This window comes from Phyllostomus discolor, chromosome 6 (genome assembly GCF_004126475.2).
Source record: "Phyllostomus discolor isolate MPI-MPIP mPhyDis1 chromosome 6, mPhyDis1.pri.v3, whole genome shotgun sequence".
Lineage (NCBI taxonomy): Eukaryota > Metazoa > Chordata > Mammalia > Chiroptera > Phyllostomidae > Phyllostomus > Phyllostomus discolor.
In genome coordinates, this window is record NC_040908.2 from 124,822,719 (window position 1) to 124,942,290 (window position 119,572).

Sequence of the window (119,572 nt, forward strand, 5' to 3'; positions counted from 1 at the left end):
GACCACATGATAGGACACAAAACAAGCCTCAACAAATTCAAGAAAATTGAAATCATACCAAGCATTTTCTCTGACCACAAGGGACTGAAACTAGAAACTAACCCCAAGGGAATAAAACTAAAACATTCAAAATCATGGACATTGAATAGCATGCTATTAATGGGTTAAGAATGAAATTAGGGAAGAATCAAAAAGTTTCTGGAAACAAATGAAAATGAACTCACAATAACACAAAACTTATGAGACACAGTGAAGGCAGTCCTGAGAGGGAAGTTCATAGCAATACAGGCCTACCTAAAAAAGATAGAAACCTTTCAAACAAACAACCTAGCCCTATGCCTAGAAGAACTCAAGGAACAACAACAAAGACATCCCAGAGCAAGTAGAAGGAAGAAAATGACCAAGATCGGAGCAGAATTAAATGACGTAGAGACTAAAAGCACAATTCTAAGAATCAATGAATCCAGGAGCTGGTTCTTTGAAAAGATAAACAAAATCAACAAGCCTTTAAACAGGCTCATCAAGAAAAAAAAGACAGAAAACCCAAATAAACACAATCAGAAATGAAAGACCATAGAGATTTGGGTTTATTGCTGGGCTCTCTGTTCTGTTCCATTGTGCCTATTTTTATCCCAGAACCAGGCTGTTTTGGTTACAGTAGCCTTGTGATACAGTTTGCTATCAGGTATTGTGATCCCTCCTACTTTGCTCTTCTTTCTCAAAATTGCAGCAGCTATTCAGGGTCATTTATGGTTCCATATAAATTTTTGAAGTGTTTGTTCTATGTATGTGAAATATGCCATCGGTACTTTAATCGGTATTGTATTGAATCTATAAATTGCTTTGGGTGGTGTGGACATTTTGATGATGGTAATTCTTCAAATCCATGAACACAGTATATGTTTCTATTTATTTGTGTCTTCCTTGATTTCTTTCTTCAGTGTTGTATAGTTTTCTGAATATGGGTTTTTACCTCTTTGGTTAGGTTTATTCCTAGGTATTTTATTTTTCTTTTTGCTATAATGTATGGGATTTTTTTCTTGATTTCTTCTTCTGCTGTTTCATTGTTGGTATACAAAAATGTCTTTGATTTCTGGATATTGAATTTGTATCCTGCTGTTTCCCCAAATTCATTTATTAGGTTGAGCAATTTTTTGGTGGAGTCTATAGGATTTTCTACATACACTATCATGTCATCTGCAAACACGTATTCAGAGGGTAGAGGGGAGGGAATTTCAGGGTAAAAGGGGAAGGGTTTACAGGAACAAGTATAAAGGGTACATGGACAAAAACTAGGGGTGGGTGGAAATGAGAGGGAGGTGGGAAAGGGTGGGTGGGTGGCCTGAGATGGGAGTAAAGGATAGAAAATTGTACTTGAACAACAATTAAAATAATTTTTTAAAAAAAGAAATGAAAGAGGAGACATTACAACTGACACCACAGAAATACAAAGGATTGCAAGAAATTACTATAAAGAACTGTATGCCAAGAAGTTTGTAAACCTGGGTGAAATGGACAAACTTCTAGAAAAATACAATCTTCCAAAACTCAATAAAGAAGAAGCAGAAAGTCTGAAGATACCAATAACAATAGATGGAATTGAGGTGGTAATCAAAAAACTCCCGACACTCAGAAGCCCAGGTCTGGATGGTTTCACAGGAGAATTATACAAAGCATTTAAGGAAGAGCTAACCCCTATCCTTCACAGACTATTCCAAAAAATCCAGAATGATGGAAAACTCCCAAACTTTTTATATAAAGCCAGCATCATCGTAATCCCAAAACCAGATAAAGACATAACAAAGAAAGAAAACTTCAGGCCAATATCGCTGATGAACACAGACACTAAAATCCTCAAAAAAATACTGGAAAATCACATCCAACAACACATTAAAAAGATCATACACCATGACCAAGTGGGATTCATCCCAAGGATGCAAGGATGGTTCAAAATTCACAAATCAGTAAGTGTAATACATCACATAAACAAAAGCAAAGACAAAAATCACATGATCATATCAATAGAAGCAGAAAAAGCATTTGGTAAGGTATAGCACCCATTCGTGATAAAAACACTCACCAAAGTGGGAATAGAGGGAGCATTCCTCAACACAATAAAGGCCGTATATGAGAGACCTACAGCCAACATCATACCCAATGGGCAGAAACTAAAATCTTTTCCACTAAGATCAGGAAGAAGACAAGGTTGTCCACTTTCACCACGTCTATTCAATATAGTATTGGAAGTTTTAGCCACAGTAATGAGACAAGAAAAGGAAATAAAAGGCATCCAAATTGGAAAGGGGGAAACAAAACTGTCATTGTTTGCAGATGACATGATAGTGTACATAGAAAATTCTACAGGCTCCACCAAAAAACTGCTCAACCTAACAAAAGAATTAGGCAAAACAGCAGGATACAAAGTCAATATCTAGAAATCAAAGGCATTTTTTTATACCAACAATGAAACAGCAGAAGCAGAAATCAAGAAAAAAATCCCATTCATTATAGCAAAAAGAAAAATAAAATACCTAGGAATAAACCTAACCAAAGAGGTAAAAGACCTGTGTGCAGAAAACTACACAACACTGAAGAAAGAAATCAAGGAAGACACAAACAAATGGAAACATATACTGTGTTCATGGATCAGAATTAACATCATCAAAATGTCCATACTAATGTTTCAGGGTGGGCTGGAATGGGAGTAAAAGGGAGAAAACTGTACTTGAACAATGATTAAAATAAAAAAAAATGTAAAAAACAAATGTCCAAAGCAATTTACAGATCAATGCAATACCTATTAAAGTACCAATGACATATTTCACAGACATAGAACAAACACTTCAAAAATTTATATGGAACCATAAATGGCCCCGAATAGCTGCTGCAAGTTTGAGAAAGAAAAGCAAAGTAGTATGGGTCACAATAACTGATACCAAATTGTATTACAAGGCCAGTGTAATCAAAACAGCCTGGTACTGGCATAAAAACAGGCACATGGAACAATGGAATACAACAGAGAGCCCAGAAATAAACCCAAGTCTCTATGGTCACTTATCCGACAAAGGGGGCAGCAACATAAAATGGAGTAAAAACAGCCTCTTCAACAAATGGTGTTGGGAGAATTGCACAGCTATGTGCAAAAAAAATGAAACTCAATCACCAACATACACCATACACAAAAATAAACTCAAGGTGGATAAAAGACTTAAATACAAGTTGTAATACCATAAAAGTTCTAGAGGAAAACATCAGCAGGACAATCTCAGATATTCCACACAGCAATATTCTCACTGATATGTCCCCTAGAGCAAGGGACATAAAGGGAAGAATAGACAAATGGGGCCTCATCAAAATGAAAAGCTTCTGCATGGCTAAAGAAAATAGTATTAAGATAAAAAGAAAACCAACTGTATGGGAAAATATATTTGCCAATGATACCTCAGACAAGGGTTTAATCTCCAAAATATATAAGGAACTTACATGATTCCACTCTAAGAAGACAAGCACGTCAATTAAAACATGGGCAAAGGACCTGAACAGACACTTCTCCAAGGAGTATACACAAAAAATCCAGAGAAACATGAAAAGATGCTCAATATCACTAGCCATCAGAGAGACGCAAATTAAAACCACAGTGAGATACAACTTCACATCAGTCAGAATAGCCATCATAAACAAAGCAACAAACAACAAGTGTTGGAGAGGTTGTGGAGAAAAAGGGGCCCTAGTGCACTGTTGGTGGGACTGCAGACTGGTACAACCACTATGGAAAACAGTATGGAACTTCCTGAGAAAACTAAAAATGGATCTGCCTTTTGACCCAGGAATTCCACTGCTAGGATTATATCCTAAGAACCCTAAAACACCAATCCAAAAGAATCTATGCACTCCAATGTTCATAGCAGCACAATTTACAATAGCTAGATGCTGGAAGCAACCACGATGCCCATCAGTAAATGAATGGATCAGAAAACTATGGTACATTTATACAATGGAATTCTATGCAGCAGAAAGAAAGAAGGAGCTGCTACCCTTTGCGAGAGCATAGATGGAGCTGGAAAGCATTATGCTAAATGAAATAAGCCAGGCAGTGAAAGACAAATACCATATGATCTCACCTTTAACAGGAACCTCAACAACAAAACAAACAAACAAGCAAAATATAACCAAAGACATTGAAATGGAGAACAGGCTGACAGTGACCAGAGGGTAGAGGGGAGGGAATTTTAGAGGAAAAGGGGTAGCGTTTACAGGAACAAGTATAAAAGACACATGAACAAAAACTAGGGGGGAGTTGAAATGGGAGATGGGAAGGGCTGCGGAGGGGGCTGGGATGGGAGTAAAAGACAAAACTGTACTTAATCAACAATTAAAATAAAAATTAAAAGAATTAAAGGGAATAATTAAAGAAATAAAAATATAAAAATGTATTGATTTCCTTATAAAAATTAAACCTTTTTAGTTTGATATCAGTACAAAACTAATCAGAAGGAAGTAGAAACAGTAGATTGCCCAAAAATTAAATTTATTTACATAAAAATTCACAGTGTGACCAAAAAAAGTATAATAATCACTTGGTGAGATATATAGGAGCCATGATTTAGTTATGTGAAATAAACTTATTTATATACCTCTCTTGAACAACAAAATTAATTATGTGATAGTAAACTGTGTCACAAAATCAAAAAGTCAACCATTAAAAATTAAAAGTCATATGTAAGGGAATATTTATCCAAATATTGAGTAATGAATGATTTTTAATATCTCCTGTTTGGATAATGGGAATGCTTTGAAAGTTTGATGATGGCTAAACAGATTCTCTCCCCAGAATGATACAAATATAGACAAAATTTTCCATGTCAATTTAGGAAGTTTACAGACTTCCACAGAGACCATTAATAAATTCTTGGTTAGAGTTCCATTTTAGCTTAAAATACATAGAAAGCACATAAAAGAAAAATAATATAAGCATGATTTTTAAAGGTAAAACATATGCCCAAAACTATATATAAGCATCATATAAACAAAACAAAAATTGGGGAAGATGTTATAAAACTATATGATAATATTTAATGACTGTTGAAAATAAAGGTTATAAAAACTTAAAATATTTTAAAAGAGTTTCCCAATGAATTGTACTATGTTAGAAAAAGCACAGAATAAGGAATTCTACTGAATCCTAAATATTTGACAAAGTATTCTTCACAAATAAAGGTAACAAAAAGAATTCTCAGATATTGAAGGATTCTAAAAGTAAAAAGTCCATATATACTTTTGCCCACAGACACTTTATGATTCAAATACTTGAAAATGTTCTACAATAATTCAAGAACAAACAAAATCAAGAATGTACGAATGAAAAAAAAAGTATTAGAGGGCCAAGAATAAGCCAAGAAATTACTTAAGTGAAAAAAGCTAGATGTGTATTATAAGTGCCTGCTATATTTTCAATCTATATCACACAAAAATCTGGAAGTGGCTGAAAGTTTGTGGGTAATTTTTTTCCTTACATCTTTTATTAATAAAATTAACTATTTATAATTTAGCTTCCAGTATGTCTTTATGATTACTTTTATAATCAGAAGAAGGAGTAAATGATATTCTGAAAGGGAACTGATTTTTTGTCTATTTTATGGAAAGAGTGCTCATACCACTGCAGAACATTAAAATTTTGCTGAAGATTTCTCAACTTTTTAGTGTTTACAGTATGATTCTTATCTAGACAAATCATTCACCTTTGTATCCTTATATGTCAATAATTCCTGTTTGGTGAAGATTAAATGAGATCAGTTTTGGCAGAAACGATTTCCTTACCACAGGCACCGTTTAAAAGAAAACATGCTCAGGGTTGTCAATGTGGCTACTTATTTTCTTCCTGAAGATATTCATTTGTGGAAAAAGTTTCTCTGCTCTCTAACTTTACCTCTTGAAAATTTGGGTTCTTTATAAGATACATGTTTTCTCCTTTGTGTTTGTGTTCCCCACACATTTTAAAAAATCTACCTAGAATAAAAAGCCAGTAAACCTTCACTTTTATTCTTCTAAAATTTTTATCATAGAAACTATTTTGTGTTTTCTGATGTTCTTGTTTTAATGAACTTATTTCAGTGGCACTGGTTAATAAAATTATATCAGTTTCAAATGTACAATTCTATAATACATCATCTGTATACTGTATTGTGTGTTCACTACCCAAAGTCAGATCTCCTTCCATCACCATTTATTCCCCCTTTACTCTCTTTTACCTTTTTCCATCCCCCATTCCCTTTGGTAATCACAATCCTGTTATCTGTGTCTATGAGTTTGTTTGTTTGTTTGTTTGCTTGTAATTTTGTTTTTAGTGAGTTGTTTTGTTGTTGTTGTTGTTTGCTTAATCCCTTTACCTTTTTCTGTTGTTCTTTGTAGTAGACCATTCTGCATGGTGTGGGCCCAGCTCCCACTCAGAGATACACAGGACCCATGCCCACAGATAGGTTCTCCCATGGAGAATCAGGCCTGCAATGTGCCTAGGCCACTATGAGTCTTGGTTTTTTGCTAAAACTCCCTCACCCTGAATTGAGGACATTTACTGCAAAGCAATTTCCTAAAAACAATGCTAAACCTTCCAAGGATGAGTAATCAGCTCAACTACTTTTCCCTTTTCATTTGCAAATATCCCTCTTCTGTGATGTGATTAGCAGCATTGGCTCCTTTGTTTGCTATAAAAGGTAACCACCTAAAGCAAGTCTGTGCATAGTAAATGAGGACCATCATGTAATGGGCAGAGAAATTCAATAAAGGCCTGGGATGGCGAAGGCTGTGGCTTTTGCTCCCCTTGAAAGAAAAGCCATGCTGTCCCTTTTCCTTCACCAGACTCAGTAGTCTGTATGAATGTCTCATTTCATCCATAATGACGAGGACACTGTGGGCCGCTGTCTGCAACAGTTCTTGTCTGAACTTTTCTTAAGGGTTTCAAGTAGATTGAGGATACATTGTGTTAAAATGACTGAGTTGTTATGGATGAATCATATACCTCTAACATAAATGTTGACCCTCAGCTGAGCAAACCAAAAAAAAAGTCTATTTTTGTTTCCCCTTAATTTTCAGGTAGATGATGAGAAGAAGACATCACATGAGATGGATACCACCCTGAGAATGATCAATAGTTCAAGGTTTCAAGTGTCTAAGTTCATCCTGATGGAGCTCCCAAGCATTCATGAGTGACAGCACTGGCTCTTCCTACCCCTGGCTCTCCTCTATGTCTTAGCTGTTGGTGCCAATCTCCTCATCTTGATCACCATCCAACGTGAGCCTTCTCTGCACCAGTCTGTGTACCATCTCTTTGATATCCTGGCTGTAGTGGGCATTGGCCTGGCCACCACCAGCATGCCCAAGATCCTGGCCATCTTCTGTTTTGATGCCACAGTCATCAGCTTTCCTCAGTGTTTTGCTCAGATTTATGCTATCAACTCTTTTATGGGCATAGAGTCAGGCATTTTTCTCTGCAAGGCTGTGGATAAATATGTAGCTATTTGCTATCCCCTTCAGTATCCCTCTATAGTCACTAAAGTTTTTGTGATCAGTCACAATATCTATGATACTCAGAAATTTTCTGTTGACCATTCCACTGCCTATATTGGCTGCCCAGCGACACTACCGCTCCAGAAATAAGATTGATAACTGCTTGTGTTCTAACTTGGGTGACATCAGTCTTGCCTATGATGACATTACCATTAATCAGTTTTATCAGTTGGCCTTGGCCTGGGTTATAGTTGGGAGTGACATGGGTTTGATCTTTACTTCTTATGCTTTGATTATTTGCTAAATGATGAGGTTGAACTCTGCTGAAGCAACATCTAAGGCCCTGAATACCTGCAGCTCCCATCTCATCCTCATTCTATTTTTCTACATTGCCATTGTTGTAGTATCTGTCACCCATCTGGCTAGAGGAAGATTTTGCTTTATCTCTATTCTACTCAATGTGCTGCACAGTGTCATTCCCCCAGCCTTGAACCCTATGGTGTATGCTCTTAGGACCCGGGAGCTGAGAGTGGGCTTCCAGAGGCTAGTGGGTTTGGATGAGAATGTGTCCAGGAAGTGAGCCAACTTAAATGATAAAATTCTATAATTGGTATTAAAGAAAAAGCACAGACTTTGGAGCACAAGAGTCTTGGGTTAAAATTTCATGCCTTTCAATTGCTAGGAATGTTGAGTCAAATTAATTCATCTATGCTGTATAGCATATTTGCAAGGCACTGTTGTAAATTCATCAAATTGCCATAATAGCCTTATGAAACAATTACAATTGTTACTTATATGTTTTGCCCACGAGGCAAGAAAGTTGAGAAACTTGCCCAAAGTCAAGTGGGAGGAAGTTTCAGAATGAGATTAGAAACCAACCAGTCAGGCTCTAGAGTCCTTGCTTTTCTTTCTATTCCAGCTCACTACTAATTTTTAAAAATGTAAATTAAGATGACAATAGAAAGGAATTGTATCTAAGTGAAATTATATATCATTTCTCTTAATACAAAAAAATTCATTTAAAATTGTCAGCAATTTTCCTATCTAATGATAAATACAGCATACTTAAAATCCTCTAGAAAGAATCACTCTAGAGTATACTCTTAGTTATATAAGTCAAGAATTTGACAAGAATTGTTTTGTCACTTTACAAACTGTCAATTTATGGGTTAATTTGCATTAAATACTAAAAAGAATATTGCAACTAATTTTTTTATATTCAACATTACTTGAATTTCTCTAGTAACTTAAGAAAATTCCAGTGAGGTCTTATGGGTCATTAGCACTATAAAGGACATCAAAATTCTCTGAAGTGAAACTTTCCCTGTAAGAGAAATGACATAAGTGGATAGGAAAAAGGGAAGTAGGTAAAATTGTTTATTTGTTTATTTCAATGCCAAAGTATAGATCAGCAAGGGTGAAATGTTGGTTCCAGGATATTTGGATTAGTTTACAAGGCTCTCCTGACCCAAACACATGACATTATGGCAAACTTTGGAAAGAAAAGCCTAACTGTGCCAATAAACTTGGAAGCCCAACAGTGAAGGCCATCAAAATTTAAGGAAATGAATCATCTTTCCTTTGGCAGAGTAAGTTAATTAGCAAAGGCTCTATTATATCTTGATAATGCAGAACTGGACCATGTGCTTTCATCTTTTTTAACAGGGGTCCCACATACCTGTGGCTGATACCGGCCAGCAGTATCCATCTCTGCTGCAGATGCTCATCGAAACACGAGAAAAACATACACAGAGACAACCAGGTCCTGTGGGGGAATAGGGACAGAACGGCCACTCTCTCTAGTGGAGAGTGCCCCGTTTCCATTCCCAAGCAGATTTTTATTGAGAATACAGATTTAGTTTGTGGATTCACAGTCCGTCAGAAAAGATCAAAAGAAGTAGGTGACTTATAAAAGTGCAAACAGAATCCTTGCTGTGATTCTGGGCAGAGTTTGGAGTTTAACATATGGCTCAAAAGGCCTTCATATTCTAATTTAATAACATCCTCCAGCAAACAGATCTCACCAGATCTTGCGTATTCTATGTCCCAGGCCTGATTACCCCAGGGGTCCGCCATTTCTGGTCTGGGCTGCACCACCCCTGTTATTTACACAGAGGAGACAAAGGCAGCCAGGAGACTTGGATTTCTCACTTCTAAGACAAGGACTTGGGCTTTGACAAAGCCGAGGGGGCAGGGGTTGATGTCCATCACCCCTTCATTTCCACAGCCCCAAGTCCCTTCCCAGAGGCCTCTGCATGATCATGCCTGTCTTAGATGATCCCCTCCGTGGGAAATCTTACCCGTCATTGGCTAAGCATAGGAGGGTTACAGCTTCCTGAGACCAGGCAGGGAAGTCCCCAACACATACCCAGAACAGAAACATTGACAGGTGATAAAGAGTAGGCATTAGTGAATGGGTCAAGTAGCCTGTTCCCCTTTCCATACGCTGTTTGGATAAAGTCCGCAAGACTCTTTGACATTTCAAGGGAAAAAAATAAGTCCTAAAAGAAAGATATGGATTTTTTTTCTAATCTGGCCATTGAAGAGATTGGATTTCCAATTCTGCTAATGTCAGAGTATGATTCAGACGAAGCCTCCCAGTAAGACAAGTAAAAATGATAGATAAAACAGCTTTATTTTTTCATGTTTTTTTTATTTTAAGTATATTTTGTTGATTATGCTATTACAGTTGTCCCATTTTTTCTCCCCTTTATCCACCTCCACATTGTACCCTGCTCCCTCCAGCAACCACCCACCTTATTTCATATCCATGGGTCATATATATGAGTTCTTTGGCTTCCCTATTTCTTATACTATTCTTAACCTCCTCCTGTTTATTTTACACCTACCAATTTCAGCTTTAAATGTGTACAGAGAGACTAGAAAAGTAACAAATTACTAAAAAAAAATTATGTGGCTAAATATGAGTGCAAACAAAAAAAACTCAGAGAGACTTTCACCTTCAATGTGTAAAGAGCTTAGAAGCTAGTCCTATCCTTACATTAGGAAAAGGCAGAAAAAGGTGAAAATCAACCACTTTTCTTAGACCCTTCAGAGAACTGAGGTCACAGGGCTAACTAACATCCTGGAGTCAGAGAAATATCCTTCCCCTGGATGAGATATGGCTCTAGTAATGTAAAAATAAGCTTCCTCCTCCCACTACAAAACCCACCAACACTAACACATTAAATACATACATACATACATACATACATACAAATGGAGAGCCATTGAGGAAACAGAAGAAGATTGGGGAAACTCTAAAGATGAAAGATGATTGTGATGGAATTATAGAGGACTAGAACTCAAAAGGAGCAGGGGAAAGGACTGTTACAAAATAATGTAGATTCAGACTGAGGAATGTCTATTACTGAGAAGCAGAAGGCTTAGAAAACCAAGCTGGTGATTAATGGATAGTCAGGCATGTCTAGCCTCCTGAACTCACACTCTTGGACCAAAAAGTGGGCTGAAAGTCAAGCAATATTGGTTGACTTTCAATTCCCAGAATATTAGAGACGGTGTCAAAAAACAAAGCAGCAACCACATGCCTATAAACAACCATGACCCATGATTCATGGCAAACAAGCTTCAACCATAAATCAAGCTATTTGCACCTCACACTTCCCCTACAACAGGTTGCATCAAACAAATACAGCAGCATCCCAACATTGCCTACAAGAAAAATCAACAAACCAATGTCCGAAATGGCTTGATCTAAGACAGGTTTCTTTCTGACTATAGGCCGCTAGGCTCCTTTTTTCATATAACATTTGCTTAAGAAAACTTATAATCATAAATTCCTTTTCTGCCCTTTTGCAGTGTATATGAATCATCTTCTAATCTTTTGCCAGTTACCCCAGGAAATGTCTTTCTCAAGGACCTGGGAACTATCTCCTGAAATTCAACCATTAAAGAAGATACCCCATCTCTCAGTCTCTGTGGAGAGTAGGAGCCTAACTTCCTTGGGCGCCAATTAGCAAACACAGATGGCCTCATCACAGACAAACATGTGCAATCTCAGAAATAATTCAATGTGCTTGACACATCTCATTGATCAACCTCCCACTAAAATCCTTTAGGACTTTTCCACTAGCTCACACCAGGGCTTAAACCCATTGCACCTGACACCTTATCTCAGCCCAGTCCAGACTTTCACTTTAGCAGAACTGGGTATCCAGACTTGGTCTGTGCTCTCTTCCCCATTTCTGGCAATAGTATCAGAATAAAATCAACTTCCATTTGCTCCTCCAGCTTAATACAATTTTTCATTAACACTAAAAACCACCATCTATTTGGGCAAAATCAAGATGAGTGGCATTGAAGTTAATAAGCACAATTCACACCCAAAGAGATAGAATACATTCTAAAAGCTCTTCTCAAGGTAACCTTCTCTATGCCAGCTCTCTAACTCAGGATTTCAAAGTCACTCTCTTCTCAGGTCTAGAGGTGATGACAAATACTGTTATTAGTCCCAGGTAACTGCACTATCACTTTAGGGCTCTTACTGACCATATCCTTATACATAGGCTCTTTGTAAGTAATTTCTTCTCAAATTACTCTAATTTGAGAAATAAACAGTGTTGACAAGGATGTAGAGAAAGGGAACTCTTGTGCACTGTTGGTGGAAATGTAAATTGATGCAGCCACTATGAAAAACAGTATGGAGGTTCCTCACGAAAATTGAAAATAGAGCTACCATATGACCAAGTGATTCTACTCCCAAGTATTTATCTAAAGAAAACAAAACACTAATTTGAAAAGATATGTGTACCCCCATGTTCACCGCAGTATTATTTATAATGGCCAAGAAATGAAAACAATCTAAGTATCTATCAGAAAATGAATGGATATAGAAAATGTGAGGATAGATAGATAGATATAGATATAGATATAGATATAGATATAGATATAGATATAATGGAATACTATTCAACCATAAAAAGAATTAAGTTTTGCCATTTATGACAATACAGATGGGCTTTGAGGGCATTGCACTAAGCAAAATAAGTCAGACAGATAAAAGCAAATACCATATGATCTCACTTATATGTGGAATTTTTAAAAAATGTCTTTATGGATACAGAAAACAGATTGGTGGTTGTCAGTGGCAGGGGCAGGAGTTGAAATAAGGGAGTCAAAAGGTACAAATTTCCAGTTATACAATAAATAAGTCATGGGATGTACTGTACAGCACAGTGACTATAACTAAGAATACAGTTGATCCTTGGACAACACAGTATTTGAACTGGGCAGGTCCACTTTTTGTGGCTTTTTTTTCAATAAATATACAGTGTGTTCCCTGTATCACCAGGTTTCCCATCCATAGACTCAACCAACTGTGGATCAAAAATAATAATTTTTATCCACAGTTGGAAATTTGCAGATGCAGAGGGTTGACTATATACATTGTTTTATTCCATTTTCTATAAGGCACTTGAGCAGCCACAGAGCTTTGGTATGGGAGGAGCAGGTCCTAGAACCATTCCCCATGGATACTGAAGGATGACTATAGTTTGAGGGGAGTCAAAAAGTTACACACAGACTTTCAACTTCACAGAAGTTGGCACCCTTAACCCCCATGTTGTTCTATGCTCAACTATACTGTATTTTGCATATTTAAAAGTTGCTAAGAGAGGGTAAGTCTTAATAGTTGTCATCACATACAAAAAATAATGTATAACTATGTGTGGTGATGGATGTTAACTAGATTTATTGTGGTGATCACTTTGCAATATGAACAAATATTGAATCATTATGCTGTGCACCTGAAACTAATATAACATTACTTGTCAATTATACTTCAATAAAAAGAACTTTTTAAATTATTCTAATTTGAATGGGCCATCTGTTCCCTATTGACACTCCAGCTACTACAATGTTCATTCAGTTAGGTAGTATGGAAATCATTAGCAAGAGCAGTTTCAACAGCCTGATAAGATGGATCTTTAGATGGCCATAGATTAAAAAGGTTAGGAAGTAAAGATAACATTGAAAGATAACTCTAACAAGAGGATGGGTCAGTGAAAGGCAGAGACTGAGGATATAGGAGTGAAACTGGGAAGAGCTGTAGCAAGACCTAGGCAGAAGTATGTGGAGTACAGTTTTTGAAATTGGTAGTCCTTGGAATCCTGATACACTGAGGTGCTTATAACAGAGAGAGGAAGACTGGTGACATAATAAAAAGGAGATAGTTGTGCCATATTCCTTGATTTAAACATAAACATGTTCCAACACCAGTTAATAATTTGTATATATACAAATTATTATAAAAATAATTTGAGCACAACTGAATTTCACATTTGCTTTTGTGTACTTTTGTCCAGTAGAAACACTGGTTGAATGCAGAAAACTGCATCAAGTTCATCACAAGCTGCATAGGAATACACATACCCACTCTCCAGACACTGATCAGCTAGCTTCCTTCTCTTCACAACTTTCAGTCTGACTTCAGATAAAGCTCCTTCTACCACTGCACAATAATCCACAAGCTGCAACACCTCTGCATTTCCACAGCAAACTACTATCTTCTTTAAAGTGTTATATGCATTGTAGTATTTGTGTTTTTCTTAACCATTGTAAAACTCTGCTACTGTTTATACTAGTTTTCTATATTTTTAATGTGTCACTGATGAAGCTGTTGAATGCTGTCCTCCTAACTCGATCTTTCCATAAATCCAGTAGTTTTACATACGGGATATTACATAGCACGGTGAATTTTAGGAACTTATGTGTCACGTAACAGAACTCACTATACTTTCTAGAGTGAGTGGGGAAGAAATCAAGCTTAGACAGAAAGGAGAACATACCTTCACCCAGTGTTTCAACCTGGCAAAGCTGTCCAACTTGTGGGCTGCCCCTGGGACTAGGTGGGATTAGGACTGTTCCCAGAAGTGACTAAGACAAGCCTCCAAAGTTACTGGGGACCTTTCCCACTGGAGTGAGACAACAAACAGCCCTAGAGGAAGTTGGATGAGAGAGAGGATTGTCATGGGATAGGCCCATGGAGGATCAGACCTCAACCAGGTCATTTCACAGATGTGATTTCTTACCAAAACCCAGGAGACATAAGGAGAGAGCTAGATCTGCTTTTAGCAACCAAAGGCCAACCACAGACAGCAAAAGCCAGAAGAAAAGCATCCCAGAAGGAAGCACCAACCTCATGGCCCCTCCCACAGAAGTAAGTAAACCAGCCAACATCATAGCTGGGGATAATCAGTGGAGGCAGTCCACCTCCTTGGACTCTATCCGGGTCTATGAATCTGGCTCACTATCTGTGGATTTCTCAACCTGCCTTTCTTCACTTTCCATCAGGCTCTCTTTACCTGTGCAGGGGCTGAGAGCTGTATCTGGGAATGAGGCCAAAGAGATGAGGCTAAGCTCTGATATGGCCACATTGGAAAACATGGGGCTCACCAGCTGAAGAAATGTGCAAAGAAACTCTCTTGGCTCTCACAGTGTCAGCTACACTGGAGGCTCTCAGTAAAAATTTGGTGACTAAATGACCAAACTAAGTGATTTGTGCATAATAAGTTATAAAGCAAAGATTCCAAAATAAGAGGATTTTATGAATCATGTTCAATTCTTTCATGATTTAGACCTCTTATACCTTATGAAATACATTGTTAATGTTTTATTTGTAAAACACAAAAGCCAACAACATTCTTCATGTAAAATTTAATACTTTTATTAAATCAACTAACATAGAAATTAGATGGGATGCTATGATTATTGTTTTACATTGTTCTGATTAAAATAAAATATATAAATGAGATATAATATTTAGAAAAGAGAGTTTCAAACTGTAATTTTTACAACATTTATGAGGTCATACTAGAAAATCAGAAAAAAAAGAACTTTTTTACATTTTTAAGTATATTTTATTGATTATGCTATTACAGTCATCCCATTCTTTTCTCCCTTTATTCCCCCATGCCCTGCAACCCATCTCCAACCAGCATTTACCCCTTGGCCCCCTTAGTTCATGTCCATGGGTTGTACATATAAGTTCTTTGTCTTCTCCATTTCCCATACCATTCTTAACGTCCCCCTGTCTATTTTCTACCTATAATTTATGCTTCTCACTCTCTATACATTTCCCCCATTCTTCCCCTCTTCCTCCCCACTGATAACCCTCCATATAATCTCCATTCTATGATTCTGTTCCTGTTCTAGTTGTTTGCTTAGTTTGTTTTTGTTTTAGTTTTTAGGTTCAGTTGCTGGTAGTTGTGAGTTTGTTGTCATTTTACTGTTCATATTTTCAATCTTCTTCTATTTCTTAGATGAGTCCCTTTAACATTCATTTAATAATGGCTTGGTGATGATGAACTCTTTAACTTGACCTTATCTGGAGAAGCACTTTATCTGCCCTTCCATTCTTTTCTTTTAAATATATTTTATTGATTATGCAATACAGTTGTCCCATTCCCCCTTCATTCCCCTTCATCCCCCTCCACCTTATACAACCCCTCCCACCTACATTCTCCCCCTTTAGTTCATGTCCATGTGCTATAAATTCTCTAGCTTCTACATTTCCCATACTATTCTTGCCCTCCCCCTTTCTATTTTCTACCTACCATCTATGCTACTTATTCTCTGTACATTTCCCCCCTCTCTCCTCCTCCCACTCCCCTGTTGCTAACCCTCCATGTGATCTCCATTCCTATGGTTCTCATCCTGTCCTATTTGTTTGCTTAGTTTGTTTTTGTTTTAGGTGTGGTTGTTAATCATTGTGAGTTTGCTGTCATTTTACTATACATGCTTTTTATCTTCTTTTTCTTAGATAAGTCCCTTTAACATTTCCTATAATAAGGGCTTGGTGATGATGAACTCCTTTAACTTGACCTTATCTGAGAACCACTTTATCTGCCCTTTCATTCTAAATGAAAGCTTTGCTGGATGGAGCAATCTTGGATGTAGGTCCTTGCCTTTCATGACTTGGAACACTTCTTTCCAGCCCCTTATTGCCTACAAGGTGTCTTTTGAGAAATCAGCTGACAGTCTGATGGGAACTCCTGTGTAGGTGACTGTCTCCTTATCTCTTTGTTGCTTCTAGAATTCTCTCCCTCATTTTTACCTTGGCTAATGTAATTATGATGTGCCTTCGTGTGTTCCTCCTTGGGTCCAACTTGTTTGGGACTCTGAGCTTCCTGGACTTCCTGGAAGTCTATTTCCTTTGTCAGATTGGGGAAGTTCTCCTTTATTATTTGTTCAAATAATTTTTCCACTTGTTGCTCTTCCTCTTCCCCTTCTGGTATCACTATACTTCTGATGTTGGAATGTTTCAAGATGTCCTGGAGGTTCCTAAGCCTCTCCTCATTTTTTTGAATTCTTATTTCTTCATTCTTTTCTGTTTGGTTGTTTCTTTCTTCCTTCTGGTCCACTTCATTGATTTGAGTCCCAGTTTTCTTCCCATCACTATTGGTTCCCTGTGTATTTTCCTTCATTTCACTTACAGTAGCCTTCATTTTTTCATCTAATTTGTGACCAAATTCAACCAATTCTCTGAGCATCCTGATCACCAGTGCTTTGAACTGTGCATCTGATAGTTTGGCTATCTCTTGGTCACTTAGTTGTATTTGCTGTGGAGCATTGATTTGTTCTTCCTTTTGGGCCATTTTTTTTTTTGTCTTGACATGCCTGTTACTTATGAGAGGTGGAGCCTTAGGTGTTCACCAGGGCGGGGCAACCCAGTTGCTGGGTTGTGATGCTGTATGTAGGTCTGAGAGGGAACAATGGCACTTGCTCTGCTCTCTGTCAGATTTCAATCCCTTGAGCTGCTTCCCCCAAGCAAACTGGGCCTTTCTGGTGCTAATTCCCATATGGGTGGATTTGTGCACATTCTAGGACCCCATGGGTCTCTCCAGTGAACTCTCCTGTGAGGCTGGGAGTCTCTCCCTGTGCCTCAGCCCCCACAGGTGTTTTCAATCAGTGCCCCAAGGCTCTTATTTCCCAGCACTGGGAGCCTGCATTGTGTGCAGTGCCTTGCTTCACAATCGCTGCCTTGCTGGGTCTGCCCATTGCCACCCCATGCCCGGAGTCTGCCAGCCACTGACTGTGCACCCAGGGTCCACCCACTGTGGTCTTGCGCGTCCAGGATGCCTTAAGTGCCTGGTGCCATGGCTCTTTGTGCCATGACCCCTCTCTGCCCAGTGGCCCGACTCCACCCCTCCTACCTGTCTGGATGAACATGTCTGTTTTAACTCCTTGGTTGTCTGACTTCCATATAGTTCAATTTTCTGTCAGTTCTGGTTGTTATTCTGTTTCTAAATTGTTGTTGTCCCTATCTTGGTTGTGGGAGGAGGCACAGTGTGTCTACCTATGTCTCTATCTTGGCCAGAAGTCAACTAAAAAATAATTATAACTGACAATAAAATACTAAAGTGAATCTAAAGCAGAATAACAGAAATCAGCAGGTTCTCTAGGTACTAGTATTTAATTAGAAATTTTACTCTAGAGAAAATTCCACTCAAAAAACTTCAAATATAGTAAAAAATTAGTGAGGAATGTTAACACATATAATGTATGTTTGTTAATGACAGATATGAAAAGATTTAAGTAATGGAAGAGATGCATAAAATTGCAGAACAAGAAGAAAAATATTTTTAAGATATTATTTTTATAAATTAATTTTTATATTTCATAAGACCTCAGTTAAATTTAGATATTTTTTGGAAATTAACAAAAAAAGTTAAGATGCTCTTGGCAGTCTAAATGTTGGCAAGAGCTTTAAAATTTAAAGTGTAAAATGTTAAGTGAATAAAAGATCTCTTGTGTATTAAATCTCTTAAAAATCTAGAAATGATTTACTCACCATAGTACTCTCATCACAATGCACAGACAGAAAAATGAGATGATAAATTAGAGCTAGTGCATATAAGAACTTACTGTATATGAAAGGAAGCATCAACAATTAATAGAAAAAGAAACTAGAATTATTACTTTACTATTATTTTAAAAAACAATACAAATACATTCTCTCCTCTATAGACCAAAGATAAATGAGTTACATTTCTGTAATTAACCATTAAAACAGAAAAATTAGTGAGAAATGAATATTAATCAAAATTCCAAGTTGAAGGTGATTTTCTAATTCATTCAGAGTATATTGCCCATTTTCTCTTTCTTATGAAATAACTTGAAAGTGTTCTACACAAAGCAAGATTTTTTTTAATCCTCACATGGAGATATGTTTATTGGTTCTTTAGAAAGAGAAAGGGAGAGACCAAGGGGAAAAGAATCAGTGTGAGAGAGGAACATCAGTTGCCTCCCATACACATCCAGACCAGGGATCAAACCACAACCTAGGTATGTGTCCTCACTGGGGATGGAACCCATAACCTTTTGGACAAAGGTTGTGGGTACAGGTTATGGGTAAAAGTTGTGTGTACAGGGACAAAGCTTCAATAAACTGAGCCACCCAGCCAGGACAGCATGCAAGATTTGAATCAAAGTAAAGACTTCACAAATGGAGGACTGTTATGAAAAGATATATGGTCACCAAGCACTTATTATGTGAAATATTAAAGGGACTTATCTAACAGAAAGAATATAAAAAACAATTACAGTAAAATGACAACAAACTGAAAACTATCAACTGAACCTAAAAAAAAAAACTGAAACAAACTAAGCAAACAATGAGAACAGGAACAGATTCACAGAAATAGAGATCACATGGAAGGTTATCTGCAGGGGAAGCAGGGAGAATGGGGGAAGAGGTACAAGGAATAAGAAGCATAAATGGTAGGTACAAAATAGACAGGGGGCAGTTAGGAACAGTATGGGAAATGGAGAAGCCAAAGAACTTATATGCATGGCCCATTGACATGAACTAAAGGGTGGGGGAGGCGGGTGATAGTGGGTGTTGGGTAGAGGGTGGAGGGGAATAAAGAGGAGAAAAAAATGGGACAACTGTAATAGCACAATCAATAAAATATATTTTTAAAAAAGAAAAGATATATGGTGAACATTGATTTTACCTAGTATAAACATCTAAATATGTAAATGTCAAAATCTCCATGGCAATTATTGTCATTAAATCTAACACATGTTAAAATTCCCTTTAAAAAATACAGTATTATGTCCCTGGCTGGTATACCTCAATGGATTGAGCATGGGCTGTGGACCAAAGGGTCACAGGTTCGATTCCCAGTCAGGGCACATGCCTGGGTTGCAGGCAGGCCAGGTCCCCAGTGGGGGCCACACGAGAGGCAACCACACATTGATGTTTCTCTTCCTTTCTCCCTCCCTTCCCCTCTCTCTAAAAATAAATAAATAAAATCTTTAAAAATATATGGTATTATGTCTTTTAAAAATAATGTCCTTAGGGAAGTCTTACTAAAATCTGCAGGTGAAAAATCAATAAACTGAGAAAATATACATCTTAATATGTTTTCGATTTAACTTTGGTAATCAGAAGGGGGCAAAAGCTTATACCTTAAAAGAACCATTTGTGTTAAGCAATCAGCAATAGTTTGACAGAAAATATACAATAACTAAACACAGAATACTAAGGTTTTTAGCTCCAGCTCATTTATTATTTAAAACTCTAAACTCAGATAAATCATGCCACTTCTGTGATTCTCAATTCCTCAAATATGAAAAAAGGCCTTTCAAAGGTCCTATACAAAACAAAGCCATTATGATAACTCTTGTTCTTACTTCTGTTCTTCCCTGGAAGACCTCCAAAAAAGAATATATCTATTATGTCTTTAGTATTTACCTCCTGAGGAAGCAGTCCATTCACGATGACTGAACATGTCTCCTGTTTTGTGTCTGCATCTCCTTGCTTCATGTATCAAAACAGCATTGAGTCACATGAAGCCAGTAAATGATTCCTTTCTCTCTTTGTTTCTGATGTAATCTTCCTCCTAGGGCCTCTTTTGGCCATCTTAGTGCTCTTTTCAGAACATTTTCCAGACAAAAGAGACATGGGGAATATCATAATCCATGAGCGAATCTTATATCTTTAAATTAAATCTGAATCTCAGCTGAACACTTAACCAAGCTTCCTTGTTTCCCTTTGTCCACAGACATACAATAAGGATTAAAATGCCCCAATATATGGATATCTCCCAGAGCATAACTAATAATAGCTCAAGACTTCATGGTGCAGCACTGACTCTCCCTGCCCCTGCCTCTGATCTACCTTTTAGCTCTTGGTGCCAATCTCCTCATTGTGACCACCATTCATAAAGAGCTTAACCTGCACCAGCACATGCACCAGTTCCTTAGTATCCTGGCTATAGTGGACATTGACTTGGCTACCACCATCATGCCCAGGATTCTAGCCATCTTCTGGTTTGATGCCAAGGCCATCGGCCTCCCTGAGTGCTTTGCTCAAATCTATGCTATTCACTGTTTTATTAGCATGGAGTCTGGTATCTCCCTTTGTGTGGCTGTGGATAGATATGTAGCCATCTGCCACCAATTTCAATACTCCTCCATAGTTACTGAAGCTTTTGTAGTCAAATCCATAATATTCATGGTGCTTAGGAATGTCCTGTTAACCATCCCAGTGCCTGTACTGGCTGTCCAGAGACACTATTGCTCCAAGAATGAAATTGACCACTGTATGTGCTCTAACCCTGGGATCACTGGTTTGGCCTGTGATGACACCACCATTAATAGGTTTTATCAGTTGGCTTTAGTCTGGGTCATTGGTGGAGGTGACATGGCTCTAGTCCTTATTTCCTATGTTCTGATCTTTCACTCTGTGATGAGGCTGAACTCTGCTGAGGCAATAGTCAAGGCTCTGAGCACCTGCACTTCCCACCTCATCCTTATCTTCTTCTTCTACACAACCATTGTTGTAGTGTCTATATCCCATCAGGCAGCAAAAACAGTTCCTATCTTTCCTGTTCTTCTCAATATGTTTAACATTGTCATCCCCCCAGCCCTTAACCCCATGGCATATGCTCTTAGGGCCCAGGAGCTCAAAGTGAGCTTCCAGAGGGTGCTTAGATTAGATGAGAATGTGTTCCAGAAGTGACACAAACTCAAAGTAGGGAATATGTGGTACTGCAAAAGAGCACAGGTTTTGAAACCAAGTAGACCCTAGATGGGATTTGATTTCCCTCCTTCATTAAGAAATATAATTTACTAGCTAACACATAAACAAAAATTCACACTCTCTAAAAATAAAAATAATGTAAATGAAAATAAATATGAAAGGTAATTTCTGGCTAAGTGGAATTATATAAATTATTTTTATTGGAGCAATATATCAATGCATTTAACATTTTCAGGTATGGAAATAACTCAGACATCCATCAGCTGATGAATGTGCAAACGAAGTGAGATAGATGTACTAACACATGCTATAACATTGATGAACCTTAAAAACATTATGCTAACAATAGCCAAGTGCTGGAAGCAACCTAAATGCCCATCAGTAAATGAGTGGACCAAAAAACTGTGGTACATTTACACAGTGAAATACTATTTAGCAACAAGAAAGAAAGAGCAACAGCTCTTTCTACCCTTTGCAACAGCATGGATGGATCTGGAGAGTATTATGCTAAGTGAAATAAGCCAGGCAGTGAAAGACAAATACCATATGATCTCACGTATAAGTGGTGCCTAATTAAGAAAACAAACAAGCAAGCAAAATATACCCAGAGACATTGAAATAAAGAACAAACTGACAATAACCAGATGGGATGGGGAAGGAGGATTATGGGGGGAAAAAGGGGAAGGGTCATCAAAGAACATGTTTAAGGGATATAAGGACAAAGCCATAGGGGGGAAGGGTGAAGGGGGAGAGGTAGGGTTGGGTGGAGGGGAAATGAAGACGACTGTATTTGAACAACATTTAAAAAATAAAAGAAACATTATGCTAATTTTTAAGCCAGACAAAAAAGGTCATGTATAATTCCATTTATATCAAATGTGCGTAATAGACACATCCACAGAAAAAGAAAGCAGACTGGCAGTGTTTGTCAGGAACCAGAGATGTTGAGCATGGGGGAATGATGATACCTGCTGATGGGTAAGATCCATTTTGTGGGAATGAAAATGTTCTGGAATTCGATAATGGTCAGAATTGCATGATTCTATGAATATACTAAAAACCACTGATTGTATGCTTTAAAATGTTAAATATGTAGTATGTAAATTAAGTTAATTTTTTCAATTACAGTTGGCATTCAGCATTATAAGAGTTTCAAGTTTTTTAAATGTTGCAAGAGACTTGTTTAACAGTAAGGGCAGCAGATTGTCTTTCCTCTGGAAGAATTAGCATAGCAAAAAATTAATTGTGTTTGACAAGAATGTAACATAAATTATTTTGTGGCTTGATAAAGGCTAACCTCTCTCTCTCATTACATATGTAGCTAATTTGTATTGGAGCCAAGAAGCCTTCTGGAAGAAAAGTAATGAGATCACTTGACCCATAATCTCTTCATTTTGGAGTTTGATGTAATATGACCTTCCCTGATGAGTAGATGAAGACAATCCCAACAGAAGTCTAGATTTATTTGCCTCAAAGATCATAGAAGATCACTTAAGGAGATATCTCACCATAAGTAAAGTGTGTGTCCTGGGCTCAAAGGCAAAGCTGGACAAGGGAGAGTTGCCAATTTAGCAAATAAAAATTCAAGATGTCAGTTATTTTAATTTCACATAAATAGCAAATAATTTTTAGTAAAATTATGTGCCATGCAATATTTGGTACCTACTCATACTAAAAAAGTATTCATTGTTTATCTGGAATTCAAACTTAACTTAGTGTCCTATATTTTATTTGGAAAGTCTACAAGGAGTAGATTGCTTCCAGGTCACCATTTGGCTGAAGGCAGAACTCCTCTGACTCTATGGGAATACTCTGGGAAGAATAGTTAAGCATGTAAGTCCAAGCTAAAGGGCTATAAATATGAGAGCCCAAATGTGGAGCATGCTTGACCAAACATAATGTTGAGAAAATGTATTCATGTTACCTCAAAAAAAATTTTACCAATACAGTGTGATATGGCAGTATTAAAAAAGTCATTAAGTCCTCTTCACAGGAAACAGCTATAAAATTAGACAAATTTATCACAAATACTCATTTCATGGCTCTAGAAACCAACCAGTGGAAAGCCACAAATTGACAGGCATTTATTCATGAACTGCTCTTAAACTTCAGGTAGGAGGCATAGGACTCTGTTCTTCCTGCCTGGGCTGCTCCCCTCCAACATCCTCCAGCCCCACTTTGGTTAGTATAGTAGTTTTACCAGGGAAATACTGGGTGTAAAATCAGTAGCTTCACTGCCAGAAGGGGCTGGCTTGATTTGGAAGGAAGAGTGGAAAAGCCATACACAGTGTCAAAAGGAAAGTCCTGCAGCCATTCTAACCAGAGGGTATTATCCTGGTCAGTGAAAGTGGATGTCTATAGACTGACCAGAGGTTTTCAGGTAGATATTACAAAGAGATAAGCATAGAAGGTTTAATAAGCTCTCCACAGATGGCTGACTGACTGGAAGGTTGTGCATACATTCAGAGAAAACAGAGCCAAAACTCTCCACACATCCACTGCCAGGAAACTGAGCATATATGCAGAAGAGACTCAAGAAGTCTAATGAAAAAATAAAAGCTGGAGCAGACTTGAAAACTGCCTGAACTTCAAAGGTGCTGCCCAAGCCATACACAGGCCCATTAGTAGAGGACAGAAGCATTAACTGGGTCAGGTTATTTGGAAGCAAAATCTGATAAATCATTGATAGTTCACTAAGCTATGCAGACACAGGGCAACCCATAAAAATTCAAGCTTAAGTTTTGGCCAGTGGCTCAGTTGGTTGGAGCACTGTCCTGCACACCAAGGGGTTGTGGGTGATATTCCTGGTCAGGGCACATACTTAGGTTACAGGTTCATTTGCTGGGTATGTATAGGAAGCAGCCAATTGAAGTTTCTCTTTCACATCAATGTTTCTCTCTCTCTCTCCCCCACCTGCCCTGCTCCTTCCGTCCCTCCCTTTCTCTCTCTCCAAAATCAATGGGCATATCCTCTGGTAAGGATTTTAAAAAATAAAAATAATAAAAATAAAAATATCTCAGCAGCACATTAGGTAAGCTCTGTGGAAGAGACAATTTCTACAAACTCCAGGAAAAGTAAAAACAAAACAAAACAGCAATAACACTCTAAGGGGGTAAAAGTTTTTTAAAATTCTTACTTTTAAAAAATTTAATTCTGAGACATGCAAAAGAAATTCTGACCTATGGGGAACAGGGGGAAGCAGTCATCAAAATTGTTTCTCTGTGGGCCAGATGTTGGGTTTATCAAAAACAGACTTCAGACCTGCTATTGTAAATATGTTCAAAGAATTAAAGGGAACCGTGTAAAGAATTAAAGGAAAATACAGAGGATCTCAATAAAGAAATAGAAACTATACAAAATAAAACAGGGCAGATGCATGAAAAAAAAAAAGAAAAGAAAAAAACTGTACCACTCTCTTATACCATACACAAAAGTAAACTCAAAATGGATTAAAGACTTAAATGTAAGACATGAACTCATAAAAATTGTGGAAGAAAACATAGGCAGTAAACTCATTGACATCTTTCTTAGTAATAGCTTTTTGAATACGTCTCCTTGAGCAAGGGAAACAAAAACAAAAATAAACAAATAGGACTACATCAAACTGAAAGCTTCCTTACAGTGAAGGAAACCATCAACAAAACGAAAAGACAACCTACTGAATGGGAGGAGACATTCACATGATATACCCAAAAATGGGTTAATATCCAAAATATATAAGGGACTCATAACTCAATAACAAAAAAAAACTGATAAAAAATGTGCAGAGACCATGTAGAGCCATTTTCAAAAAAAGACATACAGATGGCCCACAGACATATGAAAAGATGCTCAATATCACTAACCATCAGAGACATGTAAATCAAAACCGTATGATACATCACCTCACACTTAGCTATAATAAAAAGTAGCTATAATCAAAAAAATCAACAAATAACAAGTCATGTACTGTAGTAGGATTATAAATTGGAGCAGCCACTATGGAAAACAGTATGAAGATTCCTTAAAAATTAAAAACAGAACTATCATATAATCCAGCAATTTCACTTCCGGGTGTTTATTCACTTATGGGTGCTTTGAACTAATTCAAAAAGATATTTGACATGCATCCTTATTTTTATTGCAGCATTATTTATAAAAGCAAAGGTATGGAAGACACCTAGTTGTCCATTAATAAATTAGTGGGTAAAGAAGATTTTGTATGTATATACAATGAAATATTAGCAATTTTTTTAAAATGAGAGAAAAAGTACTAATAACTGATAATACCAACAATATTGAGTTTACTTGACAAGTGAAGAACCACAAATGAAGTTCTTATTTTCCATAAAAAATAAAAAATTAAAAAATTAAAAATAAAAACACTATAAAAAGAATGAAATCTTGCCATTTGCAACAACATGGATGGACTTAGAGGGCCCATGTTAAGTGAAATATGTCTGAGAGAGAAAGACAAATATGGTATGATTTTATTTACATGTAAGATCTTTAAAAAATGTACAAACATAACAAAGCAAAAGCAGACTCATAGACACAGAGAACAAAATGATGGATCCCAGAAAGCATGAGTGAAAAAGATGCAGGGGAATATATTTAATAATATTGTGATAACTTTGCCCAGTCACAGATGGTTACTAAACTTAGTGTGAGGGTTACATTGTAAGGTATATAAATGTCAAATCACTATGTTGTTCATGTGAAACTAATATAATATTGTATGCCAACTATACTTCAATAAACATTTTTAAAAGAAACTATACAGCCCTGGCTGGCGTAGCTCAGTGGATTGAGCGTGGCTGGGAACCAAAGTGCCTCAGGTTCGATTCCCAGCCAGGGTACATGCCTGGGTTGCAGGCCATAGCCCCCAGCAACCACACATTGATCTCTCTCTCTCTCTCTCTCTCTCAAAATGGATGAATAAAATCTTTAAAAAAAAAAGAAAGAAAGAAACTATACAAAAGAATCAAACAGAATTTATGTCATTGAAAGATATCATTACAAAAGAAACTCGCCAGAGAGACTAAACAGCAGGTCTGAGATGAAGAAAGAATCAATGAACTAGAAAATAAATTAACAGAAAGTATACAATCTGATGGGTAGTCATTGAAGTAATGTCCTATAGAGGTACTTGGCAGTTTAAAAATTGCTCCAAACACAATCTCACTTAACCTTCATAAAACCCTGTTAGTTAAATATGCTGTTTAATATTCAGAAATTCTGGGCCCAGCCTTGGCTAGTGTAGCTCAGTGGATTGAGTGCTGGCCTGTGACCCAAAGGATCGCATTTCGATTCCAAGTCAGAGCACAGCCTGGGTTGCAGGCCAGGTCCCCAGTAGGGAGCGTGTCAGAGGCAACCACATATTGATGTTTCCCTCTCTTTCTCCCTCACTTTCCCTCTCTCTAAAAATAAATAAATACAGTCTTTTAAAAAAAAAATTCTGGGGCCCAAGTGTCCATCAGTTGATGAGTGGATAAAACAACTATGGGACATTTACACATCAGATCCACTCAACCATAATAAAGAAAATTTTACCCTTATATGGATGGACCCGGAGACCATTAGGCTAAGTGAAATAAGCCAGTCAGAGAAAGACAAGTACCATATGATATCACTCATATGTACATCTAATGGACAAACTGAACTAACAAGGAAAATGGGGATAGACCCATAGATGGAGAGTAAGGTTACAGCAAGTGGAGAGGGGGAGGTCAGGAGGTGGGAGGACTGAGCAAAAAGGAAAAAGGACTCATAGACATGGACAACCACGTGGGGACTGCTGGGGGGAGGAGGTATAAGGGGACTAAATGGTAATGGAAAAAACATAAGAAAGATTTTTTTTTTAATTCTGAGGATCAAACTGATTCAGTGACTGGCTGTATTAGTAAAGCCAAAGGAGGTGGGTTTGAGGGTGGGAGGAGGGGATTGGTGGGGGGGGTCATGGTGGGGTGAAAAGAGAGACAATTGTACTTGAACAACAATAAAAATTTTAAAAAATAAATAAAATAAAAATAAAATTAGAAAATTAAATGAATCCATGTAAAATCATCATGTCCCTCACAAATGTAAGTTATTAATATAACTAATGAAATGATATTAATGTTTTCAATAAGTGAAAGCTTTGTAAAAAAAAAACACCTTCAAACTTTCAGTTAGTTAACACAAAGAAACATTATTTGCTATTAAAACTGAAGAAAAAATGACGTTACAGGTTGAATGACTCTGCTGAAGGCTGTCCTTCAACTGTTTATTTTCCTAGCTTTTTATAGGTATAATTGACATATAACATTGTGCAAGATTAGGGTGTACAGTGTGTTTATTTGATGTACTTACATATTACAATATGATAACCACCATATCATTAGATAACACCTCCATTATGTCACATAATATTTATTTTATGTGATAGGAACATTTAAGATGTACTCTTTTAGCAACTTTCAAAAATCTAATACATTAGTATGAACTATAATTGCCATGCTACATATTACATCCCCAGAACTTATTTGTATTATAACTGAAAGTTTGCACTCTTTAACTAACATCTCCCCATTTCCCCTACCCCTCAACCCCTAGTAATCCCCATCCTACTCTTTCTATGAGTTTGGTTTTTCTAGATTCCACATGTAAGTGACCATCCAGTATTTCTTTCTCCTTCTCACTTATTTCACCCTAACACTTCACTCTTCTGCCTCCCTCATTCACTTATAAGGGCCTTTGTGATTACCCTGGCCCTACCCACATAATTCAGAATAATGTCCACTGATTAGCAATCTTAATTTCATCTTCACTATTAATTTCCCTTTGCCATGTATCCTATCATATTCACAGGTTCTAGGGATTAAGACATAAATACATTTGGAGGCCATTATTCTGCCTACCATAGAGAGTTTAAAAAAGACTCAGAACCTTCGGGAGATGGAAAAATTAACTGCTTCTAAACTCCAAATAGTAAAAACTGGTTTTTAAAAGCTTTGAGCAAAATCTTTCCATAAAATATTTCAGTTAATTTAAGTGCCTAAAGATGAAGATCATGTTATGGGTGTGCTAACTAGTAAACATCTCAGATAAAACAAAAAACTGAGGGCAAAGGTATCTTCCCATCAAAGCATAAGAGTCTCAAATTAGCCTTCATTTAGTTCAGAGAGGTGCACATGGAAGTGATAACAGGAAAAATAGAGAACACTTCAGAATTATATCTTTAAAATACTTGGGGTGTGTTTACTGGCACATAAGTGAAACCATATAGAAGAGAAGCTTACTAAGGTTTAATAAACGTATATTGCCAAAGAAACCAAGAACTTACCTGAGAAAGACTCTGTCTATTCAAGTGCTAACATACCTCTCGGGACCCAACTTTTCAGCACCAGAAAGTGGACTGAGAAAGCTGTGCTGTCCCCAAGGAGGACATATTCCTCAGGACCCATTTTAGATATGGCCTAAGAAGATAATGGAACAGAAATAATTCTCCCAGAGAGAAACTCCCATGGGCCACAAAAAGGAATGGACAGAGAGTTCATGTGAGAGAATCTAATCAAGAAACTCCTCCCAGACCCAAGTCATGGAGCCTTCCCAATATTTACCCAATGAAGATTTCAAAATTGCTATGAATTGATGACTGTCATGTCTCATATTCTTTATCTTTCCAAATAGGAGTTATTATTGTTAAATGTCCCTGTTACTTTATTATATATTTAATAAGAGGGCAATAAGTGAGCAGATAAATTTCCTTTTAAATCACAGGTCTCTAGGCCAAGAAGGGCCCCAACCAAATATGATGGAGAAGTTCTTGTATATCACCTGAAATCCTACACTTTGAGCTGGATGAAATATCTGGGTGAAAATTTGGGGTCTGTCCTGTGGAGAGGAATTGAATGTGTTCTATACATGGGAAAAGGTAATGAAGAAATATTAAGTGACTGACACACAGGTCAGGGCAGAAAAATTAGCATTCACAGCAAATCCATCAAATCCGTGAACACTCCTACATTTCCAACTTTTCCTTGCACTTGAGTTGGGGCCATGCTAGTGCAACACACTCACCAGTGGAAATGTGAACAAAAGTGATAAACTGCTTCAAAACCAAGGCAATTAATAGTTGGAGTGCTTCACCCTTCCCTCTTTTTTTTTTATCTTGGCAACTCTGAAAAATGCATGTTGGTAGGACTTCATGAGAGGAGAGGATCCAGGATTTCTGAGTCACTAAATGGAGAATAAATAAGTGCTGTTGACATGCTGATACACTAAACATTTAACAAAAGAGATATAAACTTGTTTTATTAATTTGTTGAAATGAAGCATAGCTTAAGAAATTCTGATATCCACGATTTATTTTGACATGCCTACTGGCCATACAACTGGAGATGTCAAGAAAGAATTGTATATAAGGCTGTCAACTCAAGGGAAAAGTCTAGGCTAAACATATCATTTTAGAAATCCTAATTTAGCAACGGAATTTTAAAGCCATGCAATTGCCCGTAATTAGGAAAAATTAGAGACAGAGAAGAGAACAGAATCATAGAGTATTAGCTTGCCTTATTTTTAACAGCCAAAAATTTCTGTAATATAGTGTATGTTTTATTATAAATATGTCCCAATAACTTCTTCTTTGCTCATATGTCCACCTCAGACAACTAGCTCTCTAAGGAAAATGCCTGTGTCTGTGTCATTCAACTCATTTTCTGAATGAGTAAAGAGATTTTTTAATATTATAATAGTGATAGCTCCTTACATAAAAAAATGTAATCAGGACTTCTGGCCAAGGTGAACACACTGTGCCTCCTTGCATAACCAAAATTAAGGACAACAAAAATTTAGAAACAAAAAAACAACCAGAACAGACAGTAAGTTGAACTGTATGGAAGTCCAACAACCATTCTTCCAGAATGGTAAGAGGGGCGGAGTTGGCTGCCAGCAGAGAGGGGTTGTGGCAGAAAAAAGCGGTGGCTGGCAGATCCCAGGCGAGCAGGTGGTGGCTAGCAGACCCTGGTGGCAGACCCGGGGCATGGGGAAGCAACAAGCAGACCCAGTGAGGTGCTCAAGGCAGCTGGCTTTCTGCAGTCACACATTCCCACACAGATAAACCAGGTGAAAATGGGCAGTGAGACAGACCACGCAACCCAGGGACCCAGCCCCAGGAAATAAAGCCTAAAAGCACTGATTGAAAACACTTGTGGGGGCAGCAACATAAAATGGAGTAAAAACAGCCTCTTCAACAAATGGTGTTGGGAAAACTGGACAGCTATATGCAAAAAAATGAAATTCGAGCACCAACTTACACCATACACAAAAATAAATTCAAGGTGGATAAAAGACTTAAATATAAGCCATGTCACCATTAAAGTACTAGAGGAGAACATAGGCAGGAAAATCTCAGATATTTCATGCAGCAACATTTTTACTGATACATGCCCCAGAGCAAGGGACATAAAGGAAAGAATAAACAAATGGGACCTCATTAAAATAAAAAGCTTCTGCACAGCTAAAGAAAACAGTATTAAAATAAAAAGAGAACCAACTGTATAGGAAAACATATTTGCCAATGATACCTCAGACAAGGGTTTAATCTCCAAAATATATAAAGAACTTACATGACTCCACTCTAAGAAGACAAGCACGTCAATTAAAACATGGGCAAAGGACTTGAACAGACACTTCTCCAAGGAGGACATACAGAGGATCCAGAAACACATGAAAAGATGCTCAATATCACTAGCTATCAGAGAGATGCAAATTAAAACCACAATGAGATACCACTTTACACCAGTCAGAATGGCCATCATAAACAAAGCAACAAACAACAAGTATTGGAGAGGTTGTGGAGAAAAGGGGACCCTAGTACACTGTTGGTGGGACTGCAGACTGGTACAACCACTATGAAAAACAGTATGGAACTTCCTCAGAAAACTAAAAATGCATCTACCTTTTGACCCAGCAATTCCACTGCTAAGATTATATCCTAAGAACCCTAAAACACCAATCCAAAAGAACCTATGCACCCCAGTGTTCATAGCAGCACAATTTACAATAGCCAAGTGTTGGAAGCAACCTAGATGCCCATCAGTAAATGAATGGATCAAAAAACTATGGTACATTTACACAATGGAATTCTATGCAGCAGAAAGAAAGAAGGAGCTCCTACCCTTTGCAACAGCATGGATGCAACTGGAAAGTATTATGCTAAGTGAAATAAGCCAGGCAGTGAAAGACAAATACCATATGATCTTACCTTTAACAGGAACCTAAACAACAAAACAAAGAAACAATTAAAATATAACCAAAGACACTGAAATAAAGAATAGACTGACAGAGTTCAGAGGTGAGAGGAGAGGGAATTTCAGAGGAATTTCAGGGGAAAAGGGGAAGGGTTTACAGGAACGAGTATGAAGGACACATGGATAAAAACTAGGGGCACGTGGAAATGGGAGGGAGGAGGGGAGGTTGGGGGGATGGGTTGGGATGGGATTAAGAGATACAAAATTGTACTGCAACAACAATTTATTTTTTTTAATTTTAATATTCTTTTTTTTTATTTTAATCATTGTTCAAGTACAGTTTTCTCCCCCCTACTCCCATTCCAGCTCACCCACCCAACCCTCCCCCCTTCCCCCCCATTACTCCCCACCCCTAGTTTTTGTCCATGTGTCCTCCAAATTTGTTCCTGTAAACCCTACCCATTCCCCCCTGAAATTCCCTCTTCTCTCCCCTCTGGTCACTTTCAGACTATCCCCTATTTCAGTGTCTTTGGTTATATTGTACTGCAACAACAATTTAAATAAGATAAAAAAAATAAAAGAAAACACTTGTGGGGGTTGAGTGTCAGGAGAGACTCCCAGCCTCACAGGAGAGTTCATTGGAGAGACCCATGGGGTCCTAGAATGTACACAAGTCCACCTACACAGGAACCAGCACCAGAAGGGCCCAATTTGCTTGTGGGAAGTGTCAGAAAGGACTGAAATCTGATCGAGAGAGGAGCAAGTGCCATTTTCCCTCTCAGACCCTGCCCCCACATACAGCATCACAACCCCGCAACTGGGTTGCCCGCCCTGGTGAACACCTAAGGCTCCACCTCTCATAAGTAACAGGCATGTCAAGACAAAAAAAAAAAAAATGGCCCAAAAGGAAGAACAAATCAATGCTCCACAGCAAATACAACTAAGTGACCAAGAGATAGCCAAACTATCAGATGCACAGTTCAAAGCACTGGTGATCAGGATGCTCAGAGAATTGGTTGAATTTGGTCACAAATTAGATGAAAAAATGAAGGCTACTGTAAGTGAAATGAAGGAAAATACACAGGGAACCAATAGTGATGGGAAGAAAACTGGGACTCAAATCAATGAAGTGGACCAGAAGGAAGAAAGAAACAACCAAACAGAAAAGAATGAAGAAATAAGAATTCAAAAAAATGAGGAGAGGCTTAGGAACCTCCAGGACATCTTGAAACATTCCAACATTGGAAGTATAGAAGTACCAGAAGGAGAAGAGGAAGAGCAACAAGTGGAAAAGTAACAAATAATAAAGGAGAACTTCCCCAATCTGGCAAAGGAAATAGACTTCCAGGAAGTCCAGGAAGCTCAGAGAGTCCCAAAGAAGTTGGACCCAAGGAGGAACACACGAAGGCACATCATAATTACACTAGCCAAGGTAAAAATGAGGGAGAGAATTCTAGAAGCAGCAAGAGATAAGGGGACAGTCACCTACACAGGAGTTCCCATCAGACTGTCAGCTGATTTCTCAAAAGAAATCTTGCAGGCAAGAAGGGGCTGGAAAGAAGTGTTCCAAGTCATGAAAGGCAAGGACCTACATCCAAGTTTTCTCTGTCCAGCAAAGCTTTCATTTAGAATGGAAGGGCAGATAAAGTGGTTCTCAGATAAGGTCAAGTTAAAGGAGTTCATCATCACCAAGCCCTTATTATAGGAAATGTTAAAGGGGCTTACCTAAGAAAAAGAAGATAAAAAATATGAACAGTAAAAAGACAGCAAACGCACAGTTATTGACAACCACACCTAAAACAAAAGCAAACTAAGCAAATAGAACAGGAACAGAACCACAGAAACGGAGATCACATGGGGGGTTAGCAACAGGGGAGTGGGAGGAGGAGAGAGGGGGGAAATGTACAGAGAATAAGTAGCATAGATGGTAGGTAGAAGATAGACAGGGGGAGGGCGAGAACAATATGGGAAATGTAGAAGCTAGAGAACTTATGGCACATGGACATGAACTAAGTGGGGGGGGGAATGTGGGTGGGAGGGGGTATTTAGGGTGGAGGGGAGTAAGTGGGGGAATGGGACAAGTGTAATAGCATAATCAATAAAATATATTTTTAAAAATAATAACCCTGAAAAGATAAGCCTGTAAAAATGTAATCAGTATCAACCTTAGTCTTTTTCAATGGTTTGAGCTTTTTAAAATCACTTTTTCATATTCATTACCTAATTTTATTTGTACAGCAAACTTGTCATGATGGAATTCGTGTTGGAGGTGATAATAGCCATCATGCAATCTTGGAAGGAAAGCAGGAATAGGCATAGAAACCTCTCAAAACATTGGAAATCCCATATACATCAAATCTAAAACATCTTCTCAGACAGGAACTTCAAATTGGAACTATAACACTAAGAGTCCACTAAATACTAAGCAATGTACTAAGCAATTTATATATTAAATTTAATCCTTACATAAACCTTAGAGCCCAGGTATGAGTGGTTTCATTTTATAGGTTAAAACTAAATTTCAAAAAAATGTGAAACTATCCATGGTCAAAAATCAGAAATTAAAGAAGTCAGGATTTGAATCCAGATGCATTTTATTTCAAACCCCATGTACTTTCTGCTGCAACACACTATAGTGCCTAAGCTGGGAACTTGATTGGTAAGTTCTCTTTTCACCTGCTGGTAAGAGGAAACAGTGAAGGAACTAGGAGCTTTCTCAATACTTTCCCACAATAGATAACATGTGAGCCATACTGTCTCTGATTTGCTTGGTCTTTGCTCCATAGATGATGGGATTAAGCATGGGAGGGATTAACACATAGAGATTTGCCAGAAGTATATGGACATGATGGGGGATATTCTTGCCAAAGCGATGGGTCAGGAAAGTGAAAAAGGATGGGATGAAGAAGAGGAGAATGACTCCAATATGGGAACCACAGGTATTTAGAGCCTTGTGCCGGGCATCCTGGGAAGGAAGTCTAAACACAGCTTGGAGGATCAAAGTGTAGGAAATACCAATGAGTGCAACATCTACCAAAACTGATGCCATGGGCACTGAGAAGCCATACCAGATATTGACAGTGATGTCAGCACAGGCCAATCGAGCCACCCCAATGTGCTCACAGTATGAGTGGGGGATGATATTGGTCCGACAGTATGGCAGCCTCTTCAGCAGGAATATGATAGGGAAAATTGTCCCAATGCTCCGTCCCCAGATTGCCAGGGTCATTTTTCCAATCGCCATGGGAGTTAAAATAGCTGTGTATCTTAAGGGAGTACAAATAGCCACATAGCGGTCAAATGCCATGGCCAGCAGGATTCCTGACTCAGCCACAAAGGCAACATGGATGAAAAACATCTGAGTAATGCAGGCATCAAAGGCAATCTCCCCAGCATGAAACCAGAAGATAGCCAGGGCCTTGGGCACAGTGGTGGTGGACAGCAAGATGTCAGTGCCAGCAAGCATGGATAGGAAGACATACATGGGTTCATGGAGGGTGCGTTCATTGAAGACAACAAGGATGAGGGCTCCATTTCCCAAGACTGCAGTGATGTACATGAGGCAGAAAGGGATGGAAAGCCAGGTATGGTAGTTCTCCAGTCCTGGGATGCCAAGGAGGATGAACACAGTGGGGTGGAAGGTGGTGAGGTTAGCACCAAACATGCCTGCTTTTGGAGTCTCTGGGCAGAACCAGCTGTAGGTTTCACTAAAAGTTGAATATTAGATAATGGAATCAATCACTAATGCCTTGACTTAGAGAATATAATGTTATGCTTTCACTTCCTAAATTATCATTACAAACATAAGTATAAACAAAAGTTCCTAGTCACACCTCAGTAATGCCTAGAATCCATTCATGCCTCCCCATTCTGACTTACATGGCCCTACTCAGGTCTTGGTCATCCTTCCCTTATACTTTTGCAACAGCATCCTAGCTAATCCTGTCTTCCCATCTCCCAGCTTTTTATTCTCAACCCCTCCATAATCAACCCAGTTATGTTGCAGCCTGTATGGAATGTCCAAAACAAAAATCTTACTGTGTTTTCTCTTATAACTTTTTATAGTGGTTTATCTATTACAAAATAAAGCCTGAATTTCTCAAACATGCAAATACTTCCACAAACCCACTGTTACTCTCTTCTCTAGTTTTGATTGCCTTTAAGAACTCTGGCAAAACTAAATTAAATGATGATCCATTCCCCATACAGTTATGGGGAATGACTGTTAAACGTTATGACTTTTCTAACATTTTCTCTTAATTTGGAACATACTCTTCTACCATTGGTATTTATTAAAACTGCTGATCTTCTAATTCATAGCTTAAATATTTATCATGTGTAAGCTTTCTCCAGGATCACATTCTGGGCCTCCAACTTTCTGATTATTAACAAAAAGCAAGTTTTTCACATCTCAGAAATTTAGCCTGGTCTGTAAAAATGAACTATTCAGATTCATCTTGCAAGGATTAAATACTTTCTTTAAACTGCCTAGTATAGTGTCTGGTATAAAAACACTAAATAAATGTTAATTATTGTTTTTCAGTGAATCAACACAACTAAATAGAGAGCCTAGAAACTAATGTAAGTATATTTGAAATTAAAGTGTAATCAAGTAGCATTTCAATTTAGTGGGGAAAGGAAGGCCAATTCAACTAATGGCATTGGGATATAGGACAAAGTTGTTTTTGTAAAAGAATAAAATGAGTTCTTACCTCACTCAGTAAAGGAATAGAAATTCCAGATAAATTAAATATGTATATTTTAAAAAATAAAACCACAAAAATATTTAAAATTTAAAAGAAGTTCTTACGAGAAAACATAGAAAAATATTCCTGTGATTGGAAAGATATTTGTAAGATAAGAAAACCATATTTCATGGACAGTAATAATTAAATGATATAATTATGTAAAAATGTAGACAAGAATAAATAAAAATTCTGGGGAACAAAAATTACAAAACATGTAATAGAGAAAAAGGATATTATCCTTAAATACTAAAAGTTGGTACAAATGAATGAGAAAAATTAGAAAATGTGCAAAAAAATCAAAATAGACAATTCATGTTACAAAAAATGGCCTATTACATATGAATACATGCTCAAAATTTGAAGAAGTAAAAATCAGTATCATGTGAAAATATCATAATTTTCTTATCAGATTGAAAAACATAAGAAAACCACTAGCCCCAGTACTGGTGGTGCAGCATGAGAACATATAAATATACCTATAGGAATATTCATTTCTATATTGTTGCAATAATAAAAGAAACTTTTACTACTTCCATAGCTGTCAATGGGGCAATAAATAAATTATGTCACCTATACTAAATAGAGTGTTTTGTTTCCATTTTAAAAAGGAGTATTAACCAACGCATATAATTATATGAAAGACAAATTGAAAATAAAGTGCATAGATAGCTTTTTTAATATTCTCTCAGTGGGTGCTTCAGGACCATTTACATGATCAGTAACAGAAAATCCAACCCCATTTTGGCTTGCACACAAAGAGAAATGTCCTTGCTCCTGAAACTGAAAACTGTTCCTAGTATGAGTTTTATTTAAAAATTCAAGACATCATCAGGGACTCCATTTCTCCGTGACTCTCAACTCTGCCCTCCAGGTATTGACTATTCCGGGCCAGGCCAGGACTAAGATGAGAAGAGTGAGGCACTTAGCTCAGGTGCAAATTTCAGTGAGTACCAAAAAAATGTAGTAAACAAGATAAATAATATTTTGATGCAATCTTTTAAAAATTAAATGTATGCAAAATATCCATAATGAACAAAGCATCACCATTTTAAATACAGCTAGAATTGATGGTACTATACTGAGTCATATTGGAGCCAGTAGGAAAAGGAAAAAAGGGAGCCCTTGTACACATGTTTTTATGTGTTTTTAAGGGTTAAATTTTTTCCATAATTTTATTTTGAAAATATTATTTAGAGTTTCTTTCATTAAAGACAGTAAATTATAATAAAGTCTAATTTTCACAGAAATAATATATTTAAGCTTAAATTAATGTTGCAAGTTTTAATACACCTACTTTTCAATGTTATATTTTAAGCTACTTTAATATTCTTGAAAAAAAAGGACCCTAGTCCCAGTCCTGCATAGCAAAAAATATCCATATCAGTTCAAGATGTTATGATGAACACTCTGGATAGTGGCTACTTACACTACATCACCCAGAAGAAACAGGATCTCATTTGAATCAGCACTTTATTGGGTTTATTCCAAGAAAACCTAACAATCCCAGGAAACAAACATTTATTTTGTTCCCAGAAACTTACCCCAACTCCAGAGAAAGTTTTTTCTCAATGTGTGAAAAAAAAAACAGATGCAGACCCTGGAAAAAATTAGGACAGTATTTGTACTTCATCTGCAGAAACCCCTTGGGTGAGAAGAGACCTTCTACCCCACTAGGTCTTTAGGGAGCATCTGGTTTAATTAGAAGCAGACCCCAGCAGGCCCAGTCTCCAGAGATCACTGACTCAGAAACCAGAGAGGGTAGGTAATCTTATGTCCTACCTACAGCAGTCCATATATGCTGCTTCTGCTATGACCCCATATCTAGAGTGGATTTGGGTTGCTGCTAGTCAATAAGAAGAATATTAAAACCCTGCCTATATGCCTGCTAGACTTCAATGTACATAGAAACCTGTGGAGATATAGAAGAAATAGGTCAGAGGGAGCTAAGTGCTATGTATATGTGTACATTGGGTGTGTGTCCATGTAAGTTTTCGGTCATAAAATTAGATAATGTTTAACAGTGAAGGGTCCAGAGATCAACCACATCATTAATGTTTCAAACTAGTCTGTCCATAAGTATATATATTGAACCCTATACTAGATGCTGGAACAGTAAAGATAAATGAGACATATTCTCTGCCCTCACAGAGCTCAAGTTCTGGTGGTTTCACATACTAATTATAATCATTTGAAATGATAAAAGTCATTGCTATGGAGACCCAGAGAACAAGGTGATCACCTCTGACTTAGGGAGGCTGGCAAAGGCTTCAAAGCAGAGTTGACATCAGCACTCTATCATTTTTCAGCTCTGTGGCCCTTATTAGTTATTCTCTCTGAGCCTTGGGTGCCCCCATGCATAAAACAGAGATAGTAAAGGTACAATTTCATGAGGTTTTATGACAATTAAATAAGCTAATGTGGCAAGGCTCTTAATGTGGTTCCCAGCATAATCTCTTAATAAACATTAGCTATTGTCATAATTATTATCATTAATATTATTATATTATATGTTAATGCATTACTATATGGTGAAGTGTTTTGAGATAATGATGGAAAAGTAAGTTAGGACCAGATTATTAAATTAATGCTCAGCTTAGAAATTACCCTGTAGTTCTGTGATTTCTACACTGTGGCTAAGGGAACACCAGGTTATTTTAGGTAAGGAAGCTGATATGCCATCAAAAACTTCATGTGGACATGGATACAAATATCTATGGTCAAACAGGTGTAGGAAACACCACAAACCCTAGCCTTCCTTTGGACAGCCATGTGTGTGACCCACAGAGCATCACACAGTTCATGTTTATTTGGCCATGGAACTTTTTTTATAAAACACCCATTATGATAGCTGGTATTTCTTTCTACAGAATGTTTTGTAGAAAACAGTTCTGTAAGTAATAAACAATACTCAAAAGTATTTGACAGAAAGTAGTATGATTAGGTTTTTGTTTTAGAATGCTTAACATCAAGTCAATGTATGGTTTAAGTTACAATGTAAAAGGTTGAAAACATTGAAATCAACTAAGGAACTAAGGCAATACCTGAGGTGAAAGGTGATAAGGGACATAAATAAGTGTAGAGGCAATGTTAAGAATAAAATGAACAGTACTAACAACTTAGCATTAAATATTTTTAAATACTTGCTTTGAGCTAAGGATTGCATTAAGTGCTCTCTATATAGTTTGTTTCCTCAAATATTTCAACAACCCTATGATGTACTATTGCTATCCCCCATTTTACAGGTGGGGATAAGAACATTAAATAAATTTCACAAGTTTACAGAGCTAGAAAACAATAGGGGCAAGACTTGAATCTCAACATGCCTCCAAATATGAGTAACAACCAATAACTTATTGAGGAACAGTCCAGAAAGGAAGAAGCTGAGAAATTCCCCAGGGTTTTCGGCCTGATGCAGATGATGGGATCCTCATGATCTATTTTCCAAGGAAAGGAACAGGAATAGGAAGAAATGCTAGCATGATTGGTAGTTCTATATTCTGGAGGAGATATTCAGCAGCCAGGTGGTTTTATGCATTTAAAACTCAAGAGTCCTAAGATGGAAAGAGAAACATAGGACTCCTTAGTTATAGGTGATGGGTGAGGAATCGAGTGCACATAACCTTTTCTAAAAAAGCATGAAAAAATGAGGGTCAAGACTGTGAACTCTAAAAGCCTGCTCCAGTTTTGTTAATCTGACCAGGAACAACATGCTATAATTCTTAATAATGTGGAAGTGCCAAAGACAAGTAGAAGAGAAAATAAAGAATACCCTGTGTTGTCCTGGCTGGGGTAGCTCAATGGATTGAGCATGGGCTGTAAACTAAAGAGTCTCCAGTTTAATTCCCAATCAGGGCATGTGCCTGGGCTGCAGGCCATGTTCCCAAAAGGGGCACGCAAGAGGCAATCACACCTTGATGTTTCTCTCTTTCTGATTTTCTTCCCTTCTCTCTAAAAATAAATAAATAAAATCTTTTTTAAAAATGCAATTAAGAAAATAGAATACCCTGTGTTCCTACTGCTCTTGTCTATTCCCTGGAGTAAAACACACCACCATAAGCGGTGTGTTTGCTTCCATCATAATATACTGTCTTTGTGAAGAACTGGTTTACTAATCCCTAGGTTTGTGGACAAATTTAGCTGATTATTTCAGTGCATGATAGAGATATATTTTTGACTTCAAGGAGGTAATTGTGCTCTCATTCATCTCTCAAACATCTATGGTGCACTAAGTATTTTATAACATACTAAGTGTACAAATGAATGACACACACTATTCTGGTTTCTAAGAGTTTATAGTTAATTGGAGGTACAAATAAAAAAACAGCCCATTATAACTCATCACACATATTTTGAGATTTGTACAAGACACAATAGACAAACATAGGAACCTTGGATTACCTAGAAAAAAAATATGAAAAACTTCTCAGGGAAGGCAGTTCTTCAACTGAAATTTGAAGAAAGAACAGGACTTTTCCAGATGGCTAAATAGCATGCATTCTTGGCTATTTTTCAAAAACACCTGCCATTGTAGAAATAGATGGAGAGTTACTTGAATCTGTACAAAGAAAAAAGGCACATTTGGGAATAAAAACTGGAACCCCTTCAGATGTTAAATATACAGTTATTTTAATCCATTTGTGTATAATTTCCTTTATGTGCTGTTCAGTTCCTTTTGTTTTGGAGTACATCTGGCCTACTGAGTATACCAAATGTTCATATCAGAGGCATGAACAGTTGTTACTTGAAGGTTGTGGAGGAAGGATGGATATGAGAAGAAAAGAGGATAGAAAAAACACAGAAACAAAAAAAAAAAGGCAAAGAGGAAGAGCCATAAGAGGAAAAGAAAGAGAATTGGAGGAGGAAGATGAAGAAGGAAGAAAATGAGGAAGAGAAGGAAAATCCCCTTCAGTGCAGGAAATCTCTGTATTTCACATCAGTTTCCTTGGTAAAGCTGGAAGGGGGAATTCATAGGAAGCCATCAGTTCAGAGGTGAAGCACAACACCAAGCCTTGATGTCAAAGAACTGGTGGGCTACACCCTCCCGGATCTGCCTAGTCTTTACACCATAGACAATGGGGTTGAGCATTGGTGGTACTACCACATAAAGATTGGCCAGCAGGATATGCACATGTCGAGGAATGTTATGTCCAAAGCGGTGGGTCAGTAAGGTAAAGAAGGATGGAACATAAAACATGAGGATGACACAGAGATGGGAGCCACACGTGCTGAGAGCCTTGTGCCGGGCATCCTGGGAGGGTAAACGAAACACTGCTCGGAGGATCAGTGAGTAAGACACAGTAATAAGGATTACATCCAAGATGACCATGACAATGGGCACTGAGAAGCCATACCAGATATTAATAGTGATGTCAGCACAGGCTAAGCGGGCCACTCCAATATGCTCACAGTAGGAATGGGGGATGATGTTGGTCTGGCAGAAAGGCAACCGCTTCAGCAAGAAAATCACTGGGAAGATGATGCAGAAGCTTCGGGTCACAATGGCCAGAGCAATTCTTCCCACAACAGGCCATGTTAGCACTGTTGAATAATGCAGAGGAGCACAGATGGCCACATAGCGATCAAAGGCCATAGCTAATAAGATGGCTGACTCTCCCACAAACATCACATGGACAAAAAAGACTTGAGTAACACAGGCGTCAAAGGCAATATCATGGTCATGGAGCCAAAAGATGGCTAGGGCTTTTGGTACAGTGGTGGTAGACAGCATGATGTCCGTCATAGCCAACATGGAAAGGAAAAAATACATGGGCTCATGAAGGTTAATGTTCTTGATAATGACCACTATCAGGATGCTGTTTCCCAGAACTGCAGTGATATACATAAGGCAGAGGGGTATAGACAGCCAGCTGTGATATGCCTCCAACCCAGGAATGCCAAGTAAGACAAAAACTGTAGGATGGAAGATGGTAAGGTTGGTATGGGTCATGATGAACTTTAGGGTCCTCTCTATAATGACTTAGAAGTTGATGAGTCTGCTGAAAATGATAGGAACAAAAAGCATCTCTTGATTGTGTGCTGAGATCACAAAAGGTAGCATGTATTTCTAAATTGTGGAATTCTCTAGGAGAAAGTCCTTCCAGAGAATGTTCGCTTGCATGTAGGAATGACCTCTCACCCTTCATGCTCATTTGCATGTAGAGCTTCTGCATAAACCACACTTCAGCCTGACCTCAATCACTCTGACCCCAAAGTTTGGCCCCACCCTACCTTTCTGAGCTCATTCTACCATTTCCACACAAACAGCATCCCCCCCCTACCCATATTGTACTTTTCCCTCCCTCTAAGACTTTGCTCCCTCTGTGTTTATAGGAATTTCCCTTCTCTTCCATTTCTGCTTATTCAAATTTTAACCTTAAAATACTTCCTTAAGACAAACAACTTTGTAATGGCCTATGTCAATAACAATGTATCTCCCTCCTGAAGACCTATTAGCTAAACTATATTTTAACTTGATTTTATTTAATTGCATTAAATTTATCTGGCTATTACCTTAAACATTTCACATGAGACTTGCCTAGTATCTTGGCACTTGTGGCTCCCTGTGCCTGAAAGTGGAGCACCACATAGAAATCCAGAAGGAGCCTGAGGAATATGTTTCTCCACACTGATCCAGATTCAGATCTTCTCTAAAGGCTGTGAGGAATAGGAAAGCTGTGGAAATGGAGAAAGACCATATTCATTGCCTGCTCTTCATGAACTTTTCATACTCCTCCCAAGATGTTCTGTAAAGTTTATATTTAGATCTCCTTACCCTTAAGAACCACCCAAGAAAACTATTCTGAGTACAGAAAATCAATAAAATTAATACATTCCCTTCTGGCCTTATTAATATAACCCCCCTTTCCTCCCTGTTTGTTCCTTAACCCTCAAAAAGATTTAGGTTTCCCTGCTGCTATGAAGAATTAATCCTAGCGACCATTTGGCCTTGCCTCTTCCCACCGCTCAGCTAAGATTTGTCTGCTTCTGAAGCTCTAAAATACCTGTCAGCTATTGGGACTAGGGAAAGGATGAATGATTAACAATCTGGAAGGGAATATGGAGAAAAGGGACCAAGGAGAAAATAAGGAGAAAATTGGGAGTATAAAGGTACCAAATGAACACTAGATGGATCTACTGATAACGGTGTCCAGAGGACCCCACGGTGAAAGGCACCCAAAGGAATGAAAACCCCCGTTTATGAGTCCATCCTTCTGCCTCAATGCTGATGCACTTGCCCAGAGCATGATGGGCTGTGGGGAGCAAGCAACAGGTCTCCAGGTAGGTATAGGGAAGGTGATAGGTCCAGATTTGACATCCTTCCAGACAGTATATTTTAAATATCCATTTATCTTCTATTTATAGAAGAGACTGCGCTTTACTGAGATAAGCACTGAGAAGAAGGGCCACTGGTAGTGTTGCTCTGCCCCAAATTTATATAAACAAAACTCCATCAGAAAAAAAAAATGTGTTTTCCTTTTACATAACACTTCTCAGTACAAGATACCTAATATAAGTGCTCATAAAAATAAATCTGACTTTTCTTACAATTCTAATGATATTTTGTAACCTCAAAAGTGAAGATACCGAAGTGTCTAACAGCAACAAGACCTAGATGGCTGTTAATGAGGCTCTGGAAAGGAGGTTACTATCTGTGTGAAGGACTTTCATTTCATTCAGTGGCTTCTGAAGCCTCCATCTCAGCCCTGTTGAGGGTTCTCAGTAGGAGGGTTCTAGACTAATTTAGGAAAGAGTCAGGGATGAAAAGAGAACAAAGTCACAGGTACAGGAGGTAAACTCAGACTCTCACAGAAAGTACCTCCCACATCCCTGAGAGACCAACCAGGTGAGTGAGAAAAAAGAGAATAGAGAAGGGGCAAGGATCCATACTAAGTGGGAGAGGACACATACAGTTGGTGAGGACACAGTTCTGGAGCCAGACTTTCTGGGCTAATTTCCCTGTTCTTCCCTGACTAGTTGAATGATCTTGGACATGTTGCCCTGCTCCTGCAATCTCCCCTCCTTTAATTTGTTAGATGTGGGTAACAGTAAACTCTACAAGATAATTAAGAGGGCTAAATGAGTCAATTCATATGAATTGCCATTTTTAGAAGAGTCAGTTATTATTATTGCTGTTGTTATTATTTATAAACCTGTTTGGCCATCATCCTATTGTATTTTTTCCAATAGACAAAACACCTCAATGAATATTCAGCAACATTTAAGTTTTACTCTTCATCCAAATATGATCAAAGGAAATTCCTTTCCTAGGAATAAAGAAGAGGGAAGGGGATAAGAAAAGTGCTCCAAAAGACAAAAGTACTCTAAGAACAGATCTCTCATATGGGCCTGGTGTCTCAGAACCAAGACTTAAAGGCTTTGGGCGGTACCCCAGGCAAGTCCACCAGTGATGAACTTAGTTTCGGTCAGAACTACCAGGAAGGCTTCCCTCAGATGCTTTGAAAACATCCATCTGTCTCAGCAGAAACAAGGAGGAAGTATTTCAATTATTTACAGACTCCCCACAGATATGGGGAAGCAATGGGACTCATAGCTTCAGATGTAGATACAAGGAGAGCTGGGAATCATAGGGAAGATTCAGTCCAAGCTAAGGAGAAATGGAATCACTTCTTCAATTTTCTGCCTCTCTTTTTCTTCTGAGTGTCTTTTCCTCCTGTGAGTTCCAACCCTATTTTTTGGTTATGGCCATTCCCTCTTTAGGGTAATACCCTTTATGTATTTATACAACCTTAATTTTGGAAGACTCTTCTGACATCATAACAACATATTAAAGTGTACCAATAACCCACATCAAATATAATCATTACATAACTATATAGGAATGGTCAGTTACTTTTTTGTGTAGTTGTATTATTTAGACATATATTTAAACAAGTATTATTTTCATTTTGCCATTTTTCTTGTACATGTGCTTGTGATCTTGTGTTTTTCACCACTCTTGGGTTCTACAAATGCACAGGCTCTGTACACTGAAGCCACATCCCTAATGGGTAAAATAGCCTGCCCCTCCACCCCAGGCTATAAGGGTGGCCTCTGTTTGCAGCACAATATGTGAAAAGATTTGTTGTGAAATGTATCCCAAGAAATTTATTTCTAATAACATAGAAGTTACCAAAATTTATAAATAAACCCTTTTCATAAATTGGAGAAAATTCAAATTCATATCTCTAATAACCTTACTCTTGCTTGCATACATTTCAAGCAGCATGTGAAATTGTTTCATAATCTAAAACCAGTCTTTTCTATACTGCAGAGGCACTGAGATACCCTTAATTCACTGACACACCCTTAATAGTGATTCACTTTCTTAATAAATGACATCTCAAAAAATTTTCCACCTACTCATTTGTTTCACCCCCTATAAACATTTTAGGGATTTTTTCAAAATTTGAGTAAGCATATAGTAGTGTGTCATGTGTGAATATCATTTACATATTTTTATGATGTGATGGCAAAACATGATAGAAAACCCCAGCTTCAAGGCACAACCTCCTCCTTTCCTCCTCTCCTTCTCTCAGTCTCTATACCAGTTCTGCAAAATGCAGTATGGACAACAGAACAAGAAAGATTTCCAATTTAGACACACCTGAAATTCAGATGATCAAAAGAAAGTTTCCTCAATGATCCCCACTTTGGGACTGGGGAGTTGATATCACTAAGCAGAGTCTCTCCGACTGTAGGTACTTAGGAAATATTTGAACAAATAAACCATGGAATTAGTAAGTTAACCTTTTACTAGCAGATTTGTTGCAAAAGTTAGTAATCAAAACTTGGGCCATTTTCATGAATAGCCCCCTCTTATAGCTCCTGTCCTGGTACAGTCTGATCCTGACTGCTCTTTGAACTGCACTCAAACATTTTATTAAAAAGTTTCTCTTCCCCCACATTCTCCTGGTGCTTTTCCTGACCCAATTCTGCATTTTCATTTCTACCTCTAACCAACGTCATCCTCCTAGTCTCACTGAATCTCCCTCTGTGCCCATACTCCTCACCCTGTTCTCTGTTTTGCTGCAATCCCGCTTTCATCCTTTGTCTCACTACCTTTTGTCTTTCTCCCACATATCCATTTCCTCTCTCCCAGCTCTAATCTTTGTCCTTTACACAGACTCCTAAATACACACACACACTCCTGCCAATCCCTCCCCTTGTCACCATCGATGCTCTTAAACTCACCTACTATATCACATAATCAGCTGAAAGATTGAAGAAGTGGTGGAGAAGGGCTATAAACTTTTGTTTGTTCTGAGAGAAGAGGAATGAGAAGAAAGACTGGACTGATCATATTGACATGAGGAGTGTCACTATTCCTGACCCATACATGGTGCTTATATCTAGAGAAAGATAAGCTAACATGCTTCCTTCCTCTGGAGGCAGGTGCCAGAGTTACCCTTGGGATCACTGAGTGTTGAACCAAAGGAGAAATTAAATTTCTAATGCCAAAAGAAAGCACTAACTCTAGAGGAAATCAGTAGCTCCAGACAAAATGCACATAAAACATTTGAAAACATAGCATGAGAGCAGTGACAGAAGTTCTAGCAATAAAATAATAACATAAAACAGCTCATATTTGTTGAGCCTTTACTACATTTCTGTCACTATATTAGGGTTTAACATATATTCTCTCATTTAATTCTCAGAAAAACCAAATGAGATAAAGCACTATTAATCTTTTCATTTGGCATATGAGAAAAATAAGGGTTTAGAGAGACTAAGTAGCTGATTAGGAGAGAAAAGAAAGCCCTTGGGTGAACATGTCAAAGTGTTCAAACTCAGTCCAGAAACATTGATTAAGGGAGAGGGATCATTTTGAAGCAACCCTGCAGGCTCAATCACTCAACATAAGTTCAAGAACAAAAAAGGGACTGAGTAAATGAATGGCTGATTAAATTTTTTACACCATTAAAAACAGATTTTACTTCCTATGGGCCCTTAAATAACGTACTGTAACAATGTGGGGAAGAGAGTAATTCTTCCCAACTCATCTTGTAACTTTTAAAGCAAAGAAATTGTTAGGACCCCAAGAACGGGAAAAAAAAAAGGCATTAACCCAGCATTCCAGTCTTAGTTTATACCAATTAAATTCAGAGTAGCCAAAAAACTGGAGACAACCCAAATGTCCACCAAAAGAAGAATGCATAAACAAATTGTGACATATTCATACAATGTAGTACTACTCAGCAATTAAAATAAACAAACTACTAAAACTTGCAGCAACACAGAAGAAACTCAAAATTATTATATGTGTGAAAAAGGCCAGATACAAAAGCCTACACACTGTATGACTCTATTTACATAAAGGTCTACAATAGGCAAAAACTATCCTGGCATAGGTGGAAGCAGAAGACAGTTTCTTTGATGGAAGTATTACATACATTGAAAGAAATGTGAGTTACATGGGTGTCTGCATTTGTCAAAAAAGTTTTTGCACTTACTCTTTGGGATACCACTCCCCACCCCCACAGAAATCCCCTCACCAAACCTCTGAAAACTTGTTCGTTCCACTCAGCACATTCCTTTTTTTGCTGTCGTTGTTCTTGTTCAGTTTTGCTCTGTCTTGGTGTTCTGTTTTGTTTGTGTTTTATTTTCAGGGAGTAGGGCATTTCCTGCCTTCTCTCCCATCCTGCATTTTAACCCTTGCTGAGGAGACAGCAACATAAACAGACTCAGGGGTGGTCAGAGACTGGCAGCAGGGTGCACCCAATCCATACATTATCCTGGGAAACAGACTGGTACTCCCCTCTCGTGGGAGAGCCACAGAAACACTCCCAGCATCAAGCAGACCCACAATCTGGGCTCAGGAACGCTAGTAGGGGCCCCACCCTGCTGAGTAATGGAGATAATCCTGGACAGACTCAGACTAGTGGCTTTGGAGAATAGAACGAACCCACCACCTTCCCTGAAATCTGAAAGGCATCTGCTATGGGAGAACCAGGAATCACAGCTCCTTGTTTCCACCAGAAGCCCTTCCAGAAATAGTCTGACCTGTGACTAGTCTAAGATTGACAGTAGGCCAGCAGGCAGAGACTGGCAGGAGTGGATCATGTGAAAACTTGGGACATTTGCTAACATACTGCTGGACCCAGTGCTGAAAAAATCCAGTTTTACAGAGCAGCTTGGCCTAAACTGGAAGCAGCCAAGCCCAAAGGAATCAGCCACAAACTGTGGACCACCTGGAGCTTTAAAAAGGCAGCTGAGGGCCAGACATGGATGGCACCTGACACTGGCTCATACCAGACTCAGACATTAGAGCAGTATCCAAAGGGAGATACCAAAAGGCAAGATCTAAACTGTGCTGAGACAAATCCACTTGGTTCTTTTTTCAATAGATAGCTATTTTCTTTTTCATGGCTTTTCTACTTTTTATCTATTTTTTTCTTTTATTTTTGGTGCTTGAATTTTTCTTTCATTATCTCCTATTCTACACTTATCTTAGAGTACTCTACTGTTCCTTCTTCTCTGCATGTATTATTTTTATTACTTTTACTGTGCCCCTGTTTTCCTCTTTCAATTCATTAAGAGTAGTAGTTCTCTTTCCCTTTCTTCTCTCACAATCACTTTTCTTTCCTTTGGTTTTCTCATATTCTTTTTCCTTTCCCCCTTTCCCTATTATTCCATTCTCTTTTCACTTTTATTATTCTTTACTTCTTGTTGTTGATACTGCTGAAGTGGACAGGGAAGTTTGCTTGTTTTGGTATTGTTTTGATGTTGTTTTCCTTTGTTCAGCCAGCACATATACAACAGCATACAATACTTGGAAGGAATTGAGCCTCTTAGCCAGCCAGATGGAGGGGAGCTCTGAGCAACAAAAAGACCAGTAATAATCAGGACTCAAATACAATAGGAGGGTCTACAAACCCCACACACAGCTCATTCCAAGAGCATCCAGATCAGGAGATCAAGGAGTCTGCACCACTTGGTTCCACAAGACCCCTAACACACAAGGCAACTCCACAAGACAGAGAGTCAAAGCATATCAATCTGATACATAGAAACAAACACAAAGAGACAATTAAAAGGTTGATAAAAAGAAATAACCCTCAAATGAAAGAAAAGGAGGAATCTCCAGGGGAAAAAAAAGCTAAGCAAAATTGAGGCAAGCAACATATCACACAGAGATTTCAAAGTAATGGTTATAAGGATGTTCAAGGAATTTAGTGAGAACTATAAGAAACTTAGTGGGACCTACATCGGTCTGAAAAAGGACACAGAAACCATGAACAAGAACCAGTTGGAAATAAAGAATGCAATATCTGAAATGAATAACACACTAGAAGGAATTAACAAACTAAATGAAGAAGAAGATCAAGTCAACAAGCTGGAAAACAAGGTAAAAAAACATACAGTCAGAGCAACAAAATGAAAAAAGGCTCAAAAAGGATGAGGATAGTCCAAAGGAGCTTTGGGACAACATAAAATGCAATAATATTCACATCATAGGATGCTAGAAGAAGAAAAGGAGCAAGGGATAGAAAACCCGTTTGAAGAAATAATGACAGAAAATTTCCCTAACTAGGTGGAGGAAAAACTCATGCAAGTCTGAGAAGCACACAGAGTCCCAATCAAGACCAACCCAAAGAAGCCCACTTTAAGACACATTACAATCAAAATGGAAACATTTAAAGACAAAGAGAGAATCTTAAAAGCAACCAATGAGAAACAGATAGTAACATACAAGGGAGCTCCAATAAGTTTATCAGTGGATTTCTTAATAGAAACAATACAAGCTAGAAGAGAGTGGCAAGAAATATGCCAAGTAATGAAAAGCAAGGATCTGCAAACAAGGCTAATCTATCCAGCAAGGTTCTCATGTAAAATGGAAGAAAAAAATAAAGAGCTTCTCAGACGAAAGAAGGTTAATAGAGTACATCTCTACCAAGTCAGCAATGCAAGAGATGCTAAAGGAAATACTTTAAGAAGAAAAAGATATAAAGAGAGAGAAGAGATTTTATTTATTTGAACTTCTGGTCAAGGTGGAGGCATAGGTAGACATGCTGTGCCTCCCCACACAACTAAAAGAAGGACAACAACAATTTAAAAACAAAAAACAACCAGAACTGACAGAATATTGAACTGTATGGAAGTCTGACAACCAAGGAGTTAAAGAAGAAACATTCATCCAGACTGGTAGGAGGGGTGGAGATGGGCCGCCAGGTGGAGAGGATTCATAGCAAGACGGCAGCTGGAGAGCCAGAACACGCAAGGCAGCAGCTGGCAGATCCAGCAAGGCGGCAGATTATGGACTGGGTGGTCCCACATTCATGGGAAGATAAACCAGGAGGAACAACTGGGAAGCAAAACAGACTGTGCAACCCAGGATTCCAGCGCCAGGAAATAAAGCCTCAAAACCTCTCACTGAAAACACCAGTGGGGGGAATGGGAGAAACTCCCAGCCTCATGGGAAAGTTCATTGGAGATACCCACAGGGTCCTAAAATGTACACAAGCCAACCCACCCAGTAACCAGCACCAGAAGGTCCCAATTTGATTGTGGGAAGCAGGGGAAGTGACTGAAAAGTGGCAGAGAGCAGATCATGCACCATTTTTCCCTCTCAGACCCCTCCCCAACATACAGCATCACAAAGCAGTGATATGAGTTGCCCCACCCTGGTGAACATCTAAGGCTCTTCCCCTTGCATGTAACAGGCATACAAAGACAAAGAAAAAAAAAATTACCCAAATGAAAGAACAGATCAAAGCTCCAGAAAAAATATGACTAAGCAACAAAGAAATAGCCAACTTATCAGATGCACAGTTCAAAACACTGGTAATCAGGATGCTCACAGAATTGGTTGAATTTGGTTGCAAATTAGATGAAAAAATGAGGGCTATGCTAAGTGAAATAAAAAAAAAATGTATGGGGAACCAACAGTAACGGGAAGGAAACTGGGATTCAAATCAACAGTGTGGACCAGAAGGAAGAAGGAAACATTTAATTAGAAAAGAATGAAGAAACAAGAAATCAAAAAATGAGGCTTAGGAACCTCCAGGACATCTTTAAATGTTCCGACATCCAAATCATAGGAGTACCAGAAGGAGAAGAGGAAGAGCAAGAAATTGAAAATTTATTTGAACAAATAATGAAGGAGAACTTCCCCAATCTGGCAAAGGAAATAGACTTCCAGGAAGTCCAGGAAGCTCAGAGAGTCCCAAAGAAGTTGGACCCAAGGAGGAACACACCAAGGCACATCATAATTACATTAGCCAAGATTAAAGATAAGGAGAGAATCTTAAGAGCAAGAGAAAAGGAGACAGTTACCTACAAAGGAGTTCCCATCAGGCTGTCAGCTGACTTCTCAAAAGAGACCTTGCAGGCAAGAAGGGGCTGGAAAGAAGTATTCCAAGTCAGGAAAGGCAAGGACCTATATCCAAGATTGCTCTATCCAGCAAAGCTTTCATTTAGAATGGAAGGGCAGATAAAGTGCTTCTCAGATAAGGTCGAGTTAAAGGAGTTCATCATCACCAAGCCCTTATTATGTGAAATATTAAAGGGATTTATCTAAGAAAAAGAAGAAGAGCCCTGGCTGGCGTAGCTCAGTGGATTGAGCGCGGCAGCAAACCAAAGCATCGCAAGTTCAATTCCCAGTCAGGGCACATGCCTGGGTTGCAGGCCACGGCCCCCAGCAACCACACATTGATGTTTCTCTCTCTCTCTTTCTCCCTCCCTTCCCTCTCTAAAAATAAATAAATAAAGTAAAAATCTTTAAGAAAAAAAAGAACAAAAATATGAACAGTGAAATGACAACAAACTCACAGTTATTAATGACCACACCTAAAACAAAAACAAAAACAAACTAAGCAAACAACTATAACAGGAACAGAATCACAAAAATGGTTATCACAGAAAGGGTTATCAGCAGAGGAGTGGGAGGGGGAGAGAGGGGGAAAAGGTACAGAGAATAAGTAGCATAAAGGCAGATAGAAAATAGAAAGGGCGAGGTTAAGAATAATATAGAAAATGTAAAAGCTAAAGAACTTATATGTATGACCCATAGACATAAACTAAAGGGGGGAATGTGGGTGGGAAAAGTGTGCAGGGCAGAGTGGAATAAAGGGGGCAAAATGGTACAACTGTAATAGTATAATCAATAAAATATATTAAAAAATTTTTAAAGAGAGAGAGAAGACAGGGTCAAAGGAAAAACTGTCAATGAATAAGTAACTATCAATAATAACCTTAAATGTAAATGAATTAAATTCTCCAATCAAAAGACATAGGGTAGCTAAACAGAAAAGAAAACAAGACCCACATATATGCTGTCAACAAGAGACCCACCTCAGAACAAAATACATTCACAAGCTGAAAGTGAAGGGATGGAAAAAATATTCCACACAAATGGACAAGAAAAAAAAAGCTGGAGTAACAATACTTATATCAGACAAAATAGACTTCGCAATAAAGACCATAACAAGAGACAGAGAAGGTCACTTCATAATACTGAAGGGAATAGTCCAACAAGAGGATATAACTCTTATAACCATATATGCACCAAATATAGGTACACCTAAATATATAAAGAAAATATTGAAGACTTTAATAAAGTGAAAGACAACAGTACAATCACTGCAGGGATTTAAACACCCTACTGACAACAATGGATAGATCTTCCAAACAAAAAAAAATCAACAAAAATATTACAGAACTGAACAAGACTCCATATCAAAATTACTTAATTGATGTTTATAGAACATTTCACCCCAAAGAAGCAAAATACACATTCTTTTCAAATGCACATGGATCATTCTCAAAGACAGACCACACAGTAGGACACAAAACAACCCTTAACAAATTCAATAAAACTAAAATCATATCAAGTACCTTCTTGGATCAACAGCTTGAAACTAGAAACCAATCTCAAGAAAAAAATTCAATGAGGGAAAGTAGAGACAACTGTACTTGAACAACAATTTAACAAAAGATGGGAAAAAGTCAAAAACATTCAGATCCATGGAGACTGAATAACAGGTTATTAAATAGTGAATGGGTTAACAATGATATCAAGGAAGAAATCAAAAAGTTTCTGGAAACAAATGAAAATGAAAACACACAACACAATCCAAGGGATGCAGTGAAGACATTATTGAGAGGGAAGTTCATAACAATACAGGCCTACCTAAAGAACACTGAAAAATCTCAAATAACAACTTAAACCTGTATGTAAAAAAAAAAAAAAAAAAAACCTAGGGGAAAACAACAAACAAAGACCAGAGCAAGAAGAAGGAAGGAATTAATCAAGATGGGAGCAGAATTAAATGACATAGAAACTAAAAAAAAAAAAAAAAAAAAAAAATCAAAGGAGCAATCAATCCAGCAGCTTATTCTTTGAAAAGATAAACAAAATTGACAAACCACTAACCAGACTCATCAAGAAAAAACAGAGGGAACCCAAATAAATAAAATCAGAAAGGAAAGAGGTCAATTAATAACTGATATCACAGAAATACAAAGGACTGTAAGAAATTACTGTGAGCAACTACATGTCAAGAAATCAGACAACCTGGGTGAAATGGATAAATTTCTAGAAACAAATCTTTCAACTGAATTAGGAAGAAGCAGAAAACATGAATAGACTTATAACAAGTAGCAAAATTCAAGCAGTAATCAAAAAATTACTGATGCACAAAAGCCTGGATCAGGTAGCTTCACAGGTAAATTTTACCAAACATTCAAAAAAAAACTAACACCGATCATTCACAAATTATTCCAAAAAATTCAAGAAGAGGAAAGACTGCCAACCTCTTTTTATGTGACTCATATTATCCTAATCCCAAAACCAGGTAAAGACAAAGCAAAGAAAGAAAACTACAAGACTTCCAGCCAAGATGGAGGCATAAGTAGATATACTTTGCCTCCTCACACAACCCAAAGAAAGGCAACAACAAATTTAAAAACAAAAAATAACCAGAACTGCCAGAAAGTCAAACAGTGTAGAGGTCTGACAACCTTGGAGTTAAAGAAGAAACATTAATTCAGACTGGTAGGAGGGGCAGAGACAGGAAGCCAGGGAGAAAGGGCATGCAGCAAGGCAGAGACTGGAGGATGGAGCGGGCAAGGTAGTGGTTGGCAGAGCAAGGCAGTGGGTAGTGGACTGGAAGATCCCACATTTGTGTGCAGATAACCAGGAAGAACAACTGGGGAGTGAGCCAGACTGTGCAACCCAGGGTTCCAGCGTGGAACTGATCTGGCAATTCCACTGCTGGGAGAATACACTAAGAAATCCTGAAACACCAGTTCAAAGAACCTATGCACCTCAATGTTCATAGCAACACAATTTACAATAACCAAGTGCTGGAAGCAAACTAAGCACCCATCAGTAACTGAGTAGATCAAAAAACTATGGTACATTTACACAATGGGATACTACACAGCAGAAATAAAGAGCTCCTATCCTTCGCAATAGCATGGGTGCAACTGGAGAGCATTATGCTAAGTGAAGTAAGCCAGGCAATGAAAGACAAATACCATATGATCTCACCTATAAGTAGAACCTAATCAACAAACAAGCAAGCAAAATATAACCAGAGACATTGAAATAAAGAACAAATTGACAGTAACCAAAGGGGAGAAGGGAGAGCGATAATGGGGGGAAATAGGGGAAGGGTCATCAGGGAACATATATAGGGGACACATGGACAGAGCCAGGGAGAGTGCGACTGAGGGTGGGAGGTGGGAATTGGTGGGGTGGGGAGGAATGATGAGGGGTAAGTGGAGACAGCTGTACTTGAACAACAACAACAACAAAAAGACTTCTGAACAGCAAAGGAAACAATCAACACAATGAAAAAATAAAATACTCGGAGAAAATATTTGCAAACCATGTATCTGACAAAGGGTTTATATGAAAATATATAGGGAACTCATATAACTCAATAACAACAAAAGAATCAACTCAATTTTAAAATGGCCTGAATAGATGTTTTTCCAGGGAAGACATACAAACAGCCAACAAGTATGTGAAAAAGATGTTCAATATCACTAATCATTGGAGAAGTGCAAATCAAAACCACAATGAGATATCACCTTACACCTGTTAAGATGGCTATTATTTTGAAAACAAAAGATAACTGTATCCCAACATTTTGCCAAAATCATTTACTAGGTCCAGCAGTTTTGGGGTGGAGTCTATAGGATTTTCTATGTACACTATCATGTCATCTGCAAACAATGACAGTTTTGTTTCCTCCTTCCCAATTTGGATGCCTTTTATTTCTTTTTCTTGTCTGATTACTGTGGCTAGGGTTTCCAATACTATGTTAAATAGAAGTGGTGAAAATGAACATCATCATCTTATTCCTGATCTTAGTGGAAAAGTTTTTACTTTTTGCCCATTGAGTATGATGTTGGCTGTAGGTCTCTCATATATGGCCTTTATTAGGTTGAGGAATGCTCCCTCTGTTCCCACTTTGCTGAGTGTTTTAATCACAATGGGTCCTGTACCTTATCAAATGCTTTTTCTGCATTTATTAATATGATCATGTGATTTTTGTTTTTTCTTTTGTTTATGTGATGTATTACACTTATTGATTTACAAATACTGTACCACCCTTGTATCCCTGGGATGAATCCCAATTGATCATGGTGTATAATCTTTTTTAATGTATGGCTGGATGCAGTTTGCTAATATTTTGCTGAGGATTTTAGTGTCTATGTTCATCAGCAATGTTGGCCTGAAGTTTTCTTTCTTTGCTATGTCTTTATCTGGTTTGGGGATTAGGATGATGATGGCTTCATAAAAAGAGATTGGGAGTCTTCCATCTGCTTAGATTTTTTGAAATAGTATGTGAAGGATAGGGGTTAGCTCTGCCTTAAATATTTTGTATAATTATGCTGTGAAACCATCCAGTCCAGGGCTTTTGTGTGTTGGTAGTTTTTTTATTACTCTTTCAATTTCATCAGCTGTTATTAGTCTGTTCAGGCTTTCTGCTTCTTCTTCACTGAGTTTTGGAAGACTACATCTTTCTAGAAATTTGTCCATTTCACCTAGTTTTTCAAATTTCTTAGCATATAGTAGTTTGTAGTAATTTCTTACAATCTTTTGTGTTTCTGTGGTATCTGTTGTAATCTCTCCTCTTTCATTTCTGATTGTGTTTATTTGGGTCCCCTCTTATTTTTTCTTGATGAGTCTGCTTAAAGGCTTGTCAATTTTGTTTATCTTTTCAAAGAACCAGTTCCTAGATTTATTAGTCTCTATGTCATTTAATTCTGCTCTGATCTTGGTTATTTCCTTCCTTCTACTTGCTCTGAGCTGTCTTTGTTGTTCTTCCTCCAGTTCTTGTAGGTGTAGGGTTAGGTTGTTTATTTGAAATGTCCCTACCCTTTTTAGGTAGGCCTGTATCGCCATGAGCCTCCCTCTCAGGACTGCCTTAACTGCATCCCATAAGTTTTGGATTGTTGTGAGTTCATTTTCATTTGTTTCCAGAAACTTTTTGATTTCTTCCTTGATTTCATTCTTGTCCCATTCATTGTTTAATATCAACAATTGTTGGGAACTGTCCTGCCTGGTTTCAGAAGCTGTAACCCCACCGAGAGGCAGAAAGGCCCCATGGCTAGGGCATCTTGGGGCCATAAGCCACTAAGGAGACAAAATTTATCCTCCTGGAAGGGGTGCAGCCTCTGCCCTATTTACTTCACCCTGCTTGGCCCCTTAAGGATGGCTGGATAGTCAATGACAGGTAACATTCATCAAGGAAGGAACAACCTAAGACAGGCACAGTTGTGAAGGGGCCATCAGGGAAGGACTTAGGGGATTGTGGAGGAGGGACAAAAGACCCTCACCCCTTGGCTTCATCATAGCCTGAGTCCTCATTCGATCTGTAGAAAGTTTACTAATCTTTTGGTTGCTTTGTTTCTCCTGCCTGACTCAAGCCAGAAACCTTGCCGGAGGGTTGTGCAGCCCTGTACCTGAACAGGCGGTCCTGGTGAGGGGAGGATCAGACCTAAGAAAGAATGCATAAAATCCTGTGAAACCTGCTTCTCTGACAATGCCCTCAATTTAAATGTTAAGGGTCCAAGCATACAATGAGTTTGTTTCCCAAAGTTTTATGGCCCTTTGTTGTCATTTTATCTGACCCTGACTCAGAATAAGCCCTTATAATTATAGTCCTTTGAATGTTATGTATTCCTTTATAATTATTGCCTAACAGTAACTAACAATAACAATGATTGATGGGCTTTATGTATATACCCTGTATTCCTATTGAGAAAGAGGCTCGAGGCCTTTCTCATCTGAGAGATCAGCCCACATTTCCTTCCCAAGTAGATCATGTCTTGATAGATTTATTCTCATCCTTGGTGGCTGGGAGAGCTCTGCAGGACAGAGCCCCCCTACCAACAATGAAATATCAGAAACAGAAATCAGGAAAAATCCCATCTGATTTAGCAACAAGAAAAATAAAATACCTAGGAATAAACCTAACCAAGGAGGTAAAAGACCTGTACTCAGAAAACTATATAACACTGAAGAAAGAAATTCAGGCAGGCACAAACAAATTGAAGCATATATTGTGTTCATGGATAGGAAGAATAATCATCATCAAAATGCCCATACAACCCAAAGCAATTTATAGATTCATCACAATCCCTACTAAAGTATCAATGGCATATTTCACAGATATAGAACAAACACTTCAACAATTTTTATGAACTATAAATGACCCCAAATAGCTTCTGCAGTTTTGAGAAAGAAGAACAAAGTAGGAGGGATCACAATACCTGATATCAAACTGTATTACAAGGACACTGTAATCAAAACAGCCTGGTACTGGCATAAAAACAGACACATAGACCAATGGAACACAATAGAGAGCCCAGAAATAAACCTAAGTCTCTACAGTCAATTAATATTTGACAAAGGGGTTAGCAGCATAAAATGGAGCAAAAATAGTCTTTTCAACAAATGGTGCCAGGAGAGCTGAACAGCTACATGCAAAAGAATGAAACTTGAGCACCAACTTACACCATACACAAAAATAAATTCAATGTGGATAAAAGACTTAAATATAAGTCGTAATACCATAAAAGTTCTAGAGGAAAACATCAGCAGGACATCTCAGATATTCCACACAACAATATTCTCACTGATATGTCCCCTAGAGCAAGGGACATAAAGGGAAGAATAAACAAATAGGATCTCATCAAAATAAAAAGCTTCTGCATAGCTAAAGAAAACAGCATTAATACTTCTCCAAAGAGGACATACAGAGGACCCAATATTGCTAGCTATCAGAAAGATGCAAATTAAAACCACAGTGAGATACCACTTCACACCAGTCAGAATGGCCATCATAAACAAAGCAACAAACAACAAGTATTGGAGAGGTTGTGGAGAAAAGGGGACCCTAGTGCACTGTTGGTGGGATTGCAGACTGGTACAACCACTATGGAAAACAGTATGGAACTTCGTCAGAAAACTAAAACTGGATCTGCCTTTTGACCCAGCAATTCCACTGCTGGGACTATATCCTAAGAACACTAAAACACCAATCCAAAAGAACCTATGCACCCCGATGTTCATAGCAGCACAATTTACAATAGCTAAGTGCTGAAAGCAACCTAGATGCCCATCAGTAAATGAATGGATCAAAAAACTATGGTACATTTACACAATCGAATTCTATGCAGCAGAAAGAAAGAAGGAGCTCCTACCCTTTGCAACAGCATGGATGGAGCTGGAAAGCATTATGCTAAGTGAAATTAGCCAGGCAGTGAAAGACAAATACCATATGATCTCACCTTTAAAAGGAACCTAAACAACAAAACAAAGAGACAAGCAAAATATAGTCAAAGACACTGAAATAGAGGACAGGCTGACAGTGACCAGAGGGGAGAGAAGAGGAAATTTCAGGGGAAAATGGGAAGGGTTTACAGGAACAAATTTAAAGGACACATGGACAAAAACTAGGGGGAGGGTGGTAATGGGAGGGAAGTGGGGAGGGATGGGTGGGTGGGCTGGAATGGGAGTAAAAGGAGAAAACTGTACTTGAACAATGATTCTTTTAAAAAAGAAAAGAAAACATTAAAATGGAAAGAGAACCATCCATATAGGAAAACATATTTGCCAGTGATACCTCAGACAAGGATTTGAACTCCAAAATATATAAAGAATTCAGGCTCCACTCCAGGAAGACAAAAAACCCAATTAAAAAATGGGCAAAGGACTTGAACAGACACTTCTCCAAGAGGACATAAAGAGGGTCCAGAGACATATGAAAAAATGGTTAGCATTGCTAGCCATCAGAGAGATGCAAATTAAAACCACAATGAGATACCACCTCACATTGGTGAGAATGGCCATCATAAACAACTCAACAAACAACAAGTGTTGGAGAAGATGTGGAGAAAAGGGAATGCTGGGACACTGTTGGTGGGATTGCAGACTGGTACAACAGCATGCAATTTCCTATGGAAAACAGCATGGAATTTCCTATGGAAAATAGCATGGAATTTCCTCAGAAAACTAAAAATGGATCTACCTTTTGACCTGGGATTCCACTGCTAGGATTATATCCTAAGAACCCTGAAACACCACCCAAAAGAACCTATGCACCCCGATGTTCATAGCAGCACAATTTACAATAGCCAAGTGCTGGAAGCAACCTAAGTGCCCATCAGTAAAAGAACGGATCAAAAAATCATGGTACATTTACACAGTGGAATACTATGCAGCAGAAAGAAAGAAGGAGCTGCTACCCTTTGCGACAGTATGGATAGATCTGGAGAGCACTATGCTAAGTGAAATAAGCCAAGTGGTAAAAAACAAATACCATATGATCTCACCTTTAAATGGAACCTAATCAACAAAACAGACAAGCAAGCAAAATATAACCAGAGAAATTGAAATTAAGAACAAACAAACAGTAACCAGACGGAAGATGGGAGGGATAATGGGAGGAAAATGGTGAAGGATTTTCAGGAACAATTATAAAGGACACTTGGACAAAACCAAGGGAGGGGGTGCAATCAGGGGAGGGAGGTGGGTATGGCAGAGAGGAGTAGGGAGAAAAGCAGACAACTGTACTTGAACAACAATAAAATAAAAAATGGAAAAAAATAAAATCTGTAAAAAAAGATAAATAAATAAATAGAAACAAAAGATAACAAGTGTTGGCAATTGTGTGAAAAAAGGGAACCCTGGTACACTGCTGGTAGGAGTGTAAATTGGTACAGCCATTATGAAAACTTTATGGAGATTCCCCATAAAATTAAAATTAGATCTATGATGTGATCTAGCAATCCTACTTCTGGATATTAATGCAAAGAAATTGAAATCAGCATCTCAAAGCAATATCCCCATTCCCATATTCACTGTAGCATTAGTCACAATAGCCAAATGTGGAAACAATCCAAATGTTCATCAATAGATGAAAGAATAAAGAAAATGTAGTATATATATACAAGGGACTACTACCAAGCCTTAAAAAGAAACACTTACATTGGTAGCAAAATGGATAGTCATTATGCTAAATGAAATAAGCAGCCAAAGAAAGACAAACGCTGTATGATCTCACTTATATGTGGAATCTAAAATAATCAAACTCATTCCTGACCGGTGTGGCTTATTGATTGGGCTTTGTCCTGCAAAGAGAAAGGTCAAGGGTTCAATTCCAGGTCAGGGCATTTACCTAGGCTGTAGGACATGTTCCCTGTTGGGACACATGCAAGAGGCAACCAATCAATGTTTCTGTCTCACACAGATATTTATCTCCTTCTCTTTTTCCCTCCCTTCCCCTCTCTATAAATAAATAAATAAATAAAATATTTTAAAAATTAATTAATCAGACTCATAGAAGCAGAGAGTATAATGGTGGTTGCCAATGGCTGGGGGAGAGATAAATGGGGAGGAGAGAGTCAAAGGATACAAAGTTTCAGTTATGCAAAATAAATAATCCTGGAGATCTACTTCTCGGCATATATAATATATACAAGACAGTAGCTATAGGTACTTGTATGTTTAAAATTTGCTAAGAGAGTCAATCTTCTGTGAAATGTTCTTATCACTAAAAACAATAATAATAATATTAATAATGACGAGGATAAGAGGAAAGTTTGGGAAGAGATGATATGTTTATGACATTGATGTTGGTGATGGTTTCATGAGTATATACTTATACCCAAACTCATAGAGTTGTATACATTAAATATGCTTTTTATTAAGTCAATCACACCTCAATAAAGTACTAATAAAAATACAATATAATTTATAATCACATCCAAATAACAAAATACTTACATAAACTTAAAATGGGCATAGAATCTATATGATGACTATTATAAACACTATTAAAAAATCAAAGAAGACTAAACAAATGGAGAGACAAACTGTTTATGGATTGAAAAACAGAATACAGTAAAGACAACAATTATCCCCAAATTGATCTATAAATGTAAAGCAATTCTATCAAAATCCCAGTAAGAGTACATATGGTCAAAGATGTAGTCAGTCCAAACAACTGATTCAGATGCAGAGGAAGAAGAAAAGGATAAGAGCAAGCAACATTATAAAGAGTTGATAAAAACTAGGTCTAACCTATTTCGTACTGCCAACAGAACCTGACTTCTACCAGATCTTATTATAATACAGAAGGAAAACAATTTCTCTCCCAAGTCTACAACCTCAGTACCAGAACATCCACTAACCTAGGGATTGGGGACTCCCAATGCCCCAGAGTATTATGGAACATTAAGAACATTCTGGGGAGCCTCAGATGGAGGAGAAGGGAAGCTAGAAGACCTAGAAAGGAGTGGCGGGTTCCATGACTTCCACATCTCCAAAGGATACTATCACTTGATCTTACCTTGGGATTATAGAGTTCTTCTGCCCCTCCAGAAACTGAGGGTAGCTGAAGCCTGGGCTACTGTTCACAAACAGGTCTCATACTGACCTGAGAATTGAGACCTGACAATTGAGAGTTTGCCTTAGGATATTTCTAGAAGAGGATTCAGTGTCAAGTGGCACCACTAGGACCCAAGATTTACTGATCTGTAATCTATTGTGTAAATGGATAATCTACTCTCACATGTTGTTTTCCACTGGTTATTATAAGCAGAAAACCATACCAGGGGTGTTCAACCCACAGCCTGCAGGCCACATGCAGCCCAGGATGGCTATAAATACAGCCCAACACAAAATCATAAATTTACTTAAAACCACTTTTTTGCTCATCAGGTTTCATTAATGTTTTTGCATTTAAAGTGTGGCCCAAGACAACTCTTCTTTTTCCAGTGTGGCCCAGAGACACCACAAGGTTGAACATCCCTGCCAGACCCATATGAACACAAGCTGGTATCTCGGATCCCTATTCTATAGCATGTGTTGGTAGTAGCTGCATTAGTCAAAGCAGTGAGAAAATCAGGGTCACTTTCCAGACAGAGCCTTCTTCTATCTTATTTCCCATGCTAGTCCAGGAGCAACTGAGGGGACCAGTGAGCCTCCCCTCCTCCTCCCACTCTATCGGCACTCCCCACAGAGGGCTGGGACCTACCTCTGGGGAGCACAATCCTGCATAGAGCCCCCAAAAGGTCACAGGTATATTGTCAGACACTCTCTTCTAATGGCCACCATGACAGGGAAAGACAAGGTGACCCCCAATATGTGTTCAGATATCTCCTGAATTGTTTGGCTGGGGCCTGGGAGACCAACAAAGAAACTTTCATAGAAACAAAGTCAGTGATATCCCCCAATATATCCTGGATTACTAGAGAGTGGGAAACACAGAACATAACAGATTTGCAGGAACTTAGTGAATTCAGTTTTGTTGTGCTTTCAGGGATCCGTGATTTATCTTATGAACAATCTTTGTACAAATAGTGCCCATATGTCAGCCAAAATCCTATTAGTGTTCTCTTCAGGCCATTGGAATATAATAGCATTTGAGGGCGCTTTTTCCCAACCTCTCTTTCGTGGCTTTCCTCCTACTGCTCCCACCTCCCAGGAGTTCCACTCCTCCCTCAGTGGATGTGGGCTCACTATCTACTGACAAATAATTGCAGCTCTTTCTGCATCTCCCCATTCAACATCCTAGAATCATCTGCCAAATCTGTCTCCTGAACTCTTCCTCCTGGAAAACTACCCATGTGCTAAATCTCAGTGAAAATGTTTGAAGTAGTGGCTAAGTGCAGGGATGTTAGAGCCAGACTGAACTATTATCCTAACTGTTAATTACTAGCTGCATGGCCTTGGACTTGTTACTTCATTTCTTTGTGCCTTAGTTCTTTGTCTGTGCAAAGATGGGGGAAATAATTGTACCTACTGCAAATGCGTGTTGTGAGGATAGGACTTAGAGCAGTGTCTACACATAGGACTCTCCAGAGGACTGGAGGCACTACTGTCATTCAGAGAAGGGATCCCTGACTCCCCGAGGAAAGGGGAAAGGCTTTCTCTGCACTCCTGCCATATCTGGTACTGACCTAACACAGTTACTTTAATAGTTCTCGAACAACCGAGGGGATCACTGTGTCCACTGGATTACGATCTCCTGGAGGGCAACAGGGTCTTGCTGTTCCCACTGTATGCTCACCACGTGGCACAGGGCCAGGCACAAAAGAGATTCGATCAGTCCTGCTATACAGCTGGCTTTGAAATGCAGATCTGTTCCAACCAATTGATGTATTAGAGAACTGAGCATAGTGTGAATTTCATGTTTGTTTATGTGTGATTTCATCTGTGAGAAACTAGGTGAACATGGAAAACTGCACCCATTGAACAGAAGTGCTTTGGAAAATGCAACAAGCACACGTACCCACATGCAAACATTCATCAGTTGCCTCAGCTTACCACTTATGTTATGAGCCACGCCCATCCACATCTGCTGTTACAGCATTCCACCTGATTTCAGATTAGTCTATCTTTTCACAATAATTCACAAGCTACTTCCAACACTCACTTCCAAAGGGTGAACTCCAGGTCTTTTTCAAAGTGAAGTGTCATATTTATTGGTACATTTATGTACTTTCTAATCATTTAACATGTGCTACCACTTTTATTAGGTTCCTATCCTTTTTAAGTATGTCACTGACAAAGTTTTGAATGTTGTGCCCCCTCCTCCCACTTGTCCTGTAAGCCCTGTGTTTTTTTTTATTTGGGGTTTTTGTTTTGTTTTGTTTTTTGCATTGTGTTGCATAGTGTGGTGATTTTTAGAATGTATTTTGTTATAGCAGAAAGAATCATACTCTATAGACTTGTGGTTAATGGTGACTAATTCTTTCTTTCTCATCTCCATGGATACCTAAGGCACCTGAAACTGTAGAAGCCCCTGTTAATCAGCAAACTATTTTAGCCAGCACTTCTGTCCCATAATTAAAAACAATAAATATTTATTCATAGACAACTACACACCAAGCTTTGTGATGAGCAGTGGAGATTGAGGCTAATAAGAAGCACTGCCTCTAACTCTTTCAGTCTAGTGGGAAAAAGAAAGACAAGTAATTACAATAGAGGGGATGTTATTAAAGAACAAAGCAAAGACCTCCCATAGGCAGTGTTCCTCTTTCCCAGATCTTTCCACCACCTTTCAAGTCAATCCCTTTCTTTGTTTCCCCATCTCTGCCTCCTTATTCTACTTCCTGAGTTACCAGTCCTGTCAGCACTGAGTGAAGACAGCACAGGAAAGAGTTAATGTGGCACAGGAGGGAGGGGTAAGGGCCCTGAGGGAGGCAGGTACAAGAACAGCCACATAAAGGGCCCTATAGGCACAGGTCAAAGAGAAGCTGCCAACACACCTTACTCAGGATCTTTCCCCAGTCAAGTCTTCTGCTAGTGTTTTCATCCTCCATTTATTCATTCAACAGTCATTAGCTTCTGCTGTGGGCTAGATTCTGGGAGGAATCGGTTCGACTCACCCTGACTCCTCCAGCATGAGAGATGCTTCCTCCTCGTATGGCTGCTACTCTGGGTTGAGTGCCATTTCCTCCCCATTGTCAGCACTCCCTTTCGCATACCAGGAAAGACACTGTAGTGGAACCCCCCTCTGGATCATAAAGAAGGACAAGAGAGAAGTTCCTTTTCTGCTATCTCTTTCCACATTGCTTCCGAGGCCCAACTTCAACTCTCCAGCTGGTGGCCAAGTTCGCTATTTCATCAAGTTAAAGAAAATGTAAGCACCCCAAACCCCAAAAGCTTACCGGTTTTCTCTGGTCACACCACCTTCCAGCTTCATTCCAGGTTCCATTTACCTCATCTTCCTTTTCTCCCTTTCTCTCTACTTTCCCCCTTTCTTTTTGGAGAGTTAGTGCCCAGAATGTTAAAGCTAAGCAATACTTAAGCATCTGTCCATTGTTGAGATGAAGCTGACACCCAGAAGTTGTGCCTAAGGACACAGTAGGGACAGGAGGAGGCTAAAACCTGATCCCCACACAGCACTGGCTTTCTCCCCATCATCTGAGACTGAGACTGAGTCTTTTTAAACACTGAGGAAGAAAAATTCTCAGCTTCCCTCTCGGCTGACCTTCAACTAAAGGGCTCTGATTTTATCAGTGACTACAGCAGTGACCTTCCCAACTTCCTCAGTACAACTGTCCCATTTTTTCCTCTCCAGTCATGGGCTTCCAAGTGTAGAGGGTTCTCCCATCCAGCTAGGGTTATGACCTTGATTATCCATTCAAAACCCCAACTGAAGATTATAACCCTGTGATCATCTCAGCCCTTCACATACTCTATGGATAGGTCTGCACACCTATGACACCCCCCAAATCCCTGTCCTTCCTGTCAGGACTCATGCTCCCATGAGCCCTAAAATTTTGACCCCCACAGGATGGCAGAAGCTGCACCGCCCAACTCCACCTCCCCACGCCCAGCCTTCTTCCTACTGACTGGCATTCCAGGGCTAGGGGCTGCCCAGGCCTGGCTGACACTGGTCTTTGGGCCCATGTATCTGCTGGCCCTGCTGGGCAATGGAGCATTGCTGGCAGTGGTGCAGGTAGATTCCGCACTGCACCAGCCCATGTTTCTGCTCCTGGCCACACTGGCAGCCACAGACCTGGGCTTAGCCACATCAATAGCCCCAGGGTTGCTGGCCGTGCTGTGGCTCGGGCCCCGCCTTGTGCCATATGCTGCCTGCCTGGTCCAGATGTTCTTTGTCCATGCACTGACGGCCGTGGAATCTGGTGTACTGCTGGCCATGGCCTGTGATCGTGCTGTGGCAGTAGGGCGTCCACTGCACTACCCTATCCTAGTCACCAAAGCTCGTGTGGGCTATGTGGCTCTGGCACTGGCACTGAAAGCTGTGGCTATCGTTGTGCCTTTCCCTCTGCTGGTGGCACGATTTGAACACTTCCGAGCCAAGACCATAGACCATGCCTATTGTGCACACATGGCAGTGGTGGAGCTGGTGGTGGGTAACACACGGGCCAACAACTTGTATGGGTTGGCACTCTCACTGGCCATATCAGGTTTAGATATTCTGGGCATCACTGGTTCTTACGGGCTCATTGCCCATGCTGTGCTGCGACTGCCTACCAAGGAGGCCCGGGCTAAGGCCTTTGGTACGTGTAGTTCCCATATCTGCGTCATCCTGGCTTTCTACGTACCTGGTCTCTTCTCCTACCTCACACACCGTTTTGGTCGCCACACTGTCCCAAAGCCCATGCACATCCTTCTCTCTAACATCTATTTGCTGCTGCCCCCTGCCCTCAACCCTCTCATCTATGGGGCCCGCACCAGGCAGATCAGGGACCGGCTCCTGGAAACCTTAACATTCAGAAAATACAAATTCTAATGGTCAGTGCAAACAGTGGAGTCTGGAGGTGGAGCTGGGGGGGACATTGAGACAATCTGAGGTTTGGAGGTATGGATTATGTCATTGGTCCCATTATCTGCATATGACTGTGCTGATCACTCGACAGATATTTGCTGTGAAGCCCCTACTCTGTGTACCACTAAAATGTGTTTGGCCCAGCCACATACCCTGCTTGGGGAGCAGGCAGGAGACAGGGGACTATGTGTTGCCATGCAGAAAAAATAAGATCAGAAATTATTGCAGGATCAGACACACAAGATTTAACTTAAACTCCCTTTCATGCCTCTCTACATCATTTTAACTAAGTGTGCCCATGTTCCCTCTCAAAAGTTCTTCTGCAGACTCTGAATCTAGGGGTCTGGGAAGAGGGACCTTGCCTCTAGAGATTAGTACTTATCAGGCAACACAGCCCTCTTTATTCCTGGAGCCAGATTGTTTCAGCCAGTCCTTAGGGAAGGAGTCATACAGGCTTATCCCCCATCCTCTCAGAATCTGGGTTAATGTGTCCTGGGGCCCCAGTTTCAACAGAACACTGATCTTTAAAGATACTCCCATTCAGAATCTTCTTGGTCTCGTGTGTAATCTCTACCTCTGCTACTCCTCACTCCACTGCCAAAGTCTCAAGATTTAATGGCTAGAATTTCTGTCCCTGGGCTTGTAGGTAGATTCAGGGGTCAAGAGTCCAACTGAAATAAATTTTGATATCCCAGAAAACCACTGAAACCACTTCACCTGTTTGCCTGAGGCCCCTATGGTCCCTTACCTATCTGCCCTTTTGCGCGTCCTGAGCCAAGAATGTAGAAATCCCAGATAAAATCCTCATCAGCAACCCCATTTGTCCTGGCCAACATCATCAGGAGCAATGTTGGTGCAATATGATGAAATAGGAATATTTCACATGGCTTTGGGTGTCAGAGAATTAGATATATTAACAGGAAGTGTCACAGTGTTGCCCAACAGGGGATTCACTTTCCACTCCACACTAAGAAGGAAACTGCACAAAATATCTTTCACTCCAGCATGGAGTCCAGAACAAGTATAGTCTCAGACATAAGGCAGGGAGTCACTCTTATGAGGTCATAGAAGGCTGCAGGCTGCAGAAGCAGACCCAAGCACTCCAGGAAAACTATCATAACCACAAGTATTGGAGTTAGCCATGAAGACCTAATGAAGCCAGGTGCAACCCTGACCACTCAGCAGATAGCTGGACCACATGCCATGGGATATATGACACGAGGCCGCAGATCTTCAAAAGCAGGTGAATACCATCTACACAGCTACATGGGGTCTCATGAGGTCCTCACTTCAAGGAACTGGATAGCCCAGAAGCTGTGATTTTTCAGAGATGCTGTCCCATTGAAACCAAGAGGAAAAGGAAGAAATCTACACTTTTCCTCAATCCAAGTGTGAGCTCAGTCACTGTCATGAAGTTCAAAGTTAAGAAACCCTACAGACAATTTTTGTGGATAATTGTGACAAAATTCTAATTCCAATGGCTCACAGGTCTTTAAGATGTCCATAACCTTCTTTTGAAGAGTTTCTCTTCAATAAATTTATTCTAACAAAATAATTAGAGATGTGAACAAAGATGTATGCAATAAGATATTTATTATAAAAAATGTGACAGTCCTTTGTCACACATACACACACGCACACCATTTTTTGCCTCCCCCCTCTGGTGCATGAAAAGGGACATCACAGGCAGCCAATGTTCATAAGCAATGAGTTCTATCACCCTCCCAGCAGAGGAAGCCTCTCTTCTAAGGCACTTTTGCCCCCTGGTTGTACACAACTCCCAAGGCAGCTGATTCCAAAGCTGTGTTATTACTCATGGTAAGAACTTTCTTCCTTACAAGCCAAATATCCACCCCCTCGGACACTGATTATTTTGTTTTGGATTGAGATTGTATACATACCTACCATGTGATGTGTTCAGATGGCTTTACCAGCACTCTCGTGCTCCTTAAAACCTGAGAACAATTATAAAACCATAATCCCTTATCTGTAATTCCAAAATTTAAAAATCTATGAAGAAACAAGTTTGTTCATAACTGGCCCAGAACCTCACCTGAATCGTTCACAATCATACTTACGTTTATCTAAGCATGACTATTCATATTTAGCTTCAGATATACTGATGTGTTTGATTATAGGGCACTGCCCTGAACCTCACTGGTTCAGCATCTCTGTACCTCTGCATCTCTGCCTCCTCCTTGCTCTGTCCATCACTTTTGCCCATGTCTGTGTCTCTTACATGAGGGAACTATATTCACTTTCTAAAATCTACAAATTTCTGAATTGCAAAACACATCTACCCCTAAAGTTTTCAAATAGAGATGGATTAGAAACATATACAATTATCCCTGCAACATGAGAGAAGTGAAGAGTCGTGTTATCACTCTTCACTCAAGGTTCTTTATCACTCTGGAGTCTCTGCTGTCCACACTATTATATCCTGTCCTACAGGCTGCCTGTAGAGAACTTCATGTTCTCTGGATAATCAGTCTCCACCAGTTGGCTGCCCTCATGCTCTCCACTCTTGTCACCCCATGTGCTGCAGATGATGTTTTCTCCCCAAGGAAGCCCCAGAATGTGCCACCCTGAAGGTAGACCCCATAAGCAGAATATGGCCCACAAAGCCCAGCCATGGGGCTCATCAACTACATCCAGAACTCAGCTGGTATCTGTTTTCCTTCAACTTTCGTCTGACTCTAAGCCAAAAACAAAGACTTATTTAATGTCAGAATAGGACAGTGTGGAATTTAGGGAGCCTAAAGGGTCATGGTAATCAGACAGCAAAAGACAAGACACAGGTATGGGCTTCGGGGTGCAGAGTTCATCAATTTCCCTTCCGCCCCCTCTATGAACAAAAATCCAAAAGAGGTCCTCAATTGATTTTACCAAGAGCCCATCATCCCTGCACCTACCTCATCCAGGCCCTTCTCATTCCGGAACCTCTTCAACATATGGGTGTGCACCATCCTCTGCCCCCGTGTATCAATAACTCTCATCACCTCTGTACCTCTGCATCTCTGTCTCCTTCCATGTTTTGCCCCATGTCTGTGTCTCTTGTCCTTGTGTGTCTCGGTCTCTACCTCTGTCTCCCTCACTCAGAATTCCTTTCTGCAGGGAACAGAGGTACTAACCATACTATACCAGATGGCCTCTCCCTGGCAACCATAATAAAAAAAAATGGGGTCTTTGGAGGAAGAGATTTGGTTTCACTTGTCTCAACAGCAAACGGGGTTTCTGATTTGGTCTATCGCAGTTGTTCTCCCATCCTACCCATTTCCTCTTCATTCCACAACTTTGCACTTCCATCTAGCATGCACCCCTCCCACCACACACTCAGGCAAGAAGGAACATGTTGGTTTATCCCTTCACCCAAAGGAATGACTTGCTGCTTAATAGTTAAGAGCTGGAATCAGGTAGACTTGTACTAATTTATTTAACCACTTCGAAGTGGTTAACTGTTCCCTCACTTGTAAAATGGGGAAATAATAGGTCCTACTTCAAGAGGTTACTAAAAGGATTATCTAAAACAATATACTCGAAGTGTTTGGCACAGCCCTTACACATAAGAGTTCAACAAATATTTGATATTAATTCTTCTCCTGGAGCATAGGCTCATGCCCACTGTCATCCCTTTGCTCAAGTACCTGGTACCCACACCCCTAGCTCTGTCTAGGGAGACCTGCCCAGGAACATCTTTTAGGAAACTTTTCTTGGCAACACTCTCTCCTACCAATGTAGGACCCTTTCCTGTGCCCCATATTCATACTAGCTTGGCCAGCTCAGATGATGGCTGACTCTGGGGGATGGCTCCACCTGCTGAGAGGACAGGGAAGACCCCACACACGACGGGTCTTCCTCAGCACACAGGAGACTCTGCAGAGGGACTCACTAGAAAACTCTTTGGATAGATAAAAGGCAGAGTGGAAGTGTAGCTACCAGCAAGGCTCTCTAGAGTGGATCTTCTTGGGGAAAACCACTATTTCCCAGCAAAAGAGCAGGTCGAAATCTCTAGGCAGAGACACAAGGGGAAATCACACATAGATTAGGGCTATAGTGGAAGAGTACATTCTAGACACATATCAACCTAGCACAGGGAGTGGAACACAAAGAAAAATGTCCACAAATTTACTTGGGTAATCCTGGCTTCCCTAAGCCTCTCTCCAATTACTAAGGTAGCAGTACCCCAATCAGATTCTTATCCTCCACATTGTCACTATTCAGCATGCCAACCCCCAGCATGCCACCCTCCTACACACACACTTGGTTTTCACTGGAATTGTAGCCCACTCAGTAATAGGTTTCAACCCAGGAGGCACATTAAAATTGCCTGAGGAGCTTTTAGAAATCTTCATGCCCAGGCACACCCCAGACCAATTAAATCAGAATTTCTGGGGCTAGGATGCAGGCATAAGTAATTTTTAAAGCTCTTGGGTAATTCCAAAGTAGGGTCAAGATTGAGAACCACTACCTGATTCTCAGTTTAAGCTCTGATCCGTCCTTCTCAGGACCCCAATGTGCTTTAGGACCCCAATGCAACCTCACAAAGAAGTCATCTCCAGGTGACAAGATAGCATATCAAATGATTTCAAGAAGGCTGCTGAAGGAAGGAGAGAATTGATCCTATTTCCTTAAAGAACACACACAGAGGCAGACATACAGACAATCTAACAGGTACCTGAATTTTCCTCTCCTAAAGCAGAAGAATATATAGGTGACAAGAGAATGGACTCAGGCTGTGAGAACAGAGAGGCTAGGAAAGTGACTGCCCTCTCCCCACCCAAAGCCCCATCACCCAGCAGGATCTCTATGACCTCATGCTGTAGTAGGTCAGAGCCTAAGGCCAGGCCTCACCTCCCTGGGTGCCTTGGGGTTCCTGCAGCAGCCACTGCCCTGCCTAACCCCTCCCATATCCTACCATGTTGGTTGGTACCCCTCACCTGCTAACACTTGATGAAGCCGATGCCACATGGACCCTCATCAAAGATAAGGTAGGTCAAGTAAGAGGGCTAAAGTGTGGCCTGGATGGGACTGAGTAGCTTCTGAGTAATGAAGACTAAAGATAATAATAACTAACAATCAGTGCTTTCTTATAGGCCAGCCACTGCGCTAAGGGCTTTGCACAGACTGTCTGATTGAATCACAATTGGGAAAGCAGTAAGAAAAGTTCCTTGAATGTATAGAGAGCTATGTGAGCAAAGAGAAGAAGCACTAAGTCAGGGGCAGGACGTAAGAGGTCAGGAGGCTTCCTGAAGAGAATGGGCATTCTAGCTGGGCAAGTATGAGTTATTCATACATACAGGAGAGGAATACCTGACATGTCAACAGTGCTTAATAAACACCTGAATGAGTTCATGAGCAGTGGGTGGGTGAGTGAACAGTGTACTAATTAAAGGCAGAGCATATGCAAAGACAGGAGAGGAAAATGAAAAATGAGGATTTATGAAGTACAATAGGCCTATAAAGCAGAATTCAAAGGATTAGTGATAAAAATAAGGTCAAAGGGGTTATGAAAGGCGTTTTAAGCTTTCTAAAGAACCTGAACTTTACCTTTGACCTCTTCATGGATATTCTGTCCACAGAATGAGCCATTTGGGTTTTGAGCCAAATATGTAGATTTCAAGGAGCAGGCAGATCTTAACTGTATCTAAGTTGCAGGTAGCCAACAAATCTCAACAAATGTAGACCACACATTCTGAGATGAGAATTTAGGGATCAGGTTCTGTGATCTGAAGGAGAATAAATTTAAAGCACTTATAGAAGTCAGATCACCAAGTTTAAAACAACCATATTCAAAGCAACCTTAAGGTCACATAGCTCCCATTCAAAATGAACTAGCTGCTTACCACAAACGTCAGCTTGCCAGAGAAGCAGAAACATGAGTCAGGGTCCTCCCTAGTATTAGAGTACAAAGTTAGTCTCAGACTATATCAATCAAAATTAGGGTGAAAGTAAATGAAATCTTTCACTATTAGAAAGCTACAGCATCTCTAAGTATCAGAAAAACTTCCAATCCTATTTAAATAGAAAACTGCTGGAAAGTCACGGTAGAGGTATGTAGGACAAATCACTTGTGGTGGGACAAATTCAAGGACTAGGGCACCTTTGAGTGACCGGGTTTCCTCTCTCCAGAACTGCTAAGTTTATTGGGCACTCTGTAGAACATTAGCTAAACACAGTGTGCCTTAAGAGCTAACCATTCAGAATTCAAGCCTCTCAAGGTGCATTCAAGAAGATAGTTGCCCACCATTACTACTCTCCTGGGCTGCCCCTGGGAGAGCTAAATTTATAGGCCTCTAAGTTCCATGTAACTTCCATCTAGAAATAAAACTGCAGTGGGAACAGGTGGTGATCCCAAATGGTGATTCTACCAAGAACACGGTCACCCTGGAATAGAACTGAGCACCCATTATTCTTGTTTTAAGATAACCACTTTGGCCCTCAAGGGTAAGAAAAAGGACCTAATAGACCTTCATGGCAAATTCATGTCTATATTCTGAGAGTCTCCAGCTAACTCAGGGAGTCTCCAGCTAACTTCACCTTTTAGCAAACACCAGGACCATAAGAACCAGGTGTTTAAATGTCACTCTAGTTGTGAGAGGGACCTCTTACGGAGAAATGCTAGGCAGGGGAATCCAACCTTTTGGCATCTCTGGGCAACAATGGAAGAAGAGTTGTCTTGGGCCACATATTAAATACACAAACACTAATGAGAACTAATGGGCAAAAAAAAAAGTTTTTTAAGTAAATTTATGATTTTGTGATGGGCCACGTGTGGCCTATGGGCCATGGGTTGGATACCTCTGCAGGGTAAGATTCCTAAGTTATGCTTGGAGACTATGCTCTCGCTGTCATGGGGCAGAGCATTCTATACAGACATACCAACCTATCAGTACTCTGCTCCCACCCCTGGAAACCCAACTGGCATTTCTCAGAGTCCTCTTTTCCTGCCCGATACTCTTACCCAAAAATAAGCATTCCATGTCTTAGTGAGGCAAAGGAGAAGAAATGTTGGGAAATTCTTCCATGTACAATTTCCACCAAGAAAGAGCACCAGTTATCTCCTTAGCTGGATGACAAAATACAGTAGCCTTCAAGCTACCTCAGCTTGTCCAAAGTAGACACAAGTTATAGCTACCCTCCCCTCTTATGCTAGGGGGCAGCACTGCCAAAGTGACTATGTGGTAAAAAGCAGATCAGACTTAAGAGACCATTGGTGAATTCCACAAGGCCAGTCAAGTAGACAGTGCCATTAGCAGGGACACAGACATGTGGATTTGGGGGGCTGGAAGAGAGTAGAGCACACAGCGTTTGAAGAGTAGGGTCTAACATGAAAGGGGGCCAAAGAAGGAATTTTGTATGCTTCCTAGCAGAACCTGGAGCCAGAAGTCTCAGCCAAAATATCCTGTTTGAGTTATCATACCTAAGTACAATTACTAGAGGGGATCTCACAGGGTTCCCCAGTTGGTAATGATGCTAAACTTTCCAGAATTGGGTTACCAAACCCAAAAAAGGCAAGACAAAAAGGACAAAACTAAAAGGAACTGGAATCCCTAAAAGCACACTAGAACTAGTGTGACAAAGATTAGGCCTCAAGTCCCTAAAAGAACTACCCCCTGCCACTTGGGCAGGTGTATATTAAGAAATGACAGACAGAATAAGAATGGACATTCCACACCTATTTTTGTACACCCATTCTTGGTTAATGACATCACCCATCCAACTAATCACCTGAGAATAATCCTTGAGGAAGCCTTTTTCCACACCCATTAAGAGACCAATTTGTAATTCTATAACCTAAATAACTTCCCCCATATTTTAGTTAACAGGCTCACCATGTCTTGCCTGACACATTATAATACTCAACTGATTTTTCTATCTATCCTTATTTTATGCCATCCTATTCAAAATTAGTTTTAAAATGCTTATCTGATTCTGTCCCTAACTCGAGCCCTTCAAGTGGCTTCCCATTGTCCTCAAGATAAAATTCCCATCACTTAGCATACACACAGGCCTTTCATAATCAAGTTCCTGTATATTTGTCCATCCTCACACCCTACATTTACACAACAGGAAATTACATGTTCCTGAATGTGCCCATCTTAGTTTGTAAGCACAGGTTTTTTTCAATGGCTGTTCCCTTTTCCTGGACTGACCATTCTCCTACCTGGCTCAAGTATTATCATGTAGAAACCTTCTTTGATTCCCTTCTATCAAAGACAAAGGCTGTTAAATCACTTCTAATCTCCACATCTTGCTATTAGTTTACTTAGCTGACTACTGTTTACATTTTTGTCTCCTTTATTAGACTGAGCTATATTAGGACAAGGACAAAGTTTCATTCTTTTATGTATCCCCTGTATCTAGCAGAGTTTGGCACATAGTAAACATTCAAGGTTTTGCTACAGGAAAGAACTGTGAAGTAAGCAGGAAGTAGGACAGTCTGAGCACACTGTGGAGATGTAATTGAACAGTGACAGTAGGAGGGTCAATCTAGAAAAGGCTACCAGGTGAACTCCTGATCCTAACCCAGTCCCATAAACTGGTTACCTGCAGGTTATCGAAGAGCGCTTTGGGCCCAATGTAGTGGCAGTACCTTTCCTGTCGGATGCAACCTGTTATGACCTACTGGGTGTGCTAGTAAAGCAGTCCCGCCCAGGCCACACCCGCCTGGCTTTGACAGGTCGGCAGGGCCGTCGGGCACTGCAACCAGTAGGACCACTACCGAGCCTCCTAGAGCAGGCAGGGTCGGAGGGTGCCTTTTCCCACTGCACTCGGGAATACTCACCAAACACTGGGGCAGAGACAGCCTATGAAGAAATGCGACTCTTAGATGGACAGCCCTGCCGGATCCGCCTACATATGGGTGGCCTACGCAAGAAGGTGGCCTTCCTGTTGCTGCCACCAGGCCAGGTGAGCCTACAGAAGACTCTTCCCTGGCTCCGAAGCACCCACAGCATCTATATCATCTACCAGGTCTTCTCCTGTTCCTGGATGCAGCTGGGGCTATGGCCTACAGGCCATGAGCCCCAGATGCTCCGGTTACAACGGTCACTGCCTATTGCCTTCTCATGCCTCAAGTTTTCACTGCATCCCAAGGGAGTGCTAGGACCACAAAAGGCCCTGGCCAAAGACCCACTGCTCCATGGGACTAACTGGGTCAGACCCAACCTCAACATCATGCCACCTCGGGTGCCCCCATCAGTCCCTGACAACATTCCTGAAGCTGCTGATGTGCCCCAACCTGTCCCAGCCCCTTCTACACCACCTCCCCAGGAAGGGCCAGAGGGCAGACTCACCAGAGTCTCCTACAAGAGCCGAAACCCATTCCGAAGGGGACCCCAGATGCTGTCAGGTACTACTGGGGAAAATGAAGATGAAATGGTTGGGACATGCATTGGGGGAGGGAGAGACCATGCAAGGTAGGGAAGAAACCATGAGGAATATAGCCTAGGAATGTGTGGGACGCCCATAACCCTGGTGAGGGAGATGGAGGGAACCAGGGGACAGTGAAATGGAAACATGGTCTTGGTGTGGGGGTGGGCACAGCACAGAGAACCACAGGGAGGGAACAGGGAGGCAAAAAGACCAGGGCATGAGTCAATCTGTGACTATCCCCAACCCTGGCAGAAAACTGGCTCTTCAGCCCCCGCAGCCCCCCACCAGGAGCCCAGGGTGGGGGCCCCGGGGACCCCGACCGGCACTCCATGTCCCTGCCCCTGCTGCAGGGTCTGTCCTCGGAGTTCGACAGCGACGACTGAAGCTGCAGCGAGAGATGCAGGGGGCAAGGCCCCCAAGATCTGGCATAGGGATATTGGTCCCCAATAAACATCAGCTGCTGCTCCCCCAAACCATCCTGGGCCCCTGCTGCTTCTTCTTTCTGGGGCTTAGTCAAGGGAGAGAGTCTCTACTTTCTTCCCTAGGCTTTGTGTTCCCTCACCCTCTGAGGGAATAAGGAATAACCTTGACAGCCCTGGCTTGTTTGGTTCAGTGGATTGCGTGCCAGCCTAGAATACCTTGAAACCTTGGCATCAACATTCTCACCAGAAAGAAAATATCCCTGACTGACCACCTCCCCATCTGCGTACAATCTTTTTGAGGCCCAGCCCCGTAGAAAAAGGGTGGGAAAGAAGAATGAACACAGAATAGAGATTTCCCTTTTATACATATTGCAACAAGTTCTCCATAAAACATTCATCTGAAATAAATTAAAAAGTTCTCTTGCCACTCCCTCCAAACATAAAAAGGAGCCTGTACCCTGGCCCCAACCCAGGCCACTCAAGGCCCTGATTGTGCATGGAAGAAAGTTAAGGATCCAGGGACCCAAAGTCTGAGACAGGAAGGATATTTCCCTCCTCTGAAGTATCCAACAAGAAAGGTGAGGTGACAGCATGGGCCTGGGAGATGGCAGCCAACTCCTTGAGAAACTCGGGGAAAATGACTGCACAGTAGACAGCATTCTTGACTCGCAGAGCCTCACCTTGGCGCTCAGTGGCTCCACCCCGGGGGGGAAGAGCCGGAGTTGAAGCCCCAGGGGAACCCCCACCTAGGCCAAGTCCTGTGCCGTCTCTCCCAGGCTGATGAACCAGCTGTGCTGCCTGCCGGGCCCTGGTTGGACTGTGTGCATGCCGTAGAAGCAACTCCCCCAAGGATGGCCTCCGGCTCTTCACTGCAAATAAACGGGTATCATGAAGGTGTGGAGGTCAGGCAAACTGCCCCTTGATCTAAGAGAAAAAACTTCCCCACCTGCTAAGTGCATGGACTTCTTGACTGCCCAGCCCCCTGCCCTCTATCCAGCCTCCACACCCAGCAAACCATCCTGTCTTCTCAATAAGTCAACACCTCAGCCAATTCATTCCCAACCAAGATCCCTTCCTTTTCACCCTGAGGGATTCTGTTACCTCTCCTCTTTCCAGTCACTATTCTTCCATAACCTTATTTCTCCTTAGTCCATAACATGATTTTACTTCATGCTTCCTACCACTCTCCTGAATTAGAGTCAACCACTTCCACCTTTGCCCTGCCTATCTGTATCACCTGACCCACATCCTCTGCTCCTTCAATACCCACAGAGGCTATATATGCAATCATATATTTCAGACACTTTATCATTTCTGTCATCCTCCACTGTCTCCAAGATCTGCTCTCCTGTGCAACTTCACCTTCTACCAGTCCCTCTCCTATATTCACCAAAGCCATTTTCCCACTGGTTGTGGCCAAACAACTTCATGTCAGCTTGGCCTCAAATGAGCCACTTAAAATATTGACCTCTCTTCTCTAATTCTCTAAATCCCTGGCTCTGGAACAACATTCATATCTAGACCCTACACTGTAGGAATCTAGTCTCCAGTCTAGATCATGATATGGTCCCCATTCTCTATCTCTGATACTGACTGTAGAATGATGCTAGTCAGATCTATTAAATTTGGCATTCAGAACCCTTCAAAACTAGACTCACATTACTCCAATCTCTTCTCAAAACTCTAGGCCCCACCTATCTGCTCTTCCTGGAACCCTTCAAGCTCTAGACATGCTTCTGTAATCCCCTATACCTTGATTTTGTTCTCTACTGTTTTCACTCTTGGCTTCATTTCACTATCCCCACCTCTCTAAGAAATCTCCACTGACTTCCTATTGCACTGCTCTAATCATATTGTATCAATAATTCATTTACAGGTCATCTACCTCATCATGTACTAATCTGTGAGCTTAAGGGCTTGGGCTCTGTGTCATTTACGTTTGTATCCCTGGACCCTTCACAGAGAACACAGTACCAGGAATGTGGAAACAAGAAATATTCACAGTACTAGACCATCAGAAAATCATGCTAAGGAACTTCACGGGGTCTTCACAGCTGCATAATAGCCCTTCTGGCACTCTCTTACCAACCCATGCACTTTTTTCCTTAAGCTCCATCTTACATCTGCTCTCTCACTCTTGACATATTATTTTGCCTCCTATTTTGATTAACAAAGGACAATTTCAATTCCCTAACTTTCCCTTCCATACCTCACAACTCCTTTGGTACATATCATTTCCTTCTTTGATCTCTCCTCATTTGACTCAAAAAAGGAAAAAATCTTTTCCTACCCAAAGTTAATCCTTTCCTGCTGCTCTGGATCATACCACCTTAGAGACCTTGCTTCCCTGATTATGACATTCCTCTAGTCTCTAGACTGTCAGCTCTTTGAAGGCAGGAATCTCATACCTCCCTGAGTCCCCTATACCAAGGACAATACATAGCACATACGGCAGTGTTCAGATATTTGCTGATGAAAGATCTAGATTTAAAATTTCATGGTCGTATTTAACTCGTCCTTCTTCCTTGTACCCCACAACCACCCACCAAATTTTGCCAATACTTCCATCCCATTTCCACCTTATCAAATTCTTCCTTTTTATTTCTACTATTCTAATTCAAGCCTTAAAGGTCACATCCTGACTGCTCGACCTAACCATCTTTTTTCTTAGCTCCAATTAGTACATGAATATAATAATCTCTGCACTCCCAGATCTAAGAGCCTCCAACAGGTTCTCACTGCCTAGGAAGGTCACAACTACCCAGCCCAAACACCACTCTGAGAACCTTCTGCTCTGGACAAATCTTTCCAGCCTTTCTACCAACTAAGTGTGCCACTACCTTCCAAATCCCCTGCTCCAACCAAATAGTTCATGCTGTCCCCTAAACAAAAGAATAAGGCCATCCTACTCTTGTCCAAGTCCTACCCATCTATCAAGGTCCATGTCAAATGCCACGTCCTTTACCAAGCTGTAACAATATGTAACCTAGAGACTACTCTGTCCTCTTGCCTGTCTCCAACTATTAAAGCAGTTCTGCTGATTTGCCTCTTGGTAGATAGAAGTAATATCATCTTCTGACCAGAGCCTGAGAACAAACACCAAGACTCAAGTTCCCAGTACCCAGTACAAGGCTTCACCCTTAATAAGTGTTCAGTTAATCTAGGCTAATTAACTAGTAGGGAGGGTCAGGAGAGGGAAGTGGGGCAGGCCTCACCTAGAGGATCAGAGCGGCGAGGAGCAGGTCCAGCTGCAGGGCCCTCAGCCCAGTCCAACTTGCCACGAGCAATGAGGTACTTCTTGGCTTTGGAGAGCAGTGCTGGGAAGTCCTCCTGGGAGGCTGCAAAGCTCTCAATCTTATTCTTCACAGAGCCCAACACCTAGGAAGCACAACTTCATGAAATTTCTGGGTAACTCTGGACTGACACAGTCCTTTCTAGTCCCACTGGGACTGTTCCCAGCCCCCCAGGGTCACTCCAGCTGCGGGCCTGGCCCACCATGGACCTTAGACGCACCCATGCATGCATGCATCGCACACCTGCAGCAGGGACTTGACACTGGGCTGGAAGACCATGTTGGTGTTGAGCAGGAAAGAGCGGAGCAGGGGCTGGGGGTGACAGGCCAGCTGGGCCACCAGCCCTGTCAGCAGGAAGTTGACATAGACGGAGTTCTGCAGCATGTTCTCGAGTTTGGTAAAGAGCACAGCCATGAAGGGGCCTGGGGGAGGTGGGCACAAGGATACAAGGCCTGAACACAATGCACATCGCACTCATTCCTTCCAAAAACAAGAAACCCCCCCTTCCACTAGATAAAAATTATTTGTATGTCAAGTATCTGGGTATGTTTAAATACCCTGTGACCACCTATTCTGGAGAAGATAAAATGACAAGCACCACATGGACCCACAAGAAGAGTCCAGATACTAACTTGACACACACTTGAGCTGAAGAGCCAATGAAGATCATAGGCTCTGGAGTTAGACCGACCTGGTTTCAAATTTCAGCTTTACTCTTTACTAGTTATTGGATGAACCAAAATTCTCCAAGCATAATTTCCTACCTAGTAAAATAAGAAAATATACCCACCTTATAAGGTTATTGAAAGGATGAAAGAGAGACTAACATAAAGCATTTAGCCCAAAATCTAGCAAATTATAAGTGTTCAATAACTATAAGCTACATAAAATTTTCCAGTTTTGTTTTTTTTTTAAAAAGCTTCATCCAAGAGGCACAACAGAAGAAAGAACAAGTGAGACAATGATTAGGACCAAAAGGTAAATCAGGTTACACGAGAAACAGAGGATAACATTAGACTTGGGTCAAGAAGAAAGCAAGAAAAAAGTGTAGCAAAGGCAAAGAAGGTGACTATATGGGCCAACTTAAAGTCTGGAGAGAAACCTTTAGAGAACCAAAGAAAAAAACAGCTCTGTTCAGGAGCTGGGAATCAAGAAGGTGGAAGAGAATTGGTAGGGGGAAAAAGAGCTTAGTTCAGAGCCAGAAAAAAACAATTCAGAGCAGACACTGTGGTGGAAGAGACGATAACAGAAGGGATTAGAACAGTCCACTGGGAGAACCGGGGTCAAAAAGGCCAGAGCCCCAGCACTAGTACCCCAGACCATCACAGTCTATCCGATCGGGGATCTATGGGGGAAAGGAAGTGTACCTAAGAACTTCCCTATGAATTGGGACAGGAGACAATGAAGAACAAGAAGCAGTGAATCCTGGAAAAGATTCTAGAATATTCTCCAGTCCAGATGCACACAACTAGCCTTAGCTCCAAAACAACTCTAGGTTAACAGGGTCCTAATATATCTCATAGCTTTGTCCTTCTGTTCCTCTCATTTCCTGGCACTTTTCCAACAGAAAATTCAAAGAGCTCAGATGAGCCCACAAAGAAGTAAAAGGACAGAACTTCAATTAATGCCTCAAGAACGTGGTAAAAACCACGTACCACCTTGTAGTAGTACTGAGCAGGAAGGAGCAAAGCAAACATGAAACAAATACATGAGATATATTTTCTGTAGTCTGCAAAAGGGAATCATCAGGACTAGAGCAGAATCCCTAGTGCTGTGCAAGCAGGATGGTACCGATCAAAGCATGACAACTTGACTACAAACAACCACAAAGGTGGGTGGTTGCCTTGGTCAACTACTATCTGCCATGCACTCAGAGATAATCATGCTCAGAAAAAGCTACCATGTGCTAAGTTCTCACAATGTACCAGCACTGTAGTAAGTGATTTACATGCATCAGTGGCACAGATGGGATCTTAACTCAAGGTAGGCCTAGTCCAAAACACTATACTCCTTCCCACAGCTGGTATTTTTGTTCATTTTTCTTCGCCCTCACACAGGGTATGGAATAAGAATGAGAACCAGCTGAGGCTGGGCTGGATAGAAGTGTCTCTCAAACAAAAAAAAAAAAAAAAAAAGAGGAGTTAGCCCAACCACTCAGATCAGGTCTAGCTCCAAGGGCCTCCTGAAAAGACCAAAAGAACTCAACGGATGAGCTCAGGGCCACTCTTTGTCATTTGCCCTAAAGAAGTATTTCACTCTATCTACTCCTTTACTATTAACCATAAATCCTTTAAAAAGTTTTACTGGATGGTCATGGCAACCAACAAGATACAAGGACAGGGAACAGGAAAAACCTGAAATTGAGTCCTTCTATGAGGAGGATGGGAGAAAGGAGGCCAGCCAGGGCTGAGTAGTGGGAGAACATCAGAAGAGCTGATTCTGGGTGACAGAAGAGCTGACAGGACAGCTAAGACCCAGCCAAACAACTGGTGGGAACAGCATGGTTTACAGACAGATGCCTCATACACAGGTCGGAAGGTATGTCTTCCACAGGGTTCAGATATATTGCTGTGAATCATAAGGAAACACCAAACAGAGAATAACCTGATCACAAAACCCAGGAAGTGGCCAGAGCGGGGAAGAGGAGGAACATGCTCATAAAATGGACATACAAGGCTCAAACATAATTCAATACTCAAAAAAGCACAAGCATGGAAGATGTACACACAGACACAGAGACACAAGTACAACATGGTATGTATCTGGAAGGAACCCAAGCAAAATGGATGAGGAGCTAGGCAAGTGCACAGAAATGACATGGCCAAGAAGTCTCAGAAACCAGCACAAACAATGTTGAAAACATGCAAAGAGTACACAAATGAAAAGGCCTAGGGTAAGTAGCTTACCAGTGAAGGGCTGGCTTGGCAGCTGGTTGAGAGTCCGCAAAGGGCTGCTGAGGAAGGGGCCAGGGGGCTCAGGGGGACAGGTGAAACTCTCATAGGCCTCCTCCTCCTCAAGAGGTAGTGGAGGCTCTAGGGGAGACTCTGAGCCAGCCCCCCCATTGCTCAATGCCACCTCCAGATCCCGGAGTTCCTGCCCAAAGCCTTCTAGTCCTGCCATGCCCTCAGAGGTGCCCTCTAGCAGTTCCCCAGCTCCCTCCTGTGGCACCCGACGAACTTTCTTGGCCCCCTCAGGCCATGGTCCTGCCATCCCATTGAGCTGAGGAGGAGGCAGGTGGCCGGGGCCCTCCACTGTACCCCCAGCCAGTCCACCACTCCCCAGCTCCTCCTCCTCCCCTTCCCCTACATTGTCCCTGTCCTCCTCAGGCAGTAGGCTGCGTTTCTTAGTCCGGGAGCCAACAGGACTGGGCTCAGGAGGTGGCCGCTCGCCATCATAGGGAGCAGACCAGGTACGGCAGGCTCGGACACAGCGGTCCACACCACGGCGCGCCTCACGCAGATACTCCAGGTAATTGTCTTCCAGCTCACCAGGCTCCTCTGCAGAGCTGGGCCGTCGACTAGGGCTGGAAGCTGGGGATGCAGCAAGCCCTGGTGAGCGAGGGGCTGGGGCTGGGGACTCAGAGCCACCTAAGCTCTGCTGTCGCAGGAAGAGGGCCAAACGAGATGGTGTGGAGGGCCGGGACACTGTCACCACAGAAGAGGAGTCAACACTTGGGCTTCCAGGGCCTGCAGATGGGAGAAAAGCATAAGTGGGATCAAAGAAACAGAGGTCCACAAGGAGGGGTAAGACAGTGAAACTGACAGAGAAGGAAATATGGCAGCAGAACGGACTCTCCATCCTCCAAATGAAGCTTTTCCTCATCCACCACCCCATCTCGCCACCACCAGCACCAAAGAAACAATGGAAACAGGAAAAAGACTGGATTAGAGAAGAACAACTTTGCCCAGAAGCTAAACTTCTTTGGTAGAGTTAAGGATCCATCTCACAAGACCCCTCATGATTTCTGCAAAGATGGAATGCCACTCATGGCCACTGCTCTCCCCCCACCCCTTCCTATTAGGCTCCCCTAGAATCCAGGCCATACCCGTGGTATCCTCCCTTCTCCCTGAATCTCTGCTAAGCCTACCTCGTGCCCACGAGGCATGCTCTGGACGGGGTGGGCTGGGGGCACGGTGCCGACAACAGCGTGGGATTAGGGAGAGAAACTTGTCTGCTGCTCGTCCATATAGATCCACATCACGCACAGCTGGCTTCTGGCTCAGCATCACATGGTTACACGGGACAAGATACCTGGGAAATATAGCAGAAAAGGGACACAGGCTGAATCAGGAAAGAGGGACAGGGTCTGGGGAACATTAGGCCAACGGAACTGGCTCCAATAGGAAACACATGAGCAACCCCAATACAACCCATCATCCCAGCAATCACAAGGCCCTAAGGATTCATGATCTGCCACCCCTCAGCCCTGCCCCCACAGGTACCTGAGAACCAGCTGCAGCAGGACATCCTCACAGCTGAGGTTCAGTAGGGTCCTGAAGAGACTCAGAGAGACCATGCAGAGCTGGCGGGGGGAGGCAGGAGGGAGTCACCATAACAGCACTCTACCCTCCAAGATGTTTACCAAATGGGAAACCCCCCAGCCCTAGGCCCAACCAACCACTCCTAAAGGAACGATATGCACAAGGTCTAGCATATAATAACCTCTCAATAAATAATCACATGTTTGTGGACAAGACTTCACTATTAATAGAGAAGAATACACCATGTGTCAAATTCAATGTATTTCTATAGACCATACACATCAGCAGACTTTCTTGCTATATTCACTGGTCAGCAGAGATTCCACCAATGCTTAAATGGAATGAATATCCATGAAAAGAGACCCAAGGAAATAGTAGGACTGAATAAATGATGGGAGACAACAGCAACATGATAAATAAATAGCCTGTCATCAGAAACTGGAGCAGCACCCTAACGGAATGCCTACCGACCGAACCTGGGAGACAAGGAACCTAGAATACCAGCTGGGAAATGGGCAGGGCTATGAACAGGAGTCACTTCACCAACACCAGTGTTATCTCTCAGAAGGCAGGATAAAGAAAGCTCAAGGGCAGCTGACAGGAACAGGAAAAAATAGGTGGGTCCACAATAGGGGAAACCTTTTGTTTTAGAAAAGGAAGAAGGGTGGTTAGCCCCTAGATAGGCAAAGAGAATAGACACGTGTAAGCTCTCCCTCACTCTTCTGAATCCCCATAGGACATTCTATAAACTCCCCTTACGGTAAGTATGTCAGACACCTTGAGCTCCCTGAAGACAACTTTTGGGTCTTAGTCTAGGGCACTATCTACACAGTCCAGGTACTCAACATTTACTAACAATAATTAAAAGCCAGCCATAGTAGGAAACATGAGACAGCAGTTCACATTTTAGACAGCAGAGATGTTAAAGAGGTTTACTCTAAATGACTATTTTAACTAGCAATGAAAACACTCAGACTCACTGAAAGGTGAATGCCTCCCCATCAACATGTCCAGAACCTGTAAATTTTAATTTACATAGCAGAAGGGACTTTGAAGAGATGATTAAGGTTAAGGAATTTGATATGGAAAGATAATCCTGGCTTATCAAGGTGGGCCCAACCAAATTACAAGAGTCCTTAAAAGCAAAGAAACTTTTCCAGCCCTGGCTGGTATAGCTCAGTGGACTAAGCAACAGCCTGAGAACCAAAGGATCACAGGCTTGATTCCCAGTCAGGGCACATGCCTGGGTTGTGGGCCAGGGACCAGTCGGGGGCCAGTGGGGAGGCATTGATGTTTCTCTCCCTCTCTTTCTCCTTCCCTGCTACTCTCTCTAAAAATAAATAAATAAATATTTTTTAAAAGAACCTTTTCCAGCTGGGTCAAAAAAAAGGAAGAGAGATTTTAATAATGAGAGGAACTCAATCCACCACTGATGGCTTTGAAGATAGAAGGGGGTCATAAACCAAAAACTGGTTAGCCTTTAGAAGCTAGAAATGGTCCTCAACTGACAGCCAACAAAAAAAAAAACAGGAATCTCAGTCCTATAACTATAATGAAATAAATTCTACCAAAACCTGCATGAGCAAGGAAATGGATCTTCTCTCCTAGAGCTCCCAAAAAGGAAAACAGCCCCACCAACACTGATCTTAGCCCACAGAGATCGTGTCAGACATATGACCTACAGAACTGTAAGATAATACATTTGTGTTGGTTTAAGTCACTATGTTTGTGGTAATCTGTTATTACAGCAAAAGGAAACTAAATCAAATAGTCAGGCACGCAGACTGGACAGTCAGTATGATTTACTTTAAGTCACAAAAGAGGCTACAAAAGTTGCAAAGTCAGGCCAACATATTCAAGCTTAAAAAGGCAACCCAATGGAAAGGAAAGCATCTGCATGATCAGCATGGCATCCTGAAATCAGAAAAGATGTAGTTCTGCCAAGAACCTGGAACCAAGAAGAAATACCTTAAGAACATAAAAGGTTCCTGAGACCAGGGGACCAAATATGACACTGAAATATATGTTAAAGACTAAAGACGATGAGGGAGAATCAAAGAAGTTAGGATAAGATTAAGACAAAAGCAAGATGGAAAGAGGCCAGAACAGAAAAAAGAAAATCAACCCCAAGAAGGAAATCAACTATCAACTGTCCTGAAACATAAACAGGTATTCCTTGAGGTCAAACAGATATAAGACCATGGTCTAATGTCAACATAATGAGAAATAAATTGTTTTATATCTTTGTAAAATTCAAGCTTTCACATCTATTCTCTATTGGTTTAAACCAAAAATTCTTAACCATGACATGTACCATAATAACTTCGTGGAATATTTTTTTAAAATATGCATGTCATAGGCCTACTCCCAAAGATTATAACTCAAGAGATCTAAGGAAGAGCTTTGAATCTATTTTATAGTTATTGTCACTTTCAAATTTGGAAGTGTACATCTTGATTCAGAAACACTTATCTGACTGGAGACAAGAATATCTCATATATACCCTAACTTAGCTATTCAGAAACCTCACTTACACAAAACACATCTGGGAAGCTCACCTACCTGGAACCTACTACCGAGTACCTCAATTATGTAGAACAGTTTTCTAGAACACTTAGTGATCCAAGAACTTCTGTTTTAAACACAAGGACCTATGGAACGCCAATTATTTGTAATAAAAGAAGGAAACAAAAATGGATCTAGAGCCAAAATAAATGCCAGAAAGTCCATGGCTAAATTAATGCTTTATTCCCCCAGAAATGTTTCAGATCCTTATTATATGGAAACTATTTATTCCTATTTTATATATATTTCTGATAGTTAAAATCCAAACTTCTTACCATGGTCTACAAGGCCATGCATGATCTGAACCCTACCTACTTCTCTACTTTCATCTCATTCCCTCCTCCCCCTTGTTCACTGCACCTCCTGTCACACAGGTCTTTCATTTCCTCAAATACATTAATCTCCCCCCTATTTGTTGACCTTTGCGTGCTGCTCCATCTGGCTAGACTGTTCTTCCACTTGCTCTTCAATAAGCTAACTCCCTCATGACCTTTAAGTCTCAGCTCAATGTCACTCCTCAGAGAGATTGTTTGTTTATCTACCATGTTTGGTTTTTCATTACAATGACCACAATTTTCAATTATTTTAGTAATGTGTTTGCTAATAAAGATAATAAATTTGTGTTGTTTTAAGTCACTATGTTTGTGGTAATCTGTCATTACAGCAACAGGAAACTAATACAAATAGTCAGGCACACAGACTGGATAGTCAGTATGACTTACTTTAAGTCACAAAAGAGGCTACAGAAGTTACAAAGTCAGGCCAACATAATTAAGCTATACAGAAGGCTTCATGAAGTCATCAACCCTGTCTACCTTGTTTACCATTATATACTCAGTACTAGACAACATTATGGCACATAGTGAACATTCAACAGAAATGTTCAAGAAGAAGGAATGTAAGTAGGTAGGTGGAGGTGGATGGGTGCCCCAAAATACAGCGGTTCAAATGCAGCAAATTCAAAGGGAAAAAAAAGGTAAGCATACCAGCAGCAGCTGGGTCAGCTATCAAAGCAGACACAAAACCTAAAAAAGTGATCCTGAGTCACCCCCAACAGACCACAGAGCACTACACAGCTAAAAACAACCTGGTATCAATGCTACATCACAAGTGTAGGGACAATGGCAAAACATATACCCATAATGAGCAGCCACAGTCATCCACAAAAGGAAATTGTGTTCTACAGTCGTAAACTATAAAAGCAGGGGAGTAGATTAAAATCTGTACTCAAAGTGGTTAAAAGTTAGATAACTAGAAAGTAAATGCTATCAACTTTAAAGTCAATTGCTGGAGACAATGGGCAAAGAAGGACAGTAACACCGTTCCAGAATAAAGGTTAGAGAGAGATGGCTCATCCAACTAAGCCAGGACAGAGGTAAAGGCCATACCCGGGAGTTGCTGCCAATACGGGCAACGAGGGTGTCAAGGATGGTGTGGGTGTCATGCCGGTGTAACAGCAGGAATCGCAGGAAGGTACGGAGCAAGGCAGGCTCTGAGATACTCCGTAGGAAAAGTTCCAGATAGGCGGTACTGGCAATCATCTCCTCCACAGAGGTCTGGGTGAAGGGAAGGGAAAGTTTGGAAATTTAGGGTTTCCCTGAACATACACTGAGCTGTTTTCCCTAAGTTTTAAGGAGAAACCAGGAGTATGCAGGGAAAGAAGAAAGGAGAACCTAGCCCACTGTCTCCCACATTGGTCTTGACATTGAAGTTGCCACCTGTCGGCCTATTCCCCTATTCTGTCTTGCTACCCATGACTCTCACCTTGTGCAGGGCAGGGCCCATGACAGGTACCAGGAACCCATTATGGATATAATCAACCAGCTGCTTCTGCACCAGAGGGTGAGCCACCTGTAGGGGTGCAAGAAGGAGGTGGGAGGATTGTGAGGGGAGCAACTGTCTGGACGAAAGTACAAAAATGGTACAAGTAGGCACCCTACCCCCAAGATGACAGAATAGCAGAACTCCAGAAAAAGCACCCCCTCCCACACTATGTCCCCAGGCTAGACCAACTGGGTGCCCCAGTCCCACCTGAATGACTGCATTGCAGAACTCTAGGGAACTCATGAAAAGAGCAAGGGCTGGCACTCCCAACCAGTCTTCCCGTCGCAGGCAGTGCCAATCATCCCCTGGAACTTCAATCTTTCGGGGCAGTGAGGAATACAGGGCACTCAGCCCTGTGGCCAGCACCTGTTGGTCATCCCCAAAGATAGGTTATGAAGGCTCAGACAACATAAAACAGAGGAACAGGGGAGCTACTAGAGTTTTGATTGGAGTAGGGGAAGAGCTATTACCAGAGCAGATATTTAATTACCCAATGTTTCAGTCATCTAGGAACATTGGCCCATGAAGAACCTTAGTATTTGGTCTATCCACCTAAGCCCATGTTTCATCCCCATCCCACCTCCAGGCACTGCTTTCAAACCCATGGGGCTAGTTCCTGAGGAGAGAGCCCTGATACAGAGACCCTCTCCATCTCCTGTCCAATGCCCATACACCATACCCTACCACCACCCACCATTCCAGGGGGTGCTAACCGGGCAGAAGTAAGAGTGATCTGCAATGTAGCGGCCCACGGTGGGGCTCCCAGCTGACAGAGCCATAAGCAGGAGTAAAGCATCACGGGCCTGCTGGCCCAGGGTGCCCTCTCGATGGACGAAGGGAACAAGGAGAGAAAAGAGGAGGAGACGGGGAGCAGCTCCAGGCTCAGGAGGTGGCTGCAGGAAGAACTCAAGCAATGAAGGCTCCCGGGCCAGACACACACACAGCTGGCTGAGAAGTAGCACCAGGCCTTCATCCAGTGCTGGACTACTGGGCACAGGGCGGCCACAGGCATCCAGCAAGGTCAGCAGAGCCTCACGAACTGGACCATGGCGCAACAGTGGCTGGCGAGCTTCGCTCACCAGCATCTCAAATAGTTTCAGTTGCTCAGCCCGCCGTTCTTCAACCCCATCCCCAAGCCCATCCCATTGAAGTTGCCATGCCAACACACGAGTTAGCAGATCCTCGTGCAGAGCAAACTCCAGAAGGGGCCCAGGGGCAGTGGGGGCTGAAGGGACTGCACGATCCTCTGCCAGCAGCGTCAACATCTGGTAAGTATGGTTGCGCACAGCACTGAGATCATCTGCACCCCCAGGAGCTACCCGGGGGCCTTGCCGCTCCAGGATTCGTACCACCTGGACAACAAGACAGAAGAAAGAAGGAATCTAAGATGACTAAGGTGACTAAATGAGACAATGACAGAATGCAGAGATTAGGAGGACTCAGGAAGCCAGCAGACTAGGCCTTCTGGCATATAGTCCCCTACCTGGGACCAGTGATTCTTGAAGACCATAAGACAAGTCTCAGGGTCAGCCATGACAGGAGTCTGCAGACTGGCCCCTTGAGGTACACGGTGCCCAGGGCCCCGGGAGGCCAGTCTGCTCAGCCAGTTCATCCTCTCCATGAGGAAGGCTGGGCAGGGCCAGCGGCCAGAGGACCACACTCTGAGACTTTGCCAGCTGGAGGCTTTCTCCACTTGTGTTTCCAGTCAGCTTCATCCGGTCTGTAGGAGCCAGCAGCTGGCCATGGAGCCAGAAGACACCCAGGCTGGAGTGGCAAGCCCAGAGGTTACTGACCAGTCCAGACTTGCAAATCTACTTCAAAAAGAGAGAATGGAAGAGGTCAACAGAAGTTTGCCACTCTCCAATACCTAGCAAAAAGAACTCAGAACCACTAGTCCACTGAAAACTCCACACATACACACATACACAATGAGCGGCTTAAACTTAACATATCTAAAGTAGAACTCATTTCTAACACTAAACCTATTACACCCTGAGTCTTCTCTATCTCCGTAATAATCAACATTCACCTACACACTGAGGCCAAAATCCTGGATGTCATCATTTCTTTCCCTTACTTCTAATATCCAGTTCATCAGCAAACTCTTATCATCTCTACCCTCAAAACAGGTCTCACTATTGCAATAGCTTCCAATTTGGCATCCATGTTTCCAGTATTCTTCCCTGAGAGTCTATTCTTCACACAGCAAACAGAGTGATATTTTTAAAACCTAAATTATGTATCTCTTCTGCTGAATACCTTCCAATGATTTCCTATCACACTAGTCATTATCAAAATCCCTTACCTTGGCCTCTAGAGCCCTATATAATCTAATCTGTGTAATCTCCTACCATCCTCTTCCTCACTCATACTTTACACACACAGGCCTTTGTGAATACTTCCCCATTCCCTCTGCCTGGAATGCTCTTCTGATCTTCACATTACTCTCATCTCACAGGTCTTTTCAAATGCCATCTCCTAGGAGAGCCCTTACTCAACAATTCTATCTAAATAGCACATCTTCCCATCTTCACTCTCTAGCTCCCTAATCCTATTTTCTTCTTAGCAATTTTCACTACCTGAAATTATTTATTTGTCTATATTCCCCACTAGAAAGTAAGCTCATAGGGGGTGTGGTTTATGTTTTATTTACCATTGTGCCTAAAGACTCAATATTTGTTGAATGTATGAATACTTAAGTGAATGAGTGAATGAATGAACAAACAGATAAATGAACAACAATCAAGAAACCCAGTCCTGATCTGACTCCAGCCCCCTTATACTGTTGAGGAATAAATTTTATTCTGCCTATCACAGTTCTCTCCTTAGAAACCTGCCCAGTAGGAAATGGGCAAACAGACCCTTAATTGTCTGAATACTCTTAAAAGGTGTAAATGCAGAACCAATAAAAGAACAGAACAATGGACACACTCCTATGTACACACATATTCCCCACTCCTGTCAGATCCCCATACTGACTCCTGGGGACAAGACAAGACACCCTCACTAAAGAAAGGGGAAAAGTAGCAAAATAGCTGTTGGCTCACAGTTCCTCCTCTTTCACACCCACCACACCCCTCAGCAGTGTTGTCTCTCATAAAAGCAAAAGCTTCAGAGGAAAGGTGTGGTCTAGTTGTCCTTCCTCTTTATACTCAACAAGAGCTGAAGAAACCCAGGGACCTGGCAACAGCCCCACATTGTCAACCCCTTCAACCCAGATCCTCTCCCTTATCATTACCAGCTCACAACCAAAGGAATGCAGCAACTGTGCTTAATGAAACCCTCTATGAGACAGGAGATAATCTTATAAAGGGTAGAGCCAGTCCTAAATAGCAGATAAGACTCACTGACAAAGTACTGGGCACTTTGCTACACAAGCACTAGAAATATGGAGATGAATTAAAAACTGCTGGGAAGCATTTAAAAAATTCTAGTAAATATTATAAACGCAAGTACCATATTTGTCAGACCATAAGATGCACCTAGGTTTTAGAGGAAAATAGGAAAAAATTTTTGAAGCAAAAAATGTGGTAAAATATTTAATAATAACATAAATAACATAATATTTCACCAGTGTAAATGTAAAGCTACATTCGGACTATAAGACACACCCCCATTTTCCTCCCAAATTTGGGGGAGGAGGGGGAGGGAACGTGCATCTTATAGTCCAAAAATACGGTATTTATAAAAGTGTCATGGGGGCATGAAAGAAAGCAACTAATTCTGCCTGGGAGATTATAAGAGGATTTCAGAAAGGTTGTATCTGACTTAAATCTTTAATGATAGACACTGGTAACAAAGAGAGCAAAAGGAAAGGCCTTGTTCATACTGAAAATGGTATGTACAAAAACATGGCACCATGAAAGAGCACGACAAATCAGAAGAACAGTTGCAAATTTGGTGTAGCTTACAGACTATATAGAGAAAAAAGATGTAATATTGAGTTGAAGGGTAAATATGGGTGAAAGTTATAATATTGAATACCATGCTAAGGAGTTTGGGTTTTATCTATGGACACCCTGGAGACAAAGGGGGTTTTTAAACAAGGAAATGACAAGATCAAATTTGCCTTTACAAATATGTCAGACAGCAGTATAAGGTGGAACAGAGAGACAGATGGCAGTGGACAATTTATGAGCATCTGTTTCAACAATTTGTTTTTTTAAAAAACGGTATGAACTAAGATTATACTGGTATGATCAAGATTAGAAAAGAAAAGGTAAATCTGAGATTCACCTCTATCTTAGCATGAAATTATTTACATCTATAATATCTCTGCCATTAATAGCAAGTTCCTTAACAGAGTGACCATATCATTCATTCATCTTTGAAATCCAGTGGCAACACAGTGCCTGGCATTCAAAAATGCCTGTGGAACTGAATGATGACTTTAAAATAATTATAACACCTAACATATATTGAGTACTTACTATGTGCCAGGCTCTATTCTAAGTACTACATATAATAACTCACTTAAACTTCATAAAAACACTAGATATACTAATATCTCCATTTTACACATAAGGAAGCCTAGAAAGGTTAAATAAACTATCAAAGCTAGCCAGCCAGTAAGTGCAACTGGGATGCATATGCAGAAAATCTGCTTCCAGATTTTACTCATAAAACAGAAGCAACAAAACATGGTAAATGAATGGAGGATAAGAGAAGACCCTAATATGAAGTACAGGAGACTCGGTAAAACTGCCATTAACAGACCAAGAACAAATAACAAAGGGAATTGTGTTTTAGAAAAGAGAATGAGTACAGTTTTAGACATGTTAAGTTTTGACACACATACAGAATATGATGTCCAGAAAACAAGTAAAAATATTACATTTGAGGTCAAGAGTGAAATCAAGACTAGAGATATAAATCCAGGATCATCAACTTGGTAGATAAAGCTATGAAAGTAGATGGAATCATCCAAAGGTCAGCAGATCATAAAAAGAGCTAAGGGTGACATCCTTAGGAAAACCAGGATTTAGGAAAGCAAAGGAAGAGGGCTCAAAGAAAACTATGAAGTTAGCCAGAAATGGACAGAGAAATCCAAGAAATAGTGGTAATCTAGAAATCAAGGGGAAAAACATTTCAAGAAACTGGAGGTTGCCCATAGTGAATAGTCTATAGAGAGATTAAGGAGAACGAAGATAGAAAATGGTCAGTCCGTTTTAGCAATCAAGTTTTAGATAACCTTAGGAAAGTAACTGGTTAAAGAATGACTATAGGCCAAAGATGAGTAAGGTGCAATTTCAGGAAATTCAGTAATTAGAGCAGGAAAAGAGGGCAACAGTTTAAAGAAGCTGGGAGGGGTGGTGGAGAGTCTAGAGAATTTTTATTTTTGGTTTGGTTTTGTTGTAGAATGGGGAGCCTCAAAGGTATTTGTCAAGTGAGGAAAAGAAATCTTCAGAAAATAACAGGTGATGGGTAAATAAGATGGAAATAACTGACAAAAAATAAGGTAAGGGATTAGTCAGAGAAAAAACAGGTATACCACTTTCTCTAAGAAAGGAGGTTAACAGAAATAAATGGAGGATGGGTGCCACTTCAGGTGAATCCAAAATCAGAAAGAGGGAATCAAATATCTACCACTACCAGCCCTGGCCAACCTTCCATCTATCATTCACCCAAGACAGTGGGGGTGAGGGAAATGAGAAGGGGTGAGAAGGTGGCAGAGCCAAAGAATGGAAGCTCAGTCTTTCACACATGGTTTCCTATAAACCGTCAAAAACAGTCACTCAAACTACTATCAGTAGCAGAAATACACCAGAAAAGGCACTTACCCATCATCTGCCCAAATACTTATAGTCCCAAGCAGGCATGGCATGAAGAAAACAAAGCCAACAGCTGAAAATCTTAGTAAGAAGTCTTATTTCACTAGCCTTACTAGCCCACTCACTATTATTAGCCCTGAGATACTGGATCATCCCTGCTGGATTCCTTAAACTCTGCCCACATCTCTGTAAACATCGACCCTTTATTAAATTGTCCCAAGCTCAATTTATGCCATCTCTTACCTGCAGAGACCCTGACTGAGACAAAAGTATTACTGTTTACAGACCACTTTCTCAATCACATCTCATTTGAGGACTGAAAACAAATAGACACCCTAAGGTCAAGCAGGAGAAACACAAAGAAGTAGGTAAAGCATGAGTTCTGGAGTCCCTCAAACAAAGGCTTGAATCTCAGTCCACCACTTTCCAGCTATGAGACCTTAAATAATCACTTCACACACCAGAGCCTCAGTTCCCTCATCTATAAATTTCTGATGAAATAAGTATTGTTACTGTTTCAGGAATTAAATAAGATAACCTATGTAGCACGCCAGGCACAAAGGCAGGTACTCTGTAAATGACATTTACCTTTCCCCACTTCCCACTCCTGATCCTGTTTGACTTAGATGCCCTCACCTCTGACTGAGAGGAAAGATCTAACCTGCCCTAACCGGTCATTCCTCACCACCCCACACTCATACAACAGTCAGCTGAAGGAAGGCCAAGCATCCAATCTTAGCAAAGCAAGGCATTAAAGTGTCCAAAACTAAACTGCCTCCAGCTACTAGAACTCAGTCCCAAAGATTAGCCAACCTACACTGCAACATTCCTGGGTGCCCCCTTCTGTTCCACTGCTTGACCAACAAAGAGCACTGCTCACAGACCCAAGGGGGACTAGCCTCTAGTACCTTTCCTCACCCCCCACCCACTCTCTTTACAAAGACCTCAAGGACAAGAGCCAGGCTGGAATCAGTGTCTCAGAACCTAAAAGACAACACTTAAATCTGTTCACATACTACAGAAATATATGAAATCATGGTCTGGTGCCCTTCATCACCTAGTTAGACTTCCTCACTCCCTGTTAACTCTATCAAGTTCAGAACAAGACAAAAAAGACTATGGAATCACCACCCTATTACTGTGCCTCTTTCTCCCATAGCAAAGGCTAGGAAAAAAGTGGATCCCCCGCCTCCTATACAGATTTACCTTCAGGCTCCAGCACAAGGGGGAAAAAAGGTGAAGGAGATGATCTTTGAGACTCGCAAAAAGCCAAGATTAGGCACTCACCTAGAGCCCAAAATACAGCCTCACAGACACACTCAGCCAGTGTTCACCAACCTTGGAACAGTAACCACAAGGCAGGAAGTGCCTCAAGCTCACTTCTGAACCTTTGCCCTGGGAGAGGCAAAGAAAAAAAGGGAGGTGGGGGTAGGGATATACCTGCCAATATGTACAGCAGACAGAAAGGTATCAGAATGACCTTCTAAGAACAGGTCAGTAAAATCCTAAGGCTTCTCTTCCTAGACAAGATGACTGATATTTATATAAGAGGTATGGATGGGCTGTGACCTTAAGTAGTGAAAGCAGAAAAACTGGATTAAAACCTCATAGGAAACAAAGGGGGCAGGGAGTGGGGGGAAGGACTACCTCAAAGAAGCCTAATGTCCTAGAGCTCAGCTTACATAACTTGCCTGTCCCTCAGTCTATAGGTGTAAGACAAATGGCCTATCAGTGCATGGTCCCAACTCACTACTTCACCTCTCCCCAGTACCAGCCATGCTTCTTACAGGGATTCCTCTCATCTGACTCCAGCAGAGCCCTTGTAACTCACAACGTGAATCACACTGTAACTCCCCCTTTACAACAGTGAATCCCCATGTTACATACACATGGTTATCTCTACCCCTGTTGGGTGAGGGTGACAAAGAAGATGTCAAGAAGGAGTGAGGCTGAACTAAGTCTTAAAGATGAAGAAAGTTCAATGAGCAGAGAAGAAAAAACATTCCTAGTAGAGGAAGCAGTTTGTGATTTCAAGGCTCAAAAAAAGTTAACAAGTTTGTTAAGGAACTGGGAACAATTTATTCAAGCTAGAACAGAGTAAGGAGTGGCAGGAGATGAGGCTGGAGAGGTGAGTTGAGGCCAAATGATGCCACATTAAAGAATTTGGATGTTGTCCTACAAAACACAAAGAGCCAAAACTTTTTAAACTGAGGAATTCCACAATCAGATTTGTATTTTTAGAAAGATCATTCCAGGGATGAACAAGAAAACAAAAAAACAAGTTTGAAGGCAGGAGGCTGTTGGGGACAAAAAGAAGTACAGATGAGAGATGAAGAAATTAAAGCTTCAGCAATGAAGCTGTAGCAATGGAAATAAAAAGGGAGATAAAAGAACAGAAAATATATTAAGATTAATGACTGATTAAATGCAAGGGGTGAAGGAGCAGAAAGAATGGAAGATGACACGGAAGTCCTCGCCTGGACTAAGATGGGGCATAAGGTGCAAAAGCAGTCTTTCAGGGCAAAGACAATGAGTTCTGTTTTGGACATGTCAAATTTGAGATACATCTGGAGATATATAACAGATCACTGAACATATATAATTGGAACATAGGGAGAGACTGAGATAGATACAGAGATGTAATCACCTCATTATCATATATTTTCATATTTTATTCTTCCCCTAAATTTAAATTATTTTTTTCATGTGTCTATCTTTCCTAACCAGATTGAGAATTCCTTGAGACCTCAGAGGACCATGTCTTATTTATCTTGTTATCTCATAAAATGTGAGCATCACAAGGGCAGACTATTTGTTAAAGTATTTGCTGAATAAAAGGAATTAATATATGAATATATGAATTTGTTCTCCCAACGCTTGGAAGAATGCCTGGCACTAGCAGATGTGGAATAGATGGTTACACACATTTCCATCTCTACATCATCATCCTCATCTGTTTCATCTTCTCAGATCTACCACGGAGCTATATGTCCATTATATTTAATGTACTATTCAACAGAGTTATATTATTCAACAGAGAGTTCAGTGCAGCAAACAACAGGCTTACCAAACCCAGTGATTTCTCTAAAATAACCAAGAATTTGAAAGGGTCCCAGAGAACCCTCTGACATAGCATCCTATCACTATCATGATGTGATCCAGGTATTATGCATACCTGTTCCTGTGTCACTGCCACCATATTAAGCAGAACCCTCATCCCTATGTCACCCTCCAACTACCTTTCATCTTTCACCAATTGCAAATCATAAAAAATGCTCCCTGCCACCATGATGTCCTCCACATCATCATAACCCTTCCTAGATATATCATGTCTAGGAAGGGTTTTTAGTCCACATCACCTACACTCTCTATTACAAACTTTTTAGTCCACATCACCTACACTCTCTATTACAAACTTTCTTTCTCCAAGTCACTCTCAGTCTCAGGAGACCAAACTCTGGATTCAGCTTTGGCACTTTTTTACTATGTGGCCTCTGGCTTCTGAATTTGATTCCTCATCTATATAAAATAAGAACTCCTGCCCTTGCCTATTTCACAAGGTATCAATGTAAATCCAGTAAAATGTGAGACTGCTTTATAAACATAATGCTGTTCAGAGATAGAAGTTATTTAGAATTACTCTATAAAGACATGCTTCCTCACCATAAAACAACCACATCATTATTGCTCTAAATTTCTGGAATTTATTAACCAGTAGAAATATTTTTTAAATATTAAAATGTAGGAGTGTTACTTTTCCTTTTTTTTTTTCGGTTTTATTTATTTATTTTTAGACAGAGGGGAAGGGACGGAGGAAGAGGAGGAAACATCAATGTGTGGTTGTCTCTCAAGTACCCCCTACCGGGGACCTGGCCCACCGCAACCTTGGCATGTGCCCTGACTAGGAATTGAAGCAGCGACCCTTTGGTTTGCAGGCCGGTGCTCAATCCACTGAGCCACACCAGCTGGGGCCGAGTGTTCCTTTTAATGTTGACAAATAACGCCATTTTTTTAAACCCTCCATCTTTTATTACCATTAATTCATTAGTGGGAAAGCACTTTAACACCAAAATAGAAATAATAATCTCAGAATAAATTTTTTATGAAAAACCCATGTTCTGTATGTTGTCTCTCTCTCTTTCCACCTCCTCCTTGGGTGGATGAAAACTTTATCACTGACTGACAAAATCCTTTGCCCAGTGTTGAAGAATCACTGCTCTAAACCCTGTTATGATACATATAGGTTCTATAGGGTTCTGACAGTCTGGACAGGTTGCCAAGAGTTCCACCAGCATGAAAACTTTTTTGGCCTCCAGAGAGAAGCAATGAAAACATATCATGGAACAGAATAGTAGTTGGTTCTGATGCTGAGTATCTGGAACAGAATGGGAACTTCAGCTGCCCCCAATTCTCAGGGAGGAGGCTAGGTAGGAAAGGTCTAGCTCTTCCTCATGTTGAAGAAGGTGTCTAGGCTTTGTGATAGACTGTCAGCGGAGATGAAAATATATTGGTGTGAAACTGGCTATCATCACTGAGTGTTTTGCAGAACTTTCAAAATTTTCATGTGCATGTTGGTTGACAGGAAGATAGGAACCTGTAAATGCTAATAAAGTGATGCCAGTATCAGGTCATGGAGGAAGGGATAAATTACAAAGGTACAGGACAAAACTTCTAGGGGTAACAGAAATGTTCAGTATCTTGAAAGTGGTTTCACAGATATAAACATGTCAAAACGTCAAACCTGTACATTTTAAATACAAGCAGTTTACTGTACATAAATTTACCTCAAGTTTTTTTCTTTTTTTTAACTGTAAACATATGAGAGCAAAGCCTTCCTGTTTGGGAACCTAAATATAATGTTGTATGTAACAAACCATGTGACTTTCATGAAAATAGAATTAGCAACTGACCGTGGTTAATCCAATGTATATGACAACCATCAAAGCCCCACAGCTCAGCATAGGTGAGGGGCAGCAAAAGAGTAAGGCTGCCCAAAATCAGGTGGAAAGAAAAAATAGGCAGTCATAGCCCAAAAACCTCCATGAGAGAGACCAGCTTCCAGTTTGCAGTCCCAAAGAGGAACCTGAGGGAACGGGGGTCCCAGTGATTACTCTGTTGAACGCTAAGCCTCAAAAACTGTATCATAGTTACTCTCGCCCATGATGCCTTCATTTTTTTTTTTTGTCCTCCAAATATATAGGACTCACAGGAGTTGAAGGGCCAAGTGCTCATTTCTACCCAAGCTGTCCTACTCAGTCTACAACTACTACTCTCAATGGCCAGGACAGTCCACTGAATGAGACCTCAGAACCAAGCTCTCACTCTTATCCAAGTCTCAGTACCCTCAGTCCTTCCTCCCATGCCCTGTCCTCAACCCCCTCACCAATTCACTAGAAGCCTGCACACTCCAGCCTCGGCCCTCTTCTCTCCCCAACCCTGCACGGGCCTCACCCCCACACTCGGGTCCCGGGGCTGTCCCTCACCCCCACCCACAGGAACCCCAGCCCCTCCTGTTCACAAGTCCCTTCCACTTGGCACTTCGGAAAGCATCGCACAACCCCTCTTACAAGCCAGCTCCTTACTTGCCCACCCACTCCTAGACTCTAACCTTGCTGCCCTACCTGAGACTCGGCCCCTCACCACATGCCAGCCCCTCGCCCTGTCCCCCCACAACCCGTACAGTCACCAAAACTGGGGCCGTCATGCCCCTCTCTCTCCATCCCCCCGCGTGCTCTCGGAGCCCTCTGGCCCACACTCACCACTCACTCACGGAACTCCGACCCTACCCAGGCCCGACTGCCGCGGCACCGCTAGGTGAGTTCAGGCCGCCGCCATCACTCCTCAGACGCACCAGCCGCGCCCCGCCCCGAGCCCCGCGCCCCACGCAATCCGCACCCCCGCGCAATACACGTAACCGCCCAGAGACGCACTACTGGGCAATGGCGTGCCAGCTGATTGGCTGAACCAGGCCTCAGCCAGAGCGTCGATGCCTGTTTCCCGGCAACGGCCGAGCGCCGGGGCGGGGTGGCCGACTGCTGGGCGAGAGCGGTGTGCTGCTGCTTCCCCCAGATCCCGCCTCTTCTGGTGGTACACCCCGCCCCTCAGAAGGACTCAATCCAGTCGGGGAAATACCTGCAGGGAGGCGGAGGCCCCGCGGGCTAGAGGTGGAGTTTGGGAAGGAAAGGTTGACCCGAAGGCAGAAGGCGGGACCAAAGACGGGACCCGACTTTAGGAGCCCTGGAAAGACGGGAGAGCCGGGGCTTAGGAGACAACTAGGGGCTAACACGGAAGGGACTGTGCCGCGGACCCTGGGCCTTGTTTGGACTGGTAGGGTGGGCGTGGAAGGGGCGGGGCTAGCGCGAAAGGGTAGGTCAGAGTAGAGGTGTCAGCAGGTGAGCGGTTCCTGTTGTAAAGCGGGGTCCCTGAGAGGGCTGATTGCTAACAGTTCAGGTCAGCTTTGTTCCAACTGTGTGTATGGCTTGGATAGTACCTCTGGACTCTGACCGCTCCTTTCGGCTACTCAACACCTGCACTCAAGAACCTGGAATTTGGGAGTAAAAGGGAGAAAACTGTACTTGAACAATGATTAAAATAAATTTAAAAAAAAAAGAAAAGAAAAGAAAAGAAAAGGCCCTGGCTGGCGTAGCTCAGTGGATTGAGCGCGGGCTGGGAACCAAACTGTCGTAGGTTCAATTCCCAGCCAGGGTACATGCCTGGGTTGCAGGCTATAACCCCCAGCAACCGCACATTGATATTTCTCTCTCTCTGTCTCCCTCCCTTCCCTCTCTAAAAATAAATAAAATCTTTAGAAAAAAAACTGGAATAAATGCCTCTATGTCAAGCGAGATTCCAGATTGATTAGGACAGGCCTAGGCCCTCCAGGACTTCAGCCCTTTATCCAAACAATTGCAACATAATGTAGTTAAGCGCTATGGAGGAATAGCACGTAGTGTGATTTGTGTCTAGAGGCTGAGAGACAAGAAGGGCGCAGGGACTTACGGAAGCCTTCCAGAAGGAGATGATGTCTGAGCAGTCTTGTGAAACAAGACTAAAATAAACTAAGAGATATGAAAGTTTCAGATAGGGTCTGTAGTTTAGTTGAAAGTATTGTATCAATGTTAATTCCTTGGTTTTGATCATTGTACTCTGGTTATGTAAGATGATAACAGGAATGTGCATAAGAAGTTTACAAGAACTTTCTGTACTATTTTTGTAACTTTTCTGTAATCCTAAAATTGGTTGAAAATAAAAAGTATTTTTAAAGAAATGGAAGTTTCAATTCAAAGGATCAGCACATACCTTGGCAAGGAAGAATGGACATGTCAAGGGTGCCCTAGGAATTACAATCAGTTACAGCATGTCTGGAGCCTAAGGAACATGTAAAGGAATCACTGTGAGATGAGGCTGAAGACATGGACAGAGGTCAGATACTAGAGAACTTTGTAGGCCATGTTAAGGAGTTTAGATTTTATCCTTGTTAGAGAACTGTGAAAGAATTTTATCCATGGTCAGAATGGTAACATCAAAATTTGAGTAGTAAGGATGCAGAGAAATAGACATGTGGACATTAGAAGGTAGATCACTAGGACTTGATGATTGGATGAAAAGGGAAAATAAAGGGAAGAATCAAAAACTGATGCTTAATTTATATAAGTTTAAACACAGCCAAAACTAAACTGTGGTGTTAGAAGTCAGGAGAGTGATTACCATTGGAAAAGCATTGACTGGAAATAGAGTGAGACTCTTGATTTGAGTGCTGGTTACATGGGTATGTTCATGTTTGCCAAGTTCATCAAACTGTATACTTAGGAAATGTGTACTTTTCTATATGCAAATTCATTATGATTACTATGCTATGTAGCAAACCATCACAAACTCAGTGGTATAAAACAATAGACATTTTATCATGCTCAGACAGTCTGTATATGTCACACAGCAGGAATGACATGTCTGTTCTACGATATCTAGGAAGTTCAAATTCCTGGGGGTGACTTGAGGCTAGGGACTAGAATCATATGGAGGCTTCCTCATTCACATGTTTGATACCTGGGCTGAGACAACTCAAAGGTTGAGCTCAGCTGGGAGTGTCAAACAAAACACAGACACATGACTGACTGCTCCTTGGGGCTTGGGAGCAATCACAACAGCATAACTAGTTTCCAAGAGAAGTCATCCTGAAAGGGAGCTTCCAAACATTCCAAAAGAACTAGGATTTTTGGTAGTTTTTAAAAACTGCCAAAATATCATACAGTAACAACAATGATAGTAATAATAAGTACTGGTGCTAGGTGTTTTGGCTGAAAGACCAGAGATAGAAATTATAAGAGAAAAAGCCAATGGAGAAGATAATGAACTCAGTTATAGATTCAATGTGTGGAAGGTGACTGTGGTCTATCCCAGCAGAGACAGTCAATGAGCAGTTAGTGGTATAGATAGGTCTGCAGCTAAGAGAGAGTTCTTGGAACTCATTATGTGGTAAAGGAAATCTTATGGGTGACCAAGATGGGCCTGAGAGAGTTGGGAGGATGAAAAGAAGAAAGGCCTGGGAAAGAGTTCTAAAAAAATACTAACACAAGAATTGGCAGAGAGGCCGATGGAAGAAACTATGAAGAAATAACGAAAATCAAGAAATTATGGTGTCACAGAAGCCATGGGAAAAGGATATTTCAAAAAACTAAAAGAAAATGTTGGGGAACTAGAGGTATTTCTTACAGGAAACACTTCAAAAACACAGACCTGATCACATTACTTAACTGTAGAGAAGACTTCACAGATTCCCCAATGACTTGAGATGAAATCCTAGGTTTATAACATGGCTGACAGAGCTCTCCCTGAGCTAGCCTCTACTCACCATTCAGCTTCATCTCTCACTACTGGCCCCTTAGGTTCTCTACAAAAACCAACTGATGTTCCCCCAGTCACCCAAGCTTTTTGAAGTTTCTGTGCCTTTGCACACTCTATGCACTTTGCCTCTAGTGGTCTTCATCCTCCCATCTCTGTACCTAACTAACTCCTATTCATTCTGCAGCACCCAGGCTCAGTTGGGAGCCTTCCTATGTACTGCAATGGCCCTCTAAAAGCTACCTAATAAAGTACCCATCAGACAGATAGATGTGTCATTACCTACCTACCCAACTGTCTCCCCTACCAGACTATGAGTTTCTAGAAGCAAGGAGTGCTTCTCATTCATCATTTGTCCCCAATACTTAGTTTAATATTAACCTGGCACATAGCAGATGTTTTCATTATGACCTGTTTTGACTGAAAAAAGATCATAGTGTTGAAAGGGACATCAAGTTAAGGGAGAAGTTTTAGGTTTTTGTTTGTTTTGGTATGGGAAGGATGTAAGCATATTCACAGAAAGGGAAATGAAAGAGCTGGAGGATCTAGAAAACACATGAAATAGCTGGTGGGATCAGGTACTAGAGGTAACGAGAAGGGAATGGGGCAAAACACCACTGGATGGCCCCCATCACACTCATCCAGCAGGAATTAGGTAAGGTGGGTATGGTTATAAGGTAGGGTACAGATAATAAAAGCAGAGCTCACATCTGATGTGACAGGCATTTGTCCCTGGAGAATTCAGCACCAAACACAAATGAGCCATTCTGTAAATAGTTGTTGAATAAACAACTAATGAGGCCCAAACAAGGAACTTGCACAAAGTAAAAGAGAATGGATGCCTGAGTCTATACTATCACCAAGGTCTTCTGACTAGAAGGCCCCTATGTAGTCCAGCTTGGGGGATGCGGTAGGTAGAGAAAAGGCTCAGCCTTATCTCTGAGGCATGCACCCTCACCTTCTCCAGGGAACTCATTAGAGATGTTTAGCTAAGCAGGTATAAACTCAGGCCCTGGGAGACAGGGCGGGATGCTAGAGCCACACTGCCTCCACCCCTTCAGTAGAGCTAGCCCTGGTTGTGTTGCTAAGAGCTCCACAAGCCAAAGACAGAGGAGTCGCAGCTGGAAACTAAGGGTTGCCTCTTCCAGGCAGGCAGGCAGGCACTAGCCCCCATCTCCTGAAGCTGCCTACCAGCAGGGGCCCTGGATATCTCACACCTAGGCATCAGGTCACAGAAACATGAGCCAGGACACCAAAGTGAAGACAACAGAATCCAGCCCCTCTGCGCCATCCAAGGCCAGGTGAGAGAACCTGTTATCCTGTGTCAAATCTGTTTGCATCACTAGATGGAGCCTGATTCTTTTTGGTGCCCCAAGTTACAACCTTCACATGGAATGATGAATAAATGAAACAGGACTTCCCCTCTTGTCCACAGGAAAACACTGCCCGTCCTGGACCCATCTGGGGATTACTACTACTGGTGGCTCAACACGATGGTCTTTCCAGTAATGTATAACCTCATCATCATCGTGTGCAGGTTTGGCAGGAATCTAAGGAAAGGGCTTTAGCGGAGACAAGGGCAAAAGAGTAGGGGTCATGAAAGGGGTGGGATCTTTGGGAGGGGTGGGGCCTAAGTGAGAAGCCAGTGGGGAGGGCTGAGTGGCTTGGGGAGACCACCTGACACAAACGAAGGGTGCCCATAAGCCAATCCCTTCTGTCTCCACCATGCAGAGCCTGCTTTCCAGACTTGCAACATGGTTATCTGGTGGCCTGGTTAGTGCTGGACTACACGAGTGACCTGCTATACCTACTGGACATTGTGGTGCACTTTCACACCGGTTAGTGAATCCCAGGACTGACCCTGTATTCTAAGTTCCCTTCTTAAAGCTTCTTAGTACCAAGGAAATGACCCCATTCTTACAGCACCTTCACATTCCTCTATGCTTGACAGTATCCCTTATGCATACCAGAAACCCTGGAGCAAGGTAATAGCTGCTCCCACCCTCTCCTGTGACTGTCTCCCTGGCCTACCCTGGTGTGCCCACCCTTGCCCTTATTATTAGATCAGGACAGTGTCCAGACTCACCCCCACCCCTGACCCCACCTCATTCTTCTCTTCCTCCCACCAGGATTCTTGGAACAGGGCATCCTAGTGGTGGACAAGGGTAGGATTTCGAGTCGCTACATTCGCACCTGGAGCTTTTGCTTAGACCTGGCTTCCCTGGTGCCCACAGACATTGCTTATGTGCGACTGGGCCCACACACACCCACCTTGAGGCTGAACCGGTTTTTGCGTGTATCCCGCCTCTTTGAAGCCTTTGACCGCACTGAGACCCGCACAGCTTACCCCAATGCCTTTCGTATCGCCAAACTAATGCTCTACATTTTTGTGGTCATCCACTGGAACAGCTGCCTCTACTTTGCCCTGTCCCGATACCTGGGCTTCGGGCGTGATGCCTGGGTGTACCCAGACCCTGCACAACCTGGCTTTGAGCGCCTAAGGCGCCAGTACCTCTATAGCTTTTATTTCTCCACACTGATCCTGACTACCGTGGGCGATACACCACTGCCGGAGCAGGAGGAGGAGTACCTCTTTATGGTGGGTGACTTCCTGCTGGCCGTCATGGGTTTTGCCACCATCATGGGTAGCATGAGCTCTGTCATCTACAACATGAACACTGCAGATGCAGCTTTCTACCCTGACCATGCTCTGGTAAAGAAGTACATGAAGCTGCAGCATGTCAACCGCCGACTGGAGCGGCGAGTTATTGACTGGTAAGGATGCTGGGGATCCAGACCAGGGCAGGGAGAGGTGTACTGAATAGAATCTGAGACAGGTGGCTGAGTTCTTAATACCTGGTGGGCCAGGAAGGCAATCCGGATGTGGCATTCACTGGGGGGCAGGGGTGAGGGTGTCATCCACTAACTGGATCTGGACTTATTGGGGGGTGTGGTCAGGCTAATGAGGAGAAGAACTTATGCACAAGGAAAGATAATCTAGACAATGGGAACTGCCACTGCCTGGTATGGCTCAGAAGGCCCTGGGAAGTGTAAGGGAGAAGAGAAAAACCCCCCAGGGGATGGCCAAAAACAAGATGGTTGACTATGTTATGGTGTCTACACTGTGGACCGAACAAAGAGAAGTGTCACCAACTAAAGCAGAAAACTCTAGAGAAGATGGGGCTTGGTGATTGAAGTGGATATTAGTTGGACGGTACAAGACATCACTGACTGGTAGGTGGGGCATAAACTGACAGGAGGTAAATGGCATCACATTCATTGTCTGCTGGTGGAGGCTTCCAGGCCCTGGGTGAGGGAGAAAAGGTCAAAACATATCTATGACCAACAAAAGAGACTGCAGACTGAAGATATTCATCAGCCAACTGTCAAGTATTCCCATGACCCCTGGGAGATCTCAGTGTGATTGGGCCCTTGGCTGAAGCTGAGCTGAGCCCTGGAGGAAGGGATGGAGGGTGGCACATGAGAGGCTGGTGAAGAACTGGTGCTTCCCTTGTCTCCAGGTACCAACACCTGCAGATCAACAAGAAGATGACCAATGAGGTGGCCATCTTACAGCACTTGCCAGAGCGCTTGCGAGCAGAAGTGGCTGTGTCTGTGCACCTGTCTACTCTGAGCCGGGTACAGATCTTCCAGAACTGTGAGGCTAGCCTGCTGGAGGAGCTTGTGCTGAAGCTGCAGCCCCAAACCTACTCACCAGGAGAATATGTGTGCCGCAAGGGGGACATTGGTCGAGAGATGTACATCATCCGTGAGGGTCAGCTGGCTGTGGTGGCAGATGATGGTGTCACACAGTATGCCGTGCTTGGGGCAGGCCTCTACTTTGGGGAGATCAGCATCATCAACATCAAAGGTGGGTGTCCCAGCATTTGTTCTTAAGACAGGGCTAGGGGAGGGGGATGGAGACAGTAGAGCACAGTCCTGAGACCAGATGGTACTTCAGATCCTACAGATCTAAGGACACATGGCCTTTGCCTGAATCACTACAGGGTTCAGGACAGAATTAGGACATAGAGAATCTGTTCCCTGAGAAGCAGCTGAGCCAAGATCAGTGAGTAGAGTGGGTCCTTGCAAGAGACAGGAGAGTTGCTCTGTGGATGTTGACCTGAAGCACCAGTAGGAAGCAGCGGAGATGATGACAATAACACTAGTAACAATACTTACTGCATGCTGATTATATGCCCTGTTTCAAGTGCTCACATGTACCAACTCATTCAATTTTCACAGCAACTCTAAGGTAGGTACTATTACCTGCATTTTAAAGGTAAGAGCACAGAGAGGTTAAGGAACTTGTCTAAGGTCACACAGGTATTAAGTATACACACTTGGGGTCAGAACAAAGAACAACTTTCTCACAGTCAAATGGAAACAAAGAAATTCCCATTTTTTTACTTTACTTTTATTGTTTACACTATTACAGATGTCCCCATTCTCTCTCCCTTTGCCCACCCTCCCCCTCCCCCCTTTGACCCCCTTCCTTCTGGCCATCACCACCCTGTTGTCTGTTTCTATGGGATCAGTCAGAGAAATTCCCATTTACTGAACATCAACTCCAATCGAGGCCACATGCTGTATATTGGCTCATCTATTCTTCTTGTCAGCCTGTGCAGTGGGAGTTGATATGCCTAATCACAGGCAGACACTGAGACCACAGGAGGTGGAACATGGGAGAACCTGAAAAGGGAGTGAGCACTGTCACTGATGAGGCTAGATGCTTTCTCAGCCTGAGGGTCCCATTCTTCAGTTGTCCTAAAGGCCTCATGTGTATCCTCCAAAGGCCCCCTCAAGCTCTGCATCGTGTATGCAGTCAGCTGCTGTCCATCTGATGTTGGACAAGTCACCTCCCTTTCTTAGGCCTCACCTATCCAATAGGGGCTATATTTAAAAACCAAAAATTTCTGTGAGGACTAAATGAGCTGTATTGGTTAGGCACCCAAAGTAGTACCTGGCATGCAGCTCTCTTGTCTCTTCTAGCTTTGAGACTTTGGATTACTTGGCCTAACCTATCGTCCCACCCAACCGCCCCCCACCAATATCTTCCAATGCTAATGATGCCATACAGCTTTCTTACTTAGAATATTTCAGTAGTTTTCCACTGCCCTCAACATAAGGCCTGAATGCCTTGCCATGGCTAACAAGACCTGGTGTGACCTGGCTGTCCCCTCCTCTTTCCACTGTCCAGACACCCTGCACTTCAGCCACTCTGGACTGCATTCTGTTTTCTGCTCCAATCAAACTCTTTCCTATCTCCATCCCTCAGTTCATGTTCTTCCCTCCATGTAGCTGCTCCAACCCCCTTTTCCCTAGTTACCTCCCCTTCAATCAGGCATCACTTCCTCCAGGATTCCCTAAATTCTCTGCCTTACAGTTAGGAGCTCTTTTCCTGTCTTCCCACTGAACCAGATGCATATGTCCACACTGCACCGTTGATACTGTTATGCGACTATCCAATTAAATGCCTATCTCTTCTAGACTGTGACTTCTTGGAGGCAGGTCACTAATACCCTCCCAGCACAGGTTTAGTCCCTAGTAAATTACTGAATGAAAGAATTACTGAAATAGGAAGAGGGGCTCAGAAGCACAAATATGGAGTGGGTGTCCTTGTTCAGGAGTGAAATGTCCCCTCACATTCACTCTGACTAATTATCGTCCCATCGGTCTGCCCCTGTGCCACAGGAAATATGTCTGGGAACCGCCGCACAGCCAACATCAAGAGTCTAGGTTATTCGGACCTATTTTGCCTGAGCAAGGAAGACCTGCGTGAAGTGCTGAGCGAGTATCCAAAGGCCCAGACTGTCATGGAGGAAAAGGGCCGTGAGATCCTGCTCAAAATGAACAAGCTTGATGTAAATGCTGAGGCAGCTGAGATCGCCCTACAGGAGGCCACAGAGTCCCGGCTGCAAGGCCTTGACCAACAACTTGATGATCTACAGACCAAGTTCGCTCGCCTCCTGGCTGAGCTGGAGTCCAGCGCACTCAAGATCGCTTATCGCATAGAACGGCTGGAGTGGCATACTCGAGAGTGGCCAATGCCTGAGGAACAGGTTGAGGCGGATGATGAAGGCGAGCCTGGGGGGGACACTTTTAAGGATGGGGAGAGCAGAGCTGGCCAGGAGGGACTCCCAGGCCCAGAGTGATACCAGCCTTATACCTAGGACCCCCACCTCCAAGCGAATCCAGAGTTATAAGAAAGCCTGCCTGTAGAAACTCTGCCATCCTATCTGCTAGGTTACAGAGATGGGAGTGAACTAGGTCTGTAGATGCCCACCTGGAGATGTAGGAGCATAGTACATGTTCATCCCCTGCTCACCAACATACCCACACACCCATGCACACATACTACAATTACACATACTGAGAGTATGCATTCCATATAACATGCTCTGGAGTTTCCATTCTCAGAGCATACATGCTTTCTCACAAACATAGATATGTTTTATACACACATAATATGTACATATATATGCATATATATGTACATATGTACATATTCAGTCATGTACCTCAAAAATAAATGTATACAGACAGCCATATACCAGTAAACACACAGGTACCCTCCACAGGTGTGCACACATTTGTAAATACACAAAAGTATACCGAGAACCCTCTTGTTCCAAGATATCTTTTGAATGCCACCCATATGGGGTCACAAGTGTACCCTACAAGTTGCACTTCAATAAAGTATTTGCCTCCTCACTAAGCATTTACAGGGCTGACTGGAAAAGGCTATTGGCTTTAATAGTGGGCAGGAGGAGTTCTCTCTGAATTCTGAGTCACAGAGTAATGAGCATGGGCTGTGTAGTAACTGGTGGTTGGACTCAAAGGGGTTGGGGTACCTGATGGACTGAGAATCAGTACCGAGCCAAGGTAAAGCAGGCTGGTACAGCACCTTGCTGTAGTGTGTACATGCATCCATAGGTATATTCACATACACACACTGACCACTACATCTCATAGCAAGAGTGTATATCCTCAACCCCTTGAGCTATGTGGGGTTTGATCTAGCTTAGTGGGCTGGACCAGATATGTCTGCTCCTTTCTCCCTCCTCTGACCCCGCCCTGGAGCCTGGGGTCAGGGCTACCCTGCATTTAGGACTATTGCCAAGGGGAAACTAATTCCCAGGACCACTCGCCTGACCCTGACCTACCATGCCAGTTGCTGGAGCTGGCCTTGATGCTGGCAGACACCCACCCCTAATTCTCTATACAGTGTTCCAAAACATAGGATGAAAAATAGAGACTAGATGGAGTGGAATGTCATGGTTGGGAACAACTGGAGATGAATGTTTGGAGGGTTTTGTCATACTTGGAAGGTCTGCAGGTTTGGGCAGAGAAGGTGTTATGGGGTCTGTGAGGAGGAGTCTGATGTCATCTCTGAATCACACTCATCCTAGTCACAACTGTAGCTTCTCTAAGGCCTGGCCAGTCTGTGTCTGAGATGGGCCAGTTGGTATTCTGACATGTGCCTGGGACTTAATTTATCAATATGACCGAGTAATGACACAGCATGGTCAATGCCATTGAAAGAAAAATTTATTACTTACAATTCCCAAGAGGGGGGCCACACTGCACCATGCAGGACCACACACTGAAGAATCAGGGTTAGTCAGGAGACAGGAGGTGTGAAGGGAAATCATGGGCAAAAAACATCTTCATTACTACACTGATGAAGTTTTTTGGTGGGAATATCTCCTGTTAGGCAGGAAGCAAAACACAGATCGTGGGGTTTGTGGTTGGAGGGTTCATAATATGATTTTCAAGCACTTATAAAAGCTAAACTAGGGGGGAGATATAAATAACTTTGGTCATTAGTTTGGCCCATGATTTCAAGATGTCAAACTACCAACTACCAAATATCAAGAATGATTATTATAGGTGATACGAGAGAATGTAGAGGGGACCACTCAGTGCTGGGAGGGTAGGATGTGTGTAGCACAGCGGCTGATGTGTGGTCCTGAGGACAACACCCCAGAGCTGTTGGTATCTTCAAAGCTGACCAACCCTTTGGATGTAGTGGATGCAGGTGACACAGATGCACTCAGACACAAAGGACGCAGAACAACACTTTCTCAAACAGCCATAGGGACTGAGGAGGTAACTAAAGCCAGCATGTCAGAAGAGATGATGAGGGGCATTGCCCATTAAATTAGTTTAACATATGTGGTCACTTTGTGATATCTTTCTCACAAAATATGAGCTCCAAGGGGCTGGCACTGCGTCTATCTTGTTCATCAATGGATCCTCAGGGCCAAAATTGTACCTGGTACATGGTAGGTACACAATATACATTTGGCAGCCAAAGAGAGGAGAGTCGAAGTGTACAGAGGCTCAATGTTGGAGAAACATATGTGTCAATTTCTCAAAAGGTTTTCCTACCATCTTAGCCCTCAACTCACATTGAGTTAGAATGTGGTGGGTATGTTATGAAGGCCATTTTGGTGGTGGATTTAGGAAGCTGAGAATAGCTTTCATTGACATACAACAAGGTGCACACCTGTCCCAAGTTCCTCATAATTTGAGAGTCACCATACCAGAAGTCACCTTGAATACCAGCAATTCCATGCTGGGGTCTTCTAGTTGTGGAAAGATTTCCATCACTGTGTGGAAAACAATGTTTTGACCATTTGGGATTAAGCTGGATAGAGTTAGGTCGGGATGGGTAAAAGGGAACCCAAAGTTTAAGTTCCTGGAATAACCAAAATAATGATAATGATAATAATAATAATAGTAGTAGTAATAATAATAATAAATTTTTACTCCAAAGAATATTACTTACTATGTATCAATCACTAGGCTAAGTACTTATATATGTGGCAGAAAACTTGACTGATATATTCATTTGGATTCATTTTATCACTCTTCCCATTATAAGTACCTAAATCTTTATATGCCCTGGACTTAGTTTTTTTTTTTTAATTGCAGCATTATAAGTAGGCATTTCCTATGCCCTAGCTTCTGTTTGCTAAAAGGAATTTGAAGTTTTCACAAAAGTTCACTTACTGAATTATACCTAATTATCTATGAGGGCTTAGAATTGAAGCGGAAGCTTCTAAACCCAGAGACAATAGACTCCCCAAGATTAAGAAAAGAAGTGGGATTCTTGAGCATTATTTAGTTTTCTTTGCTGCTGTAATATATCGGCACAAATTGAGCAGGTTAAAACATCACCCATTTGTTATCTCACAGTTCTGTGAGCCTGCACAGTATGGCTCAACTGGGTCCTCTGTTCAGGGCTTCCCAAGGCTAAAATCAAGGTGTCATCTGGGCCAGGCTCTTTTCTGGAGGCTCTGGTAAAGAATCTTCTTCCAAGATCATTCAAGCTGTTGAAAGAATTCAATTCCTTTTGGTTACAGGACCGAGGTCATTGATTTCCTTGACACATCTTCCCTTCACCCTCAAGACAACAAAGACAAGTAAATCTTTTTCATTCTCCAAATCTCTGTTCTCTTCTACTAGGAGGCTGAGAAGAATTTCTGCTTTTTAGGGCTCATGTGACTAGGTCCATCTAGATAATCCAGGATAATATCCCAATTATAAAGTAAGCTGGTTATTAACTTTAATTATATCAGCAACATCTCTTGTTGCTTAATCACAGGAATAACACCAGAGGGCAAAGGTACTAGAAACCAAAATTTTAGTACCTATCATGGGGTTTCTGGAGAGGGAAGCAGCCTGGACCCCACTTCCACAAGGATCCCAGAATAAGGAACACTAAGAGTTGAGTCTCTGGAAACCGAAGAAAGGTCACCATGCCCTAGCTGGCACTGAGGCCTCAGAGCAGCACCCCCCAGGTGGAGTGCAGGCTTGAATAAGATGCACATCAGCATAACCCCCATGGTCTGTCCAAAGTAAAACCCCCAGAGACTTTTGCAAGACACTAAGTTGTGGAAAAAGAGAATGGAAAGAATGCCAAAAAACACAAATGGAATTAAACCTTCTGTAGATCAGTGGTTAAAAGTTTAGAGGAGAATTGTTGATTTAGAGAATAAAGAAAAAGACAAACTTTTTATACACTGTTATGGATGGAATCACTCATAACTGCTATACATACGTTACCTCATTTTGTTCTTAGAAAAATATTAGGAAATTTAAATGATTATTATTATGCTCATTTTTCCAGATAAGAATACTGAAGCTCATAGAGCAACTAAAAATATTATGTACAATTTATTGTGAGTCCATTTTATGCTAGGTCCTGGTCTAAGTGTATTGTCTCAATCCTTACAACTATATGAGAAAAATGCTATCATTAACCCATTTTTAAATCAAAGCACAGCTCTGAGTGATTAAATACCTTGCCCAGTATCACAGGGATTTTAAAGGCCATGGAATGAAACCTAGGTCTATCTTAGTGTTTCTTTTAGGGAGATAAGGAAAGGGATTACCTCAGCTTGAGGCCAAGCCAGGCAAGCTGTCTTCCTTTTTGAGAATGACTGTTACAGACAGTAACCGGTGGTAACCAGGGAGAAGGAGCCAGTCAAGCAGAGCAAAGCTTGTGAATCACCAGCAAGCCTGCCCAGTGTGCTGAAGTGTGATCTCAGGGCTTTGGCCAAAGACAAGGGACCACCCACTGCTCTAGACAAAAGCTGCCAATTCCTGCTCTCCTGACTGCATTTGTGCAGTTGTGGGAGGAGGGCAGGTGTTTTGGAGTCAGTGCTAGATTCCTCCAGGGTTACCTGAGAGCTGTCCAAGGGAGCTCCTATTGAGAGCCCAGCTGCTTTTGGCCTAGCTCTTCTCCCTCCCACAGGACCTAGAATCTCACCCACTTTTCTCCTTGGGTCACAAAGCTCACGACACCTCAGCCTAACTAAGAATTAGGATGAACACTCCTCTTCTGTGTTCCCAATTAGCTACTCCCCCAAAAAATCTTCTTGGACCCTCCCCACTTCATTCTTTTTTTCTGCGGTTTTGGCTGCTAGCCTCCTTTCCTCCAAGACAAATAAAAATAAAGTACCAAGCTTGGAAGAAATCTGGTTCATAAGGAGAGGGGCTATTCAACTGAAGGAGAGATCTGGTGCAAATACTAGGAGCCAGGAGCAGGAGGCAGAGTGGGTGGATTCTAGCTTCCGGCTGAAGCTGGGGTTTGGCTCCAGGCTTGGATCAGAGATGAATAGTCAAGCTGGAGTCACAGTCATGGCCCAAGTCAGGGTGACTATTAGGCTAGCCTAAAAGCACAATGGATGGGAAAGAGCTTGGAGCCTATTGGGTGCTGGGAGCCAATCAGAGTCAGCTTTTTTTCTGAAATATCATTTACTAGCTGGGGGATTCTCAGTCTCCTACAAAATCTTTCAGTGTTGTTGAAAGAAATGTTTGGAGAAATAAAATACAAATAAGATAATGAATGTAAACTGCGTATGAGTGCCAGGCAGATAGCAATTGCTGAACGATGAATAGTAGCTATGACCATTATTACTCGTATCCCTCTAGCAGCAGTTGTGCCTTTGAGGGCCCTGGGGCACAGGTTGTCAATCCCTACTTGACCCCAGGCCTCTGGGCAGTTCTGGCAACACCAAAACTGGCCGGCAGAGGGTGCACAGGTCCTCCTTCTCTCCTCCCAGCTAACTCCCAGGCCCCAGGATTGCATTGCCTTATAAAGTTGGGAGAATTATCCAGGGTAAAAAGGAAACTTAAGGAGGAAATGGTGGTTTTGGCTTGTTCAGATTTTTAAAGAAAGGCTAAAATGCAGCAGTAGTGGTGGTAAGAGACATTACAGGGGAAATTTGGCCAAATCAGAGCCTGAGGCAGCCCTGTTAGGGGTAGCGCCATCTCCTGGCCTCAAGCATTCAGGACTTGAAAATCCTTGTGGTTTTTCACCCAGAAGGCACAGGCCTTCCTTGTGTCTGGCATTGCCTTTCCAGTTTCAGTACCTTGGCCTGTTGTCTTCAGCCTTGCTGTTCTGGGTCTCCTAGGACTCCACAGGCTAATGACAGGGATGTGTTTGTAGAAGCCCTGGATGACTTCCTGAATGAGCCTCCCTCTGGCTTTTTTAGACCGCAAGTGAGGCCCTGCTCTGGAAGATCCAGGCATCTCTTGGCATACCTGTGAGAGCTTATTATATCTGAAGCCAACTGTAACCATCTAATTGGGGCCAGCCCGTATATGTCCCTCTGCTCTCCCCAGCACCAGCCCCAGGCTCTGGAAAGCCTGTGCTATCATCTGTTTTATTTTCTCTGCCCAACATCCCTGCTTGCTCTTCCTTCAGCCCCTTCTGTCTTCTCAGCATGCTCCTTCTTCGTTCAATTGTCCCAAGAGAAAAGCCTCCCATGTGGGCAGGGAGTGCGTGGGCAGGAGCTCAGCACAGAAAGATATCTGCACATCATAGAAATTCTAAGAAAAGAAGACCTTGAAAGATGTGGGGAGAAGGCAGCCTAACCAGCCACAGAGTGAGGGGCTAAACTAATGGAGGAGTGAGCACCTCAAAGACTAAACTGGCTTAGTTTCCCTACTAAACTGGATCCCAGCTATGTGTGCACATGAGTGTGTATGTGTGTGCACGCGTGCACGTGTGAGGAATGCTGGAGACAAAGCCTATTTCATGACCTTCACACCACTGTATGTGTTAGCACTGGGTTCCTGCATAAAATGCTATTCTGTGGACCTGCAAGCTACCTAGAATAAGCAGTACTTTGTAAAGCAGGTTATCTGGTTGGGCATTAGGCACTATATTCTCATCTCTTTAGTTGTTTCTGCTCAACATTTACTGAAGTGTTGTTTAAATGTTCCCCTCTTATCTCAGTTGTGATATAGAATATTGAAAGGACCATGAGCCAGTTGGGCCAGTAGGGCAGTAGCTGGGTGATTGAGACTTCCAGAGAAAAAGGTAAATTGTCCTATCCACAGGAGTCAAGCTGTCAAGCTAGGTGGGCTGGTACCCACATCTAAAACATAGGGGTGGAGGGAGGGAACACAAAAACAAAACAAAAACAAAAACCGGACAACCTTGGCAGGTCAAGTCTTGAGTCAGAAAGGCAACTTCCTGCAGGACTGAGCCTGGCCCTGCTTCAGGACACCTTGCACTTGCTTCCTTGGCCTCTTAGGTTTCTAACTTGTTCTGAGACAAGGGTCCAGGCATCTCTCTTCTAGCTGCCTGTACTAACTTTGCAGTTCCCTCCTTAGTCTGATCTATAGTTCCCATTTCCTGGCCCTGAGCAATCCCAGTCTCTCTGGATGCTGGCTTAATCCTTGGCATAGATAGGGTTTCCTGATTTTGAGAAATAAATTCTGACCCTCTCAGCACTGCATTTTCATTCCTTCCTCTGCTCATGGTATATCCCATTTCTCCACTGTACCTATATTACTTGGTGGGATCCCTCTTTACAAACCATCTTCTTGAAATCATCTGTGCCCACCATCTCCTGGCCCTCACCACCTATCATCCATCTGCCTTTAGCTAGAGGGAAGAATATAAGCAAGGCATAAGGCTGATGGACAATATGGAATGCACCTTGAAACTATAAGTAATTTAAGGTTTCTTGAGCATAAAGAAAAGATAGAAAATAAGTAGTGAGAGTGGTTTGAGAAACTGTAGGAGAAAGGGCCAGAAGCAGGCCCTTGAAATATAAACAGCAAAAGGACAAGTATAAAACTTGTAATTGTAAGAATTACCATCATGCGAGGTACTGGAGAAGCACCTAACCTAGATCTGTGGGGTTAAGGAAAGCCTTTCAAAAGAATCTGTCCTCTGAAACTCCTTTTCTAACATCAGCAAACTCTTGTATCTTCAACTTCTTTAAACACTCTCCCAACTCCCATGTTGACTATAACCAGCAGTCCTATAAAGATGATGCAGAGAGCAGTGGCTTCTTATCCCCTCACAGCTCGTGTACATAGATCTAGGACCCTCTGCACTCACCAGTGTTGCTTCTTCACTCCCAATAGACCCCTGCTCCTTGACACTCAGATCTTCACTCTTCACTTTCCTACTGCTGGTGACTTCCACACCTCTGAAGCCCACTTATTAATTCACTTTAGACTTTGTCACCTACTTCATTGTTCTGTCTTCTCCATGTTCAGCTGAGATTTCATGGCCCATTATTTCACCCTTGTCCCTTTGTTTTTCTATCCCACCCACCTAGTAAAATCTCAACTTTGAATGAACTGGAACCATCAACATTCTCCATGCTTGCATCTGACCATCTGAGCTCTGCTGGAAAAACTCATACCACTAGAAATTCTTTTTCAGTGGGTCCTCAACACCTAATTACCTTACTACCTTCTTATTTATCTAATTATCTTACTATCTTCCTCTGGTCTCCATCTCCCTTTCCCATTATATACAGTGTTTCAAACTATCTTGACTCCTAAATTTTTAATCATATATATATATATATATATATATACATACATACATATATATATATACACATATATATATTCCAGCCATTGTTAGTATAACGAGAATGGTTTACATGACATTGATGTAACCTGGCAGCCATGGAGACTAGGCTGGATTGAGCATGTGTGAACAATGACGACTTCACTGTACTAGTCAGTGGAGGCAGTAGATACTGTTGAATAAGCATGTGTACTGTGTGGCCATCACATTCAAAATTACTGAGTGAGTAGAGCAATGAATCTGCATCAAATTTTGCATTAAGCTTGAATATTCCTCCACAGAAACTATTGGGATGATTCAGAAAGTTTTTGGAGATGATAGAATGAATACAAAACAAATAAAAGTATGGCACAAATGCTTCAAAAATGTTTGAGAATCTTGAAGGTGATCCATGTTTTAGAAGGCATACAACAAGCTGAACATCTGAGAATATTGAATGTGTATGAGCAGCAATCAACAAAGATCAGCGACTCACAGTAGAAGAACTGGAAGTTAGCCCTGGCTGGCATAGCTCAGTGGATTGAGCGTGGGCTGGGAACCAAAGTGTCCCAGGTTCGATTCCCAGCCAGGGTACATTCCTGGGTTGCAGGCCATAACCCCCAGCAACCACACATTGATGTTTCTCTCTCTCTCTCTCTCTCTCCCTCCCTCCCTTCCCTCTCTAAAAATAAATAAATAAAATCTTTAAAAAAAAGAACTGGAAGTTGATTTGGAGATTATAAAAACTACTGTGTCTGAGATTTTGATGCAGGATATTGGCATGAAACACATCATGGCAAAATTTGTTCCACAGCTTCTACTACTAGAGCAAAAGGAACATGTGCTGCAGTTGGGAGAACTGTGTGAGTTCCCAAGGTGCCTGCTTTGAAGGAGACTGAGGTGTCCTTGTTCTATGTACAATGTTTCTTGCATCTTGTATCTTCTTCAACAAATGTTTTGTACTATTTTTCATAGTACGTGGCTGGATATTTTATGGACAGACCATACGCATACACACACACTATTCAATGTAATCAGATCTCCAACCTCAGAGCAAATAGAAACTCTCAGATTGCAGCTTTGTCTCACCAAATCTACACACCTCCTATCTTAATTAGGATACAGATCAAGTTGCTATGACACAAGAGGCAAAAAGAACTGTGGGGCTTAAGACTGTAGTTTCTTTCTTTTTCATACTTGAGAACCAAGGGTGGTAAAATGGCTTGAGAGTACAGAAGACCCAGGTCCCTTCCAACTTGTCACTCTGCCATCCTTAGTGCATTACCTTCAATGCATGACTAAAGAAAGGTGGCTTCTCATCACATCCACATTAGATCTGCAAGAAAAGACAATGAGGAAGAAAGAGTCTACTCCTCTCCTTCAAGACCTTGATCTGGGAGCTGAATTTATTACTTTCACACACAACCACTGTTCAGG

The 119,572-nt window shown here is 41.3% G+C and overlaps 7 protein-coding genes and 1 pseudogene across 16 annotated transcripts; 5 read left to right on the forward strand and 3 right to left on the reverse strand.

Moving 5' to 3' along the window:
- The first annotated feature begins 7,095 nt into the window (after nucleotides 1–7,095).
- On the forward strand, nucleotides 7,096–8,403 carry LOC114500419 (annotated as a pseudogene).
- A 12,202-nt stretch (nucleotides 8,404–20,605) lies between these two features.
- Nucleotides 20,606–21,490, forward strand: LOC114498933 (olfactory receptor 688-like). Its single transcript, XM_028514932.1, is given in 1 exon segment — nucleotides 20,606–21,490. A coding segment is annotated over 1 exon segment (885 nt).
- Nucleotides 21,491–34,217: 12,727 nt separating this feature from the next.
- On the reverse strand, nucleotides 34,218–35,412 carry LOC114498934 (olfactory receptor 52B2-like). The gene has a single exon (XM_028514933.2). It carries the CDS (start codon nucleotides 35,384–35,386, stop codon nucleotides 34,439–34,441), a length of 948 nt encoding a protein of 315 aa, XP_028370734.2. The 5' UTR covers nucleotides 35,387–35,412; the 3' UTR covers nucleotides 34,218–34,438.
- Nucleotides 35,413–40,413: 5,001 nt separating this feature from the next.
- LOC114498935 (olfactory receptor 52B2) lies at nucleotides 40,414–46,908 on the reverse strand. 2 transcript variants are annotated; one of them, XM_036030197.1, is made up of 3 exons: nucleotides 46,662–46,908; nucleotides 42,981–43,142; nucleotides 40,414–42,466 (listed from the first exon to the last, which is right to left on the reverse strand). In XM_036030197.1, the coding sequence occupies exon 3, from the start codon at nucleotides 42,415–42,417 to the stop codon at nucleotides 41,449–41,451; it is 969 nt and encodes a 322-aa protein (XP_035886090.1). In that variant the 5' UTR covers nucleotides 42,418–42,466; nucleotides 42,981–43,142; nucleotides 46,662–46,908; the 3' UTR covers nucleotides 40,414–41,448. The 2 variants fall into 2 exon arrangements, with proteins under 2 accessions (XP_035886090.1, XP_028370735.1); XM_028514934.2 differs by lacking the exon at nucleotides 42,981–43,142.
- Nucleotides 46,909–64,599: 17,691 nt separating this feature from the next.
- LOC114500435 (olfactory receptor 52W1) lies at nucleotides 64,600–68,993 on the forward strand. The gene has a single exon (XM_036030200.1). The coding sequence runs from the start codon at nucleotides 66,233–66,235 to the stop codon at nucleotides 67,193–67,195; it is 963 nt and encodes a 320-aa protein (XP_035886093.1). The 5' UTR covers nucleotides 64,600–66,232; the 3' UTR covers nucleotides 67,196–68,993.
- A 3,154-nt stretch (nucleotides 68,994–72,147) lies between these two features.
- On the forward strand, nucleotides 72,148–76,989 carry C6H11orf42 (chromosome 6 C11orf42 homolog). The gene is made up of 3 exons (XM_028517119.1): nucleotides 72,148–72,219; nucleotides 75,785–76,583; nucleotides 76,859–76,989. The coding sequence occupies exons 1-3, from the start codon at nucleotides 72,148–72,150 to the stop codon at nucleotides 76,987–76,989; spliced, it is 1,002 nt and encodes a 333-aa protein (XP_028372920.1).
- A 385-nt stretch (nucleotides 76,990–77,374) lies between these two features.
- On the reverse strand, nucleotides 77,375–100,893 carry FAM160A2 (family with sequence similarity 160 member A2). Of its 9 annotated transcripts, none has more exons than XM_028517082.1 (12): nucleotides 100,722–100,893; nucleotides 90,675–91,002; nucleotides 89,905–90,543; nucleotides 89,399–89,557; nucleotides 89,132–89,218; nucleotides 88,756–88,923; nucleotides 84,764–84,843; nucleotides 84,409–84,572; nucleotides 83,228–84,007; nucleotides 80,565–80,743; nucleotides 80,244–80,406; nucleotides 77,375–77,897 (listed from the first exon to the last, which is right to left on the reverse strand). In XM_028517082.1, exons 2-12 carry the CDS (start codon nucleotides 90,810–90,812, stop codon nucleotides 77,536–77,538), a joined length of 2,919 nt encoding a protein of 972 aa, XP_028372883.1. In that variant the 5' UTR covers nucleotides 90,813–91,002; nucleotides 100,722–100,893; the 3' UTR covers nucleotides 77,375–77,535. The 9 variants fall into 9 exon arrangements, with proteins under 9 accessions (XP_028372883.1, XP_028372885.1, XP_035886044.1 ...); XM_028517084.1 differs by having other exon boundaries at nucleotides 90,675–91,005; nucleotides 100,722–100,868; XM_036030151.1 differs by having other exon boundaries at nucleotides 83,810–84,007; nucleotides 100,722–100,830.
- Nucleotides 100,894–104,868: 3,975 nt separating this feature from the next.
- On the forward strand, nucleotides 104,869–111,973 carry CNGA4 (cyclic nucleotide gated channel subunit alpha 4). The gene is made up of 6 exons (XM_028517104.2): nucleotides 104,869–105,104; nucleotides 105,239–105,340; nucleotides 105,535–105,641; nucleotides 105,933–106,578; nucleotides 107,325–107,674; nucleotides 109,498–111,973. The coding sequence occupies exons 1-6, from the start codon at nucleotides 105,043–105,045 to the stop codon at nucleotides 109,956–109,958; spliced, it is 1,728 nt and encodes a 575-aa protein (XP_028372905.1). The 5' UTR covers nucleotides 104,869–105,042; the 3' UTR covers nucleotides 109,959–111,973.
- Nucleotides 111,974–119,572: the final 7,599 nt, after the last annotated feature.

Excerpts from the sequence above, each read along its gene's own strand:
- LOC114498934 (XM_028514933.2), bottom strand. The coding sequence starts at position 35,386 with ATGTTTGGTGCTAACCTCACCACCTTCCACCCCACTGTGTTCATCCTC.
- LOC114498935 (XM_028514934.2), bottom strand. The coding sequence starts at position 42,417 with ATGACCCATACCAACCTTACCATCTTCCATCCTACAGTTTTTGTCTTA.
- LOC114500435 (XM_036030200.1), top strand. The coding sequence starts at position 66,233 with ATGGCAGAAGCTGCACCGCCCAACTCCACCTCCCCACGCCCAGCCTTC.
- C6H11orf42 (XM_028517119.1), top strand. The coding sequence starts at position 72,148 with ATGTTGGTTGGTACCCCTCACCTGCTAACACTTGATGAAGCCGATGCC. Across the intron at positions 72,220-75,784 it reads GGACCCTCATCAAAGATAAG|GTTATCGAAGAGCGCTTTGG; the intron begins GTAGGTCAAGTA and ends GGTTACCTGCAG. Across the intron at positions 76,584-76,858 it reads GGGACCCCAGATGCTGTCAG|AAAACTGGCTCTTCAGCCCC; the intron begins GTACTACTGGGG and ends CAACCCTGGCAG.
- FAM160A2 (XM_036030146.1), bottom strand. The coding sequence starts at position 90,812 with ATGGAGAGGATGAACTGGCTGAGCAGACTGGCCTCCCGGGGCCCTGGG. Across the intron at positions 88,924-89,131 it reads TGGGCCCTGCCCTGCACAAG|ACCTCTGTGGAGGAGATGAT; the intron begins GTGAGAGTCATG and ends CCCTTCACCCAG. Across the intron at positions 84,573-84,763 it reads CTGCTGCAGCTGGTTCTCAG|GTATCTTGTCCCGTGTAACC; the intron begins GTACCTGTGGGG and ends TATATTTCCCAG.
- CNGA4 (XM_028517104.2), top strand. The coding sequence starts at position 105,043 with ATGAGCCAGGACACCAAAGTGAAGACAACAGAATCCAGCCCCTCTGCG. Across the intron at positions 105,341-105,534 it reads CTCATCATCATCGTGTGCAG|AGCCTGCTTTCCAGACTTGC; the intron begins GTTTGGCAGGAA and ends TCCACCATGCAG. Across the intron at positions 105,642-105,932 it reads TGTGGTGCACTTTCACACCG|GATTCTTGGAACAGGGCATC; the intron begins GTTAGTGAATCC and ends TCCTCCCACCAG.